General features: G+C 47.9%; 5 protein-coding genes across 8 annotated transcripts; 4 read left to right on the top strand and 1 right to left on the bottom strand.

Moving 5' to 3' along the window:
* Positions 1 to 24111: 24111 nt before the first annotated feature.
* Positions 24112 to 26042, top strand: THY1 (Thy-1 cell surface antigen; the record flags this gene model as incomplete). Its single annotated transcript, XM_081334196.1, has 3 exons — positions 24112 to 24151; positions 24759 to 25097; positions 25930 to 26042. 3 exons carry the CDS (start codon positions 24112 to 24114, stop codon positions 26040 to 26042), a joined length of 492 nt encoding a protein of 163 aa, XP_081190322.1.
* A 15513-nt stretch (positions 26043 to 41555) lies between these two features.
* On the top strand, positions 41556 to 84073 carry USP2 (ubiquitin specific peptidase 2; the record flags this gene model as incomplete). 2 transcript variants are annotated; one of them, XM_081333633.1, is made up of 13 exons in its annotated part: positions 41556 to 41652; positions 50735 to 51513; positions 70939 to 70989; positions 72929 to 73052; positions 74081 to 74192; positions 74798 to 74908; positions 75968 to 76032; positions 77908 to 78011; positions 78160 to 78240; positions 79186 to 79264; positions 79902 to 80009; positions 80999 to 81119; positions 82047 to 84073. In XM_081333633.1, the coding sequence occupies 13 exons, from the start codon at positions 41556 to 41558 to the stop codon at positions 82132 to 82134; spliced, it is 1920 nt and encodes a 639-aa protein (XP_081189759.1). In that variant the 3' UTR covers positions 82135 to 84073. The 2 variants fall into 2 exon arrangements, with proteins under 2 accessions (XP_081189759.1, XP_081189760.1); XM_081333634.1 differs by lacking the exons at positions 41556 to 41652; positions 50735 to 51513 and adding an exon at positions 61700 to 61975.
* Positions 84074 to 89996: 5923 nt separating this feature from the next.
* MFRP (membrane frizzled-related protein) lies at positions 89997 to 101296 on the top strand. 2 transcript variants are annotated; one of them, XM_081333636.1, is made up of 11 exons: positions 89997 to 90381; positions 91423 to 91584; positions 92626 to 92854; positions 93861 to 93991; positions 95277 to 95402; positions 95565 to 95641; positions 96478 to 96626; positions 96774 to 96904; positions 99419 to 99553; positions 99948 to 100081; positions 100400 to 101296. In XM_081333636.1, the coding sequence occupies exons 2-11, from the start codon at positions 91557 to 91559 to the stop codon at positions 100622 to 100624; spliced, it is 1365 nt and encodes a 454-aa protein (XP_081189762.1). In that variant the 5' UTR covers positions 89997 to 90381; positions 91423 to 91556; the 3' UTR covers positions 100625 to 101296. The 2 variants fall into 2 exon arrangements, with proteins under 2 accessions (XP_081189762.1, XP_081189761.1); XM_081333635.1 differs by lacking the exon at positions 89997 to 90381 and having other exon boundaries at positions 90990 to 91584.
* A 1769-nt stretch (positions 101297 to 103065) lies between these two features.
* C1QTNF5 (C1q and TNF related 5) lies at positions 103066 to 110346 on the top strand. Of its 2 annotated transcripts, none has more exons than XM_081333640.1 (3): positions 103066 to 103288; positions 105674 to 105904; positions 106987 to 110346. In XM_081333640.1, exons 2-3 carry the CDS (start codon positions 105685 to 105687, stop codon positions 107502 to 107504), a joined length of 738 nt encoding a protein of 245 aa, XP_081189766.1. In that variant the 5' UTR covers positions 103066 to 103288; positions 105674 to 105684; the 3' UTR covers positions 107505 to 110346. The 2 variants fall into 2 exon arrangements, with proteins under 2 accessions (XP_081189766.1, XP_081189765.1); XM_081333639.1 differs by lacking the exon at positions 103066 to 103288 and adding an exon at positions 103828 to 103953.
* Positions 105785 to 123119, bottom strand: RNF26 (ring finger protein 26). The gene is made up of 3 exons (XM_081333638.1): positions 120776 to 123119; positions 111979 to 112112; positions 105785 to 105870 (listed from the first exon to the last, which is right to left on the bottom strand). The coding sequence occupies exon 1, from the start codon at positions 122292 to 122294 to the stop codon at positions 120864 to 120866; it is 1431 nt and encodes a 476-aa protein (XP_081189764.1). The 5' UTR covers positions 122295 to 123119; the 3' UTR covers positions 105785 to 105870; positions 111979 to 112112; positions 120776 to 120863.
* Between the last annotated feature and the right edge of the window lie 18092 nt (positions 123120 to 141211).

The following is a 141211-nucleotide window of genomic DNA, read 5'->3' as shown; positions in this document are numbered from 1 at the left end:
GCCTCCCCGTGGTCACATGATTTACATTCGGATGCCTGACAACTGGTTCGCACTTATGACCGTTGCAGTGTCCCGGGGGGAGGAGTCCCACGATCCCCTTTGGCGACCTCCTGACAAGTGAAGTCAATGGGGGAGCTGGATTCACTTAAGGACCGTGTGGCTAATTTAACAGCTGCAGGGATTCACTTAGCCAATGGGGCGAGGAAAGTCATAAAATGGGACAAAACTCACCACGCATTTTTCACTTAGCAACGTAAATTCTGGGCTCAGCGGTCGTAACTGGAGGACTATCTGTCTTTATGACATTTGCAGTGTCCCGGGGTCATGTGATCCCCTTCTGAGGAGCAAAGTCAAATGGGGAACACAGGTTGATTTAACAACCGTGTTACTAACAACTGCAGTGATTCACTGCAGGAAAGGCCGTAGAGGTGGGGCAAAACTTGCTTAACAACTGTCTTGTTCAGCGACGGAAATTTGGGGCTCAGCTGTGGTTGTAAGTCGAGGACGACCTGTGAAATTGCGAAGGGATGGTTTTTCTCGGGGGCCGGAGAGGCGAACAGGGAGACGTGTGGCCGATTTAGACAGAGAGCCATTAAGTCCTCCTGGCTGCCCCCCCTCTGCCCCCACGGCTCTTTCAAGAAATTATTTAAGATCATGCTGGAAAGATTATTTATTTAGCAATTTTAAAAGGGCCATAAACTGCTGCCTTTGCTCCTGACAAGAGCCTGGCCAGTCGGGTCTATTTTTAATTTTTTATGTTGGCAGGTAATGAGCTGCCATCCCGGATTTTTCCTCGTGAGTGTTATCATTTTTGGAAACCATCAGGAAACAAGCACCGAGGGGCCCTGGGGAGGGGGGGCTGGGGAGGGGGGGCTGGGGGGGCTGGGGAGGAGGAGGAGGAGAAGGAGGAGGAGGAGGAGGAGAGGAAGAGGGAGGAGGAGGAGGAGGAGGAGGAGGAAGAGGAAGGAGGAGGAGGAAGGAGGAGGAGGAAAGTCCCAGCCCCACCGTGCTAAAGTGGGGAGAAGCTGGACCCAGAGCGGGGATTGATCTCCCTTTCCCAAGGAGGAACCACTTCGCAGAAAGGAGTCGCAGGGGAGGGGAAAAGGGCACCCAGAATCCACAGCTGCAGAGCAGAGCAGTTGCCTTAGAATCCTAGGGCTGGAAGGGAGCTTGGAGGTCATCTAGTCCAACCCTCTGCCCCAGGCAGGAGTCCTTATACCATCCCAGACAAATGGCTGCCCAATCTTTTCTTCAGAGCCTCCAGCGATGGAGCACCCACAAGCCCTGAAGTTGCGAACACGGGTGTCCCACCCCAAAGAGGATTCAAGCACTATCCAGCTTAAAAAAAAAAAGAGTTGCAACCACGGGTGTCCCCATTTACGACCTTTGTTGCCACCATTGCTAAGCGCACCACTGCAGGAGGTGAGTGGATCACGTGGTCAATTAAGTGAATCTACCTTTCCCCGTTGATGGAAGCCGGCTGGGAAGTCCGCAAGAGGGGACCACGTGACCCTCAGGATGCTGCAACCATCATGTGTATGTGTATGTGTATGCGTATGCATATGTGTGTATCTGTTGCCAAGCACCCAAATTCTGATCACTGGGGGTGTTGCGAGTAAGTCGTAAGTATGAGGAGTGGTCATGAGTCACTTTTTTCAGTGCCGTGCTCAGTTTGAATGGATGGTGGTAAGCTGAGGACTTCAGTGTATGCCAAGCTCTTGAAAAGCCGGGCAGTTTTGCCCCCCACGCCCGGCTGCAGCTGCCTTGATCAGCCTCTGCTCCCTTGCCCTGTTTCTTTGTTTCGGCAGAGGCAAACCGTGGCTCCTTCTCTGCCATTTTAATTTACACCCCGGGGACCCTTCTGTTTTTCCACCTGAAAGATAACACGGCTTTCCCGGAGCGGAGGGACAGGCGGCCTTATCTGGTCGGTGGAAGAGCAGAATATATTAATAAGCAAATGAAAACTCAGGAAAGTCTGCAGCAGACTGCCGGGGAAAACTCATCGAGCGATAGGTATTCTTTTTTTTAAAAAAAAATGTTTAGGGGTTCCCCCCCCCTTCGAAGATGGCACAGTGCAGAAGGATTGCGCTGAAGGTCAACGGTTACGGGTCAGGGTTGGGTGTGGACTGGGTCTCGCCGTCCTGTCTTCACTTCCTCCCGTTTCATGGTGGAGAGACAAGGTGATACAGGAAGAACATTGGTCTCCTGCTAAATGTATTTGTTTGTTTATGGCCCACCTTTATTATTTTTATAAACAATTCAAGGTGATGAATGTACCTACTACTCCTGCCTCCTCCTATTTTCCCCACAACGACCCTGAGAGGTGGGTTGAGCAGAGAGAGAACGACTGGCCCAAAGCCACCCGTTTGGCTTTCGTGCCTAAAATGGGACTAGAACTCACCGTCACCCAGCCATTTTCACGCCTAAAGCAGGACTACAACTTGCTATCTCCTAGTGATTGGCCCAAAGTAACCCATTCAGCTTTCATGCCTAAGGTGGGGCTAGAACTCACCTGGTGATTGGCTCAAAGTCACCCAGCTTGTTTCATCCCTAAAGCAGGACTAGAACTCACAACCTCCTGATCTCTAGGTCAGCGCTTTCACCGCTGCGCTAAAATGATTAACCAGTCTTTGTGATGAACTGAATTATTTTGCGAATGCAGCCCCTGGATCTCTCTCCCTCTTTCCTGTCCATCTCCATTCTGCTTGATTGGCCGTGTGATCTGATCCCTTCTCCTCCTCCGTGGGCACTTGTGTGTAGCAGAGATCAAAGAGTTCTCGCCTCTTGCTTTCAACAAGAGTTGCAAGAGAGTCGGTCCCCTGAGCTACTCAGAGCTCTGGCAATGGTGGACTAGCTAAGCTGTGATCCTTCTCTTAATGACCAAAATGTGGTCTGAAAAGAACAAAAGCAATTACTTGTTCAGCGCGATCCTCATTAGGGCGACTTGCAAGAGGGATTAGCGGGGAGTTTTCCCCCAGTGTTGGTGAGAGCATGGAAGGGAGGAGGAAGGCAGAGGGGAAAAAACAACAACCCAGATCTCTCCTGGGGAAACAGAGGCAGCCCACACAAACCTGGCCTTTGGTCAACCACCAGCTCCCCAAGAAACCATCTTATTGTTTCCCTTGAGTTAAGCCACTGTTTCTTGACCTTCTCAACCAAGCCACAATTCTGGGAGTTGAAGACCACACATCCTAAGATTGCCACGGTTGAGGATCGGTGAGATAAGAGAATCCCATTTCTATGGTACCCCTGTAACTGCATGGAGAACATTGCCAGGATCAGGGGCAAAATCCAGTGAATTCTTGGCCCAGATTTGACCGGATTTACTCCAGCTGCATGCAACCTGATTAACTCAACTGGATTTGCACCACGCACCAGCTTCAAATGCTTTGCAAGACATGTGGTTGGTTTGACGGTGGCTTGATGTGTTATGCCAACACCACCGGGTTGGTCAGTTGAGGATCTGGGCATTATGTGAAGCTCTCCAAGAGATTCCTTCAAAATTATGTTCCTTTCCTGGGATAATATAAGTTCTCCTGCCTTATGCTAATATAAGGCGGTTGGACTAGAAGACCTGCACGGTGCCTTCCGGCCCTGTGAATCTATGTTCTGTGTTCTACATCCCTCCATGGTTTACACAAACAGTGCTCCTTCCAAGAGACTCGTTGGGGTCTCCTTTGCTGGCAGGTGTGAAGGTAAAGAGGGGAGAACTTTCTTCTCCTCTTGCAAGTGAGGCAGAAGAGGCCAACGGTGCCACTGGCTCACCCACCAGAATTGGACGGGAGGCAGCTGTGGGTCTTCCGCGCATGCCCCGGCTGAGATTGGCGAGGGGGCTGAAGCCCAGCTATTCATTTCCTTGCCAGAAAATACTTAGCTGCTGAATAGATTTATTCTCTGATCTGTAAGCTGTTTAATGCAAGCTCTGGCTAATAAAAAGAGAAGCAAATGAATCGAGCGAGTTTGTTGGCACCAGCCCAGCGTTCCTTCGCTTCGCATCGATGGGGCTATTTTGGGACTGAAATGATCGAGGAGGGAGGCCCCAGCCGTAAGACGAGCTCGGTGCCAACCTACAGCCCGGAACCTGGAGATACATCGCTGTTTTCAACCAAGATTCAATGCAAGCTCAAACATTCCTTTGAACATTTGGTTCAAGGAAGGACAGGTCATCGCACCCATCCCATGGAGCCAGATCTGGGCATGAGAAAGCTACAGCTGGAGGAGCCCCTCAAAATTTCTGACTTTTCTCTCTCTTTTTTTGCATTTTTTTTTCAATTAAAGTCTCCATAAATTAAACCCTCCCCTGTTGAATGGGGCAATCACTAGGCTAAGGGGAGTTCTAGTTCCGCCTTGGGCATGAAAGATGGCTGGATGACTTTGGGCCAATCACCAGGAGACGGTGAGTTCTAGTTCTGCCTTAGGGATGTGAGCTGACTGGGTGACTTTGGGCCAATCGCCAGGAGACAATGAGTTCTTAGCCAACACACACGCCTAAGGTGGAACTAGAACTCACCGTCTCCTGGCGATTGGCCCAAAGTTTCTCCTTAGGCATGAAAGCCAATTGGGTGTCTTTGGATCAATCACCAGAAGAAAGTGAGTTCTAGTCCCACTGAAGTGATTCATTGTTAAATAACAAAAAAGGCCATAAAATCAGTACACTTAACAACCATCCTGCTTAGCCACGGAACTTCTGGTCCCAGTCGCAGTCATAAATCAAGGACTACTTGCGCTATTGCACTTCAATAAATATAGTCTTACTAGTGTTTTTTTTTTCATTTTAAGAAGCCTTCATGGCACCTTCTGCATCACCCTGATTTCACTGCGGCACAGATTTTGTAGCCTCACGGAAACAAATTACTATTTTTTCTTCAGGGGAATAAAGATGGCAGCCAAATAGCCAGGCAAAAGTACCAAAAGTGTCCAGGACAAAGGAAAAGATGCACCTGGAAGAAGCAGGTAGGACGATGCAGAAAAATTACCATCTCATTGGAATGAGGGCTAAAATATTCAATTCAGGTTTATTCCCGAATTTATCAGCCGACATTTTCTGGGGAGTTTCCAAACCCTTTCTGTCACCTCTTCCTTTTTTCCCTTCCTCGCTCACTCTTGGCTGCCCTCTCATGAGGGCCTCAAATGCAAAAACGATATGCAAATCTGACATTTAATTTAGTTGTATCTAAAGAGGCTGCCGGGGGGGGGGGTTGCTGATCGCAGGAAACCGTCTGCAGTCACACCCGTGAATTCTTTCAACCTCCCACCACTCCGTTTAATCAAAACCTAAATTTGGCGTTGACGTGCCAGACCCCGAATTTCCCATCCATCATCGGGCAAATAAATATTGCTCATACAAACACTGCACTGATGCTAGCCCTCCCTTCCTTCCTCTTCACCTTTAATTTTCACTGAATCTATAATCCAGTGTAACCGTTTACAGCAAAAACAATTTCTGCATGAACACAATGAGTCAAAAAGCCCCAAAGAGATTTTATTAAAAAAACAAAACAAAAACCTACCACTCTCTCAGAAGAGATGCAACTTTAGAACTAAAAGTGACCACTAACCACCTTCTTACATACTAGTTATCAGTGCTGGATTCCCACCCTTAAACTCTAAATCTGGGTTGAAAAACCAGGATACTTATCTTTACATACTTGTTGCACCTGACACCCAAACCAATCAACCGTATCATGGCTTCCTGCAGTAGCACCTGGTTCATGCAACGGTTGGGTTGGCTCTTGTGAACATTGATTCAAGTTTGACTCTGCTTGTTTTTATGGACATCTCCATGTGGTTCTCTCGGGCTGACCTTGTCCTTTCAGGGAATGACCCTATGGACCTGGGTCTTCCAAAGGGTCTCCCAACAGAGCACTAACCAGCTTTGATACCGGACTGAATTTAAATGGAGTTGTTGGGCCAACTAACCGTGGCTGAGCTTCAAAAAGTCCATAGGACTTTCTTCAAGTTCAGTCACGGTTGATTGAGCCAGTGTTATAAAAATTCGGTCCAGAACACTGAACAAGCCCAGGCAGCTATTGGTTCAAGCTTTGAGGTTGTCCCTTTTTAGGATCTTGACTTGTTGATGGGTTTTCTTTAGCGATGTCATCTTTCTGTAGGGTCTTCTTGTCATCTGGACCAGCCTCTCTTCCATAAACGTCATTGCTTTCTTTCGATGGGTATTTGATGGTTCTTACACCATGAGTCTACTTCTAGGTTCTGACCTTGTGAGGTCACCAGCCATCTGCCTGGGGTCTCCAGAGTTAACAGCATCAGCAGGAAAAGTTTCCGAGCCCAGAGATATGGGGAGGTCAGCCGCTTCCGGGCAGCGGGGAGGGCTAGGAATTGGGAACCAGAACCCAGAAACCCATCCTTTTCATCCGTGAACGTTGTAGCTTTCTAGAAGAAGAAAAAACGGTGGTTTCATCACGCAAAACCTGAGCCTCAATTTCCCCCCCCCCGGCACACCACTACAATTTTGTCTGAGGGGGAAATAGATTTATATTAGCCTTGCATTTTATTACGGCAGCATCTCGTTTCGGCACACAGGAGCATGAATAAAAGATGGGGCCGCAAATGGCGAAAAGCAGCTAATTAATTAATCGAAGCACAACTATATATTCCTCCATTAAAAAGCAAGAGCATCAAATGAAACCCAGGCCACCTCAGAGATGCTGGGGAACGAAGATCAAATTAGAATGAAGATCAAGAGCCCCCGGCTCGCTACGAACACGTGCAGAGTGCCGGGGCTGTGCATTATCCTAGGAAATGGGGTATCCTGGTTGCCGACCTTGTTGTAAGAATGTCGGTGTAAATACATTTTATTGGCCGTTGCTGTTTTAAGAAGAATGCCTCGGCCTGTGAGTTTCCATGGCTCAGAGTCTACAGGAATCTACCTCTCCAGCAGCCTAGCTCTGTGCCGGGGGCTCTCTCTACCAGAAGTACAGATCTAGTCCTTGAATTCATTTAGTGACCATTTGAAGTTACAACGGCAGTGGGGGGGAAAGCGACTTAGGAGCAATTTTCACACTTAGGACCGTTCCACCATCCCCGTGGCCCGGTGATCAAAAGTCAGGCCCTTGGTAACTGGGTCTTATTTATTTATTTATTTATTTTAAACATTTTATTCAGATGTAAGGTAAAATACAAAATACAAATCAAATAGTAGGACACCTTGGGGAGGAAAAAGGGGGAAGAAAGAGATTGATCTCCAACTTCCACTGTTGCAGTAGAATAGGGCAGGGGTCCCCAACCTCCGGTCTGTGGACCGGTAACGGGCCGCAGCATGCCAGCAACCGGTTTGCACAAACAAGCCAAGCCCCGTCCGCGGGATGCAGGCAGCACACAAAACCACACCCCCTTCGGTCCGTGGAAAAACCTCTCTCCGCGTAACCGGTCCCTGGTGCCCAAAAGGTTGGGGACCTTTGCAATAGGGCATTAACGTCGAGCCTCGACTTTTTACTTTTTCATACTAGTAAAAACCAGCCATTTCAGCACCAACAAATCAATCTAATCGGTGAAACCCAAAATCAAAGTTTCATTTTTTTTTCCACCTCAAGCACAAAGTCCAGACGCGTGTAGTCCATGTTCTTTTCTTTAATCAAAACAGCCCATTTTGCCGTCTCTGCCAACTCCATCAGCTTCTGTAGCCATTCATCCATAGTTGGAATCGAACTGTCTCACATTTATGACGGTCGCCGTGTCCCGGGGTTGTGTGATTCCCCTTCTGTGACCTTCTGACCACCAAAGTCAAGGGGGAATCCAAGGTTCACTTAACAACCAGGCCACTAACGCAACAAACTGCAGGGACCCACTTAGCCACTCTTGCAAGAAAGGTCATAAATGGGGGCAAAGTTCATTTAACAACAGAAATGTCTTGCTTAGCAACAGAAATTTGGCGCTCGATTGTGGTCGTAAGAGGACTACTTGTAGTCCTCAACTTACAACAACAGCTAGGAGCAGAATTTCTGTTGCTAAGCAAGGCAGTTGTTCAGCAAAACGTGTCCAATTCTACAACCTTTTTGCCATGTTGTTAAGCGAATTTGTTGCAGCTGTCACGGGAATCGCAAGGTTGTTAAGCGAATCCATGGACTTCGCTCACAGACTTTCCTTGTTGGAAGCCAGCTGGGGAGGCTCGCAAGTGGGAATTGCATGACCCCGGGACGCTGAAACCGACATAAGTACCTGCCTGTTGCCAACTGTCTGAATTTCAATCACGTGACTATGGGAATGAGGTAATGGTTGTCAGTGCAGGGAACGGTCATAAATCCCTCTTTTCAGCGTCGTCGTAACTTTGAGTGGTCGCTAAATGAATGCTTTTAAGTCAAGAACTCCCTGGACAAGCCCTCTGACTTGGCTCTGATCAGTCTGGACAATCTGAACAATCTCTGAGTTAGAACCACGGTACAAGTAACCCTAAAACTACAAATCCCATGATGCAGCTGGACCGCTAAGCCAAAGCCATATTGGTCTTCAAAACCTCTCCCAAAATACATAACTTGCAGCTTGCAGGAAACACTCAGTCGTTTTCGCAAGGGTGACTTTCCCCCCTGCCAAGCCAGCTGGTAAGTTCATTGTAAGACTTTGCGCAGATACTCAGCCGACATCCTGCAAGTAAAGGGCCGTTTATTTTTATTTTATTTACACTAGCATCTCTTTAGCACTCTTCCTCCCCTTCCAGGGAGATCTCAAGGCAGGGGCTAAGGGCACTGGGCTTCAAGGGGCGAACAAGGATTTTATTTTTTTTCAAATAAAAATGAGATTAACGGAAGGAACTGAGCAAACAATTTAAACAGGGGGCTGAAAAAGATCAACTGGGGTTCGACTGCTTCAAAGCATATGGGCAGCCAATCCAAGTGGGAGAATTTATTTTTTTATTTATTTTATCACATTTATATACCGCCCTTTCCCGAAGGACTCAGGGTGGTTGACAGGGTGAATTAAAAAACAAAGATACAAAAGTTAAAAACAGATTAAAAAAATTATATTCGTCCCTGCATAAGTAAAACCCCAGTTAAAATTAAGATTAAAGCTAAAATTAAAATTCTCAGCCTGGGCCAGAGAGCTCGAAGAGCCAGGTCTTCAGGTCCTGGAGGAATGAACGGAGGTAGGGGGCAGTCCTCAGCTCCACTGGCAGCTGGTTCCAGAGGGCAGGCGCCCCCACTGAGAAGGCCCTATCCCTGGGTGTTACCCGCCGGCAATCTCTTACCGGTGGCACCCTGAGAAGGCCCTCCCTGTGGGAGCGCACGGGACGAAGGGAACTTGATGCCGGCAGCAGGTGTTCCCTCAGATAACCCGGACCCTCACCATTTAGGGGTTTATAGGTCATCACCAGCACCTTGAATCTCACCCGGAGGGCAACCGGAAGCCAATGCAGCTCGCGGAGTAGAGGTGTTACATGGGAGTATCGGGAAACCCCCATCACGACTCGCGCGGCCGCATTCTGCACCAGCTGAAGCCTCCGAGTGGTCCTCAAGGGCAGCCCCATGTAGAGAGCGTTGCAGTAGTCTAAACGGGAGGTCACGAGCACATGAGTGACCGTGCGTAGGGCATCTCGGTCCAGATAGGGTCGCAACTGATGCACCAGGCGAACCTGGGCAAAAGCCCCCCTGGTCACGGCTCCTATATGGTCTTCAAAATTGAGTCGTGAATCCAGGAGGAGCCAGCTTGTGGATTAAGATTGTGTTTGATTGGAGAACGGCTCCTGGTAGGGGAAGGAGTGGCAGCACCTGGGGGTGGAGTCAAAAGAGGGGTCAGCCTAGAATCCCTACATAGTCACAAGCAAACTAAATCCAACTTCCCTGGAATTCCATTGACCCTTATCTAACTCCAGGCAGGTGCTAACCAGATTCTATCATCCATCCATCCATCCATCCATCCATCCATCCACCCTTCCTATCTATCTATCTATCTATCTATCTATCTATCTATCTATCTATCTATCTATCTATCTATCTATCTATCTATCTATCTATCTATCTATCTATCTATCTATCAAATTTATATGTCCCCCATCTACCCAATAAGGCAACTTTGGACATACAATCCTTGACGGGAAATGAGTGTGATCAAGGTAAAATAAAGAGGGACTATGTCTTCCTATCATTTGGAAATGACCTGCTCTTGATGCCACCTTAAATTGCCTTCGCCTTTTTTTCTTTTTCTTTTTTTTTTGGGGGGGGGGTCACCCCATCTCGCTGCTGACTGGGGTTGAGTTTGCAATCTGCGGCGTTCCTCTTCCAAAGCTTTTTCACAAGTGCAATTACCCAAACCAGGGATCTCCTCCCTCTGCCTGATTTGTAAGGGGAGAATTTTGCATTTGTTTCTCTTAAATTTTATTCTGTTATTTGGGGGGGGGGCATTTGTTTAACCCAGCAAGATTTTTTTTTCCCATTCGATCTCTGCCTTCCACAGTCCTGGCTCTCCCCTTCACCTCCTCGTCTGAGCAGAAGCGAGAGGAAAAAGAGAGATATTTTTTTTTCCTGATCTCCTGGTGCCCTGCCGGGAGAAAATGTTTATCACTCTCTAGCCAAGATCTACAGCCACCTCTTGTGGCACCCCTGCGCATCTTCTAATTAAATAAATTAACACCCGGGCCCATTTGCATAGAATAAATATAGCAACTGTCAGCCAACCAAGCTGTTTGTCACCCTGTTTAACACATTTATTCTATCCAGCCATATTTGTCTTTTTGATGCAAGCAGCCTAGTCCCGAGACTGTGTCTTGTCAAGCTTGTCGCAAACCTCTCCCTCCCCTTCCCCCCCCAACTCCCCTCCCCCTCCTCCATTACATGCTCATTTGGCAGTTTCTCCTGTTCCATTCATGAAAATATTCCTGTGTTGGCATAACGGAATGATTTTGATAGTGGCTCACACAATCAGACAGATGTTCAGACTAGATATGGCAAAGGTTTCGTAAGACCACACTTAGAATACTGCATCCAGTTTTGGTTAAAGGTAAAGGTAAAGGTAAAGGTTCCCCCGCACATGCGTGCTAGTTGTTTCCGACTCTAGGGGCCGGTGCTCATCTACGTTTCAAAGCTGAAGAGCCAGCGCTTGTCCGAGGACGTCTCCGTGGTCATGTGGCCGGCATGACTAGACGCCAAAGGCGCACGGAACGCTGTTACCTTCCCACCATAGTGGTCCCTATTTTTCTACTTGCATTTTTTACGTGCTTTCGAACTGCTAGGTTGGCAGAAGCTGGGACGAGTAACAGGCGTTCGCTCACTCTGTTACGCGGCACTCGGGATTCGACCCGCCAAACTGCCGACCTTCTGATCGACAAGCTCAGCGTCCTAACCCACTGAGCCACCGCGTCCCTTTTACTATATTATAAAATATATTATATTTTACCATGTTATATATATTATATACATTATTATATATATAATATATATTATATATTATATATATTATATTTTACTATATTATAAAAGAGATGTTGAGACTCTGGAGAGAGAAAAAAAAGTGCAGAGAAGAGCAAGAAAGATGATCAGGGGACTGGAGGCTAAAACATATGAAGAACGGTTGCAGGAATTGGGTCTGGCTAGTTCAATGAGAAGAAGGACTAGGGATGACATGACAGCAATATTCCAATATTTGAGGGGCTGCCCCAAAGAAGAGGGGGTCAAGCTATTCTCCAAAGCACCCGTAGGCAGGACAAGAAGCAATGGATGGAGACTCATCAAGGAGAGAAGCAACCTGGAACTTAGGAGGAATTTCCTGACAAGGAGGACAATTAATCCAGAAGTTGTGGGTGCTCTCTCACTGGCACTTTTTAAAAAGAGATTGGACAGCCATTTGTGTGAAATGGTATGTGGTCTCCTGCTTGAGCAGGGGGTTGGACTAGAAAACCTCCAAGGTCCCTTCCCAATCTGTTATTCTATGATTCTGTTATTGTTCCTGCTACCGCAGCACTGCCAAATGGAGCAGAGGCCAGCAAGGAAGATTCTCTGTTCCTTTTACAGACACAAGAGCGCCTTCCCCAAAGATAAATCTCCAGCAGCAAAGAGGTCTTTTTCTATCAGCCCGTCTGAATCCAGCAGTGATGGATGGCACAGCCTTGGCACAGCGTTCTGCCCAATGCCCAGAGCAGATGGGGCTGCTGTTCCAGAACTCCATCGATAGCAAAATAGCAGAAACTTCTTGGGGGGGGGAAGGGGGAAGGGATAATGATAATTGGAAAGAATCTATCTCGGCTAGGCTGTTCGAGCAAATTAATTGTCATTTATCTCGGATTGTTTCTTTCATTTAAGAATAAAAAGCCAGAGAAGCAGAACAAGTAACCGGGTGATGGTGAGATTAGGGTTTGTGGGGGGGGGGGTTCTCCCCAGCCCTGTAGCATCCAGGGACACGAAAAATGGCTTTGCCCCCCCACATTTCCCCCCTTCTCCTCTGATCGAAGGTTCAAGGGCCTCCCCATGCTTTAGCCCTTCTTCCCAAACCCTCATTTGCAGCTTTCGTTCACAACGCGAGAGTCACCAAATATAAATGACTCTGTTGTTCGTAAAACAAAAACAAAAACAAAAATCCTTAAACCTCCGTCTCTCTGCCTTGTCTCACTTAGCCTGCTCTGAGGTCTGCAGGGCAGGTTCAGGGCCTACCTCTAAACCCTCACATCGGCAAGGTTAGGGAGGTTGACAGGCCTTCCTGCAGCCACGTTTTAACACAACAGCTCCGGAAACGGAAGGAATGTTTAGCGTGCAGGTAGGAAAACAGCAGAAAGGCAGAGCTGGGACTTTGGGGTTTTTCTGGATCGTAGAAAAAAGCTAATCTTCCCGATTCCTGAAGGCGGTGATGTACCTCCAGCACTAGACAGGGAGCTTTTATTTATTTATTTTACAAATAACTCAAAGCAGCAAACATATCTAACACACCTTCCTCCTCCTATTTTCCTGCATAACAACACTCTGAGGTGGGTTGGACGGAGAGAAAGAGAGAGAGAGAGAGAGGGAGGGAGGGAGAGGGAGAGAGGGAGGGACTAGCCTAAATCACCTAGCTGGTTTTCAAGGCTAAGGCAGGACTAGAACTCACTGTCTCCTGGTGATTGACCCAAAGTCAGCCAGCCGGTTTTCATATCTAAGGCAGAACTAGAACTCGGCATCTCCTGGTGATTGGCCCAAACTCACCCAACCGGCTTTCATGTCCAAGGAAGAACTAAAACTCACTGCCCCCTAGTCCCTAGCCTGGCGCTTTAACAACGAGATCAAACTGGCGCCACAATCCTCAGCTCCCAGGTCGCTGATCTCCTTGTTTTCCCAGGGTTATGTTCCCACAACGCAGCCAACCTGCTCAGTGTGAATCAGCTCCACAAAACATTGAGTGATGCGCTAAGCGGAGAGGCTGGGTGGGCTACTAAATAAGTGGAAATCCTCACCACCACTGACCACCAAGCTGTGGACGTGGACGTTGGATTTTGAACTGGCCCAAGTCACCATACTTGGTGGGCCCGGCAATACCTCCCCGGTTGTTCATTTCAGAAAGATCTCATTCTAGAGATGGCTTCCTATCAACCTGAATGCATTTCATGCAGGGGAAATCCTTGGATCTGCACATCTCCTTAACCAACTCCTTTCCCTCCTTAAGAATCCAGGAATGGCTTCATTTGGAGAAAGCGAGGATTCCATTCCAGATCCAAAGCACCCCTTCGGAGGCCCTGGGGGAACTGGCCACCCGAAGTGAAGTCCCACCCCCACCCCAGAAGGAAATGTCCTTGCTGTGACCCTTCTCCTTCTGAGGAGGTCCCTGGCTTCCTCTTCTTTGTTCTTGGCCCAACGTCTCCGAGATCCATTTGTCATCCAGGGGTTCTCCCCTCAGCTTCCTTGGGCTTTCCTTGTTGTGCCTTGGGCTGCCTCTTCATCATAAATCTAGCCAAATTTAACTTCTTGCTGCTGATCCTACTGACAGTAATGGCCCATTAACCGATGAGACATAAAATTGAAAGTGTAAATCTTGCACTAGCCGGGGAATTAGAACGCAGGTTTCAGGATGCAGGCCGTGAAATCTCAAATAGGGGCTGATTAACATCTTCCCCCCACCCGCCGTTCCCCTGCACACCTTCTCCCGGGCCTGGGGAAGGAGATCCAAGGGACACAGCAGTAGAGGGGGCCACTAGCCACCCCAGCCGCCCTTCCCCCCTTCCCGAGAGAAGGAAGGGGCTGCTGATCCCCTCCACCTTTTTACTGATAACCAGGCTTGGCTCATCTTTCATTCAAAGTCATCCCCAAACGGCATTCAGGAAAAGAAACAAACTTCCCAAGGTACAAGTGGAAAACAACAAGAACAACAACCAGAATTGCAAAGAGTCAAAGCAGACTGTTTTGCAGGGAGGGAGGGAGGGAGATTGAAAAGAGGAGGGAGGGAGGGAAGATCTCTTTCTCTGCAAAGAGAAAAAGAAAAACAGGAACAATTCAGGCAGCCTTTCCTAAATTATGCTTCCTAGACAGTATCTTGAAACATTTTCACTCTGCAACCCAGTAATAAAAATCAGGGCGTTCTCTTGCCCAAGTGGCCAAACCGGAAGGGCTGAGTTTCACAACTGTGTTTTTCCACAAAGCCTTATTGAAAATACCTCGACAGGCTGCAGCGTTTTGCTTCTTCTTTCCTTTACTTCACCAGAGACTTTTGCATCCGTGAAGGAAAGACGTCGCAAGCTTCTGGGGAAGGGACCCATCTCCACGCGCCCCACCATCGGCGTGGGAGGCCCCCACCTGACACGGCCATTTTCATAAGGCTGTGAGCGAATTGCGGGGGGGGGGGGGTGTCAGCGGTGAAATAAGTGCTCGCTGCCAAGTGCTCAAGTTTGGGATCAGGTGATGAACGTAGGGAGGCTGCGATGATCCTAAGGACTGACCACGACTGGCTTTTTTCAGTGCTTCCGTAACTTTGAATGGCCATTGAACCTTCAGCCGTAAGTCGAGGACTTGGCTCTCTTAACATCCCGCTGCTTCGTTCCCGAAGCCATCATTTTGCAAGGGTTGAATTGCAGCTCCCTTCCCAGCCCCTGACTGAGAATCAACAGAAGCCTTTCCTTTGCCCTGCCTGGAAATGCTGGCAAACTGTGGTGTGGCTGGATTTCTGGGAGCGTGTGTGAATCCTGGTAGAACAGGATGTGCAACATGGTCCTTTCACCTGGATTTCCCATTTACGACCTTTTTCCCCCCCCTCTGTTTTTCAGCAGGACAACAGTGCCCTCTGCTGGTGAAAGGTAAGAACATCACTTTGAGGAGATCTTGGTACAAGCTTGGTTGTTTCCTTGCAGACGTTTCATTACCCAAACCAGGTAACTGAGTTTAGCACTGATAAGGTTATCTTAGTTTAGTAATGAAACGTCTGCAAGAAAACAAGCAAGCTCAGAGAGCCCCAAGGACCCCTCATTTTAACCCTGAGCTACAAGCATTCTCCTTTATTGGCACATCACTTTCTCAGAGGTTTTCACACACACACGCAAGTCCTGAGCGCCCCATGCTGACCCCCCGGGCTTCTTTTCTCATAGAACGCGCAGAACGGAGTTCCGGCACCTTTTTTGGATGGAACCTTGTAGGGTAGGCAAGGCGGGTTGTATGGCATGTGTGAGTTCCGGCACCTTTTTCTTTTATAAAAAAAAAGCACTGGTGACCCCAAAGATCTTCCTTGCTCCCTCACACACAGCAGCCCCCTCTACATGTACAGAGACAGCGAACAGGAGCTCTAGAGCAGGGGTGTCAAACTCAATTTCATGGAGGGCCGCATCAGCATTGTGGTTGTCCTCAGGGGGCCGGGTGGGTATGGCCTGGGTGAGCGTGGCCTACTGAGTGGGCGTGGCTAGAGTGCGTATGGCCTACTGGGTGGGCATGGCCAGCTCTACATCGGTGGCATCAAGGGTGCCTATGGGGGCCCGGGCAGGAGTGGGACAGATCTGAGGGTCTCTGGCAGGAGGAGGGTCTCTGGGCCAGGGCCAAGGCAGTGGGGGCCGTTCCCTCACTGTTTCCAGGATGGCTTCGCGGGCCACATGAAACCACTTCGCGGGCCGGATCCAGCCCCCCCGGGCCTTGTGTTTGACATTTCTGCTCTAGAGCAAAATTAGTAGAGAAAAATTACTAATCTGGCTGGACACAATTCAGACACGGATTTTTTTTAAGGGCACTTGGAAAAATCATCATAAAAAGGTGCTTTTAAAACCCATGGAACATTACAAAATTTTCTTCTTCAGTGAGTAGGTCAAGTCATTCAGCCCCTTTTCCAAGTTGCATTGACTTAAAAACGTTGCACGGATTATTACATAATTTACCAAAGCCATGATAAAAACATTCCAATATTATATTTAAAGGCAGCATGCTTGATCTCCATGAATCTAAAGAGACATATGGTCTCAAAAAGTGCTAATTCATTATTCATGCTAACAAGGATAAATGTCAAAACATTAAAAACACACACACACACACACACAACGTTCTGTTACTGCTCAGTTACATTCATTCAAATTCTGTTTTTTTAGCGGATCGCAAAGTGTTAAAAATGTTCACTTGAATGAATAGTTTAAACTCCAGGAAAGTTATTTAGAAAGGACATTTTGTTTCAGAAGTATTGGCATGTGTTAGTATTGATTTAAAAAAATATATCGAAGGGTTAGTGATCATATCCTCACAGAGAAAAACATGGATGTATGTTCTGAAATGAAGACTTAAAAAAAATCAACTTAAAAAAAAGGCCTGGGATGTCTGAGCAATTTTACTAGGAACTGAAATATCAGAATAAAAAGTCAAATATATTAAGAACCAATGCAGCTCCCTTCGGTCAATTTGGTTGAGACCGATGCACTGAAATCGCTATTAAAGGGCGAGAAAAAGAAAACCCAACTATAGGGAGAGTGGAAATTTTGTACCCTGAAAATATGAGTTTGATCTTCAGCCACAAGGCATGTTAAAAGTCAGAAAGCCCTATCAAAAGCCCTTTGTGAGGTCTTCTTCTGGGCTGAAGAAGGTCTTCAGAACTTCTGAAGAAGATCTTCTGAAGAATTCTAGAACGGTGCCAGTGCTGGTGGACTTCATGTTTCTTCCTTTGAGGCTTCACTTCTTCTTGGTTTTGTTCTTCAGGATATGTCCTCCCTTGCTCTCTCATTCCAGACAAGTGTGATTGTTGACATTGCCCTGAGCTGAACCCATATAGCTGATGTCTCCATGAGCCCAATGCAGTCCAGAAGCCAAAGAGAGCAGGCCACCAAGTTTTCAACACACTGAAGAACTTCATAGCGCCTTAAAGATCTTGTCTGCTTTCTTGGATGAGGGTCTACAACACAGCAATGCGATGATAAATTGTTTCACTTTTCAGGGACTCTCTTTCATCTCTTCATTTTTTGCAAAGGAGGCTTGGAGACCATTTCTAACACTCTTCCAGGGAGACACTAGGCTTCTCTGAAGCTCCCGAGATGCTTGGAAAAACCACTGATCAGAGACTTGCTTGGAAGAGCACGTGGTTGCACAAGAATCAGGACACAACCCTTCCCCACTAGTCCCTTTTACCTGGGACTCTGGGCTTCATTGTGGCAACCAGTTGAAAGGGCCAATGGGGTGTCCAGTATCAAAAGGCAGAGGGACCTGGGAAATTGAGGTTTACTCAAGACTTCAGTGATGTGAGATTGGCTCACCCCACCCCTGATATTTTGTAAGAGCCTGAAGACCTGGCTTTGCCAGATGGCTTGGGGACCCATTGAAGGAGCTTCATACTGGAGGTGGTTGACCAATTAAAATTCAATGCCACCTTTCCCCCCCCCTCCCCCCCATGTGTCCAGCTCCCTCCTTTGCCATCTTGCCTCCATGATTTTATCTGTTAATGTTTTTATCTGCTGTGGGTTTGGTTTTGTTTGCAATGGACGATTTTAATATTTTTCAATGTTTTTGTCAAGGCAGTTTAGGATTGAGCAACACTGGTTTACAGCTTCAGGGGTGAAGAAAAAATTGAACTGGCTTTGTGGAGAAGGCTCTTCTAGGTCCCCCCTTCAAAGAAGCAGTGAAAAGTTTGGAAGGCCTGGAAGGATTTGCAGCACGTTGATGGTTGAACCCATTCCTGGTTACGGGTCTTCAGCTGCTTCTCGAGTCTTTGGTCTTGATTGACTCAGAGGGATTTCTGCCCACTTGGCTGTGGCGACAGGGAATAGTTGCATTCAGATGGTCCATTGCATAGGCACTAAATATGGCTGCTTGCAAAAGGCAGGTGGTAAATTCCTCCAAATATTGAATAAATCTCTTATTTTGTCGCCACCGGGGTTTGTGTGTGGTCAAGTCTCCCCTTGTTTTGCATCTGCCGTGCTTCCTCCAGTGGAATTCTCAAATCCTCTCAAATCTGCAAGACTGAATAAAGCGAGTCGAAAGGTTTTTCTCTCTCCACGAAATACACGGAACTGCTGAATTATAGGCTGTCCGCAACTCACAAACCCTCCTGATTGTCCCAGCTTTCCCACAGTCATGTGATCAAAATGTGGGGCGCTTGGCAACTTTCCTTTCCTTAATACTGCTGGGCAGCTTCTAAAATTGCTATCGATGCAATCTGAATGATTAAAAAAAAAGTCACTAAAACGAGAAAAAAAGGCAAAACCTGATTGCGGTATATATAACAAGAAAATCCGATGCAAAGTTCAGGACCAATTGGAAATCATTCGGAGGCTATGATTTGATCCATGGATTTGTGCCATATTCCAAATTTAGATTTTCTACACTAGATTTTCTCACTTTTTACGATTAACTAGATTTTCAGTGCTGATTTAATCCATTATTGTTCATAATTTCAGTTAGCGATTTATACAGTGATCACCAGCTGTCTTTAGTTTAAAGCTTAATAGGTGGTTTCAGGGTTTTGGTTTAACATCTGCCACTTTACACCCACTGCTTTCGCTTAATTACCAGTGCAAAAAAAAAGGCATAAAATTGGGTTGGACACATGATTCTCATGACCATGATGGACAGAGACCATTACGTCACAAGTCCAGGGCTATCTAGTTTTATTCCATCTCACCTCTTATTTCAGAACCTTTAAAAAAAGAAAAGATGGGGCTGCTTTTCCCCAAAGCAGCCACTAGATGTCAGACGTGCCCTGCAAATGACATCTCTCTCTCTCTCTCTCTCTCTCTCTCTCTCTCTCTCTCTCTCTCTCTCTCTCTCTCTCTCTCTCTCTCTCTCTCTCTCTCTCTCTCTCTCACCTGCTGCTGGAAATTGCCAACTCTGTAGGAGAACTCGGGCAAAACTTGGACAAAAGGAAGGTAGTCCCTTTTCCAACCAAAAAATTTGAGTCAAAGGCTCATATATACTTACATATTGCAGCTCACAAAAGCTTATCCCTTCAGTCAAATTCCTTAGTCAGAAAAAGGGCTATCAGATGCCTGTTTCGTTTTTTTGCCAGTTTTCAGAGGTGAGCCATTCTCCAGGCATTTGCCCCTGCAAGACAGAGGCCCATCTGAAGACATAAGTGACACCCCCACCCCCACCCCCCACCCACCCGCAGAAATAGGCAAGTCCAGAGAACCATGTGGGGCAACTTGCAATGCATTGCTTGAAATCCACTTTCCCCTGCAGAAGTAACCTTTAGATAAGCTGCAAAACTCTGAGCTGATTCCAGAGGCTAGCCTGAATGCTTGGCAAGTAATCTTTTTTTTTAAAATGCAAATAGGACAACTGATGAGTCGGAGTCTTCGCATTCCATTAAATGTTAGCACATTCATGAGATGTTGTTCCATAAAAGACGCCGTTTCTTTCCCTTGGAGAGACGCCCCAGTTTGTCCTACCTACTTGGCACTTCTTATTCTGCCGTCAGTCTCCAAAATAACATCTCCATCTGGGGAGGAAGCCAGGAGCTGCTCCCGGTTCTTAAAACTTCTCCATCTGCTCGGAAAGGAACTGGCTTCTGATTTTAATAAGCCAAATTACTTTCAGACCAGCCTTGACTCTGAAGGATGACAGAATAAGAGAATAACAAGAGTTGGAAGGGACTCTGGAGGTCATCTAGTCCAGCCCTCTGCCCAAGCAGAAGCCGCCTTCTTCGGGGAACAAATCCCGGTTTTTAAGATCCTTCTGGAAAGGGGTGGGGGGAGGGAGGGAGAGTTAAGCAGAGGCTGGGTATCCACCTTGTGCAAAGGACCACCTTCTCCAACCTGGTGCCAGTTGGAGGTCTCAAATTCCCAGCAATTTCCTGTCCTGATCAGAGGCTGGGTTCAGCCAGATGCCTTTCCTTTGTGCAAAAGGTTATAAAATGGGCCGTCCCTATTGAGGTCATAAGTCAAGGACTATCTGTAGGCAAATCAGGAGTGAAACTAATGCCCTCAATTTGCCCTTCTTTGTTATTTATTATCTTTAAAGCCTCCTGTGATGGACTGGGCCATCAAATTTATAGGGATCCCTGATTGCATGGCATCATTAAAGCCATTGATCCAGGAAGGAAAAATTGTGTGTTTGTGTGTGTGTGTGTGTGTGTGTGTGTGTGTGTGTGTGTATGGAGGGGAAAACCAGCTGGAAGAAAGAACAGTTTGAATAGGAAGAGTCTGCTTTTGCCCAGGGTCTGAGCTAGGCTGCAAAAAAATTAAATGTTTTTTGGTTTTGGTTTTTTAAATGCCTTGATGGATCTGGGAAAGTCAAGCTTTTGACCTCCAGATCTACAAGGGCTTGTAAAACAGCCATGCCTGAAGAAAGTTGTCCAATTAAAAATAATCCTTGAAGTGACCCTTGGTGACCCACCACCACGGCCCCCACCTACTTCCGGATACACCTTGTGGGAGGGGATGGACCATGCAGATTCAGAACAGGTGAATGGATTTCCTTGAGCGGGGTTTCCCAACTTTGGTTGCCTTAAGATGACTTCAACTGGCTGGGGAATTCTGGGAGTTGAGGTCCACAGATCTTCAGGTGACCAAGGTTGAGAAAACTGTCCTGTGTTTCTCAACCTTGCTGACCTTAAAGAGGCACAGCTGGCTGGGGAATTCTGGGAGTTGAAGTCCACGCGCCTTAAAGTGGCCAAGGCTGGGAAACCCTGATCTTGAGGGTCTCTGGGGTTACAGCGCCCAGGTTGCCCCCTCTCGGCGCAAGGAAGTCCAGCATTTAGCCCATCCTTCCTGGAGTCTAATGCTGTTGGCCACACCTGACACACTTCAAAGGCACCGCCTGTTGGATGGCTGCATCCAGCTAGTTCAAGTTTAGTAATAAGCCCAATCCCTTCCCCAATTCTCTTTGCAAAATCTGCCGTCTTTCTGTCACAAGAGAGGGTGGGAATAATCCCCCAACCAGGCCCCACCCCAACCCCAACTGACAGGCCAGGCTGGGCAGAGTTAGAGAGGAATCTTGCTATTGCCAAGTCAGTCCTGGTTGGCGAGAGGCCCGAATCTGCTCCCAGAGGGCTGCTACTGCAGGTGTGAAAATGCCCAGTCAGAGAGGACAGAACAGAACAGAATAAGGAATAGAATGGAATGGAATGGAATGGAATGGAATGGAATGGAATGGAATAGAATAGAATAGAATAGAATAGAATAGAATAGAATAGAATAGAATAGAATAGAATAGAATAGAATAGAATAGAATAGAATAGAATAGAATAGAATAGAATAGAATAGAATAGAATATATGGAATGGAATGGAATGGAATGGAATGGAATGGAATGGAATGGAATAGAATAGAATAGAATAGAATAGAATAGAATAGAATAGAATAGAATAGAATAGAATAGAATAGAATAGAATAGAATAGAATAGAATAGAATAGAATAGAATAGGTTTATTGTCACTTTAAACAAGCATACATTAAAATAAAATTTTAATTTACATTAAAATTATTTTACATTAAAATGAAATGTCTCTGCAAGGGCAGCTTGGAGCTCCCAAACCTCCAAGCTGCCCTTGCAGAGACACCCCACCCCCCACCCCCAGCCCTCCAACACACACACACACACACACACACACACAGAGAGAGAGAGAGAGAGAGAGAGAGAGAGAGAGAGAGAGAGAGAGAGAGAGAGAGAGAGAGAGCCTTGGCGCACGCGCAGAACCCCCCCACCTCACCTCACCCCCACCCTCGGGCTGCTGCAGGCTCTCCGCCTGGGTACCGCAGAGGCGGGGAGGGCTGTCCGAAGGGGCGGGGCCTGTTGGGAAGCCCGCCCCTTCGCAGAAGCACCTCGTGCAGCCGCCCCAGCCTGCGCCAGACGGGGAGAACGGCTCTGGCGCCCGGACGTGGCCCGGGGCGCAGGTAACGGGGCGCGCGGCTGCGGGACGGGGAGCGGATCCTCGGGGTGCAGCGGGCGGGCAGCCTCGGCTTCTCCGCTCCTCTTTCTCCGGCTGGGAATAAGCAGAGGCGGCGGCGCAATGAAGGGACGGGGGCGCAGACGGAGGCGTCTCTGGCTAGCAAGGGCGCAGCCCATCCCCAGCCCGGCGCCCCCCAGGAGTGGCCGGAGCGGATGGAGACTCCAGCCTCCATCATCCCCAGGCGACCAACGTCCGCTCTTACGGACGAGGAGTGGGGCAGCCACCCCCAAACGGGGGGCGTCCGGGAAGCCCGCCGGGGCGAAGGACGATGCTGGAGAAGGGGCGAGGAGAGGTGCAAAGAGCCGGGCAGGGCGGAGGAGGCTGGCCCGGCTCTTTCCCCCACCCCAGGGGCTTTCGTAGCCCCCCTTTCCCCCCCCCCCGCTTAGATCCCTCCGTCTGGAGGGTCCCTTGAGTCCTAACCCGCCAGGCGGGAGTGGGAAAACGTCGGAAAGCGAGCCGGGCCGGGCGGCGGGCAGGAGCTGTCCAGGGTGATGGAGCTGCAGACGGCGGGCGCTCAGGCGGGGAAGGGGGCCTTCCAGAGCCCCTGGAAGGAGGGGGGGCGAGGAAAGCGGCGGGGCCATTTGGGGCGAGGGGCTGCAGGGCGGACCCGCCCGTAGAGGCGGCTTTTGGCAAAGCAGACAATTGCCGCAGCGCCAGCGCGCAGGGCTGCCCGTCTCCTGCTGGCCTTGGCGGGCCCGGACTGTGCCAAAAGCGTCCTTGCTCGGCCCGGGAGTGCCGCAGGACCCGCCGCTCTGCGCTGCGCCGACGGGGCTTCTTTGAGCGAGGGAGCAGGCAGGCTGCAGTCCCCCCTTTAAGGCCGGCCTAGATGGGCGCGAGGCGGGGGTGGCGGGTGGGGAAGGAGCAACTCCCCATAGGGGACCCTCCGATCCACCTCTGTGGGAGACGAGGAGGAGAAGGGCGACCTTGGATCCGCAGGACAAGCTCTCTCGCCCAAGGCCGTGCATAGGGCGGGCGGGCGTGCGTGGGAGGGGCGCACCCTGTGCCCCCTTCTCCACCCTTGCCAGACCCCTGGATCGCAGCCTCTGCTGCTCCTGTGAAAGACCAGCCCCGGAATTGGGAGCCGGCTGCACCGTATCAAACCTTCGGCTTTTTCACTGCCCCTTAACCACAAATTACAGGAGAATTTAAGGAGTTTTCCTCTGGAAAGAATTTCTAGACGAGCCCTGATTCTCTTTCGCCAGGTTTCCACTGTATCTCCCCCTCCCTTCCTCTTACTCCCCACTCTCCCCTTGCCAGGATAATGGTTCCGCCCTTAGTCTTTCCCAGATAGCTAAATTTACTAAGATCTGCAGCCTTCTCCTTCTCTGCAGCCTCCCTTTTGCCTCCCTTTTTCTCCCTGCCCAGGCAGTTGCCAATGCAGACTGGCAAAGGAGCCGACGGGCATCCTCTCCCAGCTCCCCAATTCCTAGAATTCGTTGCTGGGGCTAATCTGTTGTTTTTTTTAAACTGCAGGAGATCATAAAATTCTTCTGCGACTTCAGAGTCTGGCTTGTGAGTCATCTTTCTTTTCTCTCCCACGGGTGGGTGGCTGGCTGGCACGATGCCCGGCGCTGACAAAAAACTGCAGAAAGGAGAATTTTAGAAGCCTGAGATAAGAGGACAGGAATCCTTTGCTAGCAAAAAGCCTCTGCCGGTGGGTGATGCCATCCAATCACGGTCATGCTTGGACCATTTATTTATTTTTTAAAAAATCTGCTTTTGGCAAGGTGGCATTGCCAGCTTTGCTAGTCCCTTGGCACCTCTGCCTCCCTAACTCTATGCTGCTTCTGTTCCTAGATTTCGCTCCACAGACGCTGCCGTGTGCCAGGCTCCCCACCCCCACCACACAACTCACCCACCCAGGAAGATGCTGAGATCAACCATCAGCCTCGCTCTGCTTTTGGCAGGTAAAAGGAGACACGGCCAGGTGCTGCCACCTGGTGGCCCCAGGAAGCAACTGTCTGGACTAAGCGCATCCATTTCCCGAAAATGACCTTTCTAGCTACGGTCACTCACTTCCCTCTCTGTTTTGAGAACCTGGTCCTCGACTTACGACTGCAGTTGAGCCAGAAATTTCTGTTGTTAAGCCAGATAGCTTTGAAGTGAGTTTTGCCCTCATTTGACCAGCTTTCTTGCCCCAGCTGCTAAGTGAATCGCTGCAGCTGTTAAAGTTAGCATGATAGGGATAACATGATAGCAAGTGTTCTAATATCTAAGGGGCTGCCACAAAGCAAAAACCTCTTCTCCAAAGCACCTGAGGGCAGGACAAGAAGCAATGGAGGGAAACTAATCAAGTCGAGAACCAGCTTAGAACTAAGGATAAATTTCCTGACAGTTAGAACTACCGTATTGGTCAGTGGAACAACTTGCCTCCAGAAGTTTTGGATGCTCCAACACTGGAAGTTTTGAAGAAGAGATTGGACAACCATAGGGTTTCTTGCCTGAGTAGGGGGTTGGACTAGAAGGCCTCTGAGGTCCCCTCCAACTCTGTTATTCTGTTATTCCCTTCCTTAGTGCTCCAAGTCAGCCATGGCCAACGGATCAAAAGACTAACGGCTTGTTTGAGTAATCAAACCCTGCGGATAGACTGTTCCTACGAACGGAAAACTAACCATCCTCTATCCTATGAATTCCGCCTGTCCAAGGGTGCAGGCGATGGAACAGTGGTGGCCAGCAACTTCAGTGTAGCCAGCGGTCCCTACAAGCTTCGGACCAACATCGATGTCAGCAACAACCTTGTGTGCCTGTACCTCACTGGCTTCACAACCAACGATGAGGGAGTCTACATCTGCAATTTGAAGTTCACCAACGATTATGAAAACATGCAGTCCAAGAACATCTCTGTGGTCAAAGGTGAGCAGATGTCGGGAGTGAAAAACCAGGTCCACAGCTGAAGGTCCAATGAAACTGGCTTATTGCTAAACAGCCTGTGCAGAGGAATCTCCTCAACTAAGGGGAAGCACATGCTTGGAGTTCAATAAGGCTGAACTGAGGGAGTTTGGACTTTGTTCCTTTGTGACTACGTCGAGATTCTAGGCTGATCCCTCTTTTGACTCCACCCTCAGGTTCTGCCACTGCTTCTCTTAGAGATGAGGGAAGAGAACCCCAAGCATGGAGGGCCAGGTTAGGCTCTATCCTTCTAGAGGGCAGAAGGTGGGTGGAAGTTACAGGAAGGTTGAGTCGGATAGTAGGAGAAACATCTGGCAGAAAGAGTGGACACTGGAATAGGTGACCCAGGAGGAAAAGTTACTTCTTGGTTGGGCAATCTTAGAAAGACCAGGCAATTGCCAAGGATAAAACCACAATCCCACCAATATGGGCGGGGCAAGCTACTGTGTATAAACAGGGAGCAAACCCCACACTCGTTGCGCTAATAATGTTACCTGTAGGTAGTCCTCATTTTACTATCGTAATTAAGCCAAGAATTAAGTCCTGCCGGTCATTAAGAAGATCTTCACGTGCCTGGACTGACTTTTTTGACATTTTTTGCAGCCATCCTAAACCACTTAGTGGAACAGCTTTCCTCAAACGTTGTGGGTGCTCCATCACAAGGTTTTCAAGAAGAGAGTGGACAGCCATCTGTCTGGAATGGTGTGGGGTCTCCTGCTTGAGCAGGGGGTTGGACTAGAAGACCTCCAAGGTCCCTTCCAACTCTGTGACTCTGTTCTGTTCTTTCCTCTTACAGCCCAGCTGGCGCGATGTGCCGGGATCAGCGTCTTCATCCAGAACACCTCCTGGCTCCTCCTGCTCCTCCTGTCGCTCCCGTTGCTGCAAGCTGTGGATTTTGTGTCGCTTTGAAGGGAGAAGAAAACCAGCGAAGGGGGAGAGGGGCACCGGGAGGTTGGGGGGGGAAGGAAGGAAGGAAGGAAGGAAGGAAGGAAGGAAGGAAGGAAGGAAGGAAGGAAGGAAGGAAGGAAGGAAGGAAGGAAGGAAGGAAGGAAGAACAGCCTGTCACACAAGTCTAAACCCATTCTGGGATCATGGGCCTCTTCCTTGAGGAGGCCGGTGTGGACCGTGGATTTGAGCTGAAAGGCAAAAAGGTTTTCTCTTTCTCTCTCTCTCTCTTTAGCCATATAGCTGCTGGGAGTGACTGATTTGCGCTTAGACCCAAACTCCTCATGCCGTAACGTGCAAGCAACGCATTGCAAGGGTGGGGAAACGGGAGCATGACCACACAGTCCATCCCCTTGCCTTGCTTTCTTTCCCTCCCTCCCTCTGCTTTCGCCATCCCACTTCCTCACTCCATCCTCTTCAACCCCCCCCCACCTCTCAAAAGCAGAGTGGTGGCCATCGGGGATCTGTTGCCTTTTTCCATTTTCCTCTTCTGGGTTCCTATTTCCCTCTGGTCTTCCAAGAACTGCCGGCTAGGAGACACACAAAAAGACCCCTCAGACTCCTAGGAGGTTTGGGATGCTCTAGCTTCCGTTTCTTCTTTTCATTTTGGGCAAAAGGACCCCTGGGGCAGGGAGAGGATGGGAAGAATGCTCCATTCATGGGGCCCGAGGGGTTTTCCGGAGGGTGGGCTGCAAAGCTGAACCATGGCAGGAGTTGGAGAACTTTGTCTCGCCCCCCCCCCATCACTCCTTTTCTTAAATTATATCTTAAATGCAGGTGACGTTTTCCAAACAGAGCTTAAAATTGTGCTGCTGACCTTGGCAGTAAACAGGGCAAGGCAGTTTTGGGTGGCTACGCAGGGCCCACCTGAATGGCAGAAACCTCCCATTGGCCAGGATGTTTTCAAAGAGGTAGCTACCGGATTACAAAAGAGAACAAATAATTGATCCTTGTTTTTTTGAAAAGAATACTCCGGTTTGATCATCTTAGTTTGTCTGGCTCAGTCTGGCCTTTGGGGAAGAGCTGTTTATGGCTGGAAGGAAAGTTTGTGCATCTTTGGACAACCATTTGTCAAATGTTATAGGGCTTCCTGCTTGAGCAGGGGGTTGGACTAGAAGACCTCTAAGGTCCCTCCCAACTCTTCTTATTCCGTTAATTCTCTTCATGCGACCAAAATGATCGCGTGGCTTGCAGAGGACATAAAAGGGGTCACCTCTCCCCCACTCACAAGAAAATCAGTGCCTTCTCAGATTTATTTCTATTTATTTATTTGATTTTGTACAGCCAGATGCTGGCAAGGCAGGAATTGGTGGCTAGTGACTGTCTGACAAAGCATAATTTCAGTCGTTTTCCTTTGGCTTGCATTTTTGGTCCCCAGGGTGGAGAAGGCTGAAGAGATTGGCTGCTCTCCAAGTCAAGGTCAGCCAACAGCTCCTGGTCCATTCCTGTAAAAAACGGGGTTCCAGGTGCATTCTTAGACAGCCGCCCCTTTGTGTCCCACAATTATAACAAAGATAGCGATTTATTTAGCTCCAGTAAGGTAACCCAGCATGTTTTTCTTCATCACATTTATATGGCCACCCATCTCACGAAAAGCAGGTAAACATGCTCAAATGCAGCAAGAATGCCAAATTACCAGGAGGTTTGGGGCCTGAAATTACAAGTTTAATGCCAGAAAAACGAGGCTCAATTACACATCATATGCACCACAGGAGACCTATGTTAGTCTGTGGTACGAAGAAACATAAGGTTAACCTCTGAATAAGAATGTACGGTATATCAGAGGGCCGAAAAATTGGGCTTAAAAAGTCAAAACTAATTGTGATAAAATCAAAGCATAGGGAAGTGTAACGTGATCTGCTTCTTTGCATGTGGAAGAATAACAAAATATATGCTTGCTAAACGTTCCTAACCTACAGGCTCTATTTTGCTAAGAAGATGTTTGTATGCGAGTCACTTCAGAGTTTAATTTGGAATGTATTTAAATGGCTGTTTCTCCATAGATTAAAATCTTTTTTTAGTTGTGAGGATCTGGAAAAGGTGGAATGCAGAAGGCTTGCAAGCAATGGGTGATGCAAGGTTAAAATGTTCTCCAGAAATTAAGAACTGGGCTTGCAAATTGGGGCTCTTCCCTTCAGTAACACCCAGCCAGCCTTTATTTACATTATCTTACACGATGCTGGGTGTAGCAAGTTTTCTGCATGTTTTTTTCTCCTTCCTTCAAACTGGTGGAGCTGGAAGCATTATTAGAGGATAAGATTTCTGAAGGTTTGTGAAAAAGCACCGATTGCCTTCAAGCAGCAGAGGGGTTACATTCGGAAGGGGGGTGGGTGGGAGAACCAAAATGATCAGATAATTGAAGTTGGGGGTTGTACACTTTTAAAACAGGAAATGACTGGCACAAATTTTAGCAACCAGTCTCCTGATAAAAATGGAGGTTTAATATTTAAAATTTTGAAATACCTTCCTTTGCAGGCTTCCCAGAACTAAGTATCAGATTGTTAAGGCCAAACATTTATACAGCAAAGATAACTTTTTTTAAAAAAAATAAAATTTGTGCTACTTGGGGTCCCTCGCAATTGGAAGATAAAAATAATTTGCTTTAAGCCAATGTATGTTACTGATTTTTTTCAAAGAGGGAGGGAGGAAGAGAAAGAAAGAAAGAAAGAAAGAAAGAAAGAAAGAAAGAAAGAAAGAAAGAAAGAAAGAAAGAAAGAAAGAAAGAAAGAAAGAAAGAAAGAAAGAAAGAAAGAAAGAAAGACCTATTCTTAACAGGCAGGGTAAACAAAGCAAGATACAAAATTAAATCAGATGGAAATATTCATGGCAAGTTTTATTCCCAGCCACAGGAGAACTCCTGATTGCTTGGTGAGGTTAAAATTGCAGGCAGAGCTTAAGCGAATGGATGGAGGGTGCCCAGGTGGGCATCAGATCAAAGAGGCCAAAATGGATGGTCTGTAGGATACTTTGATTTGATCTGTAAAGCTGCCCAACTCACACCAGTGACTCTGGATGTTTTCGGATTGCCCTGCTTCTTTCTTCGGCCCTTTCCCCACCACCGGCTTTCGCTTTTCCATCTAAGCCAACCGCTTTTGCTTCATCTTCAGGATTTTATTGCTCAAGTATTGCTGATCCCTGGTTTCCTCTCTCGCTCTTGAATTTCCTGCAAATTCAGCAGCTCACCATTCCTCCTGCTTCATCCTAGTCTCCTTCCGTGAGCATTTGTAGAGTGTTTTCCACAGCTTCTTGGAAAGGGGCAGAAAAAGCCCCCCAGTGAGCACAAATAAATCCTTAGATTGTAGAATTCCTTTGTTTGTGTCTTTTTTTTTTCTTTTCTTTGAGGGACGATTTATTTGGCTGGCTGTTGCTGACTCCAGCTAATTAAAGGAGCTTCTTAAGCGGTTTAAGAATTTGTTTACACTACTCCCTAGTGAAACGTTGCTTGGAGTATCCCAGGTTTGCTACCAATAAAACAATGGGTGTTGGGCTTCCGTCTGAAGACAGCTCATAAAAGGAAGAGTAGAGGGGAAGGGAGAAGAAAAAGAGCAGCTTCAGGTGTAGCTCTCCATTAAGATGTAGCTTGCAGCAAATTGGGGGGGGGGGATTCAACATTGCTGATGTGTTGGTAGAGTACTGCCTTCTTGCCCATTTGCAAACATTTCATGTGTTGCCATCACACACAGCTAATGCAGTGCACGTACAAGGAATAAAAACAGGGTGACCATCACCCAACAAGCAATAACAGTCCCAGATCCACAGCACCAAGGAAATGAACTTCTGTGGCCTTCCTGCTGCGTCTTTCAGACGTTTCGCGACCCAGACTTCTGCACTTTCCAACATGCCGGGTTTTATTTTAAATAGAGGCTCAAAGAACAGAAGCGGCTTTTTTCTTTTTTTGGAAAAACTTTCAGAACTCCGATTCTGACTGTCATTCCATGGGGAGGCTCCTCCGGACGACCCCAGCCTCACCCACATCAGGACCCTGCCCCAATCCGGCGTCAGAGGGGCAGCTGCAGCCGTCCCACCATCCCTCCAGGCAGGCAGTCAGCAGGCCGGGCTCCAGACTAGCCCCCCAACTTGTTTTTCCAGCAGCCACCCCCCCCCAGGTCCCTGCCGACCCCGCTCCGCCGGCAGCGCCCAACAGCTGCGCTAGACCCCCCTCCCCACCCCCACCCCCGGCTCCTTTCGGCTGGGGATGCCGACCAAGATGGAAAGGGTGGGGCGGGTCTGACCCGGACCGGGGTCGCCCAGATCGATAGTGGACGGTGCACCACCAGGTGACCCTTCCGACGAGCCCTCTGGGCGCGTGCAGAGCGCGGCTGGCTTTCCCGAGGGCTCCGCTCCGGCTTTGTCGGCCGCCCGCGGACTCCCGGCGCTGCGTCACCCGCGGCCGGATTGTGACATCAGGCGGCGGCGGCGGACTAGGGGTTCCATGGAGCCGGCCGGGTTCGGCTCGTCCCCCCCCGGAGACGGCCAGGTGAGTGCGGGGCGCGCCCGTTCCCCGCCCCGGAGCCGGGCAGCAGCCGGGCGCTCGACTTCGCCCCGGGCAGGGGCGCCCCGGGCCGCGGAGGTCCGCAGGGAGGAGGCTGAGCGCGGCTCGGAAGTGCCCGTGGGGGGGAGGACCAGGAGGCTGGTGGTGCCTCGGCCTCGCCCCCTCCCCAAACCGCCGCTCCTCCCCCCGCCCCGCCCTGGAGCGGCGTGGGAGCCCCGCGCGCAGCGCCCCGGGTGGGTTCGGTCTCGCGAAGCAAGGAGGACGCGGAGGGGGCGGGGGGGAGCCCAGAAGGGTGAGAGTGGGCGATCTGGCCCGCAGCCAAAGCCCATCTGGGGGTGGGGGTGATGGGAGTTGTAGTCCTGGCATTGCTGGCTGGGAAAGCTGGGCCGGGGGGGGGGCGGAGAGGGTGACTGGCAATGATGATGGTGATGGTGTGTGTGTGTGGGGGGGCATTGTTGGGCCAAGTTTTTAGGAAGGTACCAAGGGAAACTGTGTTGGGCCAAGGAGGAGCTCCGGTTCTAGAAGACGCCCTCTTTCTGGAGTCCGTTTGAGGCAAGGGGAAGAGATGGGCTCCAATGTATCTAGAAGGAACCAGATGGGGAACCAGGGTTAGCCAAGGGAGGAGCAGGCAGGGCGTTGGGCCGTTCAGATACCCGGGTTTTTGCAGTGCCCTCTGCACCTGCTCAAGAGTCCTGTGGTCCTATATTCCAGGCTTCTTCCTTTGACCCCAGGCTCCAACCTGGGATCCAGGGGCCCGAGTGCTTAAGCACAAACTGAAAGTCAACTTATTTTAGGTTTTAGGGAGAAGTTGGCTGTGCATTTCCACAACACACTTAGTTTTCCCAAGGGCTAAAGAAGGTGCAGTGAGTGTGTCCGGTGATCACAGCCTCCGAATGAGGTTTCTTGTGCCTCCTGTTGTTGGGAACAGCCCTTAGAGACCAAATAGAGTAGAAAATGTTTTCTACACACACACACACACACACACACACACACACACACACACACACACACAAAGAGAGAGAGAAAGAGAGAGATGCAAAGAGATATAAATTCCCAGTTGAGATAAATACTGTGTTCTTTGAATGCAGTCTTTGCATGCATGTGCATGTGTTTGCATACATGTCTGTTTGCACACACACACACACACACACACACACACAGACATGCATGCTGAGAGAGGCATAAATTCCCAGTTGGAATAAACTAGATTGGGGTCCCTTTCAATCAGAGGAAGTGTTTGGCAACTCTTCCTTCGGGACAGACTTTGTGTTCCTCTCCTGTTGTATACATAAGGAGGGGCTGCTGTGTCAGAGGGAGGCCGGGGCAGGCAACTGGAAAAGATAATCTCATTTTGCCCCAAGCCATCATTCTGGGCTGAGTCACCACCTCAGGATTGTGGCCTGGAGCAGAGGAGCCCAAGGCTTGGTCATCGCAGCCAGTCACCCGTGAGTGACACACAATTCTGTGATCTTGTGTTTGTGGGGCATACTTAGAGAGCTCTCTAAATATGGGGGGAAGGTAGGGGGGATTTGCACCCTTTCTGGAAATGCACCCAAGTGGTAAAAACTAGGGGGCAACACTGCATGGGCTTACCCCCACACACTTCCAGGTACTCAGTGGTAAGTTTTGAACTGACCAGCACATTTTAAAAAATATCTGGGATTCATCAGCTGTAGTTAACTGAATAGAAGAGAATTAAACTTAAATGAATTAGGATGGAAGGATGGAGTTGGTCAGGATCGAACTGCTGGCAGTGGGCAGAATTAGCCTGCAATGCTGCATTCTAATCACTGCGCCACCACAGCTCTTGGTGTGTGTGTGTGTGTTTTAACACCAAGGCTACACTTGGTTCTTAAAAGGTACACCTGGTTCTCCCTCATGGATTGGGGACACCGCAAGTTAAAAGTTATAACCCGGTTATAACTTTAAAGAATAGAATAGAATAGAATAGAATAGAATAGAATAGAATAGAATAGAATAGAATAGAATAGAATAGAATAGAATAGAATAGAATAGAATAGAATAGAATAGAATAGAATAGAATAGAATAGAATAGAATAGAATAGAATAGAATAGAATAGAATAAGGATAGACAATAGAATAGAATAGAATAGAATAGAATAGAATAGAATAGAATAGAATAGAATAGAATAGAATAGAATAGAATAGAATAGAATAGAATAAGGATAGACAATAGAATAGAATAGAATAGAATAGAATAGAATAGAATAGAATAGAATAGAATAGAATAGAATAGAATAGAATAGAATAGAATAGAATAGAATAGGACCTTGGAGATCATCTAGTCCAGCCCCCTGCTCAAGCAGAAGAAAGGCTAAATGTGCTTCTCCTTTTTGAACTGGGGACAAGTTAAGCCTTTTTAAAGGCTTTAAAAATCCCTGGTTCCTTTACCTGCTGAGAAGAAACAAAGAAAGGGACAGAATTTGTGATCAGCAGCAATTCTGGGGAGAGGTTTTTTTGGCTTCCTTATTCCTACTGGTGTTCAGGACAACCCAGTCTGTTTGCTTCTCCCATTTTTTTCAATCGCTTTGCAAAGCACGGCTGCTTCTTGAGTACCCATTTCATAAACGGCACACCGAGGCCGAGAGATCTTATCCAAATGGTAACGCAGCTTGATCCAGGTGGGGCAATTCTTGCCTGTCTCGTTTCCTCATTCTCGCGGTGTGAACACAACGTTGGAGATTGCAGAGATAATTGCCATTGTGATTTCACGTTGCTTCTTTTTTTAGTGCACGGCAGAAGAAATAAAAATTCACCGTGGATTCAGGGGGAGGGAGGTGCCACGTACTGTAAATGCCAGCTTTCTTTTCTTTCTTTTTTTAACTAACAGGTTTCTAGTCATTATGGATTAAGGCAGTGTTTCTCAGCCCACACACCTTGAAGCTGTATGGACTTCAATTCCCAGAATTCCCCAGCCAACTATGCTGGCTGGGGAATTCTGGGAATTAAAGTCCATACAGCTTCAAGCTGCCTAAATTGAGAACCAATGCATTATTAGAAAAATGGCAGAGCCTGCCTTAATTTCCTATTTGAGGTACCCCCCACTCCCACCTACCCACTCCCTTTCCCCCCCCCCCAGATCTCCAATTTCTTCCCTGTTCCATTCTCCATCTGGATAGGGGATCCACCCGGCTCGGCATGCTGGGCGGGATCCTCCTCTCCTGCCCTGCCCCTTTAAGTCCCCCAATGCTGGAATGTGAGCATTGCCCCAGCCATCCTGCGAGGTCAGATAAAGCTCTATATTTATCCAGCGAGTAACCTGAGCTGTGGATCTCTCTCGTCCCAGGCTGAAACAGCACCCGGGCTGCTTCCAATCTACTTCGTTCTCTGCCTAGGAGGGTCCACTCCGTAGATCCCCCCTACCCACCCCATCACCACCACCCCTGCCCTCCTCCAACAGACTGGCCATGCCACCTTTTAATCAGTTCTTTCTGACCCCCCCTCCCCTATTTCCCCCTCCCCTCTGCAGAAAAAGCAGCTTGCCAAGGCTGATCTGAGCCTTTTCTCCACCCATCCCAGGCTTCAGTTTCATCCCACGGCTCCGGTGGGCCTGTCGCTCTACACACAGGTGGGTGCAAACCGTAGTGGGGCACACGAAAAAGGTGTGAGGGCCTGGCAGGGATTGGGAAAACTGGAGGGTCTCCACACGTGAATGTCTCCATTGGGCTGAGTAAAAGTGTCCGTGGGGAGGGGCATCTTGTTCAGGTATGAATTATCAGACCCAAACGGGCAGTGGATCCAAGACTAATTTAGCTTGGGGGGGGGGGGTTTTCAACTATACCAGGCTGGCAGATTTGGGGCCGTTGAATCCTTGGCGCTCTCTGAGCCTGGTTGTTTTGTTGCAGACGTTTCGTGACCCAACTTGGTGACATCATCAGTGCGAGAAAGGAGTGGGGTTTTCTCCCATTTTATATGTAGTTGCTTGCCCCAGCAATGTTGGTGGGAGTCTGGGTTGTTGTTGTTTTTCCCTTGCTGGTTCCTTGATTAGGGCATTGGTTTTTGCTTGATTATTTGTCTGGCGTTAATCCCTGCTTATCTGGGTTTCTCTTTCTTTGAAGCCCTTGGTGTTCTTGCAGCTTGGCAGACGTTTCATTACCCAATTAGGTAACATCATCAGCATTAGAAGGGAGTGGAGTTTGTTTTCTGTTTATTTACAGTAGCTTGCTCTGTCAGTGTGGGTTTCTGCTTGCTAGTTCCTTGAATAGGCTATTGTTTACTTCTTTGATTGTTTGTCCGAGTTGGTAGTTCCTTGACTGCAACGTTGTTTAGAGCTTGGTTGCTGGTCTAGAGTTCTTGGTGTTGATCTCCTTATCTTTGTGTTGGTTGCTGGTGAGGAGGTATTTTGGTCCTTTTGTTTTCTTTTTGACTTTTTGATTGTTTCTTTTCAATGGTATGTAGAGGTTGTTTATCTCTATGTGCCTGTTGACAGCTGCTTTGTCTGAGCTCCAGGATTCCAGGAATTCTCTGGCGTTTGTGGATTTGGCTTGGCTAAGGTGCTCAGACTTTCCAACTGAAACTATGATGAAGTCTGCCGGGATGTTGTGCAATTAAGGAGTTTTCTCCTAACTCCTAGTCGGTTTTCATAGATGAGCACTGCTGGTCTTCTTTGGGACTTTGGGTGCCCCAATCATGGATCGAACCTTGGTTAATTTGATCCTTGTTTGAAGAGAAGAGCAAGAGTGTTGGAAACAACTTTTCTGGATCATTCAAGATCTCCCAAATAGCACCCAGAAAGATTTGGCTCCACTCAGAATATATTGGACTATCACTCCCATCATTCCCAGTCAGATTTCCTGATAAATATGCTGACTGGGGGCGAAGGACTTGCAATCAACATTCCTGAAGGATGTATGCAGAGTGTGAAGGACAGCATGTGAGTGTGTGAATCTTGAAAACAGTTCGATGTAGACCTGGGTAAGATTATCTTTCAATCAATCAATCAGAATAGAGCTGGAAGGGGACCTTGGAGGTCTTCTAGTCCAGCCCCCTACTCAAGCAGGAGAACCTATACCATTCCAGACAAATGGCTGTCCAGTTTCTTCTTAAAAAACTCCAGTGATGGAGCACCACAACTTCTTATGGCAAGTCGTTCCACTGGTTAATTGTCCTCATTGTTAGGAAGTTCCTCCTTAATTCCAGGTTGCTTCTCTCCTTGATTAGTTTCCATCCATTGCTTCTTTGGAGAATAGCTTGACTCCCTCTTCTTTCTGGCAGCCCCTCCAATACTGGAATACTGCTATCATGTCGTCCCCCCACCCAGTCCTCCTTTTCTCTAGACTGGCCATACCCAAATCCTGCAGCCGTTCTTCATATGTTTCCATCTCCGGGCCTTTAATCATGGTAGTTGCTCTTCTCTGCACTTTTTTTTCAAAGTCTCAACATCTTTTTTATAATGTGGGATATTTGGGGGATATATTTGGGAGCAGATAAGCGGCTGGAGAGATGTGAGCAAAATTTGGACTATTGAGGGTTCAGCAGATCAGAAAAAGGTGGGGGTTGTTCTGTTGACACATCCCGCCCCTCCCAAATCCCTCCTTTCCCCACAGCCAAGATCCTTCCTTTGAGCATCCTCAGATTATTACCTAGTGCAGCTTGAAAAAGAAGATTTCCAGTCAATTCTACTGACTCAGCTCCTTTCCTCCTGTCTTCCTTCTCCCACCCACCCCAAACGGAGTGGGTCCATTTTGCTGGGGAAGCACTTTCTGCAAAAGCGAGGCCCAGGTGTGGGGCTTGTACAGCTGTTTGTCTGGGTTTTTTTTCCCAAATCCTGGCAAGCTGTGGAGACGGGGAGGAGAAGAGGCTTGTCAAATTCACCTCTGAGAATAGGCAGGGAAGGAGGTGTTGGGTGTACAGTAGTTTGCAGGAAGCTGGGCGATTAGCAAAGCTGGTCTGGAGCCTTGTTTGAAGCTCCTTGGAAATGGAGAAGGAGGAAGAAGCAGCCCTGGACAAAAAAAATACCAGCTGGAGAATTGCAAAAAGAAAAAAAAATTATCTTGGTCTTCAAGTTCAGGTTTTCTTTGTGGCTGGAGAAGAGATATTTTGTTCGGGAGAGGCCGCGCATGAGCTGAATGGCGATGATGGTCAGTGTCTGGGAAATTTGCTGTCCTGACCCCCATCTCCTGGGTGAGGGAAACTCCCCAGACACAAATGAGAAGTTTCCAGAGGGTAGCGAGACCTCACGAGCTCCCCAGCTTTGCACTATGTGCTGAACAAAATCACTTTGAGTTCCCTCTCTGGGATAAACAGACATTGGTTTTCAGCTTGCTTGCTTTCCTTGAAATTTAACGGATCGTCCGAGCCCAGCCTCTTGGGCATAGTTAAGGCTCATTGTGTTGTGTTGTGCAAACTGCTCACATGAGTTAATTCAGCAGTCAGGACGATGATGTATTGGGTGAACGCAGCTAAAGAATAGGCCAAACGTATCCCTTGGAAATCTGAGCATTTAGGCAGGTCCAGCCACACAAGGGGTCAAGGTCCAGCAACCAAGGAATGAAATCAAAGTGCATTTGAGGCTACTGTAGGATTTGTAAACCAAATACTCACCTGTAATCTAATAGATGTGGGTCATATTTCTGCAAAAAAAAAATCATTTTCCAAGTTTATTGAGACCAATGTCCCAAGCTGAGCTGACAAATAGAACATAAAATATGGAATAACAGGTGTGTAGAAAGAAGGGTGCATGGAAGCAGAGGAGCAGAATGTAATTTTAACAGGCTCAGAGAGGCCACATATTTGGAGGCAGAGAAACAACAAAATTCAATTTGCATAATTTCCAGTGAAAAAAGGAGATTGCATCACACATAAGACTCAGAATTCCATGGAACAAGAGTCTCAATTTCCAATTACAAGTCTGTGGCAGGAGTTCCTTAGACTGAAGGCTGCCACTGCTGCAGCGTTTTCATGTGTTGATTCCAGCATGTCAAGTAAATTTTAAAAAGGAAGAAAATAAAGGCTAAGATGGCCTGATATGACAAGATGCAGAAGCCTTTCGTTTTGGCCAATTTGGCAGTGATTCTTATTATCCAGCACAAGAATATTGTGCATACATGATGCACTTTAAAAAATCAGTGGAATTTTAATTGCACCATTATAGCTGCCAACTTGACTTTTTTGACATCCAGCAGATACATCTGGCCCCCCTTTATAAGTTGCTTGGATCTTGTTTTTCCCCTTCCTTCCTTCCTTCCTTCCTTTCTTCCTTCCTTCCTTCCTATTCCCATCTCCTTCCTTCCTTTCTTCCTTCCCTTCCTTCTTCCCTTTCTATGTTTCCTTCATCTTCATTTCCCTGTCCTTCCTTCCTTCCTTCCTTCCTTCCTTCCTTCCTTCCTTCCTTCCTTCCTTCCTTCCTTCTTTCCTTCCTTCCTTCCTTCCTTCCTTCCCTGGGGCCTGCAAATTATTGCCCCTGGCTGCATAAAATTATTCAGAAGGCTGGGAATGACTCACGAAGCCACAGGTTTAAACCATTTGCCTTCCACCATGTGATGTGCAGTGAAACAACAGATCTTTTAGGTATGCGCCAAGTGCTGGTGCTTCCCAAATATTTACCATGCTGATCTAGAACCAGGTCTTGGAGATGGAGGTCAGCCTTTCCAGGTAGACCACACAGGGAACACCATCAGGCTGAGCCAATTCTGCTTTATTGTAAGGTGACATTAACCTTGCAGTGAGGGGTCCTCAATGTTCTCTGACGCTTCTTGCAGACATTTCATAACCCAAACTAAGTAACATCATCAGTTGTTCTATGTTTATATACAGTTCCTTCTAGCACTGATGATGTTACCTAGTTGGGTCATGAAATGTCTGCAGGAAAACCACCAAGCTCAGAGAGCACCATTTCAACCTTGAGCTACAAATATTCTCCTTTACTGGACTCTTGCATGTCTGAAAGTACAATTCTCCTCAGGTCTCCTTTACACCCTTAGAAATTGGGGAGGGGATCTCTTCTGAGACTCTTGCCCCACTTATTATCCAACTGTGGGCTGTGCCCCCTCTTACCTGCCCCTTCTCTAGGCAGCCCCTGTCTTCAACTTCTTTCCCAAGGTTTTCCTTGTGTACTATTACAAGAGGGCATAAAATCAGTTTTATAGCAATCTAACTGTCATAGCTTCTCCCAGAGAATCATGGGAACTGCGGTTGCAAGATCCTCAGCTCTTCCATCCCCCTTCCATATTCTAGAATTGTTTGACTGGCTCTGACCCCACCTGCCCCCTCCACCAAGCCACCCACTTTAGTATCTTGGACTACAACTTCAGTTACCCTCAGTCAGCATCGTCTGGCTAGAGGGCAGAGACGATCATGGGAGCCCAACCTGGTCATCCTGCCCATGTTCATCAACCATACAGCGAGAGTCCTGATGATGTAGAGCAGGAGAAGGGATTCCTCTCCCTTCTTCCATCTGGGCATCCAAGCCACGTTTCTCGCTGTAATACGAAGAAGGAAGCCACAGATCAGTGGAGGGTTGTTTATACTGGAGAAATTCAGCCGGAGAAGCAGCTGTGGTTCTCCGTCCCTCCCTCCCTCCAGCCTGGCCCTTGGAACTAAAAATAGATCTCTCGGTGATCCAGTTACGGAACGGCTTGACCCTAAATCACTGGTGGCGAGGAAAAAGACAGAGGTTTGACTGGTCTTGCAAAACAACCAAGAATGCGAGGTTGTGTAACTTCAGCACGGTGGGCCGAATGCACCCGGTTGCAGCGGGAAGGAAAAGCCAGGATCTCTGGCTGTAGAGGACTAGAAACTTCTTGGTCACCTTTTGTATCTGGCTGAGGTGGGAAGCGAGCTTCAGTGGCTTTGCCTGGTCTTTGGGTTCTTGGCCCCCTTGCTGGAACTGCCCCTAATGACAGGGAAAGTTGTGAAGTCCTGCTTTGGGGGGGTCCTCTCATGAGTTCCTCCATTGTTGTTATTGTTGTCGTTCATTTATTGGCCACCATTTCACGGCTTGGGGTGACTGAGCATCTGGAACAGTGTGACGAGCTGCCCGCACTGTGTGTGATCACAGCTGCATTGTAGGAGTGCTCAACTTACAACCATAATGGAGCTTGCAACTACAGGTTCAATTACTGTTGTAACTTGTGGAGGTCAATAAGTGGGTATTCACGTAACTGTGCCTAATTTTATTACTTTTTTTGTGGTGAGCATAAATTTATGACCATTTTTTTGCAGTGAGCATTAAATGAATGTGGCAGTCATTAAGCGAATGCCGTGGTCATTAAGCAAACACAATGGTCACTAAAGGAACCCATTGTTTGCTATGAGCTGGGTTTTTTCCCCAAAAAACTAAAAGCTAGGTGGAAGGACGGGGAAAAAAGATACATTTGGGGAAGTGACATTGTCGTGTTGTCGAGCTGGGGTTCCTGGTGGCCCCGTGAACTAAGGCCTACAGTTGAGTGGGCAACCTCTTCCGAACTGGCTTGCCATCCTTCCAGGAAGTTTTTCCCGCTTCTCCATCTGGGCCGAGACAGAAGGGCTGGCCCCAATTCACCCAGCTGGCTTTTGCGCCCAGGGAACGGCACCTAGTCTGGCACCTTTAACCACTGCACCAATCCTGGGAGGGATGCAACATGATTTGAGGTCCCTCTTGTGTGGCTGGATTCCTTCCAGGCCAGGCCCTTCCTTTTCCGGCATCCTTGTTGAGCCACGTCCTCCCTTTCTGGGTCGTTTCAGCAGCCCCACCTTGGTCCTGCAGGGAGTCAGCTGCGTCCCTGCAAACCGCAACCTCTCTGGAACCCTTTGAAGGCACTGCATGCCTCTGAAGCATGCCGGGCCTGGGAGAAAGAGGATGCGCCAGCTTCTGCGGCTGAAGCGGTCTTCTCCCCAGGCCCCGGGCTGTCTCCCCATGTCACGCTGTGCTTTCGCCAAGGTCCCTCCTTCCCTGCCTGCACCTGAGTTCCCACGGGTGTGTCCCATGTTTGTGTGTGTGTGAGTGATTCATCCGGCTCTCTCTGTGTCTCCCACAGCCCCAGGCACTCATTGTGAGATGATGCCACTTTGCTTCTAACATCACAAGGAACAAAGCTCTCGTAGAAGTGGCAGACACAAACGGTGAGCATCCTCTCTGGGCTGGGGGATATGGAGTGGAGGGAGAATTAAAGGTTTTATGGGTTTGTCTGGAGCTGGTCTTGAGAGGTCAGCCTTGCCAGAGAGGAAGCTGGCCAAACCCCACCACTGTGGGGATGTTCGGTTGTGCAAAGCGTGGCTGTCGGCAAAGAATTGGAATCTATTTATCCAAAGGGAGCAGGGTCAAGAGATGGGTCCTTGGGCTGGTTTGGGGGAGCAAGGAACAGATTGCAACAATCTAAACATCTACAGAAAAGGGACAGAGAGAACCCTACGTTCTGACTACATCTCTGCCACTACTCTGTGTAGTAAAAGTGGAGTCTCCTTGTGCAAAACACATATTGTCCCAGTATCTTCTTTCATCTTGTTCTGCTTCGTTCAGTTTACTCAGGCCTCTGGTTTGAAGGGCTGCCTGTGCACAACACCCTTCATAAAGTTCTTTGTAAAGCTAAGGACCACAGCCCTCTCAAAGCCAGTCTATCTCAACCTACACAACTTGAAGGTTGTGTGGACTTCAACTCCCAGAATTCCCCAGCCTCTTGTAAAGAGGCAAAGCTAGACTCGTTTGGGGCGGCTTAGTGTGTGTGACGTGCATTCAGATCCTGTGGTCAGCTGAGGATTAATGGTCTCGGTGAAAGAGAGAAGATGAGTGGACTCTACGGGCAGGCCCAATGTTCTGTCTGTCTGTCTGCCTCCAGCAAGCCACCGCAGCACATTTTGTGCTAATGCGTTCGCGCACAACAGGCGTTGCAAATGAGGGATCGGCTCCTGCTTCTATTTAGAAGCATTTGGTGAGCATTGCTTCACAAATGACCTGCTGGCGTGACCTTTTGAGGTGGCGGCTTGGTTACTCATGCCGAATTCCATCCCACTTAATTATATCCTGCTGTGCTAATTGTGCGTGCAACATGTATTTGAGTGGCTTGGCTAAGGATGGGTTACCAGCAAACTCCAACTGTGAAGAAGCTGCTTCTCAAGCCAACCTAGAAGGCATGTCCTCCAGCGGTAAGTAAGGCAATTTTGAGACCACCAAAAAAAAGAGGCCAGAACCCACCGATTTGGTCCACCTCATGGCAGAGGGGGAGAAAAGGAGTTTGAAACAATGCTTAACTTTTTCTTTCCTTACCAAAACCTCTTGCTTATCCCAAAGTCTTATCAAACTTTGAGGACTGGTTGTTAAGTCCCTTCCTTCAACACCGTCATACCTTTGAATGGTTTCTGAAGGAATGGCCATAACTCGAGGTCTACCTGAATTATAAAAAACAACATCCTTGAGTGATCTTCGTGTCACTTCAACAAGTTACCGTCAGTAATTTCATCGAGCTTCGTCTTCTTAGGGATACTTTGGGACATTTTTGAGTCTGTTTTAGTACATGTCACAACCTTTAAGTCTGTTCAAATGCCCCTGTTGTGATGGGTAATGGGTTCGCATGTTGTTACCCAAAGGAAAAACTGTTTTTACTGAATTTGGGGTAATTTAGGCAGGTCCAGAGAGTGCTGGGCTAAGACGTGGTTTGTTATTTTGAGGAGCCTTTGCGTTCTGGTGGAAGAGGTTGTCAAGTTGTCAGGAGAGGTTTGAAGATCAAAGCAAAGAGCTTAGAGTTGGTCTTCGCACAATTGCACAGGGCCTGGAAGCAGACTGGTTTGTGCATCCGTACTACATTGGCTGTGGTATCCAACCCTGGTTGGCTTGTGGTGATATGCTAAACCATAATACGATTGCTTTGGTCCTGGCATGGCACGTTCTGTCCAACGTAGAGTGTCTTTCGTCAATAGTGTTTCATATTTAATGACTATTCCATTTAATGATGGAACACCCAGCACTCAACTCTTGAACTTAGAAGACATCCTAAGGTTTGCTAACGCTGTAGGGAGCGAGCCGCATGAATCCATCTTGGCTAAAAATCAGAAGTCTGGTAGCTTTTCCTTTCCAACAAGCACATTTTATGACCAACCAATTAAGCAAGTAACAATTATAAATACAAATAACTGTAAAACAAGCAAGTAATTACATGACTCATATTTTATGATGCCTTCCCTAGGTCCGAAGGGGGGCTACCAGACTCTTCCTGTGATGTTCAGTGGCATCATGTTTGGGCAAGTAGACCTCAAGGCCACTTGAAACCTGGCTGACTCAACCTAGCTCCTGCAGGTGGGCAGGACAGGGGTGCAAGAAACAGAGAAACTGACCGCTTGGAATGAGCCGGGGGGGCTGGAAAATATCCTGAGGAGACCCTGGTGATGTTCTGATGTAACCTCCTTCCATCCGGACCTTCCCAGATGGACCAAATTCCGTCATCTCAGCCAACCAAACAGGAGTTGGAAGCCGACTCTTCCGTAGGTGGTCAGGTTGGAATTGATGAAGAAAGGACTCTTTTCACACCCCAGAGCAGAGGCAGGCAAGCCGCACTAATATTGTGAGTTAAGATTGCAACAGACATTTTCTGACTCTGCTTCAGTTGAGCAGAAGAGGTGGGGTTGAGGCGTCCCTGTTTCGAAACAGTCTTTAACTGGATGTGTTTCGATCTTAGAAACGGGCCACACCAATCACAGGTGTGGCTGGTTCGTTTCCAATATGGACTAGACTCGGGAGGTTAGCCTTGAAAGAGCCCTTCCAAAGTGTGAAAGGGACATTCCAGGCTGTTGTGTTAATTGGCACACATTTGGGCCCAGCACTGATTTTGGGACAGAAAGAGTCTGTGAATTAAATTTGCTCCAGAGGTTTTAGTGTAGTGTTTTCCAATCTTTTTAAAGAAGAGATTGGGTAACTATTTGTCTGAAAGGGGTGACTCCCTGTATCCCCCCCATTTTTTTTAAAAAAATATATCGCCACTGAGAGCGGTTCCGTGCAGCTTACAATGGATTAAAATAACAATATAAACTATGGTTATAAACATGGAAACCATTTTGCTGGAAAGATCTCTGGGCTCTCAGAGAAGGTCCAGTCAATCCCAAAGAGCAGAACTTCCCCACAATCCTTTGCTGGCTATCGTGGTCCCTCTCTTTGGAGGCATCCCCAGGAATGGAGGGCTAGTGCTCTCCACGCGCCATGACATTCTGGCACAAGTGACATGATTTGCACTATGGCACTTGATGCACATGAAGGAAGAGCCTCTCTGGGACCTTCCCTCTCTCTAGCCAACATGGCACGGATGGGCAGGGCAGCTCCCATTTTGCGGGTTCAGAAAGTGCTTCCAACAAATTCTTCCTTCCCCCTGACAGATCCTCCCACTGTCCCACCTGGGAAGGAGGCTCTGTTTGCAGGCCATCTCATCTCCCCCCCCCCCCGTCTGCTGCCACCAGGAAGCCTCTTTCCTGCAGCCCTTGCCTGTTTCTCCAACACCGCCTGCCGAGGGCCAGCTGGAGACCGGCCAGGGCACCCGGCCAACCCTCAACTTTCGGCCAGTCACCCTGAAAGGGCTGTTTCCTCAGCAACCAGCCAAACTCCTCCATGTGAGCCTCAGGAAACCAGGCTGGAGGAGAGGAGGGCAGCCCAGCAGCTGCCAGACAAAGAGGCCGACTTTCTCCGGGGCTGGCAACATCCCCTTGGCCCGGCTGGCACGTCTTCCCGGCAGGGCCGGTGGAGAACCTCTCTCAGGGTGCAGAGGCTGGGGGAAGCAGCCCTGCCTGGGGGCTGGAGGGAGGTCAGGTAAGCTCTGCGGGGCCGTGGCTGCTCCCAGGAGGGTCCCTTAGCTGGATGGCGCTGCAGAAGATTTCTGGCTAGCTGAACTTGGCTGAAGGGGGTCTCTCCCGCCCGGCAGGCTCTGTGCCGCCTTGGGGGAGGGCTTGGGGGAGGCAGAAGGGGCTTGGTTGCAGTGTCCGGGGGGGGGGAGGGGAGGGCCTTCTCCAGCTGCTTTCTGTGTCTGGGGACTTTCTGATTGTTTAACTGGCTCGGAGGGGGTAGGTGGGAGTTAAGCTTTAGCCCAAATCCAAAGGAGGTCCAAGAGTATTGGGATGGGTATCTCCAGAGCTGATCCGAGACACGTTGGAGGAAAGTGAGGTGAGATCTGGGGGGATCTGCTCACACGTCCAGGAGGGCAGCTTCTAGCGGGGTTAGCCTAAAATGGATCACCTGTTTTGGGAAGATCTGAATTCTTTTCGTCTCTGCCACTTTTCTTGTCGTTCTTCTGTGCTTTCTTCTAAGTTTAAGGCGTCTGCTCTCTTCTCTTCTCTTCTCTTCTCTTCTCTTCTCTTCTCTTCTCCTCCCTCTATTTCCTTCTTCCCTCCCTCCCTCCCTTCTCCCTCCCTCTATTTCCCCCCTCCCTCCCTTCCTTTCTCCCTCCCTCCCTCCCTTCTCCCACCCCTTTCTCCCTTCTCTATCTTTTACTTCCTTCCTTCCTTCCTTCCTTCCTTCCTTCCTTCCTTCCTTCCTTCCTTCCTTCTTCCTTCCTTCCTTCCTTCCCTTCCTCACTCCATCTCGATATACGCATAGGCACACATACAAAATTGTGGGTTTGCCATCAGACGTAGGCACGTAGGGTGCGGTAGAGCCTGTCAGTGGCTGTGTTGACTGTTATTGATGAATGTTAGGCTAACCCAGCTATGGATGTTGTGGCGTGGCTTTTATTGTTCTGAAATTGCTTCTTCTCTATTGTTTTAGTGCTTTTATGTTGTCCTCCTATTGTTTGTGAGCCACCCATACAGTTGAGATGGGCGCTATTGATGTGTGTGTGTGTGTGTGTGTGTGTGTGTGTGTGTGTATACATTTACACATATTCCCATTTTACAACTAAGAATACTGACTCTAAGCGGAGTAACGCGCAGCTCCTCAGCCAAGAACATGTAAACGGCTGCCAGAAATCAACAGGCAACAATCTCAACATGCTCTGAAAAGTTTCAGCACCCAGCACTCCTCCAGTTCGCAGAGAAGCTGGGAAGGCCCAGAATGAACAGCAGTTTCCATGGCACTTTACGTGCCAATTCTTCCATGTAAGAAATCTTCTCAAGTTGCAGAGGCTCTTTAGAAAGGAAAAAGGCTTGCAAAGTTTCTCAACACCCCACCTCCTCCTCCTCTGCTTTGAGACCCATCACCCGTTTTCTGCAGAGCCCCGAATTGAACATAGACTACAAAAAATACCTTTTTCTGGAGCAGTGGCCATCGCAAGCTCCTGGCATCAATCATTCATAAGGAAACACGAGCATTCTGGCTGGAAATTCAAGAGCAGCATTTCTCCGATGCTGGACTGTAGGCAGCATGCTTTCCAGCTTCACACAAGACCTCAGAAGGCGTAGTCTGAGACCTCTGATCAAGTGGGGAGTGTTTGCTTGGGTTGAGTGTCCTTTTTGTACCACAAGAAGAGAATCTGTGTAGCTCAGAGTTGAGTTGTGGGGGTCCTTGGGGCTCTCTGAGCTGGGTGGTTTCCTTGCAGACATTTCAGGACCCAACTAGGGAACATCATCAGTGCTAGAAGGGAGGGGGGATTGTGGAGAGGAGGAGGCGGACCGAGGGGTCCTTGTTGCTCTCTGAGCTTGGTGGTTTTCTTGAAGATGTTTCAAGACCCAAGTAGGCAACATCATCAGTGCTAGAGAGGAGGAGGAGGAGGAGGAGGAGGAAGAAGAAGAAGAAGAAGAAGAAGAAGGAGAAGGAGAAGAAGAAGAAGAAGAAGAAGAAGAAGAAGAAGAAGAAGAAGAAGAAGAAGAAGAAGAAGAAGAAGAAGAAGAAGAAGAAGAAGAAGAAGAAGAAGAAGAAGAAGAAGAAGAAGAAGAAGAAGAAGAAGAAGAAATAGACTGTGGGGTCCTTGGTGCTCTCTGAGCTGGGTGGTTTTCTTGCAGACATTTCAGGAACCAACTAGGGAACATCATTAGTGCTAGAAGGCAGTGGGGTTTGTGGAGAGGAGCGGGGAGGAGGAAGAGGAGGAGGAGGACTGTAGGATCCTTGAAGATCTCTGAGCTTGGTGGTTTTCTTGCAGGTGTTTCATTATCAAACTAGGTAATATCATCAATTCTGCACTAATAGCACTGATGATGTTTCCTAGTTGGGTCATGAAATGCTACAAGAAAATCACCAAGCTCACAGAGCACAAGGACCCCTCATTTCAACCCTGAGCTACAAATATTCTCCTTGATTGGTCTTGCAGTTGTTTCATGATCCATCTAAGTAAGTCCATCACTGCTTGAAGGGAGGGGGATCACTGCCCCCCCTCCATTTTCCCTGAACTATTTCCCTCCCACAATCTCTGCTGGTCGCCCACAGTGGTGAGGGACCCTCAGAGTGATTGGTGGAGGGCAACCAATTCCACGATCCTTGTCTAGAGGAACCAGGCTGAAGGAGGGTGAAGGAGACAAAGAAGAGTGCTGTCACAGGCCTCACAGGACTGGGTGAATGAGGTGAGGTGCATCAGGCAGATGACAAATGATGTCATGGAAGGCATGACCTTATCCTAGCTTCTCCTGGGCTCCCATGACCTTGAGTCACTTCTGATGCTAAGATGCACACACACAGGTGTGCAAGCACAAAGCCAAACATCTGGGGGTTAGCCTTGGGTGTGAACCCAGTGGCACCTCCCACCTCACTGAATTTTGAGAGAGGATTTCACCCAAAGGTTTATCTCAGAAAGTTGTCCTCATGGGCTTTCCCTCCCCCAAGACGTTTGTGGTGTTTCTACAAACATCAGCACTCCCAGTCTTGAAACTGTCCTCTCATTGAACACAAAGAGTGAGACTCGATTGCATAAACATCGGTACGGATGACTTGAATAGATGAAATCTAGGAAAAACGGCCTTGTTGGTCGAGACTTTGCTCTTGAACCAGAGACAGAAGCAGGACAGGCGAGGGACCTTGTAGGACACCGTGGCTCTAACTGAGTAAGGAGGACCTGAAAGGGGACTATTGGAGCATCCCAAAGCTAAAAGAGGGTCCCAAGAAGAAGAAGAAGTGGTCCACTACTTCTAGTTGGTTGCCAAGAAAACTGCCCAGCTGGGCTCCTGGAGCCTGGCGAGTCCACCTCGCTTGGAGAGGAATTTTGCTTTTCTGTTTACATTGAAGAATTGAGTTTGAAGAAAATAGAGAAAAGTCAGTGAAGGGCAAGATGGAAAGTCCCCTCTGGGCTGCATTGAGGAGGATTCATCCAACCCAGCAGAAGTCACGGTCTCTCAGCCCAACCTACTTCGTAGGATTGTTCTGTGGGGGAAAGTAGGAAGACCCAGGGCTGTGTAGGCTGCTTTGAGCTCTTGTGTGAAAGATGGATGGATGGATGGATGGAAGAATGGATGGATAGCGGAGTGTATGAATAGAAAGGATGGGCAAAGGATGGATGGAGGGAGGAAGGATGGATAAACATGGATGGCTGAGTTTCAAGAAAACAAAAAAACAAAACCCAGAGAGGGCAGAGTGGAAAGTCCCCTGAGGGCTCCAGGAGGACACATTTACCCAACCCATCAGAAGCAGGAGAACATCAGGTGCAAGTTGTATTTCAAGCACACCAAAAGGCCTTGTGAAAAAGGACCAAGGGGGCGTTGTGCCCTTATTTCAGACTTGTTTGGAAAATAAAGAAGCCAGCCAACTGATGTGATTCTTGAAGAGCTCAGATTGAGCAGAGGAAGCTTGCCAGAAAGAGTGTGTTGCTCTTCAAAGGCCGCTAGAAGGCAGCCTTTGTGTGTCGCTTACTGTGTGCAGAACATTACAGCCCTGGGGTTTGAGAGATGTCGGAGACTCCTGAGCTGGACCCTGTGTGCCCCAGGCTATCATGTGCCACCACTGCAGTGACAGGCTCCCACGAGACCTGGCCAGCCTCTCTTGTGCCTGCACTTAGTGACCCGAGAGAAGCACGCGGCAGCAAAGTGTCACGTGAGAAGGTGAGCTGCTCAGGAGGCATCCCGAGCAGGTGAGCTGGAGAAAGCTTCTCTCCAGGTGGCAACGGTGTGTTGAAAGAGGACTCCTCCCTGGAGAACAGGCTGTTCCCAGATCTTCAGTGCAAGACTTAACGTCTTCCTTCCCCGCTTGGTTTTCTTGGGCGTTAAAGAATTGGAGGGCAGGTAGGAATCCAGATGGTGGAGTTTTTCTCTCCCAGTTTTCACTGGGGTTGTAAAAAGGGTAAAATAGCAGAGAAGCTGGAGGAGAAAAGATCTGGTCCCAGCACATCTGGAGATTTGGTTGGGAAAGGATGGGGTAAAATCCAGCTTTTTAAAACCACAGAGTCTGACCTACGAAGAACGTTTGCAGGAATTGGGTGTGCCTAGTCTAATGAAAAGAAGGACGAGGGGAGACATGATAGAAGTCTTCCAATATCTGAGGGGCTCCTACAAAGACAAGGGGGTCAAGCTATTCTCCAAAGCACCAAAAGGCAAGATGAAAAACAACGGATGGAAACTAATCAAGGAAAGGACCAGCCTAGAACTAAGGAGGAATTTCCTGACAGTGAGAACAATCGAATCATTAGAACAGCTTGCCTCCAGAAGTTGTGGGTGCTCCATCCCTGGAGGCTTTCAAGAAGAGACTGTCTCATTTGTCTCAAATAGTATAGGGTCTCCTGCTCAAGCAGGGGGTTAGACTAGAAGACCTCCCAGGTCCCCTCAACCTCTATTCTATTCTCTGAGCTTTAGAGTTGTTCCAGAATTGACATGGAAAGTAAACATACCCCTCTGTCTTTCTTCCGACCTTTCAACTGGAGTTCTGGGTTGTGTCTGATGAAACACCAAATGATATTTTTAAATCATAATAATCAGTGGATGCAGTAGCTGGAGACAGCAGAAGAGAAGAGAAGAGAAGAGAAGAGAAGAGAAGAGAAGAGAAGAGAAGAGAAGAGAAGAGAAGAGAAGAGAAGAGAAGAGAAGAGAAGAGAAGAGAAGAGAAGAGAAGAGAAGAGAAGAGAAGAGAAGAGAAGAGAAAGAATTGGGGGGAAATCACAAAGACCTGCAAATAGAAGTTTAATCATGGTGGCAAAAAGAAGCAAAGATGGCACCTATATCCATTGGTGTGCCGTCCCCAAACATTTTGACCATCCCTTGAACACCATTGGCATTGACAAAATCACTGTCAATCAGCTGCAAAAAGCAGCTTTAATTGGAACAGTTTACATCCTGCACCAAGGCCATCAAACAACAACATCTACCTATGCCAGGTCCTTGGGAAGGACTCAGTAGATGGACAAAAATGCCAAATCTAGTCTAAGTATCTGGCTGTGCAAAACAAAAATTTAAAGGACATTTAGAAAACCTGTGTCCTGGCAAAATTTCCATCCGTCAACTGCAAAAGGGCAAACATCGCTTGGATCCACACTGATTTGAGACATTAGAACATTCTAGATTCTTAGAAAGTGCGCATGAACTGGTGGTGGTGACTTCATGTCGTGTGTACAATAATTTAAAAGATGTTTTTGCTTGTTTGACCCGCTTTGGCTGAACCTGCGTGAACCAAGCCTGTGTAGTTAGTTATTCTATAATTCTTAAATTACCTGTTTTCTTTTGCAAAATGACATTTTACCAGCAGGAGGCAGGAGTCACCTTCGTGTCTCCTGATGCTTCCAATTCTTTCTTTCTTTCTTTCTTTTTTAAACCCTGATGAAAAGAGTTGGACTTTTTTCAAGGTCATCAGTCCTCAGATGTGGGACTATAATTCTCATCATGGGAGGCTAAGCTGGGTTAAAATGATGGAAGCACAATGCATCGGGAAGGATGGCACAGAATATTTTTTCGGGGGACAGGTGGGTTGAGATAGAGCACTCGTAGAATCAAACGACTGAAGGGTTGAACAAGTGGGGCACGACAGAGAGGATGGTTTTATGTAAACAGGAAGAAATGTACCTTCTTGGTACTGACAAACATATTCAGGAAATGGGTTTGTTCTCTATTTTGGAAAAGTCTTGCGTGTTCCAGAAATGGTCAAGATTTCATTAGCTGAAAGAGTAGGTTAACTTTCTATCAATGCCAATGGTTATTATATGGAGATTTCTCTCTCTCTCTCTCTCTCTGTCACTCTCTCTCTCTTGACTTTATGGATTCAGTCAATGGTGTGACATGAAGAATCAGTTGGCCAACCATTGTTGGAAGGCCCTTGGGTCTTGTCTTTCTACTGATCCTGAAGGGGGGCAAGGACCCCCTTCAAGCCAGCCCCTCCAGCTAACTGGTTCTTGCTTTTGCTCTCTTGCAGTCAATGCCACCCGCATCTCCCCCAGCGCCCCCTCCCTCAGGATGTCCCAGCTCTCTTCCACCTTGAAGCGCTACGTGGACTCTCCCCGCTACTCAGACACCTTGCCTTGCAGCAAAACCTCCACCAGCTATGCCACCTATTCCTCCTACTCTTCCAGGCTCTCCTCCTCCTACTCAGACAAAGAGAAGCTCAACTACAAGCCCACCACTCCTTCCAGCTACTTGACTTCTACCCACCTGCGGACGTCGGGGGCCACCGCCTCCTCTTCTTTGAACTTTGATGGGGGCGGGAGGCTGCTCCAGCGCCCGGACTCGGGCACCAGGCTGAGCCCTGGGTACAGTCGGGTCCCCGTCCGGCCCTCTGGAGGGCTAAGTGGAGGGGCTACCTACTCCTTTGCAAACGGGCCCTCGACCAGCTATGGCTCCACCCCGCTGGGACGCAAGAAATCCAGCAGCCATTCTGACTTGGCCCGGGACCTCTCCTCCATGCACCTGTCCTCGGACCCCTACCCTTCCACCTCAACCCGCAGCCCCTTCGTCCCCCGCCCCCGACAAGAGCTCTGTAGCATCCAAGGATTTTACCAGCCCAGCAGACACTCGGATTATGTCCAGGACTACTTGGAGTCCTACAGCCGCAAAGGGGGGCGCTCCCCGGGCCCTGGCTTGCACGGCTCCACCCCAGAAGTCATCACCCCCACCCTGCGCCCCACTAGCCGTTGCTCTGTGCAGCAGTGGGAGCGGACTGACAGCCAGACAGACGTCCTGAGCAAGGAGAATCCGGTAAGAGGCTCCAGAATTTGAACTGGGTTTGGGGTGGAGGGAGGGGCTGTGCATTTTCCATGGAATCAGGGAAACGGGGGAGGGGGAGAGGATGACCCCCCCCCATTTGCTGCAACCCAGCACTGAGTCCAACCAAAATCAATACAGAAAGAGAGTCCAGATGTTATCTGGACACAGAGTCCAGATGTTATCTTAACCTAGGGACAGCCTTCACACAACGTAGGACCTCTCGTCTCGTACCCAAGTTGACCTCTGTCTGCTAAATTGCTAAATCTGTTAGCAGATTATTTTTAAAAGGGGGCAGGGGGTTAATTGGCAGTTCACCCACCATTTGGTTTCCTGCTCCTTGCTGGGCAAGAAGCCTCTGCAATCTCGGCTGCGGTGAAACTTGGAAATCCAAATCCTCCCAGTCGTTCTCGAGTGCATTGCACTCTGTAACCTCCCATTTTCCATCCATTCCAAGCACACCTGGGGTTTTTTTCCAACACACCCTTGCCACGCTCCGGGCATGGAATGCCCTCATCTCCTCCGGAGCACAGCCAGGTGGAATGGCCGTGGTACCTGGGTCAACAAGGCCATGGCCCAGTGGCCTAATTTTGCTGTGCCCGGGTGAGGCCAGGCGTGATTAAATGCTGGTTACTGGCTGCCAATGCTTCCACCGCCATCCTGAATGGCCTGGGGCTCTCGGTGTTCTTAAGGAAACCTGACTGATGCAGGATCCAACCTGGTTTGGTCACTGGAACAAGATGTTTTGTCTTCCGTGGTGGCACAGTGGTTAGAATGCAGTACTGCAGGCTATTTTTTTTTTCTGCTAACTGCCGGCTGCCAGCAGTTCGGCAGTTCGATTCTCACCGGCTCGAGGTTGACTCAGCCTTCCATCCTTCTGAGGTCAGTAAAATGAGGACCCAGACAGTTTGGGGGCAATAGGCTGACTCTGTAAACTGCTTAGAGAGGGGCTGTAAAGCACTGTGAAGCGGTATATAAGTCTAAGGGCTATTGCTAGTGCTTCTGAGCTTTCAGACTCATGCTGATACCTCAGGGAACTTCTCTCTAGCCTGGCAACCTGAAGGACTTGACAATATGGGGAGAACAAGTCCCCATGCCAGGTTGAGGAAAGAGTGAAGTGGAAACATGTGAGCTGGGCACAGATGTCCCCTTTGGGCAGGATGCGGAGCCTAAATATGGCCTGTTCTCAGCCTTTCCAACTGCAGTTCCATCCTGTGGCTTTTTTGGGTGGGGGGAGGTCCACACCTGGTGGAGGAACATCTGGAAAGCCGGGAGAAAGAGAGAGGCAGAGAGAGAGGGTCCCATCAGATGCCCCCATCTGTGACGAGCCCCTGCAGGGCCACAGCCTTCTCTAAACGTCTCTTAGGGCTATTGACAGAACGCGTTGGTGTGTGTGTGTACGCGGGTGGGTGTGTTTGTGCGCTCCTATGCATGTTCCCGAGTGAGTATTAAGTGATTATATCGGTTGCGTAAAAAACGGGGACTTGTGCCAAGGACTGAGAGGCAGGGAAACAGAACATCTGACAGGTTGACTCTTTCGCTGCTGATGAAACAAGCAATTTCCTGGGGGGTGGGGGGAGGGGGGTAGAGAACTGAAGGAAGGGGCTGGTTTCATTTCCCTGCACTCCCCCTGCCCCCCCTCCAAGCATGGCTGTGTGTCAGTGGTGGGATTCAGCCGGTTCGCACCACTTTGGCAGAACCAGTAGCAAATTTTTTGTTGCCCAGGCCCAGAACAGATTTCCAGAAGCGGCACCCACACAGAGAACCGGTTGTTCACACATTTGAATCCCACCACTTGTGTGTATGCTGGGGGGGTGGTCTCCGCCCCCCTCCCCACTTTATTTTTGAAGCCCCATTTGCACCATTGTGTTAAGCCAACAAAACGGAGCAGCCCAGGTAATTCTCACAGCCAAAACCTTTGACCCCCACAATGAGGGCCAGAGTTTCCATGGCTAAGTAAACTGGTCACTAAGCGAATCGCCTCTCATTTTATGACCGTTTTTGCCACAGCCGTGAAGGGAATCACCGCAGTCATTAAGCAAATTGCAGAGTCTGACTTTTCCCCATTGACTTCGCTTGTCAGAGGTCAGCAGAGAAGGTCAGGAATGGTGATCACATCACACACACACACACACACACACACACATACAGAGAGAGAGAGAGAGAGAGAGAGAGACCTGGATACTGCTGCTTGTCAGGTGTCCAAAACTTGGATCACGTGCCCGTGAGAAGGCTGCCCCCATCCCAGGTGCAATGACCCATCATGTCGCCTTTTTCTTAGTGCCATTGTAAGATCAAACGGTGATTATGTGAACCGTTATAAGTCCAGGACTACCTATATTACTATATTGTATTAAACTATTACGTTCAGGTAGTCCTCGATTTTCATATCTCTATATAAAAACCTTCCTCTGGAGAAGGAATCCACTGCAGTCTTTCTGTTAAGGAGGGGCAGGACTCCTCTTCCCCCTTCCCTCCTCCCCCCCCCAAAAAAAATCCTGCTTTGCAGCAGGTTGCATCAACCAAAGCCTCCTGACGCTCTGATGTTGTTTGGGACATCCCAGATTAATGCAATCCTCCGGTTCAGAGGAAATCAGAGCTTGCGCCCCAGTTGCTTGAGCCAGGCATGACTTTCTAAATCAAGGGTGCATCGTTTTGGGCAGGTTGAAATTTGCACTTTGCAAATCCAGTTTAGGGGAGGGTCTTGGCAGGGGGGGGAAACTGAAGTGAGAGTGCAAGGCTCAAGGTATCCATTTCCCCCTGCATACCTCACAACTGCTGCCCCCCCCCCCCAGTTTCCCCCAAAAGCAAGAACGGAGGTGAAAAACACCAGGCTTTTCCTACGGATGATGGTGGCTGCCGAAGGGATGGTGAAGCCCTTTGGACACCTGTGGTACATGCCAGATTTAAGGAAAGGCTGCCCTGTTTCCCTTCCCTCCATTTCCTCCCCGTCAATGTGGTCGACCTGCATCCCAGACATGTCCCCCTCCAGGCCTAAGCCTCGCCCCCTCCCAGGCTGAATTTGCCACCGATTTTAATTGTAGTTTTTAAACGGCTTTTATTTCTGCTTTTTCCCACGTGGTTATCCCGCCACACTTCCCAATTCCTGCATCACTGAGAGCCAGTAGTGGTTAACTTGCCGGGCTAGAAACCAGGAGACAGGGAGTTCTAGTCCTCCCTTAGGCGTGGAAGCCGGCCTAGTGAGTCTATTTATTTGTTTTTTATTTGTATCCTGCCCTTTGGACCAAACATTAGGAGGCTGTGATTTCTAGTCCTTCCTTAGGTGTGAAAGGCGTGGGTGATTTTGGGCCAGTCACCAGGAGACAGTGAGTTCTAGTCCTGCCTTAGGCGTGAAAGTCAGCTGGATGACTTTGGGCCAGTCACCAGGAGACAGTGAATTCTAGTTCCACCTTAGGCGCCAAAGTCAGCTGGGTGACTTTGGGCCAGGCCCTCTCTCACACCCCAACCAATCTCATAGTTGTTGTTGTTGTTGTGGGGAAAATAAAGGAGAAAGGAGTACTACGTATGTTCCCCACTTTGAGTTACTTATAAAATAATAAAGGTGGGATTAAAAAATACAAATAAAAATGGTTGAGAGGACATATTCTTCCCTTGGCTTTCCCATCATGCTCTCCTTCTCCCTGAGTGTCTGTCATATTCCCCTCCAAAAGGACAAATTGGGGAAAGACCACCAGGGACCACCAGCCTGGCCTCTGCTGCGTTTGTCACCATCACGATCCTTTATCCGTTCCTAATTTGCAAAACCAGGAAACCTCCGTCTCCGTTAATAGTTAAGGTATAACTCCTCGGAGTGCCGTGAACCTGACTTAGCGGTTTCGTAAGGTTTACTGAAAGGACGATTTGTAAGATGAGACAAAGTTCAAACCAGTCCAATGTCCTTCTCTCAAACTTTTTCAATTTGCGGAACTTATTAGTTAAAAATAAAAAAAGAATGAATGAAAGAAAATTCCTGGAACTCTTAAGATGCAAAGCTCCGGTGATTTGAGCGTCTGCCTGACTGCTTTCAACCTTAAGTTTCCCATGGAAGCCCACCTAGAAATGTTTACTTTGATGGAGCAGGGTTGAGTTTGGATAGTCCTCGACTTACGACTATAATTAAGTATAGAATACAGTCGTAAGTCATCACGGTCGTTAAATGGATCACCACACGGCTGTCGCCGATTTTATGATCTTTTTGGAAGTGGTTGTTAAACAAACGCCATGGTCACTAAGCAAACACCACAGTTCATCAAGCAAACGCATTTTCACCATTGGTGTTTCCTGCCAGAAACCATAAGAAAACAGCAGAAGCCACTAAAAAGGGTTGGAAAAATCACAGTCCTGCAAATTGCCGTAAAACTGAGCCCGGTTGCCAAACGCTCAAAATTTGAACACTCGACCAGGGCACGGCTGCTCAGGGAATTCTGGGAGTTGAAGTCCTTGGGTCTTAAAAGTTGCCCAGGGTGAGAAGCGTTGGTCTACAGGGCCTCTAGCAGTGGTGGGATCCAGCCGGTTCGCACCACTTCGGCAGAACCGGTAGCTAATTTTTTGCTGCCCGGGCCCAGAACGGACTTCTAGAAGCGGCATCCACACAGAGAACCGGTTGTTCCATATTTGAATCCCACCACTGGCCTTTAGTAACTCCTGCTTCTATTGCCCACCCAGGGTCCCCACCCACCTCAGGCCATCGAAACACCCCCTCCCCCCCAAAAAATAGTTTCTTGGACTTCAAAGGAAAATTGCAAGGCAGATATCTGAGAAAATGGCATGCATTTTAGGAGGGGGACAATGGTGGTGATAGCAGAGTAAGGATTTCGACTTCTGGCTATTCAATCCCTCCCTCGCTGGGGGCCGGTCTAGTTGCCTGCAACCTCACTGCCTTCAACAGGGAGCTGGAGCTGGCCACTTCCGTGACTTCCGCGTTGCTCCTGCCCTTTCGCCTGGCATGCCGGGAAGAGGAGGATCCAGGCGAGAAGGGCCTCCATAAAAGAGGATAGAGGCGGTCCTTGACTTACAGTAGCTCATTTAGTGACCATTCAAAGTTTCAACGGCACTGAAAAAGTGTCTTACGGCCGTTTTTCATCTGGACGGGGTTTGCAGCATCTCCGCAGTCACGTGATCAAAATTCAGATCTTGGCAACCGACTCGTACTGTATTTGTGACGGTCGCAGTGACCCCGGGTTGAAATGTGGGGTCCTTGGCGCTCTCTGAGATTGGTGGTTTTCTTGCAGGCTCAAACTAGGTAACCTCATCAGTGCAAGTCGCTAGCACTGATAATGTTACCTAGTAGGGTCATAAAACGTCTGCAAGAAAACCACCAAGCTCAAGGACCACACAGATCTCCTCCTCCTCCTCCTCCTCCTCCTCCTCCTCCTCCTCCTCCTCCTCCTCCTCCTCCTCTTCTCTGCAAACCCCACTCCCTTCTATTACTGATGATGTTACCTAGTAGGGTCATGAAACGTCTGCAAGAAAACAGCCACACTCAGAGAGCGCAAAGGTCCCCTTGAAGAAAAGTCTGCTGGATCACACCAAACCAGCATCCTCTTTCTAGCAGCTGGCCATCTGGAGCCAGGGGCTGCCCACAGATGTCCCTGTCTTCTGACGGGCTGCCTTCCCACCAGCCTGGACCCCAATTTCTTAATCCTGCATCTTCCCTCCTTCCTTTCCATCAGAAAAATGGGGCTCCTTCCCTAGAAACGGGGCCACAAGAACTAAACAGCCCCCCACCCACCCAAATAACCGCACTCTAAAGCAGGAATAGTATAAAGACAACCCTCTTTGGGCTTTGGAGCCCCCAGTTCGGGAGGGCCTGTCTTGGACCGCAAGCACAATTCAAAAAGCCACAAGCAGAACGTTTACACTGGTGGGGGGAGAAGGCTGCCTTAAGAAAGAGCAGCAGAGCCCCCCCTGAAGGTGAATTATGAGGCTGGGGGGACAGGTTGTGAAATACTCCGTTTGGAGGTCATCCAAGGTTGGGTAGATCAAGAGACCAGCAGTTTGCAGAGGGGTAATTAGCATAAAGGAGAATGGGTCCAGATGCTATCATTGAGATGATTGTTGGCTAGTTGCACTGCCTGAATTTCAGAGGGCCAGTGTGAAATGGGGGGGGGGAGGCACTCTGCATGTCTTCCCCCTCCTTCCTTCCCCCAGGCCTGTCTCCGTCCCATTACCCGCCTTCTAGACCTTTATGGCTGGGCCACCTGGCAAGGGGGGAAGGGGACCAGCCTGGACAAGCTGCAGACTGGCACACGTGTGCATACACGGGTGTGCACACCGACCCACAGCTTGCATGGCCCGGTTCTGAATAGGCCATGGCCCGGTAATGGACCACAGCCCAGGGGTTGGGGACCCCTGTTCTAGACCCATCAAAGCTTCTGCATTTCCCTCTGGGTGGAACCATTTGCAATCAAGTAGACAGCAGCTTGTGCTATCTGCAGCCTATGCAGATTTTGCCCCTGTTCAAATTCTTTTCACTTGCAAGGGGTGAAGCCCTGGGGGGCTTAGATTGACCCTGCAGGGAGGGCTGGGCTTGTGTGTGTGTGTGTGTGTGTGTGTGTGAGAGAGAGAGAGAGAGAGAGAGAGAGAGAGAGAGAGAGAGAGAGAGAGAGAGAGAGAGAGAGAGAGAGAGAGAGAGAGAGAGAGAGAGAGAGAGAGAGAGAGAGAGAGAGGGAGGGAGGGAAGAGTTGTTTGCATGGCCTCAGGCTTCATCTCCAAGTTTGCTTCCAGGAATCCTGACTCTCCCTAGGAGCTGTTCCTTCCCCAATGGCCGGAGGCAGCCCTGGCCACACTTAGAGGAGAAATCTTGAGTTTCAGCCAACCGGAAAGGGGTTTTGAGTTCAGAAGACCAAACACCCCCAATATCTAGATGCATAGATGTCTAGATGTCCATCGTGCCCAGTCAAATATATTTGAAGGATCAGTCATAAGTTCATTGAGGGAGGACTGCCAATGATAGCAAAGAATGCAAGAGCCTCCCTGTGCAAGAATAGTATATCTGTCGACAGTGGACCCCAAGGAAGGGTAATTACAGGATCAGGGCAATTTAGGCCTGCTTCTGAGCTTCTCAAAGGCATCCTCTAAGGCAAGGGTTGGCAAGTATGACCCCTTTATGATCTGTGGACTTCAACTCCCAGAATTCCTGACCCAGGATGGCTCAACTCCCAGAATTCCTCCCCTCCCCTAGCATGGCTGGCTCAGGAATTCTGGGAATTGAAGACCACAGGTCGTAAAGGGTCCATAGTTGCCCACCTCTGCTCCAGGACAAAATGGATCATTTGGGGCATTGCCTATAACCAAGTTCTGAAATGAGTGTTATAAACCAACAATCATAAGTCGCTTTGTTCAGTGCCATTGTAACTTCAAACAATCACTAAACCAATGGTCGTAAGTTGAGAACTACCGGCCCTTCCCATGAACCTGTGTGTGTTTCTGAACTCACAGCTCCGTAGGGGTTGCACTTGCGTTCCAGTTGCACGCGTACGAACATTTGCCAGCCACACGGAGCTGCACTGAAGACTCAACAACATAAGTGTCGGCCCCCTTTCCTGAAGCTGGTTGAATGGCTGTGTGCAACTCAACGAGGCACCAATTCTGGGCTGTGCTTGTGCATGCATGCATGAGGTCATGCGCCTCCAGTGCGCCTCCCACCTCTGGCTCTGCCTCTCTGGCTCGCTTTTATCTCTGGGCTCCAGGGAGCATTAAACGGAGTGACAGGAGTGTGCTGACGAAGAGTGGCTTAGCATTGCAGGCGATAAATGATGCTGGGAGGGGGAACAACCAGCGCTCTGCACCCCCTCCCCCTTGGATTTATTTTTAACCTGGCCAAAAATAGCTCTACCTCGGCTAAGCTAAACTTAGTTTTCCCTGCAGCGCCTGTGCAAAGAGGTTTGCCTGGAGGGGGGGAGAGAGAAAGGAACCAACGTGGCTTGATTTATTAAAAATAAGTGAGCAGTTCATTTGTGTTATTTTTCTTCCAGATGTTATAATACGTGCTTTGAGCTCTCTCTCTCCCTCCCTCCCTCTCTCTCTCTCTCTCTCTCTGTCCACACACACACACACACACACATAGAGGCAGTCCTCAACTTATGACCTCAATTGACTCCCAAATCGCTGTTGCTAAGTTAGACATTTGTTAGGTGAGTTTAGCCCCATTTTATGATTTTTCTTGCTAGAGTTGTTAAGTGAATCACTGCGGTTGTTAAGTTAGTCACATTGACTTTGCTTGTCAGAAGGTCCCAAAAGGGGAATCAAGTGATCCCGGGACATTTGCAACCGTCCTAAGTACATGCCAGCTGCCAAGGTCTGAATTTTGATCACATGACCCCGGGGAATGCTGCGATGGTTGAAAGTATGAAAAATGGTCATCAGTCACTTTTGTGAGTGCTCTTGTAACTTTAAATGGGGTGTGTGTGTGCCACCCAGCATTGGTGATAAAGAAAGATAGGCAGTTTATTAATTAGATAGTTTGATAAAGGACGCGTACTCTGGACAATCTCAGAGACACTGTTTCAGCATGCAGGTGGTTCTTGATGGGTAGGATTTGAACCCAGTTCAAAACCGAGACCCAACTATTATTTTTTCCTAGGGTCCAACCCCCTGCCGACTTTAGTTGAAAGCAAACACCTGTGCCAGCAATTGGATTCAGTTCCAAGAACATGTTGTAGGTTACATTGTGTTACAAGCGAATATTTGATGTATAGATAGACTCACACAGGACTTTTGAAAGTTTGTTGCTTGATCCTGAAGTCTTTTCCTGGTTTTCTTGTGTTTGCAACTCTGCAGTACTCGCAGTCTTGAACCTGGGTGGCAAGGCTGGCGTTTCATCATGCTTTGCAGTTGGATATTAGGAAAGCACAGAAACGTCGTTAAAATGAATCAGGATCCTTGCATTATGTCACCATTGTCCTTACTGTGGCTGTCTTCTCTTCCCATTAGCACCTGCTTGTAAAAATTATGTTCAGCATTACAGTCTGGCTTTAAATTGTGTATCATTGTTGAGTTGCCACTGGAGTTTTTAAACCCGTTGCACGCTGCCAGCCTTGCCAAGCAGAAGGAAAGAGTGACTTTGGGCAAAAGGGCTAAAGTGGCAGTTTCTCCCTCCCTCCCTACTGAGTTTTGTCTGCCAGGAATATGTAAAAAGAAAGGCTAACCTGGGGGATTTTGCACATTCCTGACCCCAAAGGATTTGCTTTCAGTACAAAACCTCTGAACTGAAGGGGAGGGGGCTCGCCCCAGGCAGGAAAGCCCCTTGGGCCAGCCTGGCTTGAAAATCGAAAGAAATCGAAAGAAAAAGCAGCCTTTGAAATACAGTTTTCATACACGATTGCATTGTAAGTTTCTATTTCTCTGAGAAGTTTCACCAGGCTTCAGCAGTTATTAAAATTAAGGGTGGGAAAACCAATCTCACCCCATCACCTTCCTCTTTTTGCAGTGCAGTGCTGGGGAGGGGGGGCAGCAATGGCTGAAAATTGGCATTGCTGTCTCTCATTTGGAGGGGGGGGGAAGTCCTCTAAAATGCTAATCTAACACTCATCAAACGACTGTAACACAACAGATGAGGGGGGGAGAGGATTGATAGATGACAGATAGACAGATAAACAGACTAGATAGATAGATAGATAGATAGATAGATAGATAGATAGATAGATAGATAGATAGATAGATAGATAGATATGAATGGAGATAGGTAGATAGATAGATAGATAGATAGATAGATAGATAGATAGATAGATAGATAGATAGATAGATAGATAGATAGATAGATAGATGATAGATAGATAGATAGATAGATAGATAGATAGATAGATAGATAGATAGATAGATAGATAGATATGAATGGAGATAGGTAGATAGATAGATAGATAGATAGATAGATAGATAGATAGATAGATAGATAGATAGATAGATAGATAGATAGATAGATAGATAGATAGATAGATAGATAGATAGATAGATAGATAGATAGATAGATAGATAGATAGATCGAACGAACGAACGAACGAACGAACGAACGAACGAACGAACAGACGGGACGAGGGGAGGAATTTGGGGAGGGGCCACTGCCCCGGAGCCCGCCCTGAGCAAGGGGAGGGGGCCGGGCCGTCCGTCCCTCGCGCTCCCCCCTCGGCGCCTCCCCCTCGGGAGCCCCGCCCGCCGCCCGCCCGGCTTGAGGTCAGATCGGCGGCGGCGATTCAGGTGGCGCCTTCGCCGCTGCCAGCCCGAGCCGGAGCCCTCCGCTGTGCCCGGAGCCCGCTCGCCCCTCGCCCGGCGCCAGAGCCGCAGCGGAGGCTCCGTCGGTGTCGGCGGCGGCGGCGGCAGCATGCGCAACTCCTACACGGTCACCCTGCCCGCCCCGCAGCTGCCGCCCGGCGGGCACAAGGAGCTGCGCCCCCGGCCGCCCTTGCCCGGCTCGCTGCTGCTCTCCACCTTCGTGGGGCTGATGGTCCACAAGGCGAAGGTAGGCGAGGGGGTGGGCGGCCGGCTGGCTGGCTGGCTGGGAGGGAGGGGAGATGCCCCCGGGCTCTTGCCCCGGCTCTCTGCCCCCTGGCGCGGGGCACCGGATCACCCGGGATTTGGGGGGGGAAGGGGGGCTGCGCCCAGCGGCAGTCAAGCCAGATCCCGGGGCGGGAGGTGGGTGGTGGTGGAGGAAATCTCTCTTCGGACTACAGCTCCCATGGTCCTCGGCTGACCGTAGCAGGAGGCGTGCTCTGGCCGGTTGGGAGGGCGCAGCGTTGGGGAAGCAGGGGCTGGAGAGATCGGCACTCTGAAGCCGGCTTCGCGGGGCGGCCGGGCGCGCGTCTTCGGGCTCCCTCCGAGGCCGACTGGGCGAAATGGCTGAAGCGGCTTGCTTTGAATCTCGGTTAGTTCCCGTTAGCTAGGCTGGAATTCAGCCATCGGGTTGAATAAGGTGCGTGTGAAGCCAACCTGGGGCTTAGGAAGGCCCTGGGAGAGCTGCTTTCAAATTGGGGGCGACCAACGGGCTGGGCTGGGACTCCCATGGGCCCCAGGCGGCCTGCTGGGGATGATAGGGGCTGTAGTGCGAGCAGCTCAAAGTTGGGTGATGGAAGAGTGAGAGTTAAATTAGTTTTTCCAGCATTTCCAGGGACGGGTGGGAACGGGGGTGTTTGCAAAGTATGGTCAAAACATCTACAGTGGCTCAGCTGACGTACTCCACACAGGATGCACATAGCAGAAAAGATTTGATGGCATTTTGGCTTTTAGGACCTTATCTAGTAGACACCCCTGGACTGGTTGATCCCTTGGTGGTTGATGCAGTTTGCTACAACATCCTCTGGATCAATTAGTCTTGATGGGGGCACCCCAACGGTTTTCTGGCGCTGCATAAAAGATCAGGAAACTGCTAGCCCCTTTTCCGACAGACAAATTCAATTCAAAGGCATAAGCTGTCCTGAGCCGCAGTTGTTTATGCCTTTGAATTAAATTTCTTAAATTAATTAAATTCAAATTAAACTTCTGATTTCTTTCCCCGTACCCTAACACAGTTCTCCAATAATTCCTTCAATATATCAATGATCCATCTCAGAATATGCGAATACAGCATTTATTCTTGCACCAACTTGAAACCACAAGGGGGGGGAGGCAATTAATTTGTCACTCATGACCCTGCCTGTGTTTAGAAGCCCTCATTTTAAAGAGAGGGGGGGATGGGAGAGAGAGAGAGAGAGAGAGAGAGAAGCAAAAAAAGGGCTGAGGAACAGTTGTTAAGAACACAGCCCTTTGCATGCAGAGTCTGGAAAAAGAGTCACCAACGCATTAGCTGGGCCTCTTAAAAGCTTTGGTTAAAAGCAGCTTGCTGGCTGTTTCCCATTGTAAGAACAAGAGATCAAAATGGGGGGGGGGGGGCTTCCATCTAGCCAGCCAGTCTCCAGGAATTCAAGAGACACATGCATAAGTCCTGGGAGGTTTACCAAAAGCCTCAAAAGGGGCTGAAGACCCTTTGTTTTCCCCTCTTTCCTGCAGAAGAGGGGAATTTGCAAGAATAGCCGGTGGGGAGGGGAGGCAGGAAATACAAAGTCTAAATCTTCCTACCCCCACCCCCCCTCCCCCTTATCTCAAAGGCCTTTCCATGCTCAGGACTCTTGTGCCCCCCCCCCTTCTTTTGTCCTCTGGAGCCAAAGGAGTCATTTTCCAGCAGGGCGCTCATCTTCAATCTTGGGGGAAGGTGACCCCAGTTCCTTTGGGTGGGGCCTCCGTTCAGAGGACCTCCTTCCTCTGAAAATCAGTCTTTCATTTCCCCCATGCAGAGGTTAACCCATGCATAACTGAGGAGGGGGGAGAATTCTGCATTTGAAGGCACAAGGAGCTGCGGCGGGTTGGGTTGCAATGCATGGCTGAAATTCTGAGTTCTGGAGAGAAAAGATCAAGGGTCGGGATTCCTGTTTTTCCAGCTGGGATTGTCTTGCAATATCCTTGGGCAGAAAGCCTCGCAGTGGGATTCATGCCCTTCAGGTGCACCTCGCCTCTTACATAACCACCTGTCTCCTGCACCTGGGGTGGGGGCAGGCCGGTGCCTTTGTTTGCCAGCTGAATGAAGCCCGCCTGGTTATGTAAAAAGCTCAGCCGGCCTCTTTGCCCCGTGCAAACTTGGCACTTCCTTGGCACAAGAGGCTGGGTCTGGAATGCTCCAATCGCAGCTGGCTGGAAGAGAAATGAGGGGACAGCCGAGCCAGTGTGGAGTGTGGGAGGCTCGTGAGCTCACGTGGGGCAGCATTTGATACAGTAAAGAAAGGAGATCAAATTAGCCATCGACGGACACCTAGGCATAAATAATGATCATGCATCCTTCGCCGGTTCTCTTTGTAAAGTTCTCTCACCTCCTATGAAACTTGAGGGAGGGCTGCCAAGCTTCTGTGGACCTCTCACACGTTTGGAGCCTTTATTTGCTGAGAAAGGCAATGCCTCACACTTGGGTGGGTGGGCGAGGGGGGGGTTGATAGGTCCCCATGTGATCGTGATCAAACGTGGCGGTGGTCGGCGGTGATTTTCGCAACTTTTTAAGTAGTGTTTTTCAACCTGGGCAAGTTGGACTTCAGCTCCCAGAATTCCCCAGCCAGCTATGCAGGGCGTTTGGAAGGAGACAACCCCCCTGCCCTCCAATTGCTTTTAGCAAAGCATGCTCCTGGATTATCCTTTAGAAAAAGCCCCTGGTGCCCAGGCACATCCAGACCCTCCAAGGGAGGCCCAGGCACCCATCCCTGTGCTACCAGAGGTGAATTATTTATTTTTTTCAAAAGCAGGCAAGGGAAAACTGCCCAGGATGGCTCAGATCGCGCATGAGAGGCCTTGGTTGTTTTTACTTTTGCTGGCGTGCGAAACGAGATGGCATCTGGGGTTCCTGACAGACTTCCCAGGTATCTAGGTGCACGTTCGCCTCCCTCCCGGTGCGGGATTTGCAAGGGCAGGTTCCCGATGCCAGGCACAGCTGAGGAATGCGAGCTGACAGGTCTGGCATGCCAGAGAGATGTGCCAGGGCTCCGTTCCTCGGTTTCTCCTTGAGGAATTTTTGTCTCCACTTCATCGGGCGGGGAAACTCTTGGGAAGGAGGTGGATTAAGCAAAGCAGGCGCAGCGGGGTCATTTCAGGTGCCGAGCGCCCAGCTCTTCCAACCCTTTGCCAGTCTTTGCCAGGGCCAAAAGGCCTCGATCTCCAGATTGGGTTTTGGAAAAAGGCACCCACCACCCAAGCCAGCTGAAATGTATCAAATCGGACTAGCGCCAAATAAACGCCTCTGAGCGCTGCCAGGTGTGCAGCAGATCAAAGGACCTTGGAGTCCTAGTGGACGAACCCTTGACCGTGAGCCAACCGTGGGCAGCAGCAACCCAAAAAAGCTAACACAATCCTGGGTTGTATAAACAGAGGCATAGAATCAAGATCACGCGAAGTGTTAGTACCGCTTCATAAAACCCTAGTGAGGCCACCCCTGGAATACTGCAGCCAGTTTTGGTCACCATATCACAAAAAAGATGTTGGGAGTCTGGAAAAAATTCAGAGAAGAGCAACTAAGATGGATTAAAGGCCTGGAGACTAAAACATAACAAAGAATGGCTGTGGGACTTGGGTTTGGCTAGTCTAGAGAAAAGAAGAAATAGGGGAGAGATGATAGCAGTCTTCCAGTATCTGAGGGGCTGCCACAAAGAAGAGGAGGGGGTCAAATTATTCTCCAAAGCACCAGAAGGCAGAACAAGAAACAAAGGATGGAAACTGATTAAAGAGAGAAGCAACCTGGAATTAAGGAGAAACTTTCTGACGGTGAGGACCATCAACCAGGTTGCCTCCAGAAATCGTGGCCACTCCATCACTGGAGATTTTCAAGAAGACAGTCACCTGTCTGGGACAGTATAGGTTCTCCTACTAGAGCAGGGATCAGCAACCTGAAACAGTGAAAGAGCCACTCGGAACCGGTTCCCTCACAAAAGGAAAAACTGGGAGCCGCAAAAAATGTGTGCGCATGGGTGTACATGCGCGCATGCGCAGAACAGGGTTTGACTGAAGAGTGGAGCCAAGGCGAGATATGCACCTACCCTGCATATTTGAATTGATTGGTTGAACTTTTTTAGTCCCACTTTTTTTTTTTTTTTTTGGACTGCACATGTCAGAGGACTGGGAGCTGCAGGAGACGGCTGAAAGAGCAGCATGCGGCTCCGGAGCCGCGGGTTGCAGACCTGTGTACTAGAGCGAGGGCTAGACTAGAAGACTCCAAGGTCCCTTCCTATTCTATTCTATTCTATTCTATTCTATTCTATTCTATTCTATTCTATTCTATTCTATTCTATTCTATTCTATTCTATTCTATTCTATTCTATTCTATTCTATTCTAGAATTTCCCCCCCGGTTACTGCTTTTCACGTAATGATTGCTTGTGTTCAGAATTCGAGCATGCAGGCTCTCCTCCTTTAACGACTCTTTGCACTTAACAACAGTAAGGAAAAATTAACAAGGCAACCAGTTCTCACATTTATGACCTTTGCAGGTCTTTAAAGGAAAGGAAAACCCAAGTCAGATGATAAAGCACCGTTGCAGTTTCACTGAGCAACCGACTCACTTAAGGACCAAATTGCCAGTCCCAATTGTAGTGACTAAATGAGGACTTTCTGTACTTTTTGCCGATTGCATTTTCTGCTTCCAAGAATATATTGCACCTTTTTGGCACTCAGTATGGTCACTAAATGAGGACTACTCTACTTCTTGCAGACTGCATTTTCTGGTCCCAAGAATATATTGCAAATTTTTGGCACCCAGGAAAATCTAGCCGGTGGCAGGCATCAGTTCCTGAGTTCCGTAGTCAGCCAGCATCTGTCTTGCGCTTTCCCTGTTTTGCAACCGTGGACACAATTCATCAAGAGCCACGGACGGTTTCTGTCCCCAAAATAGCCACAGATCCCTTTGCCCTGAAGAACTGACGTTTCTAATCCACCTTCTGCCAGGGACGGAGCGAGTTTCCTTTACGTTAACACTGCCTCCCCTGCTCTCCATTTTATCCTTGTCACGGCATAAGTAGCTTAGCCTGGAACACGAGTGAGTTCATCCCTCTGGACGTCATGATAAAAGATTTCCAGTCTGGCCTCTCCAGGGCTCTAAAATACCCCCTGATTATCCCATCGTATTGGCCACGTCACTGGGTGGCTTTTAATAGCACTGATGACAGCACACCCAAAGGAGCATCCCTTGAAATAAGGGACCTCTTTAAAAACGGCCTGCTTTTTACCAGCCATAGGATATAACCTAAAGACGATGTGGGTTTCTTTGTTTTTTTCAAATTTGCCAACTTTTAAGATAGGTGGACTTGCAACGCCCAGAATTCCCTAACCAGCATGCTGACTGGGGATTTCTGGGAGTGGAAACCCACCCTTCTTCAAACGGCTCAATTTGAAAACACTGACCTAGGATGCAGACTCTCGGTGCCTCCTGAAAAGATGTTCAGGTTTTGGTGAGAGGGGGTCTCCTGTGGGTGGGACGTGTACCTCCATCCAGATGGCCCGTTTCTTGAATTCCTGCTGGTTGCATCCCTTCCGCCTTAGATGCCGCTTCTGGGGGAGGAAAGGCTGGAAGAAGAAGGAAGAAGAGCTGGGAAGGGATTGGCTTTGCTTGAGATTTGTGGGCACTGGGTGCAAATTTGCGTATTCCTTTAAGACGTCCTTTCTGTGCTCCCACTGAAGGAGAAGGAGAAGGAGAAGGGGGGGGTGGAGGAACAGGGGAAGGAAGAAAAGGAGAAGGAGGAGGAGAAAAGAGGAAGAATAGGAGGAGGAAGAAGGAGGAAGAGGAGGTGGAAGAGGAAGAAGGAGGAGGGGGAGGAAGAGGAGGAGGAGGAAGCAGAGAGGGGAAGGAGGAAGAAGGAGGAGGGGGGAGGAAGGAGGAGGAAGAGGAGGAGGAAGCAGAGAGGAGGAGGAGGGGGGAGGAAGGAGGAGGAAGAGGAGGAGGAGGAAGAGGAGGAGGAGGAAGCAGAGAGGGGAAGGAGGAAGGAGGAGGGGGGAGGAAGGAGGAGGAAGAGGAGGAGGAAGCAGAGAGGAGAAGGAGGAGGGGGGAGGAAGGAGGAGGAAGAGGAGGAGGAGGAAGCAGAGAGGGGAAGGAGGAGGAGGGGGGAGGAAGGAGGAGGAAGAGGAGGAGGAAGCAGAGAGGAGAAGGAGGAGGGGGGAGGAAGGAGGAGGAAGCAGAGAGGGGAAGGAGGAAGGAGGAGGAGGGGGGAGGAAGGAGGAGGAAGAGGAGGAGGAAGCAGAGGGGAAGGAGGAAGGAGGAGGAGGGGGGAGGAAGGAGGAGGAAGAGGAGGAGAAAGCAGAGGGGAAGGAGGAAGGAGGAAGGAGGAAGGAGGAGGAGGGGGGAGGAAGGAGGGGGAGGAGGAGGAGGACATGAGTCCCCTTGCCTCCTTTTTCGTGCTCGACAGGAACCTGGGCTGTTCAAAGCGCTCGGTGCACAATTAAAGGGAAGCGAGAGCTGTTTGGAGACGGTCTATTTTGGGCAGTCGTCAAGGAGAATGCTGGATTCCTCCCACTCGCACATGGCAAGCGCTATTTGGAGCCACTGGCGCAGCAGCCTCCGTCACCTCACTTTCTGGGGTGCCAGCAGCAAGACGAACCCCTCGAGAGCTGGGCTGGGTGACCCCAGAACTTTCTGGGGAAAGGGCAGGAGTAGATCTCCCCATCTGACCTTTGGCTGAAAAATCCGGCTGGCGATAAAGAGCTGGCCCACATACACACGTACACATCAGGGGGGGTCTCCTGCATCTGAATCTTTGACAGGAGGCTAAAAGGCAGGCTAGGAGGGAAGCAGCTAGTCCTCAAGGTTTGGCCTCAGCTTCCAGAGGGCTGACAGAAAGTTGGAGGTCAAAGTCGGTCTCTGGAAGCCAACGAACCGTGTTGTAAGTGCTTCATCCAAGATTCAAAGATCTTTGCCCTAGTTAACTCCAGGTTTGTCCCTCCTGAAGCTGAAGCGAGGCCAAACTTCCTCCGCTGCATACGGAAGAGGCTGGCTCCTGCTCCGTGCTGGGTTTCCCACCTGGCATTCCCATTTCCCACCCTCCACGGCCCAGTCCCTGCTTAGCCAGAGACCAAAACCCCGTGGGCCAACCAAGCAAGAATTCAGCACTAGGATTTTCCCACGTTTTTTTCTTTCTTCTTTTTTTTTAAGTTGCCAATTGCTCATCAGAAAGCAGAGCAGAAAACATGCAGAACAATGCTGGATTCTTTTTCTTCCCAGGCCAGTGTTCAAAATCGCCCCTCTTCCCTGGTCAGTTTCTCTCAACGTTTCTGGACACTCCCCTTTTCTGCGTTACTCCTTTGGCTGCAGAGCGGATCCACCTGCAGAAGCAAAGGTCACAGGACAGTTGCGACAACAGAGAAGAATCAGAGCCTTCTCCCCCATCTTCCCCCTGCCCCAGCTTGGTCTTTTTCAAAAGTAGCAGCAGGCAGAAGTTCACCAGGTCAACCCTCGGATCTGGGCTTTGCCTAGCCTACCTTTCCTTGCAATCTTTGCCACCCTCGACTGACAACAATTTGTTTAGTGACCGTTCAAAGTTACAATAGCACTGGGGGGAAAAAGTGACTTACAGCCATTTTTTACACTTACAACTGTGGCAGCCTCCCCGAGGCCACGTGATTTCCATTCAGACGCTTGACAACTGGTTCCTATTTATGACGGTCGCAGCGTTCCCCCCTCCCCCGGGGTCACGTGATCCCCTTTTACAGCCTCCCAACCCAGCCAAGTCAATGGGGAAGCCAGATTCACTTAACAACCGTCTGACTCATTTAACAACTGCAGGGATTCACTTAGCAACTGTGGCCAGAAAAGTCGTAAAGTGGAGCAAAAGTCGCTTGAACAAACTTCTCGCTTAGCAATTTTGGGCTCGGTTGCGTTCGTGTATCAAAGATTACCCGTGTTCTTGTTGCTGGTTTGTGGGTTGGTGTGGGTGTGCAAAGGACTCACTTCTTAGGGGTGCAAAGTTCTGCCTTGCCTGGTGCAGGTTCCCCTCCCTGCCTTTCCTGCCCCGTTTCTCCTCCCCCCACCACACACCAAGGAGAGGCTGAGCAAGGACAGCGGCCTCTGGCTCTCTGCCAGCTGGACCTCTTCCGAGCATCCATCCGTGCCAAGAATTTATGTCCCGGCTCTAATAAACTGCCAAGATCCTGCAGTGTTTCTGCTGACGATTCTGACTCGTCACCAGACCGCTTGGAAAGCAAGACTTTGCCCCCTGCCAGTCCTTTGCCCAAGGGGCCAGTCCAGCAGGTGGCCAAGGCCGAGCAGTTCATGCCAGTCTCTGAGCATTGGTGGATTTCTCTAGGTCTCTCGCAAGCTGCTCTGTGTGGCTTTTTTTGTTTTGGTTTTCAATGCACCGATTCCAGAGATGGCTTTGCTAGGTGTGGTATTTTTCGACAAATCGGTTAGAGCAGTTCCCTGATCATTTGTGGAAATGTTTTCTGCATTAAGAAAGAAATAGAGGACTGGAAACATGACGGCAACAGCGTTTGGCGAGAAAGAAGCTGGGATATAAATGGGGGTGTCAGAAAAAGGGGTTCGGTGGCTCTCAGGAGCGTTTAGGTCCCCAGGGCCGTGTTTCTCAATCTTGGCCACATTAAGAGATCTGGGACTTCAACTCCCAGAATTCCCCAGCCAGCATGGTTACCCACTTGGAGGAGAATGATTTGATTTGTGGGGCTTGCAATTTGAATCCTCCAGCCCCCAGGGAGTTACACAGCCAGCATTTTATCACAGTGGATACTTGCAAATGGCTTCTGGGAAAAATAAAAGAAGGCAGTGTCTTCCTAATCTCAGCTGGGTGGGAATCCTTGCCTTCCGTTCTCCCCGTCTCCTTTTGTGGGACCCCCGTGGCGAATTTGGCCTGGAGTTTTGAGTGGTTGTCTGAAGGTTGCCTTTTCACAAATGGGTCTATTTCCTCTTCTTTCTCCACAGAATTCAAAAACGGTACAAGGTCTGACTGGTCTCCGAAACCTTGGGAACACTGTAAGTCTCCCTCCCTCCCTCCATTCCTTCCTTCCTTCTTCCCTCCCTTTTCTTCATTCTCCTCCCTCCCTCCCTCCCTCCCTCCCTCCCAGAGGTGCAGCTAAGCTCTCCAATCTGGGCCGGTTGGGACTGGTTGAGGAAGCTGAGTTGCCTTTGCTGGCTGTTTTACCTCATTTCCGCTTCTCGGATGACACTGCGAGGAGTTTTGTTCTCACTTGCACAGAAGGAAGGGGAGAGCCCCCAAAGAGTTGTGTAACTATTTCAGAAAACAGTGTCACCCTGCCCCACCCAGATGTGACAACTCGAAGGCAAAGAAGATGTATTTGCATCGAGAGAGGGCGCAGGCAAGTAGTGGCCCGCAACGCCAGGAAGCCTGCAGTCCTCTCCGTTCCAACACACACACACACACACAATTTTTCTGGTCCCCGAACCTTCCCTTCATAGCTACATCAGCACACTTTTCTGTCATTTTGAGCAAGGAAGATTTGCTGTGAATCATCCTTCTCATCGTAGCTCAATCAGTGGCGGGATTCAAATATGGGAACAACCGGTTCTGGAAGTCCGTTCTGGGCCTGGGCAACAAAAAATTAGCTACCGGTTCTGCTGAAGTGATGCAAACCAGCTGAATCCCACCGCTGGGCTCAATATAGTTGGGGAGAGGAGAAAGGGAAGGAAAGGAAAGGAAAGGAAAGGAAAGGAAAGGAAAGGAAAGGAAAGGAAAGGAAAGGAAAGGAAAGGAAAGGAAAGGAAAGGAAAGGAAAGGAAAGGAAAGGAAAAAAAGAAAGAAAGCAAACTTTTCATGCCACAAATCTGACATGGCTAATCTCACTTCCCTTCCCTGTAACCCAGCCTTATGTGCCTCTTCTACCACCAGAAGCTCTTTGGAAGTGAGAGAGTCAAGATATCTTATAAAACAACAAATGAACATGGGGGAATTGAGCACTGAAGTTCACCCTCCCCATACACACACACACACACCCTCTTCTAGAGCTAGCATTGGCTGTGTGGGTGGGTTCCCCTTCGGTGCCCATGGGAGGGAGGGAGTTCCCTCTTGGGCAAACATCTGGGTCCTCCTCCCAACCGCAAGAAGAGAGAAAGGAACCAGCATCGGACTTCCTCCTTGCTACCATCCCCCACCCCCAGATAATCTGCTCCCACCCAGTGGCTGATGGAGGAGGAAGAGAAGGAGCAGAGCCAGTAGTAGTAGTAGCACTAGTGGTTGTTGCTAATCCACCTGCTCCCCAAAGATGGGATCTGGGTTGAAGGATGGAGGAAGAGCTTGCAGGGAAGGTCTGAGGGCTCCATAAAGCCATTTACACCCCCATCTTAAAAGCTTCAGTTTGGGAAGCCGACGAACGAAGCCCATCACCAGGCAGTGGTGGGTATCTCTGCACAGGAGTGACAAAACGTGTCTGTGTGTGACTTGTGTGCGCAAGTGCATCGTAGCAATGAGTCAGTCACGGACGCAATGGAACACTGTGGGTGAGCAGGAAAAAAAATAGACCCCAAAAAACCTTCTACTTCTCCTTGGGTGCTTTAATTATTTTTTCACCATAGTAATGCCTCGCTGCCAACTAAAACCTGATCTTCCAAGGAGGAAATCAGAGGGGTACCTAGATTATTATTTTTTTTAACAGGGTCCATCCTGGCACAGAGTTTAGTGGAGGTTATAGTCAGTGACCCCCTTTAATTTGCCAGGGGCTTAAAAAAATACACCTTGTGTAGCAGATACACTTTCTAAATCTGATGCTCTCCAGAGGGTTGGTGACTGCCCGGCCGGTGTGCCTAATTCTTTTTCTGAAAACAGTTCCTGGAGCCAAGCTTATCAAAGGGGTCCCAAATTCTAGCTGGGCAGGTGTCACCTGGAGGAAGGACACGGGGTGGAATGGACGATGGTCTGGCAACCTTCATTTGGGTCTCTCTTTCCTGCCCCTTGTAGTGTTTTATGAACTCCATCCTGCAGTGCCTGAGCAACACCAAAGAGCTGCGTGATTACTGCCTGCAGAGCCAATATGTCCGTGATCTCAACAACAACAGCCGCATGCAGACGTCTCTCGTGACAGGTAAAGGCGGCGAGGTTTTGCCCGGGCACCATGGCAAACACTGCAGGGAGATATCGGTCTTCCCTCTCCTGAAGCCACTTCATGGCAGGGGGGTAAGGAAGGAGGGGAGAAAGCTGAACCAGATGACTTTCAGAGGGAAGGAAAAGCAGGTGGGGGGGGGAAGAGGAGGAGGAGGATCCCTTGAATCAGTAAAGAATATTTATAGCAAAAGCAAAAAAAGTTCTGGTTGTAATGTTGTTGCCTTCTCCTGTGCTAAAGAGAGTCGGAATTTAGTTTTATACTTTGGCAAAAGTTAATAAAAAAAATCAAATCAAAGAATATTTATAGCTTGGGGTTGAAATGAAGGGTCGTTGGTGCTTTCTTGAGCCTGGCTGTTTTCTTGCAGACGTTTCATTATCCAACTAGGTAACACCATCAGTGCTAGTCCTGGTTATGTTACCTAGTTTGGGTCGTGATCTGTGGAACCGTTTACCGGTGGAGCTCCGGATGGCTCCTTCTGACGTGATCTAAAGACCTATTTGTTTGAACAAGCCGGCCTGGTCTGATGGGTTTGGGTTTTATCACTGTTTTTATGTCATTTATTTGTTGCATTGGGCATTGGTTTAATCTCTTCTTAATTTTTGTATTTCTGTATTTTAGTATTTATTGCCCTGAGTCCTTTGGGAGAAGGGCGTTATACAAATTAAATAAATAAATAAAATAAATAAATGAAACCTCTGCAAGAAGACAGCCAGGCTCAGAGAGCACCAAGGACTCCTCAATCCCTTGAATTCTTCTCTCCTTTCCCCCCCCCCTCAGTTCCCTGCTCTTTGCGGGCAGTTGTTAACAACATGGCTGCTGGCCAGGAGGGCCCCACAGGTCTCCTTTAATGTTGCTCACTGCTGGGAAGCAAGCTAGACCTCGTGGCTCTCCACAGGAAGCCACCTTTGCCTAGCCAGGATGGAACAAGATCTAGTTCTTCACGGCCACGCTGGGTTCTTCTGGGCTTGTGGGTTCACAACCCCCTTTGCTTCCTCCTCTCTTTCCAGAATTCGCCAAGCTCATCCAGGCGTTGTGGACCTCGTCTCCCAATGAATCCGTGAGTCCTTCCGAATTCAAGATGCAGATTCAACGATATGCTCCCCGCTTTGTGGGATACAAGTAAGAGTGGGATCTAGCACCTTCACTTCTGTTGTTTCACGAGTGGCCATCCCTCCTTTGCTGCGGCTGCTTCACTCTCAGTCGGGGTTTTGGCATTGGCTAGCCCTGGATTCCTTATTTATTTATTTATTTATTACATTTTTATACCGCCCTTCTCCCGAAGGACTCAGGGCGGTGTACAGGGCACCAGTGCTCTGTAGATCTTTGGGACTACAACTCCCATTCCTTGGCATTCAGCATGCTGGTAGGGAATAAAGGATGCTTCTAGCAGACCCAAAGATAGCCAACACTGCTTCACAGGGCCCCGTCTTTCCAAATCTGATGAAGAGAGAGAGTTAGTTTGACCAGTTTTCCGTTCCCTTCCCTTCCCTTCCTCAGTAATCTATCCTAACCATCCAGAATCACTTTGAATAGTGAGATGGGTGGCTCGTATATTTAAGAAACAAACAAAAGTAAACCTTGAATGTCTACAGAAGGACCCTTATAAGATAGGAGGGGGAGGGAGAGAGTTGCCTTATTCTTCCTCAAGGCTTTTTCTCCCAGGATCCCTTGGTGGGTCCTGACGCCACGGGCTTAGATTGACACCTGTCCTTCCTCTCTCGCAGCCAGCAGGACGCCCAGGAATTCCTGCGCTTCCTTCTCGACGGGCTCCACAGTGAGGTGAACCGAGTTCTGGTCCGTCCAAAAGGCAACAATGACAACCTGGACCACCTACCGTGAGTCCCAGCAGAAGCAAAGCACCGGGATAAGGTTTTTTTTGGGGGGGGTGCTGGAGACAACTGGGCGCTGATGCCCCCGATCTGGTCTGGACTGAATGAGCTTCTGCTTGAGAAGGCCCATCTATGGGGCTGGGTCCCCAAAGGAAGATCAGGGTGACCCAGTTAGATGGAGAGCCAGTTTGGGTTCAAGCACAAGGTCAGAAGAAGACGCCCTCCTTCCCAGCAAATTGAGCAGAAGCCGGTCCGATCGTTAGACATAAAACAACGGCGGTGTTTCTGTTGCTTCTTCCGTTGTTTCCCCTCCGTCTAATGGCACAAATCATTCCTCCTGCGGAAAATTAGTTAAAAAAGGAAGGAAGCAAAGCATGAATAAAGATCTGTGGGAAATTTTAATTTAATTTAATTTAATTAAGTTTTCCCTGCTAACGAATACAGGTAGACCTCGACTTATGACCTCAATTAAACCCAAAATTTCTGTTGCTAAGCGAGACAGTTGTTAAATGGGTTTTGTCCCATTTTATGACCTCGCCACAGCTGTTAAGTGAATCCCAGCAGTTCTTAAGTGAGTAACACCGTTGTTAAGTGAATCTGTCTTCCCGCTGGGCTTTGCTTGTCAGAAGGTAGCCAAAGGGGATCACGTGATCCCGGGATGCTGCAACGGTTGTAAGTATGAACCAGTTGCCAAAGGTCCGAATTTTGATCACGTGACCCTGGGGATGCTGCAAAGGTCGTAAGTGTGAAAAACAGTCGTAAGTCCCTTTTTTTCAGGGCCGGTGTAACTTTGATCGGTCACTAAATGAAGCGTTGTAAGTCGAGAGTTACCTGAATGGCTTTCCTCTCTCCCAGAGCTCACTCTGAACCCCACGACCCACTAGCTTGGCAGGTGTAGTTGAAAAAGAGCAGGGACCTTGCAAAGGTCATAGCCAAGGGGGAGGACTACAAAGCCCATGGCCTTTGGGGCAGCCTCCCTCCAACCCAGAGGCTTCTGGGAGAATCATCCATGCTGATCTCAGCTGAGAAAACCTCCTCACCTTCTCTCTTGCGTGTCTCTGGCAGGGACGACGAGAAGGGCAGGCAGATGTGGATGAGATACCTAGCAAGAGAAGACAGCCGGATTGGGGGTGAGTATTTGGTGGAGCAGTTTCCCCCCCCCCAAAAAAAAGGAGTTTGGGGGGCTGCTGGACCCGAGGCAAAAGGTCCACCTCAACCGTGGCAGCTTTCAGAGGGGTGGACTTCCCCTTCCAGAATTCCACAGCCAGAATCCTTGACATCTTCACGGTGCCAAGGTTAAGAAAAACCGAATTAAGATGTACCATGGTTTGGCTAACTTTCTGGACCGAGACATCCAAGCGGACTTTGGACAGCACGTCCGGATTGTCTCAGAAAGGGGTCCGTGGTAGGAGAGGCGAGGGTCAAACCCCATTTCCAACTAGAGGGTCTCCCCACACCAGCCCCTCTGCCTCTTTCCTTCACCCACTCCTGGGAGTTTTCTGTCAGTTGAGCTGCTGGTCACACTGGAATAAGAAGGACTAGCAGCATCCGTTTTTTTTTAAACTGACAAAACGCACTGGGGGTGGTTCACAAAATTATCAGGAGAGTCTCAGCTACCCTTATCTGTAGACCTGTGTTACTCGACCCTGGCTAATTTAAGGCCAGTATGTGCTGCCTGGGAATTCTGGGAGTTGAAGTCCACATGTCTTAAAGTAGCCATGGTTGAGAAATATTGGCTTAGACTGACCTGGCCATCAACTGTGTCCTTTGCTGATTGTGGATTTCAAAGATGGTTAAATCTTCAGAAACACCCTAAGGAGCCTAATCAGCATAACTACCTCTTTAAAAACTGGCTTAAGGCATGGTTCCTTTTTGTTCAAGCTTGCCACTTTCTTTCAGCTTTGTTTCCTTTTAAAATTTGTATACCAGGTCGGGTGTGATCTTGATGTTCTCAGATCAAAGCCAGGAAAAGCAACTGTTCATTGAATTTGTTCACTGAACTGTTGATATTTATAGAACTCTTGACTAAATATTGTTAACAGAACTTATCCAATGTCATTTTGTAAAAACGTCCTTGAATATTTCAAAGCAACATTTCAATTGCAATGAAGTGTGGGTATTTTTTTTTAGTAATTAACCTGGCTATCAAATTTAGTATTTAGTATTTATTATATTTATATACCACCCTTCTCCCGAAGGACTCAGGGCGGTGAACAGGGCACATATAAAAATCCACTCAAATTACCTTTTTCTCTTTTTACTGTATTAATCTTCCTAATGCTGGACACCCCCCCACCCCCACCCCACCCCAATTTGACAAACTAAACTCATGCTAACTTTTTAGAAAAACATTTTGACCTTTCGGCTCAACTTTGTTCATTCAGTTCTAGGTTACCTGGTGATTCAAGGCCACACAAGAAGCTGTGTTAAATTTGTGGCTGCAATTAACATGTTTGCTTTCCAGCAACTAACCTGGCAACCCACCAGGTTGGGAATCAGCAGCCACAAAGTTCAAAGAGCATTTCACAATATCTGAAATTCCTCAGCTGATTTTGGAAGAACGTAAAACCGATCTCCACCACGCTTAGGTCTAGGCATGGGAAGAGAAGCCTCAAAAAGGCCTTGAGAAATCTGGAGTTGAGATCCAATCCCAGTCCAGACTTTGAAGCTTCTTTCTAAAACTTACATTAAAACACTGACTTCTGTTGCCACTGTTGCACATCACACCTATCCACGTAACTAGTCCATGGGTAACTCCTACGGAGAGAAACATCAGTGAACATCATTATCCTGGGCTTGCACAACAAATGAGGTCAAAAGCAAGTTGGCTGGTTTGTGACTAAGGGTATTGAGATAGCACAGCCATGAGATCAGATCCTCTGTTCTCGTTCTTGGATGACTTGAAGCATCTCTTCAAGGGTTCAGGCAGAAGAAGGTCCATCTTTTCCCTCCATACCATCTGCTTGGTCATCCATCTTTATATTCCCCATCTTCTCTTTCTTTAGATCTCTTTGTTGGGCAGCTGAAGAGTTCCTTGACCTGCAGTTCTTGCGGCTATTGCTCCACCGCCTTTGATCCCTTCTGGGACCTGTCCCTACCCATTGCCAAGGTAACCCTCCACGCCCTGGGGCTCCTATTTGACCCCCCACCCCATTTGACCCCCAGATCTGCCTCTTCTTGCATTGGGAACCTAACCTCTTGGACCTTGGTTTCTCTCTCTCTCTCTTTCTCTCTCTCTCTTTCTCCTCCTTCGGCAGAAAAGCTACGGCGAGGTGAATTTGATTGACTGCATGCGACTGTTCACCAAGGAAGACATTCTGGATGGAGACGAGAAACCCGTAAGTCCAGATGGGGAGGGGAGTGCAAAAAAACTCATCAGTCAGGTTTCTGCACCCAGTTCACGTCTCTTATTCCAAATATTTCTGAGCCCTCGATTTCAAAATCAGCCACTGGGTGGATTTTTTTTTTAAAAAAAATTCTGATTTGGAGTTTTGCACAAGGTGGTGAAGTTGATGATGCTTTTAAGAATCATAAAGTTGGAAGGAACCTTGGGGGTCTTCCAGTCCAACTTTGGAAGTACTTTCTTTGGTTTTGGAAAACCTTGTTGCAAGAGCTGGATCTACGTTTCGAGAGGAATGGGTTGGGAAACATCAGACAGGTCTACTCTTCTTCTTCACTGTTGCTTCGTGCGGTGGCTGTGTCAGCCTCTGACTCATGTGAAGCTTAACAGAACATAACAGAATAACGGAAGGGACCATGGAGGTCTTCTAGTCCACCCCCCTGCACAAGCAGGAGACTCTGTACCATTTTGGATGAATGGTTGCCCAATCTCTTCTGAAAAACCTCCAGGGATGAGGCACCAACAACTTTTGAAAGCAAATTGTTCCACTGGTTAATTGTTCTGACTGTCAGGAAATTCCTCCTTAGTTCCAGGTTGCTTCTCTCCTTGCTTAGTTTCCATCCGTTGCTTCTTCTGCCCTCAAATGCTTTGGAGGAGATAGCTTGACCGCCTCTTCTTTATAGCAGCTCCCCAAATATTGGAAGATTGATAAAATGTCACCCCTAGTTTATAATCTAAAAATAAGGGGTTTTCTTTGTGAAATCAAATTCGGCCCCACTGGTCTGCCACTGGCTGCCCTTGTGCTTATCCCGGCCCTTTCAGCTGATCTAGCCAATCCTTGCTACTCTTTTCCCCCAGCTGGTGCCACAGGTCCGATGTCTCTCTCACACACACAATCTCCAGTGGTCCTCCCCTAAACCCTGGTTGTTGTTTGTCCCTGCAGACGTGCTACCACTGCAAAGCGAGGACGAAATGCATGAAGAAATTCAGCATCCAGCGCTTCCCCAAGATCCTGGTTTTACGTATCCTTGCTTTTTACCAGAGGATGTGGCCCGACCGACTTATTTATTTATGAAATTTATTTGCCGTCCATCTCGTATCCAACCACTATGGGAGGGTACATGGCGAGGAGACCTCACCTGCACATGAGCAGTGATGTGACGGGTTTCTGTCAGCATCCGTCAGGTGCAGACAATTTTACTGGACCCAGAATCCAGCCGGTGGAGGACTTAGCTTGAACAGTCTATTATTTCAAGATCCTAGTCCTCTTGGGGTTGAGAAAGCTCCGGGTTTTGTTTTGTTTTTTCAGTGCAGTAGAATACAAAAGAAAAGTACAGCCTCAACTTTTTGCTTTCGACTTCTTGTAGTTAAGGCACCCAGCTAGAAAGCGGGAGTTCAAGTCCTGACTTAGCCATGAAAGCCAGCTGGATGACCTTGGGCCTGTCCTTCTCTCTCTCTCAGCCCAACCCACCTCACAGGGTGGTTGTCGTGGGGAAAATAGGAGGAGGACGTTGTGTTGGATATGTTTGCTGCCTTGAATAACAAAATAAAAAAATATATATAAATATAAATAAATAAATAAATAAATAAATAAATATCCTTCCATTGTGGGAACCGTTTTCCCCCCCACACCTCCTTTTTCCTTAATTCCTCACCCAGACCTGAAACGTTTCTCCGAATCCAGGATGCGATCCAGCAAACTCACCACTTTTGTCAATTTCCCGCTGAAGGATCTGGATCTACGGGAATTTGCCTCCCAGAGTTGCAGTGAGTATCTCTTGCAGGTTTTGGAAGAAGCAGCCAGGTTTTTGTGTGTGTGGGGGGGTGTCATCTAGGCCAGCAGCCCCCAACCTTTGGGGCACCAGAGACCACTTTCATGGAGGGAAGTTTTTCCACCAACCCGGGGGGATGTGTGGTGTCAAGCACTGCCTCATCCCACATGGGTGTGGATGGGGCTTTGCTCGCTTGCACAGACAAGCCTGGTCCGCAGCCCAGAGGTTGGGGACCCCTGATCTAGGCCCAGGCAGGGTGAGTAACTGAGGATAGACCTCTGAGTTTTCTTCCCCACAAGTCCAGTTAAACAAATGCACACAAACACAGCCTGGTTGTTTGATTCCACCCTCTGCCTGGAATGTTAAAGGAAACTCGAAGTGGGATTCACTTCCTTGACCTGTTCAGAAGGTCTTCATTTTGGAAAACGTTTGAAATGAGACCCCCGCAGGAGTGGATCCAGTCTGGGGGATCCATTTAGTTATTTGTTTATGTTACACATTTCTCAACCGGACAATTCCCTCCGAGAGGGGCTCTTGCACCATGAAACAATTTGTGGACAATACGTGTGCCACCATTTAAATCTAGTTTTCAGAATTGTTGGGGAAAAAAACTCTTAGGAAAAAACAAAGAAGTTGAGCGACCAGTTTTGAGGAAGGCTTACAAAACTTGTGTGAGAGCAGCAATGTTCCACCATGGTACCCTCTCCAGAACCACCATTGTGAGATGGGCAGCTGTGTTAATAATATAAAATAATAATGAGATAAAAATAAAGATTAAAAACTTCTCCCTCCGAAAATGTCCTGTTCGGAGCCAAGATTGTGATGAAGGGATTCTTTGGATTTTTTTCTTTATTTCATCTTTTTGCAAAAATCAGATCTTCCACGAACATTAAACCCCGCTAGCGATATTTGGGGAGTGCAATTGCACACCCGGTGTTGAACGAAAGTCTCACACGATGGCAATTTGGCTTCTTCACTTTTCAGATCACGCAATCTACAACCTCTACGCCATCTCCAACCACAGCGGGACCACGATGGGCGGCCACTACACAGCCTACTGCAAGAGTCCCGTCTCCGGAGAATGGCACGCCTTCAACGATTCACGGTAAGTGGGTGCCCGGTTTTTCCGTTCATGATCCCAACTCTTTCCCTAAGCAGGAGAGGTCATAAAATGGGGCAAACGTTCCTTGATAACCATCTTGCTCAGCCACAAAAATGTTGAGCTCAATTCTGGCTGTAAGTTGAGGACTGCATGTAGTTCTGTGTTTGTGTGTCATCATTCAGCCCAGAAAACAAATTCTCCCTTTCAAAAGGCAGAGTTTTAGTCCTCAAACTCTCTTACTAATCCTTTCCTTTCCTTTCTTTCCCTTCCTTCCATTTCTTTTCCTTCCATTTCCTTTCCTTTCCTTCCATTAATCAGTATAACGTTAAAATAGTCCTCATTTTACGACTGGTCGCTGAGAGACCATTTGGAATTACAGTGAGCCCAGAACAGGGATTTACAGCCCATAAAGTACTTCTGGCCGTCATAAAATGTGCCCCACACATGCACACTCCGTCTCATGACACCTGCGCTCGTCTTTGCGACCAGTCGCAGCATCCCACAGTCACGTGACCACGATTTGTGTGGGGGGTTGCCGATTTCCAGCCGAACCCCCCCCACACCCATTCCGAAGAATGGCTTCACTCTTACAATCAAAGCATTCCCTTAACAACCACAGTAATTTATTTAATGACCACCGGAAAAATTGCCCTTGAATCAGGTCCAGTCACATGGACGCCTCGACTTAGGAGCCCAGTGACATATGAGCAGAAATTGCTCCTAATTGTAGTCATAAGACAAGGATTATCTGCACTCCCCCTCTTTACCCCTTAGAGCTGGAGGGAGTGTGGGTCAGAACCAGCTAGAAATTAAAGGAGGCGTCTTTCCCTGCCAGTTTTCCTGACGTCTGTTCTTCATTTACACCCCACCCCGTCCCAGACGGGTCTACCCACCTCTTAATGCTGGTTTCGCTTTCTGTCCCTCCCGCAGCGTCACGCCGATATCCCTGGGCCACCTCCGCAGCAGCGACGCCTATCTCCTCTTCTACGAGCTGGCCAGCCCGTCTTCCCGCATGTAGCTTCCAGGTCACGCTCCCCGCCACCACGCAGGACCCTCCGGAAAGAAATCCTCGTAATCTCCCGGAGGAAGGAAGGCCGCCAGCCAAGCACCAGCTCGGGGAGGGTGGGGAGCGCGGAGACCCAGGACAGTGGTGAACGGAGGAATTTCTTTTCTAAGCTGGGTTTTTTTCCCCTTTTTTTCCTAAAAAACAAGCAAAAGCAAAAAAGAGAGAGAGAGAGAGAGAGAGAGAAAGAGAGGGAGGGAGAAAATGCTAATAAAGCGTTAACTAAAGTTGCCGGCCTTTAAGGGGACGCCTTTCTCCCCCGTCGGGGACTGAAGATGGAGAAAACCAGCGAGAAAACGCCGTCCTTGGTGGGCAGGTTCCATGCTAACTCTGTCGCTCCAAAAACGTTCTCAGGGGTGGTTTCCTATGTTTTCCACCCCTCCCTTTTCCTTCTCCCTTTCTCTCCTCCTCTGCGCACACTCCTCCTCTTTCACAATTTGGTGTGCCGTAAGCCACAAACAGCTGCTGCTCTTTTGTGGGGAGGGGGGGGCAGGAACCTGTGTCTCCCCCTGTGTTCCCGAGCTGAGCCACGGAGGTGCTTTCTCGGGCGCCACTTCATCCACGAAGTTGCAGAACTAGATGAGGCTTACCGGAATCCAATTTTGCATCTTAGATCCAGGCAAGGTGTGTCGGTTCCTGGACAGTTTTTGCACAACTCTTGCACGACCCTCTCCCAGGGGTTGCCAGGGGTTTCTCTGCAGGAACCGTGGACTTCAAGTCCTCTCTCTCTTCACGTCAGGTGGGGGCTGCTGTTGGCGTCCTTTTTTTCTTTCTTTTTTTACAAACTGGAAGCCTCTGTGGACAGACTTTATGGACTTTATTCACAAAAGCAGAGACTCGCTGGCTCACATTCTACCTGTTTCCTTGTCACGACTGTGCCTTAATGCCTCCGGACGAAAGACGCGATGCGTTTTCAGCGGAGATCCAAATGCCCTTCGAAAAAGGGACACGAGGGCACAGCCAGCAGAAATTTGACCCCTTTCCTCGGCTTTCTTCTCCGGCTGTCCCGACCCCGGCTTTGCCTCACTACACCATTCACACATGCAGATATTTCCCTCATTTGTCCTGGGACGGAGGCCATTCAGGAACGCTTTGGACCATTTGCACTGCCTTTCCGGAATGAGGATGGCTTTGGTTCGGTTTTCGTTTTGGTTCTCGTGGTGTGCACGCCGGGGAGTCGCCGAAACGCACCTCATGGGAGGTTTTTTTGAGCCAGTTTGGGACCGAAGGCCTTGGAGGGCCAGCTAACCAGCTTCATCCTCTTATTTATTCTCCATCCCATCCCGCATGGTCAGCCTTTCAGCCCACATTCGAAGCAGGAACTACTTGAAGCGCTGGGAGTTAAGAGGCACCCTTATGGTTTTGCAACCAGACAACATTCGTTGGGTAGAAATCCCCCTCCCCTGTTTTATTTCCTTCTTTTTTTTATCCCTTCCCCCCTCGCAAAGCTCTGGGAAAGCACCAAGCCGACTTCAAATGACAGCCGCCCCAGTTTTGAATCAAGCAGAGCATCGAGGTCAGTTTTAGTGGGCATCGCGGTTTGCAGCCCAAGGGATGCCGCTCGACTCCTTTCTGCCAATCTCACAGCCTTTCCCTCCCCCCCCCACCTTGCCTATTTCACTCCATTTCAAGCGGGCGGATGCTCAGGACCCCGAGGGGAAGGCAGAAGGGGCAACCCAGATGTCCATGGTCCTGCTAGCACAGCCTTTCTCACAGTGTTACTATTTTGCTTGGTTTGGGACGGGGTAGTTTTGTTTTGTTTGTGTTTGCGTTTTTGGTTGATCAGTTTGGACTGAACAGCTTGTTTACTGTGTAAGCAAGGCTGGGGGAGGGATTGGGGTCACTCAGGAAGGAGGCTTGTACAGAAATAAAATTGTAACTTGATGAACACCCACTGCGTTTGTGCACAAGTGTCTGTAAATGGCGGGCGAGAAATCTTTTCTGAGGGGAAGGGCGGGCTGTGCGATAAGAAGCCCCCCCAGCCTCCGATGAGCTGTGGGCTTTTGACTCCTGCTGGATTGGCCACGGTCAGTGGGGTGGGCATCTGGATGGTGGACCCAGTGCCTTTTCTCGGAAGGAGGAGGGCTTGGCTGGCAGACCTCAGGATTCCTTCGGGTGTTGGACACAACAGATGCAGGCTCTGCTTCTGCAGGAAAGGTTGAAGGACGCTGCTGTCTGTTCACAGGCACGAGGGTGTTACACGACGGGGCGGGGCGGCTCACTTGGCTCAAATATGAATTGAATACTTTATTGGAGCAAGTGTGATTAGACACACAAGGAAAGTAAGCAAAGAGAGAAGCAACCTGGAAATAAGGAGAAACTTCCTGACAGTGAGAACAATTAACCAGTGGAACAACCTGCCTCCAGAAGCCATGAATGCTCCTACACTGGAAGTTTTTAAGAAGAGACCGGACAGCCATTTCTCCGAAATGGTATAGGGTTTCCTGCCTGAGCAGGGGGTTGGACTAGATGATCTCCAAGGTCTCTTCCAACTTTTTATTATTGTTATTGTTATTATCATCATCATCATCTCTGGCGCAGAAGCTCTCCGTGTACATGCAAAACAGCAGAGTAATAATGTAATCATAAAATGAAACCAATAAGAGAAGGCAAAAGAACAAAAGAGAAGGATAACAGTAATACAGCCATACTACATGAGTAAATAACCTTAGACATAAGGCAGTACTGTGGGAATTGGGTGTTCAGCAGAGTGAAGGCACAAGGGAAGAAAACGGTCTAGTTGTTTTGGCACGCAGTGTGCCCTGTAGCGCCATCCCATAGCAGAAGAGAGGAGCCAGCAGCTTTTGATGCTCTGGGACACGGGGAGGGGATGGGCGTGTGTGCTCCAAAATGCATCTTCCATTTTTGCACAGTGGGGAAAAAGAGTGTGATGGTATTGAGGTAGTCCTTGACATACAACTATTCCTTGAGTGAATATTCAAAGTAACAGCGGCACTGAAAAAGAAAAACGTGTGACCTTTGCAAGCATCCTCATGGTCACATGATCAAAATTCAGAAGCCGGGCAACTGGTTCATGACTTAAGAGGGTTGCGGCGTCCCAGGGTCACACGATCCCCTTTTGTGACCTCCTGACAAAGCCAACAGGGAAGCCAAAAACACTTAAGAACCGTGTGTCTAATTATGATCTGCAGCGATCCACTTAACAGCTGTGGCAACAAAGGTCGTAAAATGGGGCAACGTTCACTTGACTATCTTGCTTAGCAATGGAAATTACGGACTCAGGTGTGATCATAGATCGGGGCCCATCTGTGAGCCTGTTCGTTGCTGTGTGGTGTTATATGATCTCCGGAGAAAGTGACTTCGTACATTTCTTAAGGGTTGGGCTAGCCCAGGAGTAGGCAACCTCGGCTCTTTGATGACTCGTGGACTTCAACTCCCAGAATTCCTCAGCCAGCCAGGAATTCTGGGAGTTGAAGTCCACAAGTCATGAAAGAGCCCAGGTTGCCTACCCCTGGGCTAGTCAAAGCCGAAGCGAGGCTGGATCGTCTTCGTCACCTGCAGCTTGGCTCGCTGATACGAGCTAGGCGTTTTCACCTTTCCTGGAACTCGCCTGATCCTTCCCAGCGGGACACCCGGGCTGAGTTAATTGCCTCTCCGGCTTACAAAAGGCAGACTAACCTCGGTGGCAAGATTAGGAAGGCAAATGCAGCCAAGGGTGCGGATTAATCATTGAAAAACAAACTTGGGTGCCCGTAAGGAGCCGGCGTTCTTTCCCAAGCAATTGAGCAGGCAGACAATGACCTCTTTGTCCCCAGCCTTCAGGAACAGGCCAGAAAGGTTTTGCAATCACTCTACGGGCTGCTTGGAATGCGCGTCTCTTAGCAACATGCCCGGTCCTGTGGAAAGGACGGCACTGCCAATGCCAGTCTGACGCAACCGTAAGGAAGAGAGGTCTGGCATCCAGGAAGGATGGGGAGTCCTCGACCTACGACGAAAACTGGGACCAGAATTTCTACTGCTGAGCCAGGTGGCCGTTCAGGGAGGTGCACCCAATTTTACAACCATTTTTGCCAGGGTTGTTAAGCAAATCACGGCAGGCGTTGTGGATCACAGGATCGGTTCAGTGACTCTGGCTTCTCCCATTGTTTGTTTTTTTTCCTTGTTGGAAGCTGGCTGGGAAGATCACAAATGGTGACCCCAGGATGCTGTAACGGTCAGAAATACATGCCGCTGTCCAGTGCCTGAATTATGATCACATGACTGTGGGCATACAGGTAGTCCTCGACTTAACAGCAGTTCATTTAGTGACTGTTCAAAGTTGTAACCGCTCTGAAAAAAAGTGACATGACCATTTTTCACACAACTGTTGCAGCATCCCCATGGTCACGTAATTAATGATTATAACTATGATCATTCTATGACCTATCACTTTGTTGTTTGTTTATACACTGAGAGCTATTCTATTCTATTCTATTCTATTCTATTCTATTCTATTCTATTCTGTTCTGTTCTGTTCTGTTCTGTTCTGTTCTGTTCTGTTCTGTTCTGTTCTGTTCTATTCTTTCAGTTTGAAGGACTTGGCCACCCTTTGTTGTTTGTAGGATCCTTCGTGATAACTGCACTATATTTAGCAGGAATCTATCCTGCACAAAAATGCAACTATCTTTCACCACCACTTCTGTAGCATCCCACCCAAGATTGGGAAATATATATAAATATATGCCCCTTTGGGGAGACATTTGCTTGTTCAGATGCCCCGGTCCAGCTGGGCAGCGCTGTGTCTTTAAGAGCACCGTAGCCCATGCCAGGGCCTCTGACCTGGTGGAGTCCTCAGCTGAGTTGGATTAAGGCGGTGGGGCGCCTGGTGACTTTCATGCTTGCGCATTCTTTCATTTCCTAGCAGCTTAACAAGTCCCTTTTCCCAAACTCTGCTGGCCAGGGATGGGCTGTGGTCTTGAAAGCAAGATCTAGGGCCAGTTGGTTGAATCAACCCATCAACCTCTCTGGGAAGGGGAAAAAAATCCATCAATTTGAGGCTCCATCTTGCCCTTTGGACATCTTTCAGCAAGGAGAAGAACTTCTGGTCCATGCGGTGAAGGTCAGAAGTTTCCTGGAAGATCTGCCACTGAAGAAAGCCAGATGCCACAGGAGGGGGGGACATGTGGCAGCCCCAGACAGGCAGGGATCCTGTCCACATATCCCCCAACCTCCTTCTTGGCAATGAAGGACTTCACCAAGGTCATCTGTCACCCGGAGGCACAGAATCAAAACCAGGTATGCACAGACCAGCTGCTTTGATGATGCTTTGAGCTCTACATCACCATCCAACGGGGATCGGGGATGTCCACTGTCCATCCCTTGTGTGTTGAATGATTGTGGCCATCATAATGACCTTTTTTTGTAATGTCCTGTGGAACCCCCATTAGCGACAACACCCAAAGATTTTGCCTAACTCCTTCTCTAAGGGGAAATTAGAAAAACCATGCTGAAATCTCCATAAATATAGCTCTTTTTTTCCCCCGGTTTCAGTCTTCTGGTGTGTTCACTTCCTGGATCTCTGGAAATTATGTTTTGTTAGAGCGTACATCCCTGAGGAGGAAGGGACCTTGTGGCGAGCAAGCACATCATGAGAAGCCAACTTCCTTTGGAGAGGGTTGCTGAGGATGATAGAAATGCTGGCCTTGCAGATTTTTAACCAGAGATTACATTTCCATTTCTGTTCCTAGCTGGAAAACTAACTTGATGGCAATAAGAAGGTTAAGAGGGGGCAGATAAACATATTAGCAGCACAATATGCAAGCGTTGCCTTTGTTCAGCGCAAAAATTGGCCTCGCTTGTGTTTGGAGCAGTTGGAAAAAGTTGTGGCAAGGCACAAAAAGGGGAACCTAAAATTTTGGAGAAGAGGCAAGATCCTGCAGTGGATGCCACCTGAGGCACCCTTGAGCTTCAGCCTAGTAGCGTGGCTGAGATGGGACAGTGATCAAAGTAATTCCAACTTCAGGTCCAGACTGTGTCCTTGGGGCTTTCGGTCTGATGCCATAATTGTGATATGGACAAAAAGCCAGTTTGGTTCTGGTGCTGAAGGCACCAGGCTAGAAACCAGAAGACAGTGAATTCTAGTCCTGCCTAAGGCACAAAAGCCAGCTGGGTGACTTTGGGCCAGTCACCAGGAGACGGTGAGTTCTAGTCCCAACTTAAATCCCACCTTAGGCATGAAAAAGCCAGCTGGGTGACCTTGGGCCAATCACCAGGAGACGGTGAGTTCTAGTCCCGCGTTAGCCATGAAAGCCAGCTGGGTTACTTTGAGCCAGTCACTCTCTCTCAGCCAAACTCACCTTATAGGGTTGCTGTTGTAGGGATAATAGGAAGAAGAAGGTGTGTTGGGTATGTTTGCCACCATGAATTATTTATAAAAATAATAAAAGGTGGGATATAAATAAATGGACAGACAGACAGACGTACAGACAAACAGTAACCCTACAAGCCCACCTTGCAAGGTGATGCCACAAGCATTATTGCTACACCGGAAGGTGTCCAGCCCAAACATCGGCTGCTTGCAGCAGATCCTGACCCCCAAAGGGCTGAGTTTACTGTGGAAAAGAGAGTTTGCTTGCTCCCTTGATGATTCCTGCGGAAAACCAGTGATCCCATTGACCAAGAATGCAAGAGAGGATCCAGCACATTCTCTGGGGTGGGGGGGGGAAGCCAGGTTATCGCGGCTGGAGACATATCAATCTGCCCAGCTTAGAGAAGAGACAGAATTGCATTTGATCAGCCCCTGCTCTTTTTTCTGGAGCAAAACAGATTTTCTGGCTTGGCAACCAGAGATTCCAAACTTTTCACCGTTCCAAGTCAGAACATGGTTAGGGCTGTGTAGAGTATTTTCGTTCCGGCTTCTTCCACTGCTTGGTGGGTTTAATTGACATTTTGTGGGCTGCTCAGTCCCAAAGCCTGCTTTATTATTTGGAACTGTTAGAGAGAGAGACTCCTCTGTCTGCTCCAAAATGCCAAAACTGGCTTGCAAGAAAAAACCAGAGGGTTACTTAAAAGGGCGAGGAGACGACAGGAGACCCCATGGATTGAAACTGCCCCCTCTTTATGCCCCAGGAGACTGTCATGTTGTCTTTGCCACCGAACTTGCTGACGGAGTTCTCCAATCCTGTGTTTGAGGAGGACGGCGAGACGCCAGCCCGGAACCAGCTGGAGGAGGAGAAGAGCAGTGATGCCAAACTCGCCGCCAACGGATTTGGTATATCGATAGATCCCTGTTTTGGAGGGGCGCTGAGACAGGACAACAGGACAAGCAAGACAGGGAGAGCCGGTTTGGTGTTAAAGTGAAGAGGCTGGACTAGAAACCGAGAGGTTCTGAGTTCAAGTCTTCTTTAGCCCAAACCACCACAGCAGGGAGTTGCTGTTAGGAAAAGAGAGCACCGTGTACCTTGCCTTGAGTTGTATTAATGCAAAGATGGGATATTCGTCTCTTAAGGGTAATAGTTACAGAGCAGAGGGTTTGGTGGTGCAGTCACATCACTCCAGAGTCGTTGGCTCACATTTCTATTGTAGTGGTTTCCCAAAGCTTGATAGATTCCAACTGCCCTCACTCTGAGCCAGCAGGATTTAGAGCTACGCTGCCTAGGGGGATTGTGGGAATTGGTCTGAGTGAGTGAGAAACATGGGGGCTGAAGTCCACCAGGCAGGCAGACAGACAGGCAGGCGAAAGAAATAGGATGGATGGATGGATGGATGGATGGATGGATGGATGGATGGATAGATGGAAGGGAGGGAGGGAGGGAGGGAGGAAGGAAGGAAGGAAGGAAGGAAGGAAGGAAGGAAGGAAGGAAGGAAGGAAGGAAGGAAGGAAGGAAGGAAGGAAGGAAGGAAGGAAGGAAGGAAAAATCCCCAAGTCCAGCAAGATTTTCTTTGGCTTTTGGCTGGATTTCTGAAACCATTTAGAGCAACATGTAAACAGCCTTCTGCTCCAGTCTCTCTTCCAGAGGTCCTTCTTGGGGCTATCACAAGAGGTCATTGGAACAGCCGGGGAGGGAGTGGGAGGTCGATATGCCAGTGGGTAGAGGTACCATGATGGCCAGCCTGCTTCTCCCCCTGCAGCTCAGCAAGTGCGAGAGGCAGCCAGCAAGAAATTCCAGCCAGACTGCAAATTTTCCTGGCTCTGTGTGACCGTCCTAAGCCTTCTGCTGCTCCTCCTCCTGGCCTTGCTTGTAGGCATCCTAGTCACCCACCGTAAGTTCGGGATTGAGGGGTGGGGTTTTGGAGGAGCATTGCTGCAATTTAAGCCCATTCTGGGCCAATACGGGCTTGCTTTGGGGGAAGCCGGTGGTGGCCACCACGATGTCTCCCTGAAGCTGTGTGGGTAACAAAGGCAGGGCATCTGGGCTGGGTCTGCCCTTTGCTCCTTCCCTGCTACCTAGACCCCAAAGGCCGTGCACTTTAATTCTAGGATGTCAACACTCTTGAGCAGACAGAGGAATTTATTTTCAGGCCCAAATAGGCTGGAAAAGCCAGTTCTCTCCAAGTCAGCAGCTATTTGGACAGATGTCCATCAGACCTTCTAGCAAACCTTGGTCTTGAAGAGCCATCCATTCTTCCTCCACCCCCTATGGGTGCAGCTCTAAGCCAGTGTTCCTCAACCGTGGCAGCTTGAAGACGGGTGGACTTTAACTCCCAGAATTCCCCAGCCAGCTGTGCTGGCTGGGGAATTCTGGGTGTTGAAGTCCACCCGTCTTCAAGCTGCCAAGGTTGAGGAACACTGCCCTAAGCAATGGATCTGTTGTCTTCCCATAAGCAAACAACTCCTTTTTCCATTATTAGCCACCCCAGCTGAAGTGGGGGGGAGCTGGACTGGGAGAATGGGACTGGGAATGGGAAGATGACTGGGTGAATGGGACTGCCCCACTCCCTAAAATCCTGTCTCCCAGCCGGCAGGGATCCTGTTTGCAGGTGGTGGGGTGTAAAATAGGAGCTGTGATTGATCCGGTGGAAGGGTTGATTTCTGGGCAGGTTCATGCCTTCAGTGTGATTAATTCTCTCCAAAAGCTTAAGTCTCAGGTATTACTCCTTGTTCTTTAATTTTTTTTATTTTTTTTTTAAAAAGGGCACATTTTGACTTTCAGGAGTCTGGTAGAGGAAACAGGCTGAAAAAGGCAGGGAGGGGTGAGAACTGACGAATGCAGCTTTTGAGGCCAAATTTGTCTGATGTTGGTGTCTGCATTCTTTTCCTCAACAATTTCTCTCTCGCTTTTTTTTTTCTTCCCGTGGAGGTAGAGCTAAAGTCTCCTCCTCCTAGTAAGCCCACTCTTGGGACTTCCCTTGGGCACGACGTCGCCAATGCCACCTTCTCCTCGGTCAGGGGGACTTTGGGGAACCCTGCCCCCACCACTTCCCCATCCCAACCAGAGATGCAAGGGACCACAAAACCAGGACCCGGTGAGTACCGGTTGCTGCGGAGGCTGTTTCTCTAACCTGGTTTCTCTGACCTGGGGGTTGTGATTGTGGTGCTCCAAGCCAGACGCTGGGCCACATAGAGACCAGCTGCCGTTTGAGAGCTGACACGAAAAACAGACTTTCTCCAACTAACACTCGTTGGATAAATAGCCTAGAATGTATAGAACACTTATTCCATTCTTATGAATCAACCTATTTTAAAATGTAGCCTGTAGCTTATATGTCATTTCTTGAATTCCTCCAACCTTACAAGATGGACTACACATTACCATCACATGTGTACCATAGTATTATGTGCTCCTTCTACATAATTTTATTACTGTTATCCATGCGCTGTATGCCAGTGGTGCTCATCCTTTTCTCCACCATGGACCCCCTTTAAATTCCTTTTGTGGCCACGGACCATGACCTTGGACCCCCCCCAAGACTACTTAACTTAAGATCTAAATAATAAAATTTCTTCATGCTTTCATGGACCCCCTGTGATGGCATTGCGGGCAGGCCCCCGGCATCCGTGGATCACAGGTTGACACCCACTGCTCTATGCCATACACTAAATAAGCTCACAACACACTATGAGCTAAATCAATCAATCAGTCAATCGATCAATCTGATGTGGTGTCCTCTGAATGGCATCTAACCACCATCATTCCCACCCAGCCCGGCCAATGCTGGGAATTGCAATCCAATATTTGGAGAACATCATGGAAAGTATTTACCGTACCTTGGCTGAATCTAGGCTGTGTCCTCACGGTGCCTTTCTTTGCAAACTTCCCAACCATGTTCACAAGACACAATGAGGTGTTTTTTTGTTTTGTTTTTTTGCAAAACGTGTGTTTGACTTGTCCTCACTGGCCGTGCTGGTGGAGGATGAAGGCTGTGCCTTCACATCTCTGGAAGAGATGAAGTTACTGAGATGTTCCTTGCCTGGTCTTCTTCAATTGAGTCTAACGAAGCTACTGCTCCAACTTAAGATGTGCCTCTCTAAACGGTTGCTTCATTCTCTGCCTTCTTCTTTTGTAGTGTGTGGAGGTGAACTTGGAGGCCCCAAGGGCACCTTCAGCTCTCCCAACTATCCCGATTCATACCCACCTAACATCCTCTGCCACTGGCACATCCAAGTGAAGATGGGGATGGTGATTCAGCTGAAAATAGAAACTCTGAATGTCGAAGCCTCGGACCTCTGCTTCTATGACCGTCTGGAGATCTATGAGGAATCAGATAGTTTCTCCCTTTGGGATGGGAGTACTAGGTAAGTAGCATGCCTCCGAGAGGAGAAGGCCTGGACTTCTCTGCGTGTCTATATGTGTTGAGCTGCTACTGTGGGTCCACCAGACGGGTTGGAGGCCTGAATCTCTCTCTGTGTGTCCATGTGAGTTTAGCTGCTACTTGGGGTCCTCCAGATGGGTTGGACTTTAGCTTCCTAGATCCTTCGTTCAATTGATTGAAACAAGCCAACACCCAGAAACTACCTGCATTTTAAGGGCTTCACTGTTGAATTGGATAAGAGCAATGCAAAAAAACCAGATCCCGTAACTAAGTAGGACAAACGCTAAGGAAGATTATTTATTCTTGCGGATGGGCCCTCTGGTGGTAAGAATTGGAAATCTTTAGTTACTTATTCATTGATTTGTACATTCGTTTTATTTTTATACCGTCCAATCCACCAAGAGCCAATCAAATTCTCCAAGATTAATAAGGGACAAGCAGGAGGCAATTAACCTCCACGTTCGCTGTTTCAAGTGGGACGCCTTAATCTTTCAAATCTCATTACTTTTCTGCAATTTGCTTTTGAACCTTATAAATCCCTTTGGACGAATAGTTTTTAATTGGTAAAAAAAACCCTCACCTCTCTTTAATTTCTCTTGTTTGCAAACACGTTGACATAAAAAATAATCCAATGCAACGTTTTGCCCACTTTGGTGTTGTCTTCTTCAGTCCTAAAATCTAACTACGATTCATAGCTGAGAATACTTGACGGGTGTGTGTGTGTGTGTGTGTCAGACCTGAAAGAGTCAAAGGAAAAGTGAAAAAGTTAAGTCACTAAAGTGCAATCTCAACAGTGCTTATGATCTTTTTTCAGCTTGGCTGTGCAGATCTGTGTGGGTTGTAAATGTGAGGACTGGTCGTTGTAAAGATATTTTTTCCCAATATTGTCACGACTGTGAATGGACACTAAATGAGAACTACTTGCAGATATCTTTCCAGGGGGGAGGAGGGGGTCCACAGCTGCCTTGCTTACCTGGTGACTTTTACAGGTACTGTGGCACAGTAGCCCCAGCGACTATCAACACCAAGTCTAACCAGATTAAAGTTGTTTTTGTCTCCGATGATAATATTTCTCCTTCGGGGTTCACAGCCAGGTACCTGGCCATCCTCCCCAATGAAAGTAAGTGCTGGCTATTTCTTGAATGGGGATGAATTTGAGGCTGGTGGAAACTTGCTTGGGGGGGATTAGGGGAGGGTTTTTTTAACATGATATCCTGATTTTCTGTCCCTGAAGTCATGGTAATGACTTTAAAGAGACTGAAACCATGCAACCTCCAATGGCATTTAAAAAAAAACAAAAAAAACAGCCACCGACCAGGTAGAAGAGGGGTGTCAAACTGCCAGCCCGCGGGCCGGATGCATCACGCCGAAACCGCGCCTAACATCCCATTACCGGCAATGGGGGGGGGAAAGTCGCAATATGTCACGACACATCACGTGATGTTGCGAGTTTGACAACCTGAGGTAGAAGACAATATTTAAATCCATAAGTGCAAATAAAACAGCCCAGGGGAAAGGGTGAGAGCTGATCCCTCTGCTAGTCAAATAGGAAAAAATGGAAGACGTGTTTTATATACGGTTGCTCTCTCTGTTGAGTTAAGGGGTCCCCAACTTTGGCAACTTGGCTGGCTGAGGAATTCTGGGAGTGGGAGTCCATAAGTCTTAAAGTTGCCAAGGTTGGAGACCCCTGCTTTAAAGTGTAGAGAAGACATAAAGTGGGTCTCCAAAGAAGACCCCAAATATATTTTGATCTTCTTGAGATGTCCTCTTATGTTCAGATCTCCAGCTATGCAGCAAAGATTAGCTCCCTGAATCCAAACAGCTTAGCATCAGCTTTAAGAAGAGATGCAGACTGTTGGATAACAAATGCAACATGGTTGGGGATGGAGATTGGAGAAGACGACCCCGGCCCAGAATACAGCCCTCTCTCCAGATACCAACTTGCCCAAGAGAAGACTGATTTATCTCAAAACAAAGACAATGGTTGTCCCTTTTCCCAAATGGGAAAACTGCCCTAACATTCACAATTAGCCCAGTACTAATTTATTACTCACTGTCACATGGATGCATTGGCTAATTTTATCCTCAGAACATGGGAAAGTTCTAAATTGGTGAGGGGAAGCAAAAGACAGCTTGACATTAGGTAAAATAAAGAATGAGTGTTACATGACTATCACGAGTCAAGCAACTACAGGATTAGTACTTTTGTTTCTCCATGGCCTCCTCCTCCTCCTCCCCTTTTCTCCTTGCTTTTTCTCCTTCTCCTTCATACTTTTGCAAAGCTACATTTCCCAAAGTATCTTGAAGAAGAAGGGAGCCAAGGCAATTGCAGCCATTTCCAAGATAGGCTGGATTTGATCTGAACCTTTAACTCCTTGACTTCCAGAGGCCTATATTTATTCCAGAGAACTGCTCCTGGGATGAATTCTTGTGTGACCAGGGAGTTTGCCTCCTTCCAGCCTTTGTGTGTGACGGTCACCAGGACTGCCAGGACAATCGAGATGAAGCCAATTGTAGCGCCAAGCATACAGGTATGGTACCCACACAGGCAGGAAACATTGCTGCGACTCTGCCTCACGTTAAGGAAATTGGAAAAATAAAGAAACTGCAGGATATTGCAGATATAACCAGCAAAGTGCCAGTAATATACTGTAAATCCATGACGATCTATGATGTTGGTTGTCTCTTTCCAGGTTGTGGTGGGACCTTGACCAGCCTGGAGGGACAGTTCTTCTCCCCAAACTACCCCAAACCATACCCACATCTACAGGTGCGGAAAGACTTTTTTGGGGGGGCAGGGCAAGTTTGGGCCTTGAGGACCCATTTAGCCCCAGAGGTACCGCCTTCCAGCTCTATCACTACAGCAATAAGTTGCCCATCCAGCATCTCTTTCTGGAGAAGGATTGTTTTTTAAGATTGGACCTGGCTCTGCCAGAGAGATGATGGATGGATGGATGAAATGGATAGATGATAGATAGATAGATAGATAGATAGATAGATAGATAGATAGATGATAGATAGATAGATGATAGATAGATAGATAGATAGATAGATAGATAGATAGATAGATAGATAGATAGATAGATAGATAGATAGATAGATAGATATGGGTGGGTGAGTGGGTGGGTGGGTGGATGGACAGACAGATACAGTAGATAGAAATTTTGAGCCTGAGAAATTTTGACTTGGAAATTTAAACCTTGGTTGTTTAAAAAAGTGGGCCTCATGCTGTGATGGAGTCCGAGTAGGAGAAAAAAAACCAGCCGCATACCCAAGATCCTGTGGTCAAAAAACCCCAAACCCTTCCGTCCCGACTCTCTTTTGGATTACTTCTTCATGGTCAGGTCGATGAAGATTCAAACCCAAAAAAGACAAAGAGGTCCAGTTCCCATGACTTCCGGTCTTGGTGTTTATGCCCTTCTTCCCCCATCCAATGACACGTGCATGTTCAAAGAAACCTAGGGGGCTGCTAGGAGAAAAGGTTTGGGACCTTCTTCCAGATTTTTACCACCACCACCACCCAACTTGTAACACCACCCTTTCTTAGCATGGAGCTCCCCGTCCTGCCTCTCTCCGCTCATCTCCTGGACTTTTCTTCTCTTCCAGATCTGTCTCTGGCACATCTCCGTGCCCGTGGGCCATGTGATCCAGCTGCAATTCTACAACTTCAGCCTCGAGTCCCACAAAGATTGCAATTTTGACTTTGTGGAAGTGTACGACAGCGCTGCCATGGGGACCAGCAGCCTCATGGGTCGGTGAGTAAGTCACCTTGCATACCCACCCACCCCTGTGCTCCTTGTGGCATAATCCAGGTGGGCACGCTCATTTCGGCTCCAGGTTCCTGGTTGCATTGACCCGCCTCACATTTCCAGAACTAAGTTCGACTTTCCTGCTCTCTGCAGGTTCTGCAACTCCAACATGCCTCCTGTGTTGACTTCATCCCATCACGTCATGACCGTCCTGTTTGTGGCTGATGAGGAGATTGTGGATGATGGGTTCTTTGCTATCTACCGGGCCCACAACCTGAGTGAAAGTAGGTAATGGGGGATCTGTTGAGGCTAGTTATCTGCCCGCACCTTACCCCAAATAAGTAGGGTAGATCTGACCTGGAATTGGAAGCTAAGCAGGGTTAGTGATTGGACGGGTAAGCTGTCCTGGGAAATAAACCAAAAGAAAACAAAAACAAAATGCAGAGAGGAGAGGAGAGGAGAGGAGAGGAGAGGAGAGGAGAGGAGAGGAGAGGAGAGGAGAGGAGAGAAGAGAAGAGAAGAGAAGAGAAGAGAAGAGAAGAGAAGAGAAGAGAAGAGAAGAGAAGAGAAGAGAAGAGAAGAGAAGAGAAGAGAAGAGAAGAGAAGAGAAGATTTGTAGCTCAAGGTGGAACTGTGGGGTCCTTGGTGCTCTCTGAACGTGGTGGTTTTCTTGCAGACATTTCTTTACCCAACTATGTGACAGTATTATTATACTGATGATGTTCCCTAGTTGGGTAATGAAACATCTGCAAGAAAACCACCAAGCTCAGAGAGCACCAAGGACTCCACAGCTTGTCATCATCATCGTCGTCCTCCTCCTCCTCCCACCACAAACCTCACTCCATTCTAACCCTGATGACAAATCTTAGGCAGCAAAAAGGACCCTAAAGAAAGAACAGCCAACCACTTCTTCCTTGACTCAAGGACTCCCATACCTTCTAACTGCATTTTAAAAAAAATGTTCGTGGCTGGAGCTCTCCCTCTGTGATGAGGGTTTTCCCATCAAGAGAGGGGACTCAGCCAAGGGACATAAATTATTCAGGTGACCCAGTCAAGCAGAGAAAGGTTGAACATGATCCAAGTCTCATGAGGAGCATTGTGGTTGCTTGTTCACAAGCCCTGTTCTTTCTGAGATGGAACACAGTTCTGGTTTCTTGATGCCTGTAATTATTGTTCCGTTTTCCCAGGCAAATTAAAAAGGCCTTCTGAGAAGGGAGAAACTCCTCCCCACCCACAAGATGAGTGGGCTTGTGTTTATATAAGCAGAAAGTTTTATGTATCCATTACACAATTGGATAGAAAGACAGACAGACAAATCAGTGTTTCTCAACCTTGGCAACTGTTAAGATGCGTGAACTCCAATTGCCAGCCTTGTTCCAAGAGAAATTCTGGGAGTTGGAATCCACCCCTCTTAAAGTGGCCAAAGTTGAGAAGCACTGCTGTTGATGGATGGTTGGATGGGCGGATGGATGGATGGCTTGGTGAATGAGTAGATGGATAGTTGGATGGATGGATGGATGGATGGATGGATGGATGGGAGGGTGGGTTGATAGGTGGAGGATGGATAGGTGGGTGGGTAGATGGAAGGGTGGATAGATAACGGTGCAAATTCTTGATACAGATGTTGCCTAATCTCAAAAGCAAAAAAAGTCATCTCCAATTCTCAACAGCCTTATGAATTAATATCAGCATGTTACCTACCTTGCTTTAACCCCGCCATTCCTTCAGCAATATAAAGCCACCATGATAAGTTACCAAAGGGGAAGCTGAACAACACAATAAAATGGTACAAATCATTAACAAGGGAATATCCTAAATTGGTGTCTTCCCTGGTATTCTCTTGAAGGCGAGATGAATGAATGAATCTTTATTGTCAAAGTACAACTTATGTATACATTGAGATTAGCTGAGCGTCCCTTTGTGCTCCCACCCCCCAACACACAGTGACAACAAACCCTCCATCATACTACACCACTTCTTTCCATTCCTTTCTCCTTTTTTTAAGCAAAGCGTAAGTGGATAGATATCCTGTCTCAACTACGGTATTAACCTAAGTGTTGGCCAGAAAGTCACAGCAGAAGTGTTAAAGGTGCCAGCCACGTGGGCAGGTGATCTAATTGGACAAAATTTTCATCCTTCTGTAAACTGTTGCCTAGAATGCAGCTTTGAAAGATACAAACATTAATTTTTAATTTTCATGCCTGGCCCAGACTTGCAGGCCAGGTTCTCAACAGTTAATAAATCACTGCTGCAGGCAGCGGCCTCTGCAGGACCTCAGCTGAGATTAAGGAGGCGGCAGCCTGGCGTCAATGAATCCATGACTTCAAATCGATGAATCTAAGTGGAGAACAAACACTTGTGAAGTGTTTCCTGGCCGTGCTGGGGCCAACAGGTTATGCTAAGGCCGAGCTTTCTGCCTGTCCCATTTGCAGTGCATTTTTCCATATGCTCTGATTTATTTATTTTTTTCAACTGAAGAATTGAGGTGGCTATTTTCAAGCAAGGCACAAGAATAACCTGGATTTGTTCTGGGAATCTCTGGCTTCAGAGAGAAAGGCTAGAAAGGCAATGTGGGCAAAGTAGACATCTTCACCATCTTAAGCAATGTTCCTCAACCTTGGCGGCTTAAAGATGGGCGGACTTCAACTCCCAGGATTCCCCAGTCAGCCTTGAATTCTGGGAGTTGAAGTCCACCCATCTTCAAGCTGCCAAGGTTGAGAAATACTTATCTTAAAAGACCAGGGAATTCTTTTCTCTAAATTCTTCTCTCTTTTTACCTGCCCATCCTCCCGTGCAAGAAACATGTGGACCTCTAGAATTTGTTTGTGGAAATGGTGAGTGTGTGGCCCAGGAGTTCGTGTGTGACAGCTGGAGGAACTGTCCAGATGGAAGTGACGAAGTCAACTGTACCAGCATTTCTTCCACATCAGTGGGTGAGTAATGTCCTCTTACGTGGACCAAGATGTCATCATTGGCCAATTTGCAGAACTACACATTGCAACATCCACAGTTCAGATCTAAGCTGTGATCTCAACCCAACATCCTAGGTGGGTCAACTACACTCTTTCCCCCACCCAGCCCACTATCCTCTTTTTTTCTCCTGGCCTTCAGCTGGCTGGTCCCAAGATGTTGAGCAGAACCTAAAAACCAACCTGAGACACCAACAGGAGACCCAACGTGTGAATTCTGGAGAACAACCTGGCTCCATTTTTCACAAATGTTCATTTTCAATGCAGGTAGTCCTCTTCCCCTGAAAGCAGAGGGCAACTCAACTCTGTACAATTGTATTTTGGTTACTCTCTGAGATGCTGTCTTCTCTCCCACCAGTAACAGAGGCCTCCTGTGAACCCATCAAGATAGAAATGTGCCAAGGACTCAGCTACAATTCCACCTCCTTCCCCAACATCTGGCTGATGATCCCCCATCAGCAGAGTGCTGAGGAGCTGCTTCAAGACTACATGGTGAGGCCAAGGGCAGACCCGGGCTGGCAGGAAGGCCAAGAGAGGGGGAAAGGGGTTCACCCTTGGGGAGAGACTCGTGATCTCCACAGAGTGGTAGTCGCATGGAGAGCAAATTCCAAACTTTCATCCCTATCAACACATGGATAATTTAAGTTGGGCTGAGTGGATGACTTCTAGGAAACCTAACGAAGGACTCTCTTCATTATGGAATTGTGTGATTGCGTTGGTCACCCAAGAAGGTGGCCCAGATGGTGCCGTGCATAGAAGCCCAGACCCACAAGCCCAGACCCTGACAGAGCTCAACCTCCTCATTTTCAGGTGCTGCGGGACCTCAGGTGCTACCCTCACCTGCGCTTGCTGATCTGCAGCCTCTTCGTCCCGAAGTGCATCCCAGAAGGGGGCACCTTGCAGCCCTGTCGCTCCGTGTGTCTGGGGGCAGAGGAGCACTGCCGGAAGCCCCTGGTCCGCTTGGACATCCTCTGGCCCTTGAACTGTAACATCCTGCCTGACTCCACCAACCCTCTGGAGTGCTTCTTGCCTTGACGGCCTCCCGCCCCCACCCACCCACCCAGTGCCCGGCCCAGGAGGAGGGAGGGAGGCCTGTTGGAGGCAGCCAGGAGACGTCCCAGCCCAGAAGACCTTTTGATCTGTTCATCTCGCAGCAAACCATTATGGGTTTGCTCCCCAAAGTATCTCCAGGGAATCGCTCCTGAAGTCCTCTGCATTGACTCCCTTTCTTGACTCCACTTCTGCCTGATAGATTGAAGTGGATCCAGGATCTCTCTGTCCGAGAATCCTGGATCATGAAGTTGGAAGGGATCTCAAAGGTCATCTAAACTAACCTCCACTAAGTCATCTCTGACAGATAACCCTCCAACTTCTGAAGATCTGCAGCCATGGAGAAAACAGTTCACAGGCCAGCCTTTTCCATTAGCTGACGGTTGTGCAGTCGGACAATCTCTCTCAACTCCCACTGATTTTGCAGGAATATCTGTGGTGTCTTATTGGCAAAACCAAAAACCTTCTGGGAGGTTTTTCATCTTCCCAGCCTCGCGTAAAGTATGATGTCCAACGACGGACTGACCCTGCTTAGCTCTTTTCAAGATCAGTCCACAGCAGCCAGGCAGCCTCCCTCTCAGAGGCTTCCACTTCAATTATGCTTTATAAACTCATTTAAAATTAATAATAATAATAATAAAGTAATTATAACATAGAAGCTGCAACATTGTCTGGCATCATCTGGATCCTTTTAAAAACTGACTTGTGATGTCACACACATTTCAATTTCAGGTCTCTCTCTCTCTTGAGCCTCTCTGAACCAAAAACATTTCCAAATTTTCTTTTGAGAAAAGGGGAATCTGACTTCACCTGTGCAGTCTCTGTAGGACTGAACCCAGATGAGCCAAACTCACCTCCTTCTGGATTTTTTTTTCCTGTTTCTCGTTTTGAGTGAGGGGTCAGGAAGCTGGGGGACTGGACTCCTTTCTGGTCAACAGGGTGCTTGAACTGCCTTGCCCATCAGATGTCTCTCCACTGACCTCAGCAGAAGAATGCACCCATCTGGGAAACACACAGAGACACACATGCCACAGCAGGGAGGAGTTTCATGCAGACAGCTGGCAGCAGCAGCGTCTGCAATGGTTAGGGAGTGACCTCATCCAGATGTTGCTATCACAGCTGAAAAACACACATCAAGAACTTCTCTTGCTTGCCACATGCAGCAATAAAAAAATACAACCAAGCACTCCCAACTGCTGATAGTGGAACACGCGTGTGTGATATATGTGGCACACAAATGACACGGAGTGACCTATGTGTCAGCCAGCAAGGGGCATAGATTTTATTTCTTGGCTTAAGGGGAGAAAAGGTCCAGACGTCCCTCACTGAGGGCAAGGTCAAATGAATGACTTCCAGTTGTCCTGCAAGAGGATGGGAGCAACATCCGAGCAGCACATTAATGCGCTAAACCCCCCCTGGGAACAGGAAGGGAGGGGGGCTGACAGGATCCCCTGTCCTCTGCAACATTTCATGTCAATGCCACCATTTCAGTTCCTCCAAGGCTGAACGTCAGATATTGATGATTGGCAGACAAAAGGGGGGCATGGGAAAAAACGGGGGGGGGGGGTCAGCTATGCTGCAGAAGCACCCAGTTTTGGTTGCCACATTACAAAAAAGATGTTGAGACGTTGGAAAAATCGCAAAGAAGAGCAACTGAGATGATCCAAGGCCTGGAGACTAAAACATACAAAGAGCGGCTGCAGGACTTGGGTTTGGCTAGTCCAGAGAAAAGAAGGACTAGAGGTGACAGGACAGCAGTGCTCCAGTATTTGAGAGGCTGCCACAAAGAAGAGGAGGGGGGTCAATTTATTTCCCAAAGCCCCTGAAGGCAGGACAAGAAACAACGGATGGAAACTAATCAAGGAGAGAAGCGACCTGGAATTAAGGAGGAACTTCCTAACAGTGAGGACAATCCACCAGTGGGACAGAAGTTGCCTCCAGAAGTTGTGGATGCTCCATCACTGGAGATTTTTAAGAAGAGACCAGGCAGTGATGTCTGAAATAGTATGGGGTCTCCTACTTGAGCAGGGGTTTGGACTAGGAGACCTCCAAGCTCCCCTCCAACTCTATTCTGATTGATTAATCTTAACTCATTGATTGAAAGCAGGTATGCGTGCACGTACGCACATTTACACACCTACTAAGCCAAAAATCTCCCTTGACAACCCACGTTCAGCAGTTTCCAAGACTTCATTCCTTGCTCCCGTTCAGCGGGAGGCTCTTCGGCGCTCTTCGGTTGACTCCCTGCTTGCAGACAGAAATCTCTGTGTTTTTATGCTGGGACCCCACCCTGCTCGGACTCACAGCCAGCAAAAGCTTCCCGTTAATTTTCTGTCCGCGTTGAGAAGCTTCTTGTGTTCACTCCGTAAGCAAAAGGCCCTCTGCCCATGCTCAGTGGCGGTGGTCTCCCAGCTGATGCCCAGAAAAGCAGACACCGTTCTGTGTAAACTCCGGCACACCTCAGCTGTCTGGGCACACTACAACAGGGTTGTGTTGTTTGTGGCTGAGCTTGTGGTTAAAATCCTGCTGTGACTGTAGCATGTTCTATGACCAGGGCATGACACAAAACATGAAGATGGTTGATTTAGGGCGACGCATAGGATAGGAAAGTGTGCCACTGTGTTTTCTCAACGAGGGACACAATATTAGGTAACTCCAGCCCTTTGTGGGACCTCCGCAGGGGTAATAGCCCATCACAAACAGGACAAAGTTGATTTGGAAGGTCAAGCATCCCTAAGGGACCCCGTGTTTCACCCCTTTCCTTGACATCCTCAACCCTGTATTTCAATGTTTCTCAACCACGGCCACTTTAAGACCTATGGACTTCAACTCAAACTTCAAAGCTGGCTGGGGAATTCTGGGAGTTGAAGTCCACAGGTCTTAAAGTGACCGTGGTTGAGAAACACAGATTTTCATTGAGGGTTTCTCTTTGACCATGACTTTTTTTCCATATCCTTGACCCCATTCCCCCCTTACTCCTTTCTCTTCTCCTTCTGACCTATCCCAGGGACATCCAGCTGGGATGCCTATTCACCCCCCCACACACACAAATGCACACACCCGCCCAGCGTCCCGGCTGCGCTGCTCAAACCCCCCCCCCTTCCATTCCTTCCTTGGCAATGTAGCTTTTGGCAAAGGCTCTCATTTCCTTTGCAAGTTTGGGAGGAGAGACCAAGAGAGAGGAGGGAAGCAGGGGTGGGGGAAAGGCCAGCCGGCGGAGCTCACTAGAGGCCCTCAAACAGCCAGCTGGCCGGTCGGAAAGTCTGTTCCTCCCGGGGAGAAGCAAGGAGAGGAAAACCCCAAAGGGAAACCAGGTAAGGGGGGGCATCTGTCCCCAAATCTGTGCGTGTACAAAGAAGACCCCCGACACTGCTGGGGCCGGAGGTCCCTTTTCCTCCCTTTTCATCCTGCCTTTTGGGGGGCTGCAAGAGGCCACCTTTCCCAGTGTGGGGTTTCCTGGACTGCAGAGCCTATCATTCCCAGCCAAGCTGATTGGGAAAGATGGGAGCCTCGCTCAGCACAAGGCTGGTTTGGATTTTGCTGAGCCTGCATTGCTTTGGATAGGAGAGTCCTCTGGCAGGGGTGGGCAGGGGGCCTGGTCTTGTACACTCCCCCCCCCCGCCGAAAAAGGAGAAAGTTTGCTGGTCACAATGCATCCCGGAGGGGGATTAAGCAAGGGAAGAAGTGGAGGAGAAAAGGGGCTTCTGGTGTTCATTTTGTCCTTAAGTATGAAATGTGTTAAGAAACAAATTAGTCCCCCCAGGACCCTCTTCTCTCTCTCCCCCCCCCCCAAGATAAGAGATTCAGATCTTATCCATTTCTTTCATCGGTTCCTTTATCTGCAGAACTTAAGGGCAGCTGCTTGATTTCCCCCCAATTTTTTTTAGCATCCTCATCCTCACCTTCCTGCCAGGTAGGGCAAGAGAGACCTAGTTGGACAGAAAAAGAACGGTTGAAAGAAAACCCCAGCCTTTCTTTCTCTTTCTCTCTTTTTTCTGTTTTTCTTTCTTTTTCTTCCTTCCCCCGTCTTCCCTCTCTCTCTCCCTCCCTTTTCTCCTTCCTTCCTTCCTTTCCCTTCCATCCTCCCTCCCCTTCCTTTCTTCCTCCCTCCCTCTCTCTCTGTTGATTTGATTTGAATGCCATCACAGTGTGTGTGTGTGTGTGTGTGTGTGTGTGTGTCTCCCCCCCCCGCTCCCCCCCCAGTCTGCCTCCTATTGGGAAACAGAGCCGGCTCTTCCCAGCCAGCTCCTTGCTTCTTGTGCCTTAAAACTCAGCACAGGAAATGCAGAAACATCCGAAGCGCCAGAGGATGCCAAAGCTTGCAAGGAGGACATCACGTGTTGTTGGGGGGCAAAGGGGGGGGTGAATCAAATATGCTAGGGAGCCCTGATTGGTCCTGATTGGCTGGAAGGCGGTTTTTTTTGGGGGGGGGAAGGGGGCAGGGTTGTGTGTCAAGGAGTCCTCCTTGGTCTCCTCTTCCTCTCCCATCAAACCTTTTGTAAATTTCAATGTTTGGGTTAATTTATGCCAGGAGAGGGACTGGTGGATATCTGACCTGCCAGGAAAGCCTTTAAACTCCAATCTGGAGGAGGAGGAGGAGATGCTCTCCTGTCCTTTTACAGGAAAAGGCACTCTGCGTGTGTCTAGTGGAACCCTGCTTTTCCTGATGGGTTAATCAAAAACTCTCAAACACTACCTGGTAGTCAATTGAATTTTTTTTAACAGAAATCAATGCGTTCAGACATGCAGAAACAGTCTATTGTGCCCCCGCCTACACACACACACACTCACTCACTCGCACTCACTTTCACACACACACACAAACTTGCAACACCTGCACACACACAAAACATACACAGGACACAAACCTGGCACCTGGATGTTAAACAATGCCCTCTTCCACTTTCCAATAGCAGCACCCAGGGCTAACCCTAAGATAAGGGCTTTGTTGCCAAAATGACACCCCCAGACACACCGGGGTTGATCTAAATGACCTTTACGGCCTCCGACTTTGTGATTCCCCTGATTCTTCAGGCCTCAGGAACATGGAGCAGACGCTCTCCCGCTTTCTCTTCTTCCTCGCCCTGGCCAAGGAGGCAGCTCCCTTAGAAGACAACAAGATCCCCAGCTTGTGTGCAGGGCAGCCGGGTCTCCCCGGGACCCCTGGAACTCATGGCCACCAGGGTTTGCCCGGCCGGGACGGTCGTGATGGACGAGATGGGGCTGCAGGCCTGCAGGGGGAGAAGGGCGAAATTGGCCATCCAGGTAAGAAAAGTGATGGAAAATCACTTGGCTTTTCTGCTGGGATCAAATCGTTTCAGGATTCTGGGGCAGGCTGGATTGCATAAATTTATAAATTTGTTTTTTTTCCAAATCGGGCTGTTGTCTCAGCAATGCCCAGTGCTGGGGATCCCCAATTTAAGGGTAGAAATCAGTGAGAAAAAATGTTATTCATAAGCCCAGCATCTCCTGAGGGAATGCCTCTGCATCCAAGGGCTGGGGGGGGGGGGAATAAGAACAAAAATGTAATGACAGGTTTCCGATATAGGAAAGAGGTTTCAAATGAACGTGGGACATGCATCAAATCTATATGCATAGATCCAGAAAAAAAGACGGACGTTAAGTGTCTCCCAGGCAAAGGAAGGGGAAAAAACGCAGGAAGAGAAGGACAAATGCAAATCATTTTTTTTTAAAAAGTGTGTAACACAGAGATAATTGCATTGACAAACACCATTGGGTGGAGGAGGGTCTATGCATCAGGATGGGGAGGGGGTGAATGCACAACTGAAGACCCCCCTTTTTATAAATAAAGAGGTGAGGCTTCAGCTATGCACTCATGAGAATGGTCTTGACTTTTTTGACCCCTGTGGATGAACCTCATTTGGATGTTACAGACTCAGGTTAAATAAAGGTACGTGCTGCAATTGTTATTCCATCTTCATAGTCCTTCTTTCCTCCCTCCCTCCCTTCATCTCATTTCCATCTCCCTCCCTCCCTCCTTCCTTCCTTCCTTCCTTCCTTCCTTCCTTCCTCCTTCCTTTCCTTGCTTCCTTGCTTCCTTGCTTCCTTGCTTCCTTCCTTCCTCCTTCCTTTCCTTGCTTCCTTGCTTCCTTCCTTCCTTCCTTCCTTCCTCCTTCCTTTCCTTGCTTCCTTGCTTCCTTCCTTCCTTCCTTCCTTTCCTTGCTTCCTTGCTTCCTTCCTTGCTTCCTTCCTTCCTTCCTTCCTTCCTTCCTTCCTTCCTTCCCTTCTCCTACGTTTAATCCAACCTCTCAAGAGCCACGCATTCCTGCTCCGTCCTCCATTCTTGCTCTCACCTTCACTCTGCTTTTACTTTTTCTCCCCCAAAGGACTGACAGGCCCCCGAGGAGATCCAGGCAGCCCTGGCACCAACGGGCTCCCGGGAGAGAAGGGGGCCCAGGGGGAGTGTGCGGTTGCGCCCCGTTCGGCCTTCAGCGCCAAGCGCTCCGAGTCCCGCAGCCCCCCACTGCCCGACGAGCCCATCGTCTTTGACATCATCCTGATTAATGAGCAAGGCCACTACAATGGCAACACCGGCAAGTTCCTCTGCGAAATTCCGGGGCTCTACTACTTTGCCGTGCACGCCACCGTTTACCGGATGAGCCTCCAGTTCGACATCATGAAGAACGGCAAGTCGGTCGCTTCCTTCTTCCAGTTTTACGGCAACTGGCCCAAGCCCACGTCCCTGTCCGGAGGCAGCCTGGTGCAGCTGGAGCCGGAGGACGAGGTCTGGGTGCAGGTGGCGGTGGGCGAGTACACTGGCTTCTACTCCAGTGTGAAAACTGACAGCGTCTTCACAGGGTTCCTCGTGTACTCCTATTGGCAAAACTCCCCCGTCTTTGCTTGAGAGGCAGCCCAGGAGAAGCTGGCATCCTGACGTCTCACATCGTGGCCCTGGTTTGCATCAGCAGCCCCAAGTCCCTTCCTGGCCTGCGGGTGCAACCCTTCCGCTGACCCCAGTGAGACCAGGAGATTCGGGGGGGGGGGACAGGTTTCCCTTAATTCCGGGTGGCCCGGGGCACCGCAGGGAAGCCAATACTTTTCTCCAGCATCACCCTGATACAGACAGTCCTTGACTTACCACCAGTGGTGGGATTCAGCAGGTTCGCACCGGTTCAGTAGAACCGGTAGCTAAATTTTGCTGCATTTGGGGAACCGACTGGCTTCCAGAAGTTCAGTCTAGGCCTCGGAAGCCTGGAGGAGGCCTCCTAGGCCTAGAACGGCCCACCAGAAATGCATGGATGCCACTTCCGGAAATCCGTTCTAGACCTGGGCAGCCCAGGCCTGCATCGAACAAGAGAACCGGTCGTTCAGGTATTTGCATTCCACCACTGTTTACCACCAACATTTCCATTGCTAAGCAAAGCGGTTGCTAAGTGGCTCAGGCTCCATTTTACAGCCATTTGTGTCAGCGTTGTTTAGCAATCACTGCAGGCCTGAATGATTCATGCAAATGGGGCTTCTGCCATTTTACTTTGTTAGAAACTGACTAGGAAGGTGACCGGGTGTCCCTGGGATGCTGCGACTGTTGCAAATAAATGGCAGTTGTAAGTCACTTTCTTTGGTGCCGTTGAAACCGTCGCTACGCAAATGGTTGCAAGTCGAGGGCTCTCTTGCAAAGGAAGGGAGCTCCATCCCACCTCTTTCTTCCCTGACCTCAGACGTCCTCCAAAGGGCGGAGCTGATACTTTCAGACCATTCTTCGGCTTTCTCCATTGAAAGCAAAAGAGGTTTAATCTCCAATCCCTCTTTGGCCAGGAGGCCCCTTCCTAATTTCAGAGGTTTTATGGGGAGGAGTGCAGGAACTGAAATCCTCACGACAATTATGGAAATCACAGCGACCAAACAGTGCTGCGGTGCCATCTGAACTCCAGGGGCACAAATGGCCTTCTTAAAAAAGCTTCCGGTTGTGACCTTCTCAAAAGGTGACTGGGAGAAAAACTATAGATGTGAAATAGGTGATTTGTATTGATGATGATAATCACGTGCTATCCGTTCAGTTGTGTCCAACTCTTGGGGATTCGATGGGCCAAGATTCTCCACATCTTCTGATCTGGTATTAAGTATATTGAATTATATTGGAGTTCCATTTAATTGAAAACATCCATGTGAAATGAAAAAGCCAGCCAGAAGATTCTTTTCGTCTTGGCTCTCTCTCCACACGTGTTTTGGAATGTACTCTCCAGAACGTGATTCAAAGAATTTGGCTGCTGGTCTTGACCAAGGTGCAACCCTGCTTTAAACCAAAGCTGCATTCATAAAAGACACTTAACCAAGCCTACATGGCACAGAAGCCTTGGCTGGGATCTGCCTATCTGTGCCTCTCTTAAGTCTACTGGGCCAACTCAGTCTGGCTAGTTCACAGTTCCATGTTTTGCACTACACCAAAAAGGGATTAATTCCCTACTCACATCAGCCGCTGGGGAGGAGTGGGCCTGTTCCCACACTCTTCTCTCAGTGGGGTCTTGCAAAGACGAGAGGTGACCTTTCTCTCCTTCCTCCAAGATGAAATAAGAGAAACTTATTTCAACCCTTCCCAAAGAGAGAAGGGTTAGCAAGCTCCCACAGTCACTCTTGGTACCCAGAAGATGAACTGGCCATCATTATCTTGGGTGGGTTTGCATCTTCTGACAGCTACAAAATAAGGGCTGGTTCAGATATTAAGTCAAAGTTTGCTTCAACTTCCCTTCTCCAGAATAAATGCTGGCTGGGGAATTCTGGGAATTGAAGTCCACTTGTCTTAAAGTTGCCAAGGTTGAGAAACTCTTGAGTGGCTATCAAACTGACTAGCCATCCCATAAGCATCCAATGCAAGCCAATACAGTATAAAATCACAGGCTTCATGATGTCATCATCCTAACATTATGCAATCTGTAACTTCAGGATGTCCCTTGTCCTCTCCGGCTAAAACCCAGCCTTTAGCAGCAGCCCTTGCAGAGGGTCCAGCCTTGCAGTGGTCAAGTTGCAAGAGAACTTTGAAGAAAATGTAGCCTAATTTGAAGAAATTGCTCAGAAGGGGGGGTCCTGCCCCCATGAGTTGAGGTTTGTTGTAACCGAGCATGGAAGGTTCCACCCACTAGGGGGCACCCTGAGCTCAGAGTTGCATTTGATGGCCAGGTTTAACTTTGCAATTAATCTGGTTTGTAAGTTTTGTACTCTACATTTTTTTTCCTATGAAGAGATCTGGCCCATTTGGTTACATTTTCTCCATGCAATAAATGTTTCTGTGCATATCTTTCCCCTCCCTATCATTCTCCACTCGTCCCACCTCTCATGTTTCTTAAAATATAAAGATTTGGAGTACCTTTAACTGTTAGAACAAAGAGGGGAGCAAGTGACAGCAACTGGGTGCAACCTTTTGGCAGCTGGAGGGTGAAGGCCGTTCAATGAATTAGGTGATGTAGCAAAGTGAGTTGAACCCCAGCTTTAAAACAAAAATGGGGGTCCAGAAAAACCACGTAAAACCCAAGCCGTACACTTCATCAAGTCAATAGCTCCCTTTGTACTGTCTGCGAAGCTCAGTTGGTGTTCACCTTGTCTAATCTCGGTTACTTCTGCACGTGTGATTTATATGCTGTGCAAAATTGGCCCCTTGGGCTGTTTTATGGTTCAAGATTTTGTACAAGTGCAGAAAGCGAGTGATTCAATCGCCCTCTGAAGGGTGTGTTGGAAAAACAGCATCATTAAAGTCTCTGGCATTTTGCATGCCTGATGGTTGAGCAGTTTTGGTATGAAAATGAATTATTTCTGGGTGATGAAACACTCTGGCTCTCCGGCCGGGCATGGAGCAGAGCAAGTGGACTCTGAGGGCGGAGCTTAAAGCAGATTGGGGTGGGGCCAAGGATGGCAACCAATGAAATCGCTCAACTCCAGAGATGTGGAGCCAGAGGTTCAGAAAGGGTCCAAGCGATGGTCTGCACATCACTGGAAATTCTAGAGGGGTGGTGGGGATTTAACCAGCTGCAAAGAACATTTCTAAAAGGCTAAACAAGAGTCCTAGAGTGGAATTTGTCAACTTTGCAATGCTGGGGACAATCCCTGCTCAGACTTTCCTCTGAAATTCCAAGATCAGCCTTCTTTTCCTGTCCGGACTAAGATTTTCCAGTGTGAGAACTTCAGTAATGCCAAACTGGGGAGGGAGGAGAGTGACAGAGAAAGGTCCTTTATTTTTAGCATGCGTTTTGCCTTCTTACCAAAAATAGATCTCCTCCGGGCTACTTTTCTAAATTCTTCTGGAGCTTTCCCAGATGTTTGCCGAAGTTTCCCAGTGTTGGCTCAAGGGATGGAATCTTCAAACTTGAGGACCACATCTGGAGGTTTCCAGGGTGCTGTGAGGGAAACCTCACCGCTCCCACCAATGTCTGGTACCCAGTTAGTGTGTCGTATGGCCAAGCCAAGCCGTCCTGTTCATTTTCAAGGCAGGTTTCTGCAACTCCCAGTGGTGGGTTCATTTCACTCTGGACCTCCAGGAAGCTGGCTGAGCTGACACACCTACAGCAGGGTTCAAGAAGCTGGGAGGTGGTGGCATTCTGGGTCTATCTGGGTAAGTCTACTCAAACGAAGAGAAGGTGTAAGAGTGACATGACAGCAGTGCTCCAATATTTGAAAGACTGCTCCAAAGAAGAGGGGGGGGGTCAACTTATTTTCCAAAGCACTCTTCTGAAGGCAAGACAAGAAAGAGTGGATGGAAAATAATCAAGGAGAGATCCAAGCTAGAAATAAGGAGAAATTTCCTGACAGGGAGAACAATTAATCAATGGAACGGCTTGCCTCTAGAAGTTGGAAGCTTTTAAGAAGACAGCCATTTCCCTGGAATGGTAGAGGGTTTCCTGCTTGAGCCTCCAAGGTCCCAACTCTGTTTGTATTCGGTGTGCTGGTTTAGCAGGAATGATCTCCTTGTTGAAGAAAAGCACCCCTCGGGGTCAATGCTGACGAAGGGCCTCTATCCCAAATGACATAGGAGTTGCGTAGCTGAGCCAAGAGCTTTTTCAGCATTGCAACAAAGGAAGGCTATGTCTTGTGTCTTGGAGCTTTGCAGAGCCCATCTCACATCTCACTATACACATATACACGCACACACACAATAACCGCCCCATTTAATTCTCCACACCATCTCCCCGCTCCATTCCAAACACCCTCTCCTTGGCCAACCATATCAAGAACGGAAGCAAGCAGAATCTAAAAACTGTAACACATGGAACCATACTGAAAATCCTGCCAGTCACAATCAATAACCCTCAAGCTGTAGAAAGGCCTGAAAACCAGATTAGAAGAAGCCAAATTCATATGAACAGTTCTGTTTGGGGCCAAGAAGAACTAACCTGTTCTCCAATTCTTGGAGGGTTTGATTTTTTTTTGTCTCCAGTCAAAGACACGGGTCTGTTATTTCCAACACCTGAAAAAGTTGATGGCTTCAATCCACACATGAAGTCGGCTGGTTTGATGCAGATCATGGCTTTGCAAAACAAAGAACAACAATTACGATCTCTTTGCTGCAAGCCTTGTGGCTCAGTTGCTTTCTCCTGAGGAAAGCCTTATTGGCTTGTTCCCTCGCTCTGAGCTTAAAGGGATCCCCCTTCATTTAGAGATTAGAGGATAAGATGGCCCAAAGCAGGAAAGGGTTCAGCTTGGCATCTGCTGCTTGAATGGATATCAGACCAATGGAGCTGCAAGCACCTCCTTCCTCATTAAAGAAGCCACCTGCTCTTCTCTCTGTCATCCTCCCTCAACGGCTGGGTCTCCGATTTTGCCAAAGAGAGCAGGTGTGGGGGGGGGGGGGAAAGAATGACTTAGGGGGATAAATTAGGTGGGTTACACAGGGAAGACAAATGGAACAAGACCCCCAGCTCAGCTCTCTATTAAATGGGACTCTTGCTTTTTTTTGTGTGTGTGTGGAAACGAAGCAAAGGCATGGAATTCAACTTTGGCACAGAACTTTGGCCGAAATGCGCGATTCTCCATCTCTGCCATCAGGGATGTCCTGCAGGGATGGGGGTCAAAACATCAAGATGGCCACAATCATGTGATCTGAGTCCTCTCCCTTTCATTACGTTAAAATTGCAGCAACATTAGCTCCCGGTAGATAGGAAGCCAACTGACTGTCCCTTCCGGAAGCCTCCTTGGAAGTTCTCAAGAACATTTTGAGAGCCCTGGCTACCAGATGGTAAAAGGCGGATTTGATACATTTATTATTACTCCTATAGTGTTACCTAGTTTTTACTAGGTACCGACAAGGCAAGGCAAGGCAAGGCAGTATCAGCTTTTGTTTACTCCTAATAAGTCTGCAAGACAGCCTGGGCTGGGAAATCAAAGTTGGAGCAAAGTCCCCCAAATTCCCTCAGGAAGTTCCAATATTTGAGCGAGGATTTCCGCCTAGATCTCTCTGATCCCATTCCCACAGGGAAACCCCTCTTTGTGTTGGTGTTGGGAGGCCCAGCTGCACATCTTCTCATGTCCCAGAGGAAAATACACATCTGGGGCAGCTCTGAAGGTTCTCAACTTTTCCTGTGGAAAGCCAGCAAGGGACAGCTCTGATGTGAATTACTCTGCTCATAACATGTACAAATGTTGAATCGCTCATTTTCCTGGTCTGCTGAAACCATTCACGGTGGGTCTGCAAGAGAAGGACTTCATGAGAAACTGGAGGGAGTCAAGTTCTCACTCGCCTTCCTGGCCCAAATTGGGCAGAAAACCCATTTTTATCCTTCAAGGTATGTTCCACCGCTTGTTCTGAGAATGCTTAGCTATTTAATGGCTGCTTCGTGGTCCAGAATCAAAAGTCCAGAACTTTTCCAAGAAAGCATCTACATGTCAGTATCTAGAGGAACCAAGCAATGAGTAAACAGCATGACTTAACAATAGAATGGCTGGGAGAGAAAAATATTTAGTTTTCTCTCTGCAGAATATTAGCAATGACTTGGAGCAAGCAGGCAGCTGGTGAACATTTGGGCATAAATCACCTGTCATTTCTGCATGATAGCAACCAATGATTCACAAGCATCAGCAGAACAATGTTACTCCAGTCAACACCATGGGCATAAACCCACCCATGGTTTTCCCCATCTTTTTCTCGCCAGTTCTCAAGGTGGATTCCTTCTTTGTTTCCTTCATTCCTCAACTGAGTCAGGATCTACTTATATCCAAGCAAATAGAAATTTTTCACCCTTCCTCACTCAATCTCAGTGTGAGATGTTGGCAGACATGTCTTCATCTGTAGTCCTCTTCTGTGAAAGTCTGAAGGCGATCTTTCTCTTCCTGAACCTTAGGCATGGAGAGGGCAGGCATGCCCAGCATAAGCAACGCCCATAAAATGGGCAAAGCTTTCTTTGTACTGGAGTGGCCACCAACTTGATGATTTTGGCCACACTCTTTGGACACCATTTCAGTCTCTACTATGGCAAGACAGGACCAGAAAATGGAAGATCCAGCAAGAGCATCTTCAATGAGACTGTTTCCAAAGATTAGCCAAACCAGGGGGCAGTTTTGACCATCTCATCCATTTGCAGGTAGTCAAGGAAGCACCCACACCGGTTATACACCATCAGAAGTGTTGCCCAGAAGAAGCAACGTCATTGTTTACAGCAAATGGGTTCACAACTGAGGGCCCAGCTCTGCTACATGAAGAGTAGCAGGGAAATCTGGAAGCCAAGAGGGGATTGTCACCTGACTACAAGACGTAGTCTAGGATAAGCAGAAGGCAAAAATGCAATGTTTTGTTGCATGCCCCTCAATGTTCTTGATCCAGGGCCAAATCAGATATGTTTGAGGATCATTTTACCATCTCTTGTTCCCACACGTTTGAAAGGGTTATTTTAAAAAATGGTCTATTCTACTGGGACTAGAACATGTTCTACCCTCCATTATAAATAGACACAGATATAGAGTGAGGAAGAGAAAGAGGAAAGTTTTTTTCCGGAAAAAAAGTATTTGAACTCATATCCCCCCAAATGTAAATTTTTCCAAAAAGGGGCTTTCAGCTAATGAGAAAAAAAACAACAGGAATGTTTAGAGAACGGCTGCAGTGGAGGAAAACGACCTTACGCTGCCCAGCACAAGGACAAGCTTCCTCCTCCAGATTTCCCTTGCTCTGGCCGGGTCACTCATGGGAATGTATGTAGATCCTGGATTGCTGGTGCTGTGGAGGACGAATTGCATGTATGAACCAACTGGGGGGCTGCAGTGATACTGACTTCCAAATTGGGAACAAAATATTTTGCTGCTCAAATAGAGGACAAAATAGTTTCCTCCCGACATATATAAAGCTTTGAGTAGCCAGTAAATCTCCACTTGAGAAGGAAGATGGGCTATATAGGTAGCCCTCACCTTACAACCATAAGGGAGCCCAGGATTTCCATCGTAAGTCATGACAGTCATCAATTTGAGGCAGCCACATGTCCAAACACAATTTCAATTTTTTTTTTCTTTTTTTTTTGGGAGCAGTTGTTAAGTGAGTCATTGTATTCCTATCAGCGTGTTTTGGATTTTTTTGGAAAACACTTGAAAAAGCCAAACCCTGTCAAAAAAATGTAAATCGCAATCATAGGATTGCAGAACATGGCAACCCAGGTGAGCCAGTGGCCAAAATGCAGTCATGTGACTGCAGGAGTGTGCGTGAAACTGTCGGGACTCTGGAACCAAGTCGTAAGTAGCTTTTGAGGGGGGTATCATAATTTTGTGTGCTGCCTGCATCTCGTGGATGGGGCTTTGCTTGTTTGTGCAGACCGATTGCTGGCATGCTGTGGCCCGGTACCGGACCACGGACCGGGGTTGGGGACCCCTGTTCTAGTCCAACCCTTTGCCCAAGCAGAAGAATCTACACCATTCCAGAAAAATAGTTGTCCGATCTCTTCCTAAAGACCTCCAGTGATGGAGCACCCACAACTTCTGGAGGCAAGTCGTTACCCTGATTAATTGTTCTCACCATCAGGAAATTTCTCCTTAGTTCTAAGTTGCTTCTCTCCTTGATTAGTTTCCAACTATGCCCCAAGACAGCCTCTATCTCTTGCCAAGGGTGCTCAACAGACCGTGTTTTCTCTGGCAGAAAGCAAGTGATTCTGTCGAAGATAAGCTGGATCTGTCTTGCAATCATCCTCAGGAAATTTCCACAAAGCAGTTTAGGAGGTCATTAGCTAACCACATGGCTCTTTATGGAGTATCAGTGAGGGCACAGAGGCAAATTTTGAAAGGACACGCTGTTCTGTCACAACTGTAAATTAGGGTTATCTTGGATGTGTTGGATTACCTCAACAGATAGCTACGTCTCAAAAGTTCTTTTGATGTCTGGTTCAGATTCTTTTATTTAAGATGAAATGAGTCAGATATGTGTGTATTTTTTGCTTTTTTGCATGTTTCATTTTGATGGCTGTAGATGGGGCTTCTCATAGAAAATAAAGATGCTTAGGAAACAATGAAGAGGGGACAAAGACAGGAAAACTCCTTCATTTTTCAAAAGCTGGTACCATCAGGTTAAAGGGAGGAAACTGGGGAACAATGCAACCCAGTTCAGCAAAAAATGGCTTAAATTTTCATCTTCTTTTTTCCCCCCAATTCAGGCTAGTGATTTTAAGACAGTGCTGAAGGATAAGCTCCATTATAATGGAAGAGACTGAGATTGCAACTCTTCTACCACTGCCTGTGGAGCTCCGGATGGCTCCTGACCTTCGCTCTTTTCGCCGTGACCTGAAAACTTGGTTATTTGAGCTTGCCGGCCTGGACTGAGGGATTGGGGTCTAAAATTTTAATTTAATTTATTTGTTTGGGGCTAATTTATTTAATCTATTTTAACTTTTGTATGCTGTATTTTAATTGCCCTGTACACCGCCCTGAGTCCTTCAGGAAGGGCGGTATATAAATCTAATAAAATAAATAAATAAATAAATAGTTTCCACACCAGTTGAGTGTGTTTTTAGAAAGTTCACCAGCTTTTTCTTCACTTAACTTCACATCCCAGTCACCTCTGTCTGAGGGAGAATTCCACAGTGACTCACTTGTCTTTGTTCTGCCATCTTGGCCAAATTTTGCAGAGACTTGCACTAGACACCCCAACCATAATGATCTGGTCTGGCTGGCTGGATTTCAGCTGTGCTTCGAAAGGGATTTCCCCTTCTGGAAGCAATTGTTGGAGTTTAACTCAGAGCAGCACCCAAGGTACAGAAAAAGGACCTTCCCTTTCAGTTTCAGATTTGGGATTAAAACCAGGGAGGACCAACTGCAAAGCTTCCTTCAGCTGCTGGAACCTCCTGCAGTAAAGGATACTGACATTATAACCCCCCCCCCCCCCGACAGCTACAGAAAACAAATTTCCTTTGATATGATCAAATTACCAAATAATTGAACTATAGCTGCCTTAATGTCCTTTAGATTTGCCTTCCCTAGCTGTGTTTGATAAGCAGTGGTTCATGGCATATTATAGGAATCCAGTAGCTGGGATTTGCTCAACAAATCATAGCTTAGAAGCTCTCCGGAACCTCCCAAGCCATTTGCCAAGGCTGACCTTTCAACCTAGCTGGGATTCCCACGCCATTTCCCAAGCCACGTTCTTTCTGCAACCTGTTGACCCGGAAAGCATAAAGAACTTCCCACATATTCAGAAATTAAAAGGGACCCAGAGAATGTTGTCTCTTGGAAAAAAAGAAAATTAAGAAAGAAAAAGAGTAGCAGAATATATTTTCTGGAAAAAAAGCTCTCTCTTTTTTTAATTGGTCAAGTCGTTTACATAATGTGAAATTCACCCAAGCAACCAAATGGTCTCTCCAGAGAGGCAGTCAGATTGTGTGAACACAACAACGCTCAGGAAGGGGATTGGAATGGGTAGCAGTTTGGACAAGGCACAGATCAGGAGCAAGCAGCAACCTCTTTACAAGCAGAGCAGGCACTTCTGCTATTAAAACTATGCTTATCGTTTCCTCTCTCCAGCTCTCCCTCTACAGCACTGTGGAATTACCTGCACGTGATAAAATATTACAGGCTGAATAACACCAGAAGGACGTTCTTCAGAGACCGGTGGAACAGGCAAGGAAGAATATATTTTATTCTAACTTCTCTTAAATCCTCAAGTACAGATCAGGACGTGCAAAGCCTTAAATCTTCAAAGGTAAAAACACGAACACTCTTTCTAGTCTGCAGGTAAAAAGGACTGGATAAAACAACAAGGTACATCTCCCAACCTGCAGCCAGGTAAATTCAGGAGGATGGTTTAGCATACCCTCCCAGGCCTACTAACCTTTAGAGAAGATAAACCTAAATCTTTGGGCTGTCCCAGGTGGAGCACTAGAAACCTTTAAAGCAGGGGTCCCCAAACTTGGCAACTTTAAAGACTTGTGGACTTCAACTCCCAGGCCAACATGGCTGGTTGGGGAATTCTGGGACTTGAAGTTCACAAGTCTTAAAAAGTTGCCAAGTTTGGAGAGCCTTACTTTAAACCATCACCTCTAATGGACTCCGGGATGGTGAAGGTCTGTTTACAGCCTCTGTCTTTAATTTACAGGAAGCATTTACAAAAAGTATGGGTGTTATAAAAAGAGCAGATCCCTCCTTGCAGATGGAAGCTGCGCCACCTATTTTATTTATGACGTTAAGCCCAGTTATGTCTCTGGATCCAGCCTGCTGCTATTCACATTGGATTTTTCTTTTCTGACCTGAACAGAGCCTCCTCTGCACACACACACACAAGCACAGGCCTTCAGTACCGCCAGCATTAAGGCACTCAGTTTAGCAATTGGTCAATTCCCTCCAACTCCTAGAATCTTGCAGCTTTTCTCAAAATAAAAAGAACTCTCAGTTAGTTCTCTGCTAAAGTTAAGCACTGCTTTGACAATTTAATTTCTAAGCTTTAAAATTAGATTAGAAAAACAAAACACAGAAGACTTTCAAGTAAAACAAAATTAAAAACCAGCATAGGCAATGGCTGGGTTTTTAATGCTTCCCTGGCTGCGGATGCAGATGAAAAATAAAACCAATTGCATCAATGAATAAAAATAGCTCCTCCTTTTGTTCTGAAAGAAGAGAACAAACGGTGCGGGTGGGTGAAAATGTTGCAAGATTGGCCAAAAGGACAACAGAGGTCTAGGCTCTGATCCTCACCCACCTGTAGCCAGGGAGACACAAACCGCAGCCAATTCTACCTTATACAACGCTCCTCTTGCAAACTGATGGTAAATCTTCTGAATAGAGACAGATTTCCACCTTGAATTCGGATGGCACACACAATAGCCCTTAAAAACCTGCTGTTGCAAATGTTTACAGCTGACTTTGATACCCGAAACTAGCAGGATAGGAACTCGGGTTTTTCAATGCTGGAAAAATCTGATTTGTGCAAAGGGAAGTTTAGTGCCCTGAAGGCTTTGGACTGGAACTGCACCATCTCCAAAGATATGTCAGACAACGTCTCAAAGGAGAGCTCTGATAGGCATTACTCATGACGGACACTGAGCCCTGGGCCAGCCTGCTTTAGCGGCACCCGACTTTTCCACGGGGAGTCTCAGCCTTCTCGGCAAACCTCCTTGGAAAAAGAGACGCTCTTAAAATCAGCAGGGTTTGATAACAAGCAAACATGCCACATTCTCAAACACCTCCTCTGCGAAAGGCTGCTGCAATTCAGCCCATTTGCATAGCTGGGATCCAGCCACTTTGCACTGCGGTTTCAACCAGGTTCCATTTAGAGACAGAACAGCTATCAATAATTCAGCCATTCCAAAAAAAAAAAGCAGAACAAAGTTCTTCAGGATTTCAGCCTCAAGATTTTTCTTTCCAATTTAAACATTAAAGAAAATAACTGATTCTACTCGGTCTGGGCACTTATCGCCTGCCCATTGGTAAACTCAGGGCTGGCCTTCCAAGCAGTCCTGTGGATATTTAATGACTGACTCTGAAAACAACAACATCTCTTCACCCAAGAGTCAAGCAAACCACTGTAATCACAACTGCCTTCTTTCCTTGGAATTATCCTTACATGATCTACAACAGGGGCGTCCAATCTTGGCAAACTGAAGACCTGTGGACTTCAACTCCCAGAATTGCCCGACCCAGCCATGCTTTCCACAGATCTTCATGTTACCAAAACTGGACATCCCAATCTACAATGTCTCCTTAAAAGCCACAGCAATTCTGCTTTCTGGAATTAAATTACGACATCTAGAACATGTTCTAAAACCAGTTCAGACTAGGAATCACAAAAAGCGTTTTCACTGGCCAAACCCATGAGTTTCACTTTTACCTTTCACTACTGTTTATAAGAGCCATTTGCTAGCTAGCAGACTGTAGTTGGTACTATTAGGTTCCCAAAATTATCCTCAAGAGTTAGAAGGGAATTTGAGTTGTGCAATAGAGTTGGAATGTACTATTTTGCATAGATAATCTGTGAAAATTGCAAGCCAGTAGGTGGAATATAATCTTTCTTAAGTGTAATAAGCTAATCTATGAAGCATCTATGTGCTCTTCAATAAGAGCTAGAATCTAAGTCAATAGTTGTGCCTTGTGAAATTTTACAATGCATGGCTGTGATAAATGCACACAACATTAATATCCTCTTGGTGGGTAGCACCAAACTCTTGGAGATCAAGGTTTGGAAGTATAGACTTCTCTAGAAGCAGAACTTATAATAAAAGTGTTACAAGAGTCAGGTAATGTTCTACAGAGATGAATAAATCTGGAGGTGAAGTTCCAATGAACTTTAGAAGGTAAAGAGAGTAGCAGGAGACATTCTGACTCCAATAATAGAGGCAAAATTATCTTATTCATATTTTCAGACCTGTTTACCTCTACACACTTCTTTTTTCCAAATACCAATTGATAGAAAAACCCAAAATATCAGGAATTCAGCACCTGTACTTTTTGTACTCTGGATGAAAAACAGCCATTAGACTCTTTTAGTATCGCATCTGAATATGGTGCATGATTTCGCCACCACCTCTTACAACTAGAAAGTTTCCCAACTACCGGTATTTCTGTGATCAGCAATTGGGGTGTTCTTTTTCCCCTTATGAAAGCAACAAACCATAAAAACAGAAGTGCAAAGAAACAATTCATAGCATTTTTCAGGTTCCACTAACTGCAATTACTGTCCCTGGAAATAAAAAAAAAGGGGGGGGGGTGTTCAATGTTGACACCAAGAGCCATTACCAGCTGTTACAGAGGTCCAAGGGGCAGCGACCTCTTGTGCTTTGGCAAAAAGCACGTGGGAAGGAGATCAAGCTGCTTCCTCCGGAGCTCACAGGTAGACGTTGAGAGTCTGCAAGATCATCTGTCTGCACAGCGGGCAGTTCCGTTGGTAGATGGCCTGCTGCAGCAGGATCTCAGTGCATTCTTGGCACAGGCAAAGGTGCCGGCAGGGCAGTAAGAGGACTGTCTTGGTTTGATCCTGGCAAATGACACATTTCTTCCGTTCTTCTTGTTCTTTAAGAAGCCGCCACGGGTCGTTGTCTTCTTCCAAAGCATTTAGCTGCTCTTTTTTTGCCGTTTTGGTCTGGGATACACTTGGTCCTTCCCCCTGAGGCTGAAACTGTGGTGTGGCTGTTCCCAGATCATTGTCCGTTCTGGTCTGGTCCCTGCTGCCTCTTTGGCGGGGACGTATGATCACCGTTGGCCCTTGTCTTCGTGGATATGGCTCTTGTAGAGCCAGTCTCTGTCCCACAGCAGCTGCCCCTGCCCTTTCTTGGGGAGCTTCAAGAGCCAGCGGTGGTTGTTCTCCATGCTGGTTAGCTGCCCAGATGTTCCTGTTCCAACTGAGCACCTGAAGGCCCCAGTCTGCCAATCTACGCCAGGTTTGGGAGCTCAGCAGCATCTCCAGAGACAGGAGCATGATGTGATAAAGGCGTTGCATGTCCCTGAGCAAGCGATGGTAGGAAGGCATCGTGTTCAAATAGCCAGCCACTTGGTTTGCCAGGGTCCAAGTCAGCTGTGGGTTCAGGATAAGGATGCTGATGGCAAGTATCACAGAGAGCAACACCATGCCATACAGGTTGACAAAGAAGATGTCCATCAGCAGCTTGCTCACTGAGGCCAGGAGATCAACAGCCAGCTGGCAGGGAGTCCACAGGAGAATGGCCGTAGCAATGGCACTGCTGGAGAGATGTGCAAGGAAGGCAACCAGGAGGTCTGTGATCCTCAGAAAGGGGCCAACTATAGTATCCCACAGGGCCAGCCCTACTGCAAAAAGGTTCTGAGTTCCAATGAGGCAGATGTTGATTATGCTGTTGATGAAGTAAGCCACAAGGCTCATGGCTATGGCGCACACTTCACACATCTGTCTCAGAAGTGTCTGACCAGAGCCAATCAGGTTCCAGAAACCCCGGTGCACAATTTCTTTGCTTCTCAGGCCCAGGTGGGTGAACAGGTGGCCCAGCACTTTCAAACTCTCCATGCTAGAGCAGAATCCTCTCAACAAGTTGAGGACCGCGTGCACAGAGCCCAGAGTCAAGTAGTACAATGCCTCCAGGATGCATAGCACAGCGACCAGGATCCCATTCCAGAACTGGCTCAGACAGGCCACCGTGGCATTGGGCAGGTTGTAAACAAAGGCGATGAGCCAGATCAAGGCGGAGAGGACGGTGGAAACGAGGAAGAAATTGATGTCCAGCAGGATGACTAGCAGATCCAACACCATTCCCATACCGTTGATCACCAGGAACACTAGATCCATAGCTCAGTTCTTGAAGAATCGGCCAAGACAGGAACCAGCTGGAACCAACTGCACGGAGGGGGGAGGGGCTTCGTAAAGGCAGCAGGAAGGAGAGGCGTGTGTGTGTTTTGCTCCCTAATTTTCTACATTAAAAGGGGGGGGGAAATGCTTTGGCAACAAGGCAGAAAGTCCGGCAAAGTCTTTGCTCGCTGGGCATCAAGGGGCAAACGGGGCAGCCAGTCCAAATTTGGGAGAGGCGCCGTTCATTCTAGTTAAGGCTCCCTTGGGTGGACAATCGGACAATTCCTCTCCCCAAAGGGAAGCCCTTCCGATTCTTTTCTGGAGCAGAGACTCCTCGCCCCAAATCGAGGCAGTGGGGCTTGCAAACCACTAGGCCCCATCCAGGGAACCCCGGGCAAGAACCCCAATTGGGGGGGATGCTTTTTCTCCCTCTTCTCCAGCCTCCCCCCGGGGGTCTCTCTGCCCAGAGAAGCTGCCAGTCCAGCCCTTATGATTCAGGTCAGAGTCTGGGACCCCTTTCGGAGGGGGAAGGGGCGCAGGTCATGCCAGGGTCGAAACCAGGGGGCCCTGCGAGGAAGAAGGGCCGCTGGGTGAGAGCAATGGGGGGGTCCCGAAAACACTGAGGAGGGGTCTGGGATGGGGGAGGGGAGGGCCCACGGGAACCCCCTCCCCCCAAGGGGGCGGCCCCCACGTCGTGGAGCACGGATTCCCGGTTCCTCCGCGCGGAAGGCCGCAGCCTCGTCCCCGCCTGGCCAAGCGGGGCTGCCTCCGTGCCGACCGCGAGGGGCGCCAGCGACCACCGCCCCTTCAAGCGCCTCGGCCGCCTCCCCGCCAAGTGCTCTCCTCCCTTCTGCTGGGCGCCGCCATCTTGGGGGGAGCGGGCTCCTCGGCGGCCAATCAGCGAGGGCAAACGCGAGAGACGTTGAGTTTCCCTCTCGCCATTGGCCGCAGCGGCTGTTGTTTTCTCCCTTCCCGCGCCGCGATTGGTCCGTTTTGAAAGTCGCCTTCGGGCGGTTGACGTTGCTCCGAGCCGAGAAGGGAGGGGGGAGGGGCGTGGCTTCCCTAGAGGCGAGGCCTGGCGAAAGGCGGGAAGGAGTTGGTCACGGGATTTGGGGGAAGGGGCGTTCCTCACCCTTTCTCCGCCTCCAAGGGGGCGGAGCTTTTTGCATCTTTGGGAGCCCCAGAAATAATAGCTGAAATATAGCCCTCGTTGTGAATCCTTCATTTATCTGGTGATATTTTATTCCCCATCCGTCGGGTCTTCTTCCAACTTTTCTTTAATCTGAGATAGGTTTTTATTTCAATAAATAATAAATAAATAAATCATTAATTTTTTTTAAATGGGAGAAGGTTTTTTTGCAAAAGCTAAGACATATATTGAAGCAAAAACAATTGCAGGCTTCATTGTCTCGTCCTGTGAAGATTTTATTTTATTTTATTGCCTTTCTGTGAAGGTAAAACCAGTTCCCCCAGTTGGGAGGGGGGAAACTTCAGAAGTATGAAACTCAAATTCTTGCAGGGGTCCTCTAAATCTAAAGCCTCCTTTAAAAAATTTATTATTTCCTGGTCTCCTTTCTGATCGTCTGAATTTTTTGCCTTTTAATATTTGACCTTTGCAACTTTGCAAGACCCACATCTGAATTTAATTGATGCAAGATAAAGCCTTCCCTTTCTTAAATTCATATTGCAAGAAAGGTTTCCTTTTAGGAATCCCAGCCATGAGGAAAAACAGGATTTTTTTTCCAAACAAGAAGCTCTCAGAACCATAGATTAGCATAGTCCATCTTGGCTTCAGCCATTACAGCAAAGAAAAGAGGGAGAAAAATCAGTGCAAAAGGTGTAATTAACCAGTTTCCCTGTTTGCAGAGAACATCTGCAATCTGAGTTTGCTTGCCGTCTACTGGACAAGGTGCCCAAAATTCGACCTCTTCAACCTCAAGGACCACAATGAAAAACAGGCCGATTTTCAAACATTTTGGACTGCCTATGAAAGGCGGGACCCTCTGAATGGACAGAGAACTGCGAACTCTGGGACACTGAGTAAAAGAGAGCTTGATGTCCTCAATTTACGGACATTCGTTTATCAACTGTTCAAGTTATGACAGCACTAGAAAAGTGACAGGACCAATCCTTACGGTTGTGACCGTTGTAGCACTTCCATGATCACAGGATCAACATTCAAACAATAAACAACCAGCATGGATTTATGACAGTTGCAGAGTCTTAGAGTCTTAGATCCCCATTTGCAATCTTCCCAGCTGGCTTCTGACAAGCAAAGTCAATAGGAAAAGTCGGATTCACGTAATTAGCATAGCAAAAAAAGGTCATAAAACCGGGCATAACTCGCTTAACTATCATATCACTCAGCAATGGAAGTTCCAGTCCAATTGTGATCATAAGTCGAAGACCTTGTCACTGTGTTGAGTTTTCCTAGCAAATTTGTTGGCAAAACAGAACTCAGAAGATCTTCAGCAAAACTGCAAAAAGGATGGAATATTCTCAGCTCAGTTTCCGCCACCTGGCTGATAGGCAGGAAGGCGCTACTGTTAATTTTAAGTCTTTCCTCCAATGCATGCCAAGAACGGAATAGGCTTTTCACAAACAGAGCATTGGAGAAGAATTGTTATTTGAACAGCATTTGCTCACACTGGAAGCACAGGGGATCTGGCCTTTGGTGGCCCCTACGAGGGATGCCTCCCAACCTCAAAAATCTCCAGTGGACATGTGCCCAAGGAGGAAAGCTGAACTTACTGCTTATGTTTGGTTTGAGCTGTAACATGTGAAAGCATGCTCAGTTATTTTCCTGTGCTCGAGATACCGAGTTAAAACCCAAGACGAATAGCCCAAAACATGCGTAAATACTTGGCTTTTGTTTTAAAATTAGCACCCAAATTAGCCTTTGCTGGACACCTAAAGGCTTTTAGGGCTAGCCAACTGTCCTCAGTTCTCTGTGAGATGCCTCTGGACAACTAGTAGACCAGCGAAATGCTGTGATTGTGGTATACTTAAATTTCAGTAAGGGATTTAATAAAGTAGACCACAACCTACTCCTGGTAAGCTTGAAAAAGGTGGAATAGACAACATCACCACCAGATGGATCTGTAGCTGGCTGATAAACCGTACTCAATGAGTAGTCCTCAATGGCACCACATCCACATGGAGAGAAGTAAGCAGTGGGGTACCACAAGGTTCCATCTTAAGCCCAGTACTCTTCAATATCTTAATGAATGATTTAGATGAGGGAACTGAAGGGGAACTCATCAAATTTGCAGATGACACCAAACTGACAGGAGTAGCCAACACCCCAGAAGACAAACTCAGGATCCAAAAAGATCTAGACAAACTTGAACAATGGGCCCTATCCAACAAAATACGTTTCATTGTGGAGAAAAGCAAAGTTTTACATTTAGGCAGGAAACATCAAAAGTACAAGTACAGATTGGGCAAGATCTGGCTTAAAAACAGTAACTGTGAGAGGGCCCTTGGAGTCCTAGTGGATGATCACTTGACTATGAGTCAGCAGTGTGCAGCAGCAACCAAAAAAGCTAATACAATCCTGGGTTGTATAAACAGGCATAGAATCAAGATCATGCAAAGTAATAGTACTGCTTTATAAAACCCTAGTAAGATCACACTTGGAATACTGCAGCCAATTTCGGTCACCAGGTCACAAAAAAAGTTGTTGAGAGTTTGGAAAAAATTCAGAGAAGAGCAATTAAGATGATCAAAGGCCTGGAGACTAAAACATACAAAGAATGGCTGAAGGACTTTGGTTTGGCTAGTCTAAAGAAGAAATAGGGGAGACATAATAGCAGTATTCCACTATTTAAGGGGCTGCCACAAGGCAGAGGGGGTCAGGTTCACCAGAGCACCAGAGGGAAGGACGAAAAACAATGGTTGGAAACTGATCAAAGAGAGTAGCAACCTGGAATTAAGGAGAAACTTCCTGACAGTGAGGACAATCAACCAGTGGAACAGGTTGCCACCAGAAATCGTGGGTGCTCCATCACTGGAGGTTTTTTAAGAAGAGACTAGACAATCACCTGTCTGAGATGGTATAGGTTCTCCTGCTTGAGCAGGAGGCTGGTCTAGAAGACCTCCAAAGTCCGTTCCAGCTCTATTCTATTCTTATAAATAGACCCCAGGGCAACCATACTTACCTGGGCATAGGAAAAGGAGAGCAATGATATTCTGAGGCCGACAGGCTCTAAACTGTAATGGAATGTGTGGGTGACCTTGAAGAATGGGGAGAAGAGATGCTGTCTAGGAAACAGCCAGAGAAGAGTGGCAGGAGCTGACAACTGCTTAATGGCTAGAGGAAGGAACTGAGAAAGGACCCACCCAAATGGATCAAGCAGTTAAAAATGGCAGTGGAAAGTTTCGGGGTTTTTTTACTTTTAGATTTGCAAAATTCTGTTCATGTAACCTTGCAAAAAATGATTTAGCTCATCTAGTCGTGTTTCCTGTCTGTTTACCCTGAAAGGCCAACAGCACGGAGCAATATAATCCCACATGTAGCTTTTTTAAAGTTCTTCCAAAGATCTCAATAGGACACTTGTTGGGTTTTTTTCCCTCTCCCTTCCTGGTGTTATCCTCACTCTGTCAAGTGGCTTAAGCTATAATGATTTGACTAACCCATGTCAACGTTCGAGCTTTATAGAAGCACCCAAGATTATCTTATTCAGCCACTAAATTGCACTAAAGAATTTCTAGGTGGGCTGTAAGCTTGCTTCCCCACGTAATAACAGTCCAGTCCATTCTTCAAAAAGATCGAAACTTGCTTTTCAAGTTCTGTACTCTGATCCTCAAGAGCCGATAACCTCCTTTCACTTGAAAGTTGAAGAGGCTATGTTCTGTGCTGATATATTCACGGACCTCCCATATATACTATACCTATTACTACCAGGTGGGAATAACTTAAGCCTGTGAGAGAAAGGAAGCATTGTAGATGCCAACTTATCCAGAAAAAGAAAACTCTTTCATCTCTTCATTCTTCAATAGTAAACTTTAAATCTGCAAGGCAGGAGAAATTGTCTGGTACCTACAACGTTGGACAAACATTAGAAGACCAAATTACCTTCTGTTTAATAATTCATGTTTCAGCCACTGAGAGCAATATATTTGAATAATATTCCTTGTGTTAGCATTGCATACCCTTCAGCTAATTATAGCACACTTATCAACAAAAAACATCCTCTATTAAGAAAAAGGCATTTAAGAAGGGAAGCTCTTTTGTGACCAGAATCTAGTATTTTATTTCCCTGAAGGCTAACCAGGTGCCTCCTAGCCATAACACTCAAGGACACATCACCTCTAAATGTAGAATGCTATTTAGTCAATGTATGCAACAACCAACAGGCAAGAACTCTCACTGGAAAATGTCTTTATCAGTGCATTTGTGTGACCTAAACACCTCCTCACCATCAATCAACACCCAGTTGAGATGAGATTAATGCCAAGATTAACACTAGGCCAAATAACAGCCCAATCAAGAAAACACTAAGTCTACTCCCACCAACACTGACAGAGCAAACCACCAGTATGTAAAATGAGAGCAAACCCTACTCCTTTCTAGTGCTGATGACGTTACCTAGTTTGGTAATGAACATCTACAAGAAAACCACCAAGCTCAGAGAGCACCAGGACCCCTATAGTCATCCTCCTCCTCCTCTTCCTCCTCCTCAGAGACAACCAAGCTCGGAGAGCTCCAAGGACCTCACAGTTCAACCCTGAGTCAGAAGCATCCTCTTCTATCAACATTTCTGTGATCTACTTCAGTCTCTAAATTGTGAGGTGCAATTCCTTTGCGCCGCACTCTTACAGAGTCATTTCATTCACTGTTTTCGCAACAAACTGAATAGAGGGTGGCCTAAATCATGCCATTCCACGAGAACATTTCTTGAGAATACAGTTTTTGCTTAACAACTGAGTTGCTGGTCCCAGCTGTCATTGCTAAACGTCATACCGGTAGTTCTTGACTTTCAACCATTCATTCAGTGACTATTCAAAGCTGCAATGGCATAAACGACTTACAACCGGTCTTCACACCCCACACTCACGTGATCAAAATTTAAGCACTTGGCAATTGACATGTACTCATGGCAGTTGCAGCATCCTGGGGTCGTCTTTGCAGCTTTCCCACCTGGCTTCCAACCGGCTAAGTCAACTTGAGGAAGTTGGATTCACTTAACACCTGCACGATTCATTTAACAACTGCAGCGATTCATTTGGCAAAAGTTGTAAAATCTGGTATGGCTCGATTAACAAACTTCCCTGCTTAGCAACAGAAAATCTGCTCTCGATTGTGGTCATAAATTGAGGGCTTCCTCTATTTATGAAGACATGGAAAGGTGAACTGGAATAGAAAGCAGCAAAAAATATCAGCTGGTTTCCTGTCCTGTGTTAACTTTTTTGTTTTTCTCATGCTCTGAGAGGCCATCTCTTCCATCTGAAAGTCAGATCTTTACCTGCTACTCCAACCCTTAAAATGAACTTTCAGAGCAATCTGCAACATACAATAAAAATGCTAAATAATGGACCAGGCAGCAAGACATTCACCACGAAAGCAGGCCGTCTCCAAGGAGTATCTTAAGCCTTACCTGGCAAGCAAGTCAGAGACATGATCAACTATTTGCAAGAAATTAAAAATAGATTGTTTCAAAATAACTCTGACATGATGACTGCTTTCAGATCCCAACACGGGATGGTTTTCTGAAAGAGCCGTGTTTAGAACTGACTGTAAAATTTCACTCCTCTCCCCAGCAGGCAGGAAATGTTTGCATTTCTCCAGAAAATACCGGTAATTTACAAAAAACACCGTGCTGTATGCAGTGAAATAAAATATCTTGTCTAGAAAACCTGTCTTTCTGTTGATCTGTTGCTAAGCATCATGCTATGTTGCTTCGCCAGTCAGATTTGTCTTCAATTCCTCTGGCCTTTGTAGAATGTACAAGTGATCATTTGTTCAGGAAATCCATATATACAAATATTCTTTTGTCGGCAGTAAAATACAGGGTTGTTTATTTTCCTCCCTGATCTGCACCCCTTTGCAGAAACATTAATTTTTGTGTTGGCTAAAACAGGTGGAAAAACTCTATGCCTGGGATACCAAAACTGGAAGACAATATTTTAAACAAAGGATGTAAAGTGAATCATTATTTATTCCAAGGTTACAGGAAAAAAATATCTTGGTTTTCTCTCACCCTGTAGCAGTGCTTCTCAACCTTGGCTCTTGAACATGTGTGGACCAACTTCCAAAGCTGGCTCGGGAATTCTGGGAGTTGAAGTCCACACGTCTTCAAGTTGCCAAGGTTGAGTAACACTGCTGTAATACTGACATTTTTTTCTCAGTGATGTCTATAATAAATTGCTGGTCCCCTCCACTTTCATTCCCTCTGCCCACCACCCTTCTCTTTGTTTGGATTTTTCCATTTTGCAAAGCCCGATGCTGTTTGCACAGGTGCCCCTACTCCCCAATCTTTACTCTTTGGGGGAGGAAAGGTTAAATTAATTGAAAAGAATTGCATCCTATTTAAAGCCCACCACTTGAGCCTTAAAGGGGAAGCTGTGTATTTGCTCTCTAAACTGGCTTCAGAAAACCATTTGAAGCAGAGACTAAGAAGCTGCTGGACAGAGAGATAAAAGATTGAGGGCTTAATAATCATGTAAGGGGATTTCGGTAAGGTTTTCCAAGGGCTGGCTAGCTGATTCTATCTTCCGATCGTTTGGCTCTTATAGGCTGCTCTGCTCCCAGTGCAGTTTTATCACTAGATTGTATACAAGCAGCTTCATCTACTCTATTTAGGGGAAAGGCATGAAATCCAATAAAATTGAATTTTAATGCGTTTTACGACTTTTGATGGTTTTTCATTGTTTTAAAATGTTTTTACGATTTTAATAGTGACATATGTTTCTGAATTGTGACCCCCCCCAAGACTCGTTCGTTGTGATGAGCAATTATAGAAATCAAATCAAATAAATAAATAGCTTTTAAAATAAGGTATGCAAATAGTCCTTGCTTAGCAACTGCCTTGTACAGAACTGTTTTCAGTTGCAACGGCAGTGCTTTTTTTGTAAAAGAAAAAGGTGCCAGAACTCATACATGTCATACAACCCGCCTTGCCTACCCTACAAGGTTCCATCCAAAAAAGGTGCCGGAACTCCGTTCTGAGCGTTCAATGAGAAAAAAAGCCCTGTGCAACGGTGATGATCTTATGACCAATCCTCATATTTTCGACCTTCCCAGACCTGTAAAGCAAAGGGAAGGTGGGGTAAGACAGTAAGCACAGTCCAGGTTTCACTTAGCAACTGCTTTGCTTAACAACTGAGTTGCTGGTCCCATTTGTGGTTGCTGAACGAGCACTATCTGTATGTATCTACAAAGATATAAACCAACTCATGTAGACATAAAAAAGTGAGCTGGAACAGAAAGCAGCAAAAAGACCAGTGGTTCTCCCAATATGGCGTTTACATTTGACTTGCAAATCAGGAAAGGCAATTGCCTGAGTTATCAAAAAAAAAAGCTTCAAGGCAGATCTGTGGCCCGGCGAGGCCTCAAAAATAGTTCTAGGGGAGACTTTGTGCAAATTAGATTAAGGACTATTTTTCATTAAAAAGTCAGCTCTGTGTTATGGTAACAAATGGCAACTGTGAGGAAGATCGGGTCGGAATAGAGTGGGGGTGGGCTGGAGCTGACCAAAGCTACAGAGAGGCTTTAACAAGGGTGCAATGGCTGAGCTCCAGAACCTACTGAGATGCTAGCCAGTAGGATTTGCAGAACTTCATCAAGGATAGGTACAACTCAGTGCAGCTATCCTCACAACCATTTCATGGTTCACCTCTCTGTGTCCACATGTCCTATGTCAAGATGCTGTAGAGTAGTATTTCTCAATGTCACAATTTTAAGATGTGTGGATTTCAACTTCCAAAATTCTGAGAGTTGAGGTCTACTCATCTTAAAAGTTGCTGAGCTTGAGAAACACCCATTAGTTTCCAATGGATGGAAACTAATTAAGGCGAAATAAGGAGAAATTTCCTGACAGTGAGAACAATTAACCAGTGGAACAGCTTCCCTCCAGAAGTTGTGCGTACTCCATCACAGGAGATTTCTGTGAAAAGCTTGGACAGCCATTTGTCCGGGATGGAATAAGGCAGTGATGGCAAACCTTTTAGAGACTGAGTGCCCCAAAACCACCCCACCCCCACCCCCCGCCTGCTCTGTCCACCTCATTTGATAAGACCCCACAAATGAGAACCCTACTTAGACTGATTTGAAGATCCAGGTCCTGAACATGTTCCTTGGCCTTTAGGCTAAGATCAAGAGCAGTCCCTAGGATTGAATCTGCTCATGGTTCAATTCTTCCAAGGCACTTCCAAAACCTCATTTTTGTTGAGAGAATCGGCAGCATCAGGATTGTCAAGGTCAGGATCCCACCTGAATAAATTGCAAGTTGAAAGTCTCCACCCACAGGCATATTCCAAATCTGTATGTTATATATCTGCATGTTATATATCTGCATGCTATTCATGTTCCATAAAAACTAGCATGTTATTGCAGATGGGAGACACTTGGCTTTGTTTCTTCTGGTTTGCCACAACATGGGTGGTCAAGCTGATAGAGATCCAAAGATACATTAAATCTCCATGGTATTTCTCCTTCATTCCCGCCCTCTTCTTTGCACTCCCCTCTGCCCACTCACCGCCACGGAACAAGCATTCCTTGCAGAGAGAAAACTGCAGCTTCCCTTGGTTTGGCTTGCCTGATTTTTCTCCCAGCCGCTTAGGAAAACTTGCACGCTCAAACCTCTGGTCCGAAATGATGAAGGCACCTAATGGTGTCCTCGTATTTTTACCCGGGGAGTGCCCAGTCTGCAGCTGGCTTTGGAGAGGTTTATTCCTGGATAAAAGCAACCCAAGGAGAAGATTTTATTTTGCAGCCAAACAGCATTTAACAGCGAAAGGAGAGAAACTGCAGCGGCTCTTGAAACGAAACTCTCTGGTTGATATATTTTTCTTTCTCAAGATAGCATTGTGATTTTATATGCCCGGCCTCGATCACTGTACTGATACTTGAAGCCAGTTTAGAGTTACCAAAAACATACCAAAACACTGAAGAAACATCAGCCCCCACTGTTAATATTTCGGTACCAGCAGTATAAATCATTGGAGTGAATTCATCTTTCCACTTAAGGTCTCTTTGGTGGAATTCTCAGGCAAGAAGGCCATTTTTCTCCTCTGATTTCATCCAGTTCCTTCTACCACCTTTCTCCCTCCCAACTCCACCCCAACAAACACAGACAGACAGACAGACAGACACACACACATACACACACACCCTGAGAAGTTGCCGGAGATGCTTTCAGCATTTATGGTAATGTTTGACTTTCCCTTTTTTTTTTAGGCCACTGTCTTGTTCATTCACAGTTTTATTTGGAAGCACAGTAAAAGGCATTTAAGGACATACCTTGATTTGCTGATGGCGTTCTTGGCTCAGGGCCCCTCTGCCTCTTTCCCTTCTCCCATTTCTGTAAAACAAATGCTTACTTTTATTGTTCTCTGGGCCACAACGTCTCTGGGTGCCTAGATGGTTCTTCCTTATCACACACCAGCAACAAACTCCCTGGGGCTTCACTTCCAAACTAGGAGAATTTGACAGCATTCGGCTGCCATTAGGGTCTTTTCCTCATAAATCCTGATGTGCCAGGATGTGTCTCTCTGTGTGTGTGTGTGTGTCTGTCTGTCTGTCTGTGTGTCTCTCTCTTTCTCTCTCTTTCCCCCCTCCCCATTGCAGTAGGGTCTCTGAGTCAGAGCAAAGCCTCTGACGCTTTCCTCTTTCGCTTGGTGATCCCACAGTTTGGCAGGGCTTTCTTCCCAAAAAATGTCACTTCGACAAAACAAAGAACATAAAAGATAGAATAATAGGGTTGGAAGGGACCTCGGAGGTCTTCTAGTCCAACCTCCTGCTCAAGCAGGAGATCCTATACCATTCTGGGTTTTCTTTGGGCTTGATGGGATGGATACACGTAATCATAAAAAGAATAACAGAACAGAATAATAGAGTTAGAAGGAACCCACAAAGTCCTCCAGTCCACCCCCACCCCCACCCCAAGTAGGAGACCTATGCCATTTCAGGCAAGTGGTTGTCCAGTCTCTTCTTAAAAACCTCCAGTGATGGATTATCCACAACTTCTGAAGGCACATCACATGTCTGTTCACATCACAGCAGCAAGAGGGGCGGCATTATCCTGCCCTGCCTGACTCGTTCGTTCGTTTGCAAAGCTGTTGTGGGTCAGACCTGCTGGAGATGGCTGCACCTTCTTACTTGGGTAAAGAAAGGCATCGTTAATTTGCTTTACAGCAAAGCTGTGGTTTGTTTTTCCGCAAATAAGCCACAAATGGCTGGGGTCAGTGCAAGGGATTAAGCCAGAGACAATGGTTTATAACCACAGTTGGCTGGGGCCTGACGTTATGCTAAGCCCAAATCAAACGAAGCCCAAATCAAATTAAGAGAGCATTGTGGTGAAGGCACCGAGCTAGGAACTGGGAGACTATGAATTATAATCCCTTCTCAGGCACAAAGCCAGTTGGTTGACCTTGGACCAGCCGCAGGAATGGCAAGCCACTTCCAAACTAACTTGCCAAGCAAACTACAGGGACCAGTCCTGGCAGTTGCCAGGAGCCAACAGTGATTTGAAGGCACCAGAATAACAGAGTTAAAAGGGACCTTGGAGGTCTTCCAAGCAGGAGACCTTATATCATTTCAGGCAAGTGGTTGTCCAGTCTCTTCTTAAAAACCTCCAGTGATGGAGCACCCACAACATCTGGAAGCAAGCCCTTCCAGTGATGAATGGTCCTCATGGGTAGGAAACATCTCCTTACTTCTAAGCTGCTGCTCTCCTTGATGAGTTTCCATCCATTAAATCCACTATGGACACCTAGCAAGAAGAACTGAGGGCAGGTGGATCAAGGCAGTCATAGAACGGATTCCACTTCGTAAAAAGCATCCATGAAAGAGATCGAAAACAAGGTGGATCCACGGCATCAGCAAGTATTGCGGACCCAAATGGCAAAGGAAAGCTGAAGACTGTATTGGTTTGGAAACATGCAGAAGAGGCCTTCATCTTGCAGTGGATAGTCAGAATGGTCAGATGAACCCATACCTCAGCCTTCTTCTACCCAAGAGCATAGCCTCCTGATTCTTCTGGACTTGACTCTGATGCCTCCAGGGCGATTCTCCATTACTTCTGATTCCCTCCCCCCTCAGATGGAACCGACTTCCCAGTTCCGTCTCATCACCTTTTGCAAAGGAACGGCTCTCGCCTTCTTAACCTCATTTCTTCTCATTTTCATGCAGGCAGAGTCCCGGAGAACAGCTCTGGCAGTCGATGCTGTGACTCGCCAGAATTCCAGGCAGACAGCAGAAGCTGGGAAATTAAATGACCCAGCTGGCAACATCAGCAAGTCCTCCAGCCCAGAGAAAGTGTGATGATACAGGAGAAACCCTTCCCCATCAAAGGCTTGCATAGCTGGTCACAATGTGCAATATTTATGGGAGCTAAGAGGCCAGTCAGCATTTTTGAGTCTGCAAGGCAGCATCCTCAAAATGACAGCGTGGCAGGTAGTCAATAACCAGGGCCATCTCAAAGCACTCAGCTGCCCAAAGCAAAGCACAACCATCCCGACAACACGGCATTATGTTTGGCTCCCTCCAGGTGGAGGCTAGCATTTGAGGTTCAAAGCAAGCTGCGTTGCACACAATTCCCTCCGCCAGACCTTTCTTGCTAATTTTCTAAGGCAATTACTTAATGGTAGGACCCAAACTGCCCTGCCAACAACTGTCCTGCCATCATGATATAGTGTCTTTGCGTTCAGTAAGGCCACGTTTGAAGATAGAGTGATGCATTTTCCTGATGCAAAGTCATTTTTTCCTCCTAGCGCTGAGGAAATGGCTCAATTCCTCCAGGTCCTGCATTTATAACTGGTATGAGGGTTGCGTAGAAGATGTTGGGCACTGCATATCCTCCCTATCATGTACTGGTTGCAAATGTGAAGCTCTGTTTTTATTTGACAAAAGGAATGAGCATGGATCTTCAGCCCAACAGGCTACAATTCAATAAAATCAATAAAGTACTCTGAAGGTTTTTGCTGATGTGTGTCTATACTGCTTTTGAACACTCAATGAAATAACAAGGGGATCAGAATTTCTGGAGAGAAAGGAACAATGGTTCTTCGTTCACCCTTCTCCGATTGACTCAAGCTATGAATGATGTGCAGGGCTGGGGAAACTGAAAAACTTGGTGATGTCAGTGGAGAACAAGAAAGAGAACCAGCTCATGGGAAACCATGATGTACATCTATTATTGTTTGATCAGCAGCTAACAGGCTAGAAGAAAAATCCAGAGGGTAAAACTTCCAGTGAGTCCCAGCGGATGACAAATTATTTCTTGCAGAAAATCCTACAATGCAACTTCGATGGTCACATGGGATCCTAGGTGTTCGCTTAGGCCATGAATACTAATCTCCTGCTAAATGGAACCCAAATGACATCACCCTGGCCGATGTCTGTCTAGCTCTGCTGCCACACTTTCAACAAATGGAGGTCCACCCTCTCCTTAGGTAAAGGATTCCACCTTGAATTGCCCTTATAGTTAAAAAGGTCTTCTAAGATTTGGTCTACTCAAGACTTTAATGAAAATCTGTGTGACAACTGAAGTTGTAATATAACAGTTGCCATCAACTTACTGCTTGACTTTCCCCATGGACACCCATCACCGGGACAAAGATGTTTCTAAGCTTCAGGGGAGCGAGAACATAGCGCTCATCAGAGCATCTGGTCTGTGGTTGTGACCTCTTTGCCACAAAAGGGAACTGAGAGACTCTGTGTAAAGGAGGGTTGGACTTCTGACTTCAGCTCAGATCAACAACACAAGGATTCTGGTTGACTCTAAGGGTGCTGGAGTGATTCCAGAGGGAAGTATGGGAATGGGATGTGTGGGAGTCAGAGGGATGGGAGAATGAGGCTAGAAGAAAAAGGCAGAGGCTAAAACGTTCAGTGAGCCCCAGCAGATGACAAATTATTTCTTGCAGGAAATGAAAGCTTTGTTCAATATTGTATACAAAAAAAGCATTTCCCTCTATGGACTTCCTGGAGGATGTGAGTAATGACCTCAGTTGCTCATGTTTGTGAGCATGACTTACAGGAGAACTCTCATGCCAGTGTGCCAGTTCTTAAGGGAGGCATTGACTCCCTCCCAACCCAAAGATGTATCAGCCTAGGGAAGGATGGAGAAGGTAGATCGGGGCGGGAGGGAGCAAGGTCTGTGTCCATCAGTGAGACAATTGTCTTACTCATGGAACTCACGATGTGTGTGTCAACCAATCCTTGGCAATGATCTTCTTTCTAGACATGGTCTCGTGTTCTGAATTGTTCTTACAAAACCTCAGCTCCTCTTCTGCTTTTGGTTCAGAATGGCAACACTCTCAGTATACTTTGCTGAGGAACTTCTCTCTAATTTCTTAAGCAGCCACAAGCAAGCCGATGGGTTTTGAACACACATCAAAAGCAGACAGAGCTTCAGGTGCATCCTCATGACCACCATCTCTAGGCCTTTTTGACCCTAACCCCCAGTTGTAGGGATCCTGTTCTTCATCCCATTTAGAGTCTCTTTTGCAGAAGGGATGGACAGCATCCTATAATTACACTCAACAAAGACTTCTTCTAGGTTTTGGGGTGTTCACCAATGGAGCAACTATCCCATCTTGCTAGGGTGTCTCTAGTGAATGCATTTCTTGTCATGAAAAATTGAGAATGCTACAAAAACTAGCTTAGGAACTCCAAAATGGAAAAGAGCGCATGCATCCAAAATAGTTTGATTCTCAAAGATGGGTGAGCAGAATGCAGTTCTTCATGTGTTGCTGGATTGCAATTCCCATCATCCTTTCCCTTGCCATGTCATGACAACTGTTGGAGTTCACTATCAGTGGAGGACTATAAATTAGCCCACTTAGTTCTAGCAGCTTCTTGGAACTGAAGTGGAAAACAATTTTAGCTATGAAAAATGATTTTGATTCACCTTTCATGATTGCATCGGTCTATTATTACAACAAAGTCACACCCCAATCCTGTTTTTGATACACCAGAATAGAAAAATGACATTACGATACTCTGTCATTTTGTTTTGTTGTTGTCATTTGACAATTAAAATCTTCATCTGGCAAAGAATTGGGATGCTATAATTATATACTAGTGTAAAATCACCACTGTCAACTGCATGCTATATAAAAAAGAAAATAAGGCATTTGTGTTCTCCCAGATGATCAGTAGGGGGTTAGATTGCTCTTAACCTTGGATTCTTGTCAAGCATTCCCATTCTGTGTTGCTGAAAATGAAAGGCAGAACTGAGAATAAATAAATGGAATTAGTTCAGTTCAGTGGCAAGATAAATTTCCTAATAGAACAGACCATCTTAGAGGGTGATCACGATGTCTCCTACATGGACAACATTTACGAAGCAGAAGCTGAACATCCCTCAAGAATTTTGAAGCAGCTTCTTTGCACAACAGATCCCTACAGTAGTAGAAACGTGGGCTCCATTATCTCCAAGGTGAACATCCAAGATGATTCAGTTAAGCATCCATTCTAGATAAGGGAGAACATCTTTTGCATGGTAATTGACAGTAATTCTTCATCTTGCTCTGATTTGAAGGATGACCACATTGTGCCATTGTACCTTCAGAAAATGTAGTCATCACTTCCATGGGAACACTTTATCCAATCATTCTCAATAATGTGATCATTTCAAATACCGAGTGTCCTGTAGAAGGGCAATTCTGCAGGTTGCGTAAAGAGAAATGGTTGCATCCCATAACAGAAAAGTTACTCTTGGATCACCGGGAAATCCAGAGATTTCCAGATGTTCATAAATGCTTCTGTCCATGGTTTGATTTAATAATAATAGCGGCCTTCATCCCTGAATGTCCATTATTTTGGCGATGGTCCACAGCATCTGAATGTCCATTATTTTGGCGATGGTCCACAGCATCTTGCCTTCAGTGGAGGCTCTCCAGATGTGCGGGGACTGCAGCTCCCAATATCCCACCCAACCTTATCCTGTAGCTTGAAGGCTATGATGGTTGAAAATTCCGGACTTGCGCTCCCTTGCAGGTCACCAGGCTGAGGGAGGATATTTCAGTCCGAATGGAAAAAAGATTTGCAACCTGTGAAATATGCCTGGAATTCCCCAGGAATGAAAAGATAAGCTGTCGTGTCAACTTCACTCCTACACCACTGCCTTAGGCTGACAACCAGCAACTAGGTTTTGTCTTCATTCCTCTTTATAGCCCAAAGGGGATAGACTGTGTATTTCTGCTGTTTCCTGCTGAGTCAGAAGAGTGAAATAAAGCTACCCAAATAATCAGATTGTCCACTATTCTATCTCCTGTTTATCCATTCTCCATGACAATCGGATTTCCCTCCTCTTAATATCGCTAGAGAGATCAAAGCTGGGACGTGTGAAAGTAGTACAAAAAATACCACAGGTTTAAAAATTGAGAATATGCATTCCATAATTCCTTTCAGGATAGGACAAACTCGTCTGGAAGTCCAACCCACTGGAAGAGCACGATTTGCACTCCATCATCCCCAGCAGTCTCTGTTTAAGCACAGCCGGCAGTGGAGGCTCTGCTCTCCTGCTGAAGAATTAAAATGTTCCTGATGCTGCAGTGAAAGCTGCTTCCTTGTAATTTAAAACAGGTATTTCTTGTCTCGATGTCTGACAGTTATGTACCCTTTCTCCCCAGCCTTCTTCAGCAGTTAGAGGTCTAACTGCTCTGGGCATGTTTTTCTTCTGAGTTCCTTAACTTCTGTGTTCCTACCCTGTTGGCATGCTAAGTTGAACCATGTTCTTGTGTAGTGGCAGCATCTCAAACTAAGCAACTAAGATGATCCAAAGCCTGGAGACTAAAACATACGAAGAAAGGCTGCGGGACTTGGGTTTGGTTAGTCTAATAAAAAGAAGAAATAAGGGAGACATGATAGCAGTGTTCCAGTATCTGAAGGCAGAGGGGATCAGGTTGTTCACCAAAGCACCAGAGGGAAGGACGAGAAACAATGGTTGGAAACTGATCAAAGAGAGAAGCAACCTGGAATTGAGGAGAAACTTCCTGACAGTGAGGACAATCAACCAGTGGAACAGCTTGCTTCCAGAAACCGTGGGCGCTCCATCACTGGAGATTTTTAAGAAGAGACTAGACATTCACCTGTCTGGGACAGTATAGGTTCTCCTGCTTGAGCAGGGGGCTGGTCTAGAAGACCTCCAAGGTCCCTTCCAGCTCTATTCTATTCAAATCAGACTTCAACTTCTAGGACTCTATGATTCTATGATTCCAGTTTCAACCAGGTCTTCTTTGCTGTCCATTTTCCAGCATAACGGATGACATGGGAACCCCAGAAGGGCAGAGAACTGTAAGAGCTGCTCCTGCTTGGCATCAACGGTTCCTAAATTACCAAAACTGTCTCCAACTCGGAGCCCAGGGCAGTCCGTGAGGAGCCAGGGGTGAGGTTCTGGCCCTGCCATCTTCCCAAAGAGGGACTGAAATAACTCAGCTTGCCTGGCACTGCTTGGCTCTTTGCCATCTCTCAACCTCAGGAGACACTCCGCAAGAGGGAGGGAGGAGGAGAAGAAGCAGCAGAGAAGAGTCTCTTCCTGGAAGGGAAAGGAGAATCTGCAAGAAAAAAAGGAAAGGCAGAAGAAGCCGACCAGCCTGGATGGAAATGGAATAGCGCTGTCCTTCCTTGTGCTTTGGGAGCCTTTCAGCAGCAAATATTTGCTGGGCAACCTCTGACCCCTTGTTTGCATCTGCATAAGAGGGTGGAGATGGCCTTGAAGTAGACACACAGCAGCCGTTAGCAAAAACGTGGTCATTTATTTTATTTATTAAACAAGTTTGATAGGATCAATATGGACACGGAAAGATGTTTCCCACAAGGCAGGGGATCCTGTCAGGAAAACTTTTCTCTTAGATCCCACCCAAGGAATCTCCCTAGCTGATGGGACCAATAGCATGCCTGATGGGATCTGATGGACAGCTAGATGTAACTGGGGAGAGGAAGTCCTGAGTCATGTCAGGGTTGAAAGGCCATTGCCACCACCTTGAGCTGGACTTGGAAGCAAACCAATGAAACAGACTGAAGAGCTGAGGAAGCTTCTTGGATGCGAAGTGAAACGTCTCCAAGCAAAAACCAACTCCAGTTGCCTTTTGGAAAAGCCCCTTTGGAACGACCTGGAGGACTGAGAATCTCCACCGGCAAAGTTGCAGCTTCTTTTGAGGTCCCTCCCAAAGGCAGAGCCTTACTTTAAGTCAAGCTCCCGAGTCTTTCCTAGAGCGACTGGATTTCCTCTCAAGCGGAAACGGTGCTCCAGATCTCAGAGAGAAAGAGATAGTTTCCAAGGAGGCCAGGAGGGAGCCAAAACAGGGCAGACCCTGAGACGCAGGGCAGGCACACAAGCGGGGGCACTGCCCTTCGCTATGCGGTTACCTAGAAGACGATTCCCAAGCAAATAGAGGGCAAAGCATAACCAAGAGCTGATTAGGCCGGGCTTTCTCAAGCTTAGCAGCTTGAAAATGCGCGGACTTCAACTCCCAGAATTTACTCAGCCAGCAGAGAGTTCTCGGTCTTGAAGTCCGTCTGTTCTGGCTGGGAATGCTGGGAGTCGAAGTCCGCCCATCTTCAAGCTGCCGAGGTTGAAGAGTCCTGCTTTAGCAAGGCTGTTCTTCAGAACTGCTTCTGCTGCCACGTCTACAGCAGCTGCAGAGAAGCTTCCACTCAGAAGTTGCAAAGACCCCTGGGGGGTCCTGCTCATCTCCAGGCAGCTGTTTGATCAGACCTTCTTCCGTAGTGTCTTGCTGGGAGCTGCTGG

The sequence above is a fragment of the Vipera berus genome, assembly GCF_964194415.1.
Source record: "Vipera berus genome assembly, chromosome: 8".
In the NCBI taxonomy this organism is placed as follows: Eukaryota; Metazoa; Chordata; class Lepidosauria; order Squamata; family Viperidae; genus Vipera; species Vipera berus.
Note: the sequence above shows the minus strand (reverse complement) of the source record. Positions and strands in the feature narration are given on the sequence as shown.

What these genes read in the sequence shown, in the direction of transcription:
- C1QTNF5 (XM_081333640.1), top strand. Translation starts at nt 105,685, where the DNA reads ATGGAGCAGACGCTCTCCCGCTTTCTCTTCTTCCTCGCCCTGGCCAAG. An exon ending in GGGCGAAATTGGCCATCCAG is followed by an intron (nt 105,905 to 106,986) that starts GTAAGAAAAGTG and finishes TCTCCCCCAAAG; the next exon opens with GACTGACAGGCCCCCGAGGA.
- MFRP (XM_081333635.1), top strand. Translation starts at nt 91,326, where the DNA reads ATGCAGCTTTTGAGGCCAAATTTGTCTGATGTTGGTGTCTGCATTCTT. An exon ending in GGCCATCCTCCCCAATGAAA is followed by an intron (nt 93,992 to 95,276) that starts GTAAGTGCTGGC and finishes TATTTATTCCAG; the next exon opens with AGAACTGCTCCTGGGATGAA. An exon ending in CATTTCTTCCACATCAGTGG is followed by an intron (nt 99,554 to 99,947) that starts GTGAGTAATGTC and finishes CTCTCCCACCAG; the next exon opens with TAACAGAGGCCTCCTGTGAA.
- RNF26 (XM_081333638.1), bottom strand. Translation starts at nt 122,294, where the DNA reads ATGGATCTAGTGTTCCTGGTGATCAACGGTATGGGAATGGTGTTGGAT.